This window comes from Oncorhynchus masou, chromosome 24, assembly GCF_036934945.1.
Source record: "Oncorhynchus masou masou isolate Uvic2021 chromosome 24, UVic_Omas_1.1, whole genome shotgun sequence".
Lineage (NCBI taxonomy): Eukaryota > Metazoa > Chordata > Actinopteri > Salmoniformes > Salmonidae > Oncorhynchus > Oncorhynchus masou.
In genome coordinates, this window is record NC_088235.1 from 82,463,900 (window position 1) to 82,575,525 (window position 111,626).

At 44.3% G+C, this 111,626-nt stretch overlaps 4 protein-coding genes and 1 long non-coding RNA gene across 7 annotated transcripts; 3 read left to right on the plus strand and 2 right to left on the minus strand.

Annotated features, from left to right (window-relative positions):
• The first annotated feature begins 1,341 nt into the window (after positions 1 to 1,341).
• On the plus strand, positions 1,342 to 8,835 carry abhd17ab (abhydrolase domain containing 17A, depalmitoylase b). Of its 2 annotated transcripts, none has more exons than XM_064935253.1 (6): positions 1,342 to 3,826; positions 4,027 to 4,400; positions 6,002 to 6,196; positions 6,587 to 6,766; positions 7,745 to 8,291; positions 8,358 to 8,835. In XM_064935253.1, exons 2-5 carry the CDS (start codon positions 4,030 to 4,032, stop codon positions 7,968 to 7,970), a joined length of 972 nt encoding a protein of 323 aa, XP_064791325.1. In that variant the 5' UTR covers positions 1,342 to 3,826; positions 4,027 to 4,029; the 3' UTR covers positions 7,971 to 8,291; positions 8,358 to 8,835. The 2 variants fall into 2 exon arrangements, with proteins under 2 accessions (XP_064791325.1, XP_064791324.1); XM_064935252.1 differs by having other exon boundaries at positions 1,343 to 3,826; positions 4,024 to 4,400.
• A 121-nt stretch (positions 8,836 to 8,956) lies between these two features.
• LOC135512827 (uncharacterized) lies at positions 8,957 to 11,325 on the plus strand. The gene is made up of 2 exons (XR_010451459.1): positions 8,957 to 9,052; positions 9,093 to 11,325. It is a non-coding gene; the product is annotated as an uncharacterized LOC135512827 (long non-coding RNA).
• Positions 11,326 to 19,743: 8,418 nt separating this feature from the next.
• On the minus strand, positions 19,744 to 57,455 carry rgl1 (ral guanine nucleotide dissociation stimulator-like 1). Of its 2 annotated transcripts, none has more exons than XM_064935255.1 (17): positions 56,842 to 57,455; positions 38,942 to 39,052; positions 35,725 to 35,933; positions 35,348 to 35,422; positions 35,046 to 35,239; positions 26,126 to 26,259; positions 25,348 to 25,667; positions 25,150 to 25,234; positions 24,950 to 25,039; positions 24,724 to 24,810; positions 24,469 to 24,501; positions 24,233 to 24,354; positions 24,011 to 24,100; positions 23,584 to 23,770; positions 23,123 to 23,371; positions 22,900 to 23,014; positions 19,744 to 22,815 (listed from the first exon to the last, which is right to left on the minus strand). In XM_064935255.1, exons 1-17 carry the CDS (start codon positions 56,995 to 56,997, stop codon positions 22,628 to 22,630), a joined length of 2,445 nt encoding a protein of 814 aa, XP_064791327.1. In that variant the 5' UTR covers positions 56,998 to 57,455; the 3' UTR covers positions 19,744 to 22,627. The 2 variants fall into 2 exon arrangements, with proteins under 2 accessions (XP_064791327.1, XP_064791328.1); XM_064935256.1 differs by lacking the exon at positions 56,842 to 57,455 and adding an exon at positions 41,160 to 41,411.
• Positions 57,456 to 59,965: 2,510 nt separating this feature from the next.
• On the plus strand, positions 59,966 to 63,041 carry LOC135511462 (putative C->U-editing enzyme APOBEC-4). Its single transcript, XM_064932963.1, has 3 exons — positions 59,966 to 60,125; positions 61,921 to 62,189; positions 62,288 to 63,041. Exons 1-3 carry the CDS (start codon positions 59,994 to 59,996, stop codon positions 63,039 to 63,041), a joined length of 1,155 nt encoding a protein of 384 aa, XP_064789035.1. The 5' UTR covers positions 59,966 to 59,993.
• A 1,756-nt stretch (positions 63,042 to 64,797) lies between these two features.
• Positions 64,798 to 109,057, minus strand: LOC135512829 (procollagen galactosyltransferase 2-like). The gene is made up of 12 exons (XM_064935257.1): positions 108,720 to 109,057; positions 85,575 to 85,685; positions 85,283 to 85,400; positions 84,943 to 85,077; positions 84,559 to 84,763; positions 83,029 to 83,148; positions 78,714 to 78,787; positions 74,763 to 74,869; positions 74,396 to 74,528; positions 74,150 to 74,277; positions 73,840 to 74,046; positions 64,798 to 67,690 (listed from the first exon to the last, which is right to left on the minus strand). The coding sequence occupies exons 1-12, from the start codon at positions 108,956 to 108,958 to the stop codon at positions 67,411 to 67,413; spliced, it is 1,857 nt and encodes a 618-aa protein (XP_064791329.1). The 5' UTR covers positions 108,959 to 109,057; the 3' UTR covers positions 64,798 to 67,410.
• Between the last annotated feature and the right edge of the window lie 2,569 nt (positions 109,058 to 111,626).

Sequence of the window (111,626 nt, forward strand, 5' to 3'; positions counted from 1 at the left end):
AAGGGGTGGGAGATGAGGCAATGTTGGACGGGCAAGGAGGCATGGTTGAGTCAAATAGGAATCCTGACTTAATGAAGTGGTGATTAAAGAGCTCAGCCATGTGCTTCTTGTCAGTAACAGCCACATCATCAACAGTAATGGACATGGGAAGCTATGAGGAGGAGGGTTTATTCTTCAGATCTTTAACTGTTTTCCAGAACTTCTTGGGGTTAGACCCACAGAAAGAGAACTTCTCCTTAAAGTAACTAACTTTGGTCTTCCGGATAGATTGAGTGCACTTATTTCTCATTTGCCTGAACGAGTGTTTGGAGTCATACCTTGTGGGATTGGTAATCATCTGAGAAAGATTTAGGGAGTCCCATTGCTTTTAGGACTTGGTCAGCATGTCCCAGTTTAGGTCACTTAGCAGGACAAATTCAGACTTAATGTAAGGGGGGCAGGAGAGAGCTTTGGGCAGGTAGGATACAGGCTGGTGCTGATGGAGGATAGCACCCAGCAACAGTCAACTAAGAGCTATTTGAAAGTGTAATGCTTAAAACCAGCAAATCAAATTGTTTGGGGACAGACTTGGTGGAGACAATCGAACACTGAAGGTGATCCTTGGTAAAGATTACCACTCCCCCACCTTTGGAAGATCTGTCTTGCCAAACAAGGTTATAAGCAGAAAGTTTAACATCACTATTCAGAACACACTTCCTTAACCACATCTCAATACTGACCAACATTTGGATTGGAGCTGTGAACCCACACTTTCAATTGATCCATTTTAGGTAATAAGCTTCTAGTATTAACGTGCAGAAAACCCAGGCTTTTACGAGAGCAGAAATCAGTGAAGCAGATATCAGAGCACAAGTCAGAATTGAAGCTTGCAACAGTAGATGGGCCGGGGTGTACATGCACATTTCCTGATATCATCAACAGTAATACAATCAAGGCACGGCATAGGACAGGAAGAGCTCTACAGTGCTGATTTATGACATCTGAATGTGCATCAGATGGCAACAAGATCATATTGTACAGCAATTTCATCAGGTAACATGAATACAAAGCGAGAGGTGGTTAGAATAGGATGGGGAGGCCAAAAGTCTAAGTAACCAATAGAGAGTCAGAGTCCCAAGTGTGAGAACAAACAGTCTGTCCCACGGTTGATTAAGAAAGTTCGTAGTCAACAAGACATGCAGGAGTCATGAGGCAAAATGCACAATTAAAAAAATAATATATATATATATGTCTTTGGGCTATCCATTGTAAGTTCAGAGTCACTTGCCCCAACACTGCGTGTGTGCTGGAGGTGAGCGAAAGCTCGGGAGTGTGGTGGGGGTACCTGTACCAGAGGGGGAGACAGGCCAGGGCAGATGGTGAACAGATTGCCAGGTGGAATCCAAGCAGCTGTGCAGCAGGCAACAGGAGTAGGTGTCACACCCACTTGGGAGATGCTTTTATTTCTGGAGGAAGATTTCTTGTAGAAAATGCCAGTGAATAGTCTTTGAACAGTGGGAGGGGGCTTCAAAGACTCCTGCCACTTGTTGGACCCAAAGGACTCAACACCTGTCACTTTACTATACCTCAGTGCTAATTGAAGTTGTTTCTGGTCTGTCCTAGCAAGCCTGGCAGCCTTAACTCAGCATTCAGTCCCCATAAATTAAAATATATAATTGTACTTTTGTAAACTGGTCTTTTTTTTTCTCTTGGCTTTCAAAATAGCATCAGACCAAACACTACTCACTCAGATCAAGGCTGGATAGTGTCTTCAGGTCTCTGCTGTTTGTTTGCTTGAGCACCCCCCGTAAAGCTTGGGAAAAGGAATCCTTGATAGCAGTAATCCCTCTGGGTAATTTTGGGAAAAATGAAGTTGTAGGTTTGGAGTTTTGATCTGGAATGAAGGCCATGCTGTGGAGGGTAGCATCCTGCATATATCCCTGCTGGAAATGCAAGTTTAACTAACTCCAAATCTATTAATTTTCGAAAAAAAACATGTTGAAAATGTGAAAGCTCACATGCATCTGTTTCTCTCTCTTTCTTCAGTTTGCTATATCTTAATGTGTGGCCATAAACACACGTTTCCATAGTTGTCAGTCACCCAACACACACAAAGAGTTAGAAAATACACAGAGGCCAAAGAAAAATATTGGAGCCCAAAGACAATATCTTGCGCTGAGAGCCGTCTCACAGCATCAGTTCCCCCAAAAATTATTCTGAAAAATAATTCTTCTGTGCCAGGAATATTTCATTATGGAATTCTCCTAGAACAACAGTTTGCTGTTGTGTGTGTGAGGTTGAAGAGACAAATTTTGGGCGAGTTACGCCTCTTGCTTCTCCTCTTCCTCCACTCCTGCAAATTCAACACGACAGGAAATCTTTTCTCACCAGAAGAATGCCAGAGCTGCTCGTCAGTCTCCTCCTTCAACCTTTTCCAAGCCCTCTTGCTTCCTTCATTCCTTCAAGCGTGGTTACTGTTTTCAAGAGTAGACCTTGATTCATGGCCGTTTCTTATGAAGTCCTAAGAATGATTCAATGGATCTTTACAAGCAAACCCACACAAACCAGTAACTGTATTTTACAAAGATAACATTGTCACTCCACACAGGAATATATTTTCATGTAAATCAACAAGAGGATTAATTTAAGATAGAAAACAACAACAATTTAATAAATTGAACAATAAGTGATTCACATGTCATGATTGTATATTATGGTAAGTGATACCCATGTCATCAGCCCATCTGATCTGGTAGTTAGAGAAACAATAGTGATACATTGCTCATTGAGTGTATCTATTGAGGTCTAAAAATTATACTGTACGTTGTAATCTGTTTGATAACATTACGAAGTTCCCCCTGCTTATCATTGGAAGCTGCCCTCTCCGTCACGTCCTGTACCTGTCATTTCCGGAGATGAAAGAACACTGCACATCCAATGGATTAATAAATGACAGTAGCTGCTAATCATTTCAACCACTAAAAACCGATTTGATTATCAAAACGGATATTCGTGACGCTTGTTTTTTTGTTTGTTCCCAGGCTATATATTTGCGTCGGTGTCCACAAATGACTGTCCTCCTAAAATTTGTGTTTTCAGGTCTGAATAACTAGCTAGCTAGTTTGCTAGCTACCCAATGCTAGCTGCTTAGCTGATACATTTCTGTGACCTAATTTAGCTAACGTTAGCTGGCTACTTAGCGATACAAAATGTGTTGAAAATTAAGCTTTGATTTGGTTTCTGTGGTTAAAAATAATATTGTTTTTGTGTGTCGTCATTAGCATTGCCGGGATGTGTTTACTTATTCCTTTGCAGGCACGACTTTACGCTTTGAATCATTTGGCTGTACTAACATTAGCAGTAGAAGGTCAATATTGTTGATGCCAGCTACAGCTAACTATAGTGGAATACTTCTCAACAAACCGTTAGGCCTATGCGCAATGAGATGTAAAGCTACTGTTAGGCTATTCGATATGAGATGTAAACAGAGTGGGGGCTTCAGCTATCCAGATTCACAGTTGTTCATTAGTTAGCTAGCTAGTCTTTAGCTAACAGGAAAAGTAGCCATACCCAGTGTTGGCTGAAGTTAACCTTACTCGAACACTTGCAAACACCTCAATAATAACAATACTTGGAATATGGATTTCATGTGGACTTCAGCCATACTACAAAATCACCTTATTCTACTTTCAAAATAACATTTTCAGACGACCGTCTTAATTTCAGATTTTTGCTGACAGGAAAACTTTCATGTTTTGTTTTGGAGAGTAGGGGTTGGCTTTGGATCAATTGTTGATTTTTGCATGTGTTATAGTTTCATATTTTTGCAAATAGTGTCCTCTCACAGGTAGGCATAACTTTTTTATTCTTTAATATAAAATGTGTTCGTTTTATTGTTAGTTAGAATTGACGATAACTACTTAAAGTATTTCTGAACAATTTTAACAGTAGCGTAATTGTAAATACAACTTTGTATGTCACATTTTTTTGTACTCCTTTGTTTTGAAATCTGATCAACATACAATGTCGTCTTTGCCCCCACAGTAGAAAATGAATGGCCTATCTGTCAGTGAGCTATGCTGCCTGTTCTGCTGCCCTCCCTGTCCGAGCCGTATTGCCGCCAAGCTTGCCTTCCTGCCTCCTGAGCCTACATATTCCCTCTTGCCGGACCTCGATGGGTCTGCGGCCCCAGGGACAGCAGGGTCAGCGGGGCTGAGATCCAGGGGAGGGGTACCTGGAGCAGCTGTAGGGGGTTCAGGCAGCAATGGTCCTGCAGAGGGCAAATGGAAGCTCCACCTGACAGAGCGAGCTGAGTTTCAGTACTCCCAGAGAGAGCTGGATGCTACAGAGGTGTTCTTCACCCGCTCCAGCCGTGGCAATCGAGTGGGCTGCATGTACATCCGCTGTGCGCCCACCGCCAGGTTAGTCGCGCAGAACAGTGTGTGTGCACGTGCGTGTACCTTTGCTCATTTAGGTCCTTTTGTCTGACCATGTGTCCCACTTCCTCTGAACTCGCCCCTTTTCCTCTCGTCTTCGTTTTGTAATGCCATTATTTTTCCACTCCCTTGTGTCCTATTTCCTTACTTCCTGTACTGGCATCGTCATTGTGTGTGGCTATCTCAAATCTGTTCTCTTCCTGCTTCCGGCATTAATTTGTTTAGGCCATCTCTTTTGACCTACAAATACCATTGTACTTATTCTTACCCCTAAAATGTTTGCCTGTTCTGTCGGGTTTGTCAATTTGTCTTTGATAGTCTGGTTGGCTGAGTTTATACCTCAGTATGTCTTCATATTGTATGACTTCAGGTAGCAAAATTGTTTCTCTTGTTGTGTTCAGTAATCAACTAAATTGCTTTGCGAAGACATGGACTGGGTCTTGTTACACTTGAGTAATATCAGTGTCACGCATGCAATGTAATATGTATTCCTTGTTCAGTGTCACATTTTGAGCAAAACACCCAAGAGCAAAGATATAACTTACTGTATGGGAGAGGACCAGTCTATTTAAAGAATAGAGAGTATCCAGTTGCTTTAGGGAGCACAGTTCACATTCATGAATATAAAGCACATGGATGATGCCTGGGGTATAGCAACCCTATTATTTGTGTAGTACAGAACAAGCAAAAATACCTGATTCAAACTTAGGGAACTAGTCCTCTCTTGAGTGTGGCCATAACCAATTTACCTTATACAGCATATTCCTGTCCCATGCAAAGAGGTAATTCCTGAGGTTTCAATGGAAATCTGCTGTTCACACAATGCAGGTTAGGATAGGTAAAAATACCAGGTTGAGTCCATAGCTGCAGGAAATATGGGTGTTGGTGGTGCTGCAGCACCCTCTGATAAATCTTAAATACATTTGCCAAAATTATATAGTCTAATTACTCCTGTCTGTAGCCTACAGACATCAACAAAATCATTCAAAACACCAGAGAGACGCAATTTGGGCAGACAGCGCCTAGTACTTGTTGCTATGCAGCCATAGAAATATAATCTATAGAATGGCTTTGGAATCTCTAACCCTGGCAATTTGACTGGTAAACTCATGGGTACACTCACAATGGTTGTCAGTCATGACTTGAATCCGAACCTCCATTCTATGGATTCTATTTTTGTGGTTGTGTCTGTACAGCTATAATCTGCCTTTTGCACATTTCTAAATACAATCGTGGGAAAAACAGTTTATAAAGCAAATGCCTGCTGCTGAAAATAGTAGACTAATCTGTCTATAGAAACTACCAAATGTTTTCCCAACAACTCTACATCTTAGGCATAGGAGCATTAGCCATCACCGGTGAGTAGCCCATCTTCATTATTGGGTGAGTCGGTGCCACTCGATAGTTTATTAAGTAGCCTGTACTATAGCTTATTTATATTTCATCCTAATATTGTTCAATCTTTGTCTCCCCTCTTTTCATTGGCTTGGGCTTTTGGTTGCACCCCCAACTCAAAACATCTTCCCTCGTGGCTATGGTAGCGTCCATCTTTTTAACCTAGTCGTTGCTCTGTGGCCTCTCACCAGGTTTACAGTGCTGTTCTCCCATGGTAACGCGGTGGACTTGGGCCAGATGAGCAGCTTCTACATCGGCCTGGGCACACGCATCAACTGCAACATCTTCTCCTACGACTACTCCGGCTACGGTGTCAGCACGGGCAAGCCTTCCGAGAAGAACCTCTACGCTGACATTGAAGCCGCCTGGCAGGCCCTGCGCACACGGTACATACGGCACCGCCACTTCGCAGTCAGTGTGGGAGACCTTACAGAGAGAGAGGAGGAGGGGTGGTGTGGGTGGAGTCATTTCACACAAGGAAGGGCTCATGCAGCTAATGGACTGTCATTAGATTGATGGGATGCTGCGCTATCAACGGCTGTCCTTGGATGGATGTTACGAGTTATGGAGCTACAGCTGGTTTTTGTATTAGGCGTGCCATGTTCACAGACATTTGTTACCTGTCAACTCCTGAATCTATGTGATGAAATATATATTTTCATTCCATATTATCACAGTTTAGGTTTAGGAGTGATTTATGTTCAAATTGTTTGCCACTACAAGCTTTTCCTTGACATTATTGTATTTTATTCCACTCTCTTCCTGGTTGTGATCAGATATGGCATCAGCCCAGAGAACATAATCCTGTATGGGCAAAGCATTGGCACCGTTCCCACAGTTGACCTGGCATCACGGTATGAGTGTGCCGCTGTGGTGCTCCACTCCCCCCTCACCTCTGGCATGCGGGTGGCCTTCCCAGACACCAAGAAGACGTACTGCTTTGATGCTTTTCCCAAGTGAGTCATCTACCACACCTTCCTCTTATCTCCATCTTCACATTATTGCAGACTTGTCAAGATTAGCAGATCATTATAGAACTAGAAATGTCAATGGAAAAATATTTCTGTACAACTAAAAGAAGAGCTGCAATATCTTTCATAGCTTCCATGTATTTTATTATTCAACCTCTCTCCCTCCTCCCTCCCTCCCTGTGGAATCGGCCTTAGTACATAAGAGTCATCTCTCACTCTGCATCAGATCATAAGCAGGTGTCAGAAACACTGACTCCTCCAGTCATTTGTTGTATCATCGCCCGTTATTATGTCAAATGTGGTTGTGTGGTATCTGAACCATTAAGATCACATGCTGGTTCACTGAATAGGATTCCATCACAGTCTAGTTCCAGTACCAGGCAGTGCAGTGTGGGAGTAGAGTAGGTGGTGGGGAGGGAGCTGGGGATGCCTCTTATCTGTGCTGAAAGCCTCCGGTGTTCTCCTCCACGCTCCTAAATTCTCCCGCGCCATTTTGCGCAGTTGGCACTCCCCAGGCCACACAACACTCAGCTCCTATACTCAATACTCCATCTAGTCAGAGTGGACTCCAAGTGAAGTGATACTAGCTTGGTTCAGATCTGTATTTGCTGTTATGTGGGGGATGGAGGACTCTCTTCCATCTGAACTAGCAGATGGAGCTGATCTGAGAGATGCATTTACATGCAGCAGGATTGTGTTCTCATTATTCTCCCCTTCCTGTCCTGTTTGTCCCTCTACCTGTTAGAGAACAGTTGCTGCTCAGTGCTCAAGGCTGCAGGGCATTTTGCACTAACTGGCCATGCTAGAACAGACTGTTCAATGCTTTCTATCCACGGTTACATACTTGCCCATTAGCTATAACAATGTTGTTACATAATTCCTACCGTACATTGCCGTCTAGGGACAACCTTTGCTTCCCTTATCCCCAGTCACTAACTCCTTTGCCCATTGTGTCTCTGTCAGCATTGAGAAGGTGTCTAAGATCACGTCACCGGTGCTGATCATCCACGGGACTGAAGACGAGGTGATCGACTTCTCCCACGGTCTGGCTCTGTTCGAGCGCTGTCCCAAGGCCGTGGAGCCACTTTGGGTGGAGGGGGCGGGACACAACGACATCGAACTGTACAGCCAGTACCTGGAGCGCCTGCGCCGCTTCATTGGCCAGGAACTGGCCGCACAGCACGCCTGAACACCCCCACACCGCCTCCAGGCTCCAACACTCCTCTGGCTCTCCTCTGTTCCCCTGGGTCTAAGTGGGTCAGGAGGAGTGGATGGCTGGGCTCTCAGAATGAATGATCCTTCACCTTTTGGGGTGACTTTGTCTGGATGTTCGGCAGCCACGTCTTTTAGTTGTTTTCCTATTTTTCTGTCTCTGTCATTAATCCTGGTCAGAGAATCTATTCCACCTCCCGCCCCTTGGACAGTGCAAGAATGCACCCAGGCATGGAGGGCTCTCTACCTTCTGCCTGTTTTATGTCTGTCTGTCTAAAGCCCCTCTCTATTACCCCAGGCATGGAGGGCCCCTCTGCCTGTTTTATGTCTGTCTGTCTAAAGGGCCCCTTCTCTATTACCCCAGGCATGGAGGGCTCTCTACCTTCTGCCTGTTTTATGTCTGTCTGTCTAAAGCCCCTCTCTATTACCCCAGGCATGGAGGGCTCTCTACCTTCTGCCTGTTTTATGTCTGTCTGTCTAAAGCCCCCTCTCTATTTTACCCCAGGCATGGAGGGCTCTCTACCTTCTGCCTGTTTTATTTCTGCCTGTCTAAAGCCCCTCTCTATTACCCCAGGCATGGAGGGCTCTCTACCTTCTGCCTGTTTTATGTCTGTCTGTCTAAAGCCCCTCTCTATTACCCCAGGCATGGAGGGCTCTCTACCTTCTGCCTGTTTTATTTCTGCCTGTCTAAAGCTCCTCTCTATTACCCCAGGCATGGAGGGCTCTCTACCTTCTGCCTGTTTTATGTCTGTCTGTCTAAAGCCCCTCTCTATTACCCCAGGCATGGAGGGCTCTCTACCTTCTGCCTGTTTTATTTCTGCCTGTCTAAAGCCTCTCTATTACCCCAGGCATGGAGGGCTTCTACCTTCTGTTTTATGTCTGTCTGTCTTTATGTCTGTCTGTCTAAAGCCCCCTCTCTATTACCCCAGGCATGGAGGGCCCTTCTGCCTGTTTTATGTCTGTCTGTCTAAAGCCCCTCTATTACCCCAGGCATGGAGGGCTCTCTACCTTCTGCCTGTTTTATGTCTGTCTGTCTAAAGCCCCTCTCTATTACCCCAGGCATGCCTCTACCTTCTGCCTGTTTTATGTCTGTCCCCAGGCATGGAGGGCTCTCTACCTTCTGCCTGTTTTATTTCTGCCTGTCTAAAGCCCCTCTCTATTACCCCAGGCATGGAGGGCTCTCTACCTTCTGCCTGTTTTATTTCTATCTGTCTAAAGCCCCTCTCTATTGCCCCAGGCAAAAACAACCTCAAACAGGTTAGGTGTTCTAAACACATGTACTGTATATCATCTTCTGAGACGTTTACACATGATTCAATTTGAACTAACAACCCTAACATGGGCAAATCATTGAGTAATGAAAGTCTGTTTTGAGCACTGACATTTTGGTATTTAATTTGAATGGGGAATGTGTGTGTTTCTCTTTTCTAACACAACGATGACACTACTTTACAAATCCTGTAGTGTTGACGTATGAGTATAACTGTCCTATTTGAAAGCAGGTTTGTTGCTAATGTTTCTTGTGGAATCTTTTTTCTTTGCTCTTCTCTTTCTCTCCTGTCTCATTTACAATTAAGCTGTCAGATTAATAGTCCATGTCTATGAATAATTTCTTTCATAGACAAATCTTACGTTTTTATAATTATTAAGCATGGTTTAATTCTAATCTAAAAAGTGATTAGAGCATAAGTCATTTTTAAAAAGTTGCTGAATATTGCTTTGGCTAAAGTCCAAAATCTCTCTGCCAAATTAATTGTTTCAAAAGCATCATTAAGTCGCTAACATCTCTCTAAGACATGATTGATTTCTAACTCGGCAACCACTCTCATGTTTCACTCCCTGATTCATATTCTACAGTAGTTGTACTACAATTGATGTTATGAACATGTGAGTTTACCTTTAGAACACAAATTAAGTCCTGCCATGTTTTCTGAGTTAAGGAGGCATTAGTTGGCCTTTACTCACACAGAACTCAATTCACATCTTACTGGGTTTCTATATGGGATGTTTTCAAATGGATTTTTAAAATCTTTGTAAGTGATTTAGAGTTGTACATATTCAATTTCACTTGAGTTATTTCATCCCTCTAAAAACATAAAATCATTGTAAATTACTAGGCTTATGCTGGTAATGGCCATTCGTATAGTAAATTGGGTCAGGTCAGTTGAGATTAAGCTGGTTGGGTGGATGGAGTATTAACTGAACTTGCTGCTAAAGATGAGGATAAATGGATTGAAAAGGGTCAAACCCTCCACATCCATTGTATACATTAATGCTGCTTAGTTTGAGGGGAAATGTAACAGTCATACATGTTATTTTACGCTGTACAGTGGAATGGATCCAGTGATGTACAGTACTCTTTGCTGGTGTCATGTTGCATGTTTGATTGGTTGCTCTTTTGCTTCATGTTAGGGGTAATAACACTTCATTATAACACTAGTGGAGCTATGGAATAAGATGTGCTCTCATTTATTATTCACTAGGTTTATTTCCAGCAGGCTCCCTTTTCAGCTCCAACTAGCCCTTTTCACTGACTTCCTACTGTTGCCACTCTATTTCAGACAGACTTAAGATTCCACAATTTCTGACCGACTGTGTGAAAGTCGACCGAATGCCCAACTTCCCTGGCTTACAGGGTCCACCACCACTCACAAGATAGTGGAGGTCCTTTGTTTGGGTTGGGTTTTGGGGGAGTCAGGATTACTTGTACACAGCAATCAAATTTTAACAGTAAATGTTCTGTCTTGAACAAAGCATACCTCTTATATTGTTATGTTCATCAGAACCAAAGAAAGTCCTTCATCACCCATAGTACTTGGGTTTATTGTCCATCACCACATAAGCAGTTAGGGAACAAAAGTTGTGCGCCCTGAATCAGCCAGGATATGCTCTTGTTCAAGCTGCTAATAGTTTGGTTTGGGACAGCTTAAGCGTGTTTACTCTCTATGGACGATTGTATGGAGAATACAAGCAATACAGCAGATTTGTGTGTGTCTGGGTGGCCTGAGAGAGGAGTGTGTGTAGGGGATGATGGACTGTACTTTGAGTGTGAGGAGTTCCAGACACACATTCAGAGCTTTTGTTTAAAGAAACTAAGTTATAGAAATGTATTTTTTATTCAAATGTGTTTACTATATTACATTGTTTGCAGATTGTTTATTTTTTTGCTGAGGGTTAGGATCCAAGTGGATGATGGGGGTTGGTATGTTATTGTATCCAGTTATGCATTGTTTATTATTTACAACTTTGTTATATTTAGTTTAAAATGTTTTCCTCACCCCCCCCCCCCCAAAAAAAAACATCTTCGAAAATAAAATAATGAATTGATAAAATTTGACTTCCATGTCTGACTTAATTTCTAGGATGTTTACCCCATTTGGTGTAGCACAGCTCTCTGTAAATTAAAGTTTAAGTCCACTCTATTCACCAGTTTCCCTTTCATCTCTGTGATTCAGCTTTGGCATGCTGTAAAGAAAGAACAGAATGAGTGTTGGATCAGGTTTCAGAGGACTAGTCTACCAGATGCTATACATATACTGCTGGTGGGTGACCAGGTGACAGGGCATTGTATTGGGGAATGGGGAGCGCATCAAAATAGGCTTAGCTATTTATCTGTGACAAAAAGATTCAAATAATCTGTCTGTTTTTATTTTTGTAGTACAAGCCCTTCGTCTGTCCAACCTCTCTTCGCAGGCTAGGATGAAGAGTAGGGGGGTGTAGCACTGCCAGATGGGATTTAAGCACTGCTCCCCCTTCCCGCAAACACACACACACACACATACACTTCTCCCAACTCTTCTCAATGGGCTACATACATGAGCACACAAATGTGCTTATCGCTTTGCACAGAGATTAAGGCAGATACAACAGCACTCCCCTTCTGCCAGGCTGCAAACAGCACAATAGGAAGTTAGAGACTGAGTGACCCACTGTAGCAGTACAATCACATCCACTGTCACTGCCTTGCACTTATACAGTCTACATGGACCATTCATGCATCCATGTTAACTTAGACATGCAACTAGCAGGTTGCTACTAGTAATAGTACTGCTACTACTATTGCAAATAGCAAGTGTCCTTTTTGCTAGACAGAGCAGTCAGAACTGTTCATACATTCTTTACATAAATTAATGGAAGATTTTGCAATTTTATTAAGTCTATATAAGCTGTGTCTCCAATATTTTCCATTAATGTCACTGATACAGATGGCTGAATAAACCATCTTGCTGCCACCTGGCATATTCTGCCAGATCAGCGCTCATGGAGGAAAGGACACGAGGAAGGGATTGTGGACTCAAAGTAAAATTATTGAGCCACAGCTGACCCTGTTACGGGGCACATTAGATGTATATATTAAAGTGAAGTGTCGTTTTCCAGGAAATAGCCTTGTAGTTTTTTAACTTTTGTAGGCTTTTTGAATGGTATACAATGGGAAAAAAGGGAAAAAGTGGCTGAAGTGAATTCCTCAAACAGGAATATAATTGTATATATCTTAAATGACCTTGTTTTCACAAGTTTGATGACATAATCGTCAAGCCAATTCAAAAGATTAGGGGACAGGACCCGGAAGTATGACTTAGGACAACATTGTATACAGTGACCTCCGTAATTATTCAGACAGTGACAATTTTGTTGTTGTTCTGCCTCTGTACTCCAGCACTTTGGATTTCAAATTCTACAATTATTATGAGGCTAAACTGCAGACTGACAGCTTCAATTTGGGTATTGTCATCCATACCGGGTGAACCATTTAGAAATTACAACACTTTTTGTGCATGGTCCCCCCATTTTAGGGGACCAAAAGTATTGGGACAAATTCACTAATGTGTAATAAAGTGGTCACAAGTTTTGTATTTGGTCCCATATTCCTAGCACTCAATGATTACATCAAGCTTGCGACATTTGCTGTTTGTTTTGGTTGTGTTTCAGATTATTTTGTGGCCAATAGAAATGAATGATAAATAATGTATTGTGCCATTTTAGAGTCACTTTTGTTGTAAATAAGAATAGAATATGTTTCTAAACATTTCCATGATTACAGATAGTCCTGAATGAATCGCGAATAATGATGAGTGAGAAAGTTAGACGCACAAATATCATACCCCAAGACATGCTAACCTCTCACCATTACAATAACAGGAGATTAGCATTTTGGGATGGGAGGGGGGATGATATTTGGGCATCTGTAACTTTATCACTCATCATCATTCAAATCAAGACCTGTAAGGGCCTTACTAGTTAAGGCCGGTGAAATGCCTTTGGACATCATTCAAATCAAGACCTGTAAGTGCCTTACTAGTTAAGGCCAGATGAAATGCCTTTGGACTTGTCATAGGAAACTTGTCATAGGAAGAATGTTAATTTTTTTACTTACCACCACTGATGACAAATTCATATTAATAAAGTTTTTCAAGACACCATGAAGCACATGGCTGCAGTGGACAGTTGTTCCAGATTTGATGTCCAGAAGTTGAAGAAAAATTGAGGTAAATATTTATTGTGTAGAGAATATTTTAATTGTCAGTCATTTATTTTCTTTAATATGTGGTAGAACGTTTGAATTTAAAAAAATATTTTATATATTTCGTGTAAACGATATGCTATCTGTAATACTAACCAAAGCATGCTATGCAGTCTGTCAATTTCCAGAAACTGTAGAAGTGTCATTTCCATCACAAACTTAAGTGTGGTGGAAATTACAGAAAGTGGTGGAAATGGAGTACAGACGCAGAACAACAACAAAATTGTCACTGTCTGAATAATTACGGAGGTCACTGTATACAATGTTGTCCTAAGTCATACTTCCGGGTCCTGGCCCCTAATCTTTTGAATTGGCTTGACGATTATATCATCAAACATGTGAAAACAAACAGACCCTGATACCCCTTCCTCATCGTCTGCAACAGGAAGGAGAAGTCTAATACTTGCTGGAAGGAAAAAGGTTGGAAGAGGTCGCTCAAAAGCATACAGAGATCTTAGTATGACAAATGTCAAACTTGATAATGCTTTACGGAAAGCTGAGAAATACAAAAAAAAGGTATGATTAACTGACGTAGAAAATGGATTTCCCTTCATTTGGTGTTTTGTCTTTGTCTTTGGGGAATCTTTTCCCTCCATTTTCTATGTCAGTTAATCATACCTTTTTTGTATTTCTCATCTTTCCGTAAAGCATTATCAAGTTTGACATTTGTCATAGGAAATGATTCCCCAAAGACAAAGACAAAACACCAAATGAAGGGAAATCCAAAGAACTTGAGAAGGATTTTATTGTTTCAAAATGTCATCATTGCAGAGTTAAAACAAAAGTATAAAACAATTTGCAGTGACAAGGACAAACAAGTGGCTTCAAAAATGCTCAGATGCAACATCCTGAGAAAGTATGGCCTGGTCAAAGCCGCAAACAGAGAATTTGGATTTTCAGCAAAAGAAATGAGGGCAAATGAAAACAGGCCATCTCGTCTTCAATACTCCAGGAAAAATCAAAGTAACATAATTAGCACTGCCACAGAAGAGAAAATCACTAGATTCTATGAACGGGATGTCAACAGTAGAGCAAACAGGGAAAAAGGACACACTAACGAGGAACAAGAAATAAAAGCAGAAGCGCTTCTTGATTAGCACAATTCAGAACCTTTATCAGAAGTTTAAGAGGGCATATTCAGAAATGTAAATGTCCTACTGTGAATTCTGCAAAAGACGTCCTTTTGGGTTGTCAAGCCAACAGTTCAGGATAGGGACACATGGCTCTGCAAAACCCACGCCAACCTCCAGTTCATGGAGGACAAACTACAGCATCACAAAGTGATCAGCTGCAGCAACAATGACAACCTTATTGAGTCTTTGTGCTGTGAGAACCTGAAGAAAGAGTGCATGTAGACAGAGTTCTCCCTTTGCCAAGCCAAAGAGCTTAAAACATCTACCTTTGATGCTGGTGTGCAGACATGGTGGTTTGAGTGGTAAAACAAAGCTGAAGAGAGAGAGAAGAAAAACAAAGAGGGAAACATGGAAAAGTTCACAGTACATTTGACAGTAAAAGAAAAGGTAGGTGGCACACTGCAGATTCTATTGGAGGACTTCTCCAAAGGATTGAAAGAGAAGTTGGGGAAACACGTGGACAACATTCGACACCAATACTCCAAACTGAGAGACTTAAAAGAGGATCTAGGGAAAGAGGAGACCATTGTGCATATTGACTTTGCAGAGAACTACATGTGCAAAAACACCAGTGAATTCCAGGCAGTTCACTTTGTTTCCATGTTTTTTTTTTTACATAGATGTCATTTCCACCACACCTTATCATTTCCATCACAACCCATATTTTTGAAGTAAACTTGTATATTATGTATAATTTACATACATTTATTTGTTTTAGATATGGAAATCATACAGTTGTTATCATCATTGATTGAATATATTATTTTTCATGATAAATAAATGTTTTCAGCTGTCACCAAGGCAAGTTTATACATTCAGGCATTGTGCTGAATTATGAATATTAGGAAAACCTTAAAAATCACTTAAAATAATATTCAATACAAGTTCATGTACAAATGTATAAGAAATCCATTATAAATCAATTGTATGATATTTGATTGAACTAAAATGGATGTTTAATGACGTGATGGAAATTACATTTGTCTATGGCTGTCTAGGAAAAATGACAAAAATATATAAATTCCTGAATAGTACGATAGCAGCCATTATCAGATTTAGTTTCTAGACAAATCAAAGACAGGTACAATACTGGTAAAATGGTGTTTGAATAAGTTTTAATTTCTGAAAGACAAAGTGCTCGAAGTTGCAGAATCACCCAAGACTGAAAGGCTGTGAGATTGGCCATCCCACTGCTATTGTTCTAGATCAGTGCTATTCCAACTCTTTCAGCAGGGACACCATGTTTTTCACCAGAATTTCTGGGGACCCCATTTTCTCACAATAATATCTTGTGACCCCTCCCCAAATCTAACAGCACAACCTTAAAATCGGTGCATTTCGATTTTTTACATCAACAAATAACCAATTCATTACGTTTTCAAAATGAAAAGAAACCAATAAATATATTTACTCAATAAAATGTTATTTTCAATTATCTTTCTAAAAAACATTTGTATATTGTCCCATACAAGAATCTTACTCTTATTTATTTTTGGACGATCCCACTGCCGTTACCCCGCGATCCCGACTGAATACCACTGTTCTAGACAAGCGTTAGGAGTATGCTAGTTGACAAGGCAGTGGATTTGGTTGGATAGTTGAAAAGCTTGCTGAGGAGAGTGGAATGAGGGAGTTGGAGGTGGGGCCGTCTGTGGTTATAGGGAATGTCCCTCTGTGGTTACTCCTGGCACCTTTCATTGATTTAACCTTGGTGGAAAAGAGAAAAGATTGGGAACCACTGATTTCTGACCAAACTTTTTATAGTCCTGTACCCCTTCAAACATTCAACCTCCAGCTGTGTACCCCCTCAAGCACCAGGGTCAGCATACTCTCAAATGTTGTTTTTTTGCCATCATTGTAAGCCTGCCACACACATGCTATACGATACATTTCTTAAACATAAGGAGTGTGAGTTGTCGTCACAACCCGGCTCATGTGAAGTGACAAAGCACTCTTATAGGACCAGGGCACAAATAATAATATAATCAATAATTTTGCTCATTATTTAACCATCTTACATATAAAACCTTATTTGTTAATCAAAAATGGTGAATAACTCACCACAGGTTAATGAGAAGGGTGTGCTTGAAAGGATGCACATAACTCTGAAATGTTGGGTTGTATTGGCGTGAGTCTCAGTCTTAAATCATTTTCCAAACACAGTCTGTGCCTGTATTTAGTTTTCATGCTACTGAGTGCCGAGAATCCACACTTACATAGGTACATGGTTGCACAGGACATCAGTGTCGTAACAGCGCGATTTGCCAAGGCAGGATACTCTGAGCGCAGCCCAATCCAGAAATCTGTCAGTGGCTTCTGATTAAATTCAATTTTCACAGAACCACTTGTTGCAATTTCGATGCATCTCTCCTGTTCATATATCGGTAAGTGGACTGGAGGCAGAGCATGAAAGGGATAATGAATCCAGTTGTTTGTGTCATCCGTTTCGGGAAAGCACCTGCGTAATTGCGCACCCAACTCACTCAGGTGCTTCGCTATATCACATATGACATTGTTCGTAAGCTTGAGTTAATTTGCACACAAAAAAATCATACAACGATGGAAAGACCTGTGTGTTGTCCTTGTAAATGCAGACAGAGAAGAGCTCCAACTTCTTAATCATAGCCTCAATTTTGTCCCGCACATTGAATTTAGTTGCGGAGTCCCTGTAATCCTAGATACAGATCATTCAGGCGAGAAAAAAACATCACCCAGATAGGCCAGTCGTGTGAGAAACTCGTCATCCAGCAAGTGGTCAAACAAGTGAAAATTATGGTCAGTAAAGAAAACTTTAAGCTTGTCTCGCAATTTAAAAAAAACGTGTCAATAGTTTGCCCCTTGATAACCAGCGCACTTCTGTATGTTGTAAACGCGTTACATGGTCGCTGCCCATATCATTGCATAGTGCAGAAAATACACGAGAGGTCAGGGGTCTTGCTTTAATTAAGTTAACCATTTTCACTGTCGTGTCCAAAACGTATTTCAAGCCGTCAGGCATTCCCTTGACAGCAAGAGCCTCTTGGTGGATGTCAAGGGTACCGAAGTGGCGTCGGGAGCAATTGCTTGCACGCGCATTACCACTCCACTATGTCTCCCTGTCATGGCTTTTACGCCATCAGTGCAGATACCAACACATCTTGACCACCAAAGTCCATTCGATGTCACAAAGCTGTCCATTACTTTAAAAATATCCTCTCCTCTTGTCCAGTGGTTTGCAGAAGAGGATGTCTTCCTTAATTGACCCCCCATAAACGTAACGGACATATACCAGGAGCTGTGCCAGGCACACCTAGTCTGTTGCCTAATCCAGCTGTAACGCATAGAATTCACTTGTATGCGAAGCAGTAATTGTTTCAAAACATCTCCTGCCATGGCACTGAAGCGTCGTGAAAGTGTTGTTTGGTGAAGGAATTATCTGCATAGTTTTTGGGGCCTTTTCCCTCTGCATTGTCCCAGCCATATCCGTGGCAGCAGGAATAATTAAGTCCTCCACAATTGTAAGGGGTTTGCCTGTCCTAGCCACTCGGTAGCGCACCATATAAGACACTTCTAGCCCCTTCTTATTAATGGTATCTGTTGCTTTTACACGTCTTACTACTTGAAAGTCGTCTTAAATCTCACTCAAAAAACTCCTGTGGCTTACTTGTCAAACGGGCATGTTTTGTTTCTAAATGTCTGCGCACGAGTGAAGGTTTCATCAAGTTGTGAGATAATACTTTTTGCACATATAAGACTGTGGCTGAGGAAAGGCACTCCTCCCAATATAAGTGAACCCCAAATCAAATGTACTTCTCATATCTGCACCTCTTCGATGGTCCAATGTCCCTGTCTGTTGTTCGGTGCTTCCCGGGTAAGGGGGCAGTAGCTCTTCTGCTATGGAGAATTGAGAGACTGGGTGTAGTGCATTTCTACTGGGTTCCAGCCCATTCAGGTGTGGGAGGACATTTAATTGAAGACCAAGTAGCCAAGAGGGCTTTAAAAAAATATACAATTTATATTCGTGCCCCATTGGGTAGAGGTGAGGCCAAATGTTATAAATTAGTAGGGATCTTTTTTTATCGTCTTAGTAGCACATGATTAGGTAAGAGTTTTTAAAAAATGTTTGTTTTCTTTTATTCTAAAGTTTACAAGCTGTGATTGACCACAAACCCCAGTACACTAGGTGGCCGCATGCACCTCCATTGTTTGTTTTGCAGATCACCATTATTTACATTTTAGTCATTTAGCAGACACTCTAATCCAGGGTGACATACAGTAGCATTTAGGGTTAAGTGCCTTGCTCAAGGGCACATCTGTAAATTTCTCACTTTTTACTGTAGCAAAACCATGAATTCACACATATGGAATCACGTAGTAAAAGTGTTAAATCAAAATATATTTTAGATTATCCTAAGTAGCCAGCCTTTGCCTTGACAGCTTTGCACACACTATAAAATATAGACTAAAAATTATTATTTTTTGGTTACTACATGATTCCATGTGTTATTACATAGTTTTGATGTCTTCACTTATTTTACAATGTAGAAAATAGTCAAAATAAAGAAAAAGCCTTGAAATCATTAGGTGTGTCCATATGTTTGTATTTCTGAACATATCCAACTGACTTCAAAATAAACCATATTTATTTTTCATGGAGGTGATCTCAACAATGAAAATACGTTCACCGATTTGTCTTATTAGCTGATGACAAACAAAAATATTGCGTATTAGATTTCCATGTATATTCTTTATCGACTTGGCTCTAGGATATTTATGTATATATTCTTAGGGTTAAATAAATAACTCAAAATGCTTTAAAACACATTTGTCAATGAATTTCTATGAAATTGCACATGAACAGGATGTAGCTTCGAGAGGAGAGTTCATGACTGCATTGAAGTCAGTAGAAATGCCTTAAACGACTTACAAAGCCCACAAATGATATGGTGCACTAGCTGTACAGGACTTCATAGTTACTTGTCATCTCATTGTAACATTTTATGGTGAAGAAATGACCAAATATATTGTTAAATGGTTATTACAGAGTAATAATTTGAACTGTCATTCAACTCTGGAAATATTTTTTGTTCAAGGTCAAACAAAAAGACAAATCATAGTAATGATAATAATTTATTTAGGTAGAGAATTCTTTGGCAGTGAAGAAGTACACAAAGTTCATGAGAGAAAAATCACAAGTGCTGAATGAGAATCAAGATAAAAGGACATCGACCACAGAGTAAACCTTGCCCAGCCTTTAGTATGACCAATAACAGATCAGTACACTGTGTTCAGTGAGATGGCCAGAATGTCAGTATTAGAGAACGAGTGTTATAACCATAACCACAATGTGCAAGGAGAGAATAGGTATTTATGGCACAGGAGGGACAGCATTCAGTGTGTGTGTGCGTGTGTGTGTCCGATGGGGTGGTGGTGTTAATGCTGGTTAGGCAGTGTGTGGGAGCCAGTAAGGGTTTCTGTTAAAGTGGGAGGTGTGTGTAGAGGCCTGGGCACAGGAGGAACTGAGTTAGTGTCAGCGTGGGCTGGTGTGATTTCTTTTCTTCATATCGTCTGTGACTCAAACTATTAGGAGTGAGTGATTGGCTGAGGCTCGGTGCACAGGTGGCTGCAATGTTGAGACTGTTGTAAGAGCATACATGACTGCCTATTCCGAATGACAATTTCCATCTGAACGTTTACTTCAAATAGAGTACTTGAATGTCATTTTTCACCACAAAATGGGCGGCTCCTTGTACTACGTAAGCCTACCTAGTCGCTTGCTACGCCGATTCTCTCCACAAAAACGTTGAAATGCAGCATCCTTTTGTGAGGGTGGGCAGGGGGGCACTGTTGTGTAGATAATGAGGCTGTATTTTACCACCAAACTCACTTGGTTGAAATTTAACCCAAAAAATGTGATTTTGTTCCTCTCTTTTGGCACAAAGCTGTTTCACACACTGATGTAGTGGTAGAAAAAAAGTGGGGTTGCGGTGAAAAAAGTCAAGCTCCTTATATGTTGAATTAATTTTCCCGCAAAACATTTACCCTTCACTACACCACTGGTTTCACTAAATAATTAACTCTACATCTATCAATTTGCTCTACAAATAAGCACCAGTGTTGCTATAAATCCGTGAAAACAAAAGTGATCTGATGCTAAGAACTAAAAAATAGCCTATTTTGCATTGATAACTAAATGTAATCTCAGCGACTGTTCAAACCATAAACATTATAGCCTTATTAGAATCCCCCCACAAAACATATTTTGTTGAGAAGTAATTACTTGATTTTAGGCTTCTTCTAAATGGTAAAACAGCTGCTAGCCATGTGCTTTTTCTCCATGAGCAAAAATGACCACATTCTATTTTTTAGCTGATATGGGAGCAAATACATTCAAGCAGCAGATTAAACTGGAATAGTGTTGTAGGTTACACTGGCAAGTATAAGAATATTTGCCAGAGCATTTATTTAATTATAAATTGGGAAGATGTGTGAAGATGGAAAGGCTAGCTTGCTGTTTTTAGCCTACAGCCAACTGGCAGGCACAAAATGAGGTTATTTAAAACAAACCGAAACTTTCATTAGATTTAGCTATTATTCAAAAATGCAGTTGGTTTTCTTTTAAAATTAGCCAACAGTGGTAGTTTTCAATGTGATTCTTTGTTTTATCACAAATGGGAAGAAAATCTCTGCTATTGCAGCCTTGTGAATGTTTATAAAATCAAGGGTCTAGGAACACATGGACCGGCGAGGGTATCATGTTGCCAAACGGTGCTGCTCTAAAAAAAATTGACTCCACCCAAGTGCACATGATAAGTGACAGAGTGTTCAGCAGATAGACCTTAACCCTGCACCCTCCTAAATAAGCCCCAGTGCTCATTAATGTAATGTGCACCCACTGAGCACTGGAGTGGGAGTCTGTCCCTCTGTCACGATTCCAAATGAAGCACAGCAAACCTGGCACTGTCTTCTTTCTGACAATCTGAATTCACATATAATTTAAGAACATCATCCTTTGGAACCCTCTCCAAGTTTGATACAAATACTTTTTTCTTCTGCCCTGTAAAAAAACATCAGAGGAAAACAAAACTATACTTAATTTTGTGCAGAGGTGAAAAGAAGAAGAGCAGGTCACTCATTCCACCCATTTCCCACCTCCTGACATCACCTTGCCACCAACAAGTGCATCTCTATCAGGACTGCTAATCAGCGCGGCAGGCCGCTCAATCCAGGTCTCACATAGAGACCGATCCTATGTGTCACTCCACCCTACAGATGAGATAGGACCGCTAAGCAATTTCAAAAGGAAAGGACTTGTTAAAACCAAGTAGGAACCTATCAGAATGCCTCTATAATGGTATTCGTCACACAGCTCAGAATATTAGAAGCGCAGTCCGGTGTGTTACACACAGTGCACACAATGAGGTAAAGGAAACAAAGAAGAAAGATAGGACCTGTGTGATGTCACTGTCAATCAATCCCCCAGATTAATACTGACACAGGAGTTCATCATCATTAATAAAGGCAACAGGACTGGACATCGCAGTCTCACTCTCCTTCCCATCTCCCTCTGAATGGGAAACATAACAGGCATCACAGGAAAGAAGAGTTGATAAAAAAAAGCTGAATACTGATGGAGGGCAGGAGTCACTCCTCCTGCATGTGCAAAACCTCTTCATGTGGAGAGCGGAAGGTTGCGGGGAGGGGGGCACTGTCTCGCTCTGCCAAAGGCATCTATATTCTATATGGCACTGAAGTCCCACTACACATCCATAATAGTCCATAGGGGTTGGGGGGTGGTAGGGACAGGGATTGGAAGGCCACAGGCTGCTTCTGGAGTTGGGGGATGTATGTGGGCACTGAGAGGTGGGGGTCCGATTGGGGACAGGGGTTTTGAGAATAGGGTATTCAGAGTCTCATTGACTTCATTGACTTCAACTCACTCCTCCATACTTCCGTCTCAGTCTCCCACCCCTCCAGTCTGTGGTCCCTCCAGTCCTAGACTCACAGTGTGACCTTGCTGAGGCGCAGAGACAGGCTGGAGCGCTGCTGGGCGCGGGGGAGTGTGGAGGCGCAGCGACTTCTCAGCTGGACCGGCCTCCCCGCGGTGCCTCGCACACGCAGCAGGAAGTCAAAATTGGCTGAGGTGTTCATGGCGTAAAAGACATTGGCGTTGTCTGGAATCACCAGCTCTGAAAAAGGAAGGTTTTTTTAAGTGACTTTTTCACATCACCACAACTCAGAAGCTAAAAAGAGTGTCAAAGAGAATGTTGTACCTCTCTCGTCAGAGATGACCTGCACCAGCTCATAACCCTCCCCAGGTTCACTCTCCAGGTTGTGTTTGGCCACAGCTCTATAAATCACTGCTGGAGTCTTATCCTGACTCGTCAACTGGGGAGGAAACAACATATTTTAATATCAAAATCAGGATGAATCGTCACTTCTGAAACACCTTTAGAAGACATTTTTCATAATCTCACATCTTAACATGAGACGTACCAGGATGCTCTTGTATAGGTTGCCATTGCCCTGCTCCAGGCTGACTCTGATGATGCAGGCGTCCTGGGCCTGGGTGTTGTAGGCCGGGGGCAGGGGGGAGGAGGGGGACATGGGTGTCAGGGAGACAGAGCGACGGTGCATGCAGGCTGGCCCGGGGAGAGAGGGAGAGGCCGGGGTCACTGGAACACTGGCTGATGATGAGGTGGTGTCCATGGAGTGGAGAGAAGTACAGGAAGAAGACTCGGACAACTGGAGAGACAGATGAAGCACAGTAATTAGCACATATACGACCTTCATATTGCCAGCCTTTTGGAAAGAATTATAACTTTATTTGCACACATTGGTAAACAAAACACAGAATAGAAAGAAAAGAAAACAATAGGGCTTGTGCAAAACCCCCACCAACTAAATACAACAAAAATGTATCAAGGCAAAAAAAGTGAAGTATCTTAGTGTCATACCTTGTTCTGCTGAGTGTCGGAGGTGTGTATAGGGGTCATGGCCATGCCATCGCTTTCTGAAGGGCTGGAGTCACTAGACGACACACTTACTGAGTCCATGCTCTCCCCAGAGCTGCCAGTAGGGGGCGACCGAGGTGTTTCCCTCAACGGGGAACTCGCTGCCGAGGAGTCTACACCCAGAAACAGTCTGACAGAGAAAAAAGTCAACAAAAAAAAACATCACAAAACAAAAAGTGTGTCAGATAGATCTAATATAAAAAATGATTTAATGGGATTCTGTTAAAACATCAATATTATGGCAAAGGCTCCACAACTGATTGTAGAATTCTACACCATTACAATAATGTCTATATTATTCAGGGTCGATTTAATGTAAATCAAAATATCAAGTACAGTATATGTTATAATTCCTCTAGAGTGTGCTTACAGGCTAAGTCTCTTGACCATGCTCTTGCGGGGTTTGGGTGAAGTAGGACTGCTGTCTCCCACTCCTTCAATGTCACAAGACATAGCATAGCTGCAAGAGAAACCGAAAAGAATAATGACATCACTGCTATCAGTCCACTTAGCCTAAGAAACAATCAGAAAGAGAGGATAGCAAGAGCTGATCTAGTGATATATATATAGTGTGAATGATTGATGTTTGTACCTCTCCTCCTCACTGTGCTGTGGCTGGCTCTTGAACCAGCGAAGGAAGGCAGCGTCAGCACTCAGACAGTAGCTGTTACACGCAGACTGCAGCAGCTTGATCTGAGCAATCACCTCAAACTCCTGCAAGAGAGAGGTCAATGTCAATCATGTCAATTGAGCTGACACTACCAACATGAATGACTTTTCCTAATCACCTAATTAGTGGTTTAGAAACAGGTTGAAAATGACACTCACCCTCCGTCTCTTCTCAAAGTTGATGAGCCCACCCTGCAGAAGACACAGAGGACACTGAAAGACTGAACTCTCACCCCACGCTGGGCTGGCTAGACAAACAGCAGTGGACTTCTCCAAAAACTGCCAAACTAATTCCTCACATACCCATGGAAACTCATGCTTTAGTTGCAAACAGTGGTCACAACACACAAGTCTCTACAACCAGAGTCTCTACACCCAAACAGAAGGAGTGAGTAGGATGACAGTAAGGCTCACCTCTACTAGGTCTGGTAGAGCAGTATCTAACATGGTCAGGTCTGTCAGGAAGGTGCCCAGGTAAGGTATCGTCCCCTGCATGGCACCCTGGGAGGAGAGACAAAGCATAGGTTAAAACATACCAATCAGCAAGCACAGCGAAGCCACTCACTTTTACCCCCTTCCCGAAAAGGAAACAAACAGGGCCGCGAACCCATAGTGGCTTGTAGCTTGCTCCATCACTCACCATTTCCTTCTGCAGCTGGAGTCGTTTGTGAATGCGTTTCTGGTGCTCCTTAGCACAGCCTTCCAGATTGGCAAACTTAGAGGTGCCCTCCTGTCGGGGAAATATCAAATCACTACTAAAATCAATCAATTCATCTTCAATTAACTACTTCCTCAACATCCACAATGTCTGGTATGCAGGCATTCCCAGAGCAGTCTCACCCTCATCAGCAGCTCTCGGCTGGTCAGGTAGTTGTTGTGATCTGAGAAGATGTCTGATAGTTCCTCGAACGTAGAGATGCTGTCTCTGTGGAAATGACAGAGAAAGGTTAGAATTAAATTGGGAATGCATAAGAACTCTATCACATGAGTTGTGAGTGACTGATCAGTTCATTTGCATTCAGCTTGTGAAAGACCCACTTGTGCACGCAGGACCAGGCCCTCTTCAGTCTGTAGAGTGGGTTGGATTGCAGTGCAGATACGATGGCGTGCAACGAGGAGAAGTTCTTACGCATGCGACACTCCTGAGCGACGTCTATCCAGCGCTGGATGACCCGTGCCCTGAGGTGCGGGCGGATCTGGCGTCGGTGCAGTATGGTGCTGACCACACATGCTGCCACAGCATTGAACTGGGTGATGGTGGCACGGATGGTGGAAGCACTGTGCTTGTTTTGCTTCTTATCCCTCTGGGACCAGATGGAACCCAGACAGTGGTGAGGAACCACCTTCTTGAACAACAACTGGAAACAGACAAACAATGACTCTATTAGTATTCAATCTTTTGAAGTAACTGTCCAGTGAAAATATTACTTTAAAAAAAGTGAATATTCTGTTAACGCATACCAAAAAATTGTATGTGGCCAAAGCATAAATTGTCCAAAGTCTTTTTTTTTTTTTTAAACACACCTCAAAAACTTGTATCATAAAAATGCTTGCTATTTCCTCATAGAACATGAAGTCATGTTGGCTCATTGGCTGGGGTCCGCACACAGCATAACACAGAAAAGCTGATTTATAACCTACTTAATTATCATTTTTAAAAAGGAAAAACTACTCCACTCATATTATAATTATTTATAGGTCGTATTTCATAGAAATATGGTAATACTGGACAGTTACTTTATAATGTATATTTATCCTATATTGTTCAAATACATTGGAAACCCATACTTCCACCCAGCCACCCTCAGCCTCTTACCGCATCCATATAGGTTAGCTGCTCGGCCACCAAATCTGCATCAAATGACAGGAAGTCTTCCTGGACCTCGATCTCCACTTCCTCATCCTCACCCAGGCAGAAGGAGCTGTTGCCATGGAAACCGCCAGAGAAACCTACGAGGAGGAGAAATGATCAGATTAATGATTTCATTCATGATGGCAGGGTTGCCAACTTTTGAAGATCGCACTCCAAGCTATCTCCATTCGTGAATGTCATTGGCTCAAACCCCTAGCCTGGGTTAAAGTTCATTTTCTGCATTTCTACATATTTTCATATGGCTTAGACCCATGACCAGGGTGGAATATTTATGTTTTTTATTATTATTCAAGATTCTCTTACAGTTTGCAAAAAAAACGAAACAAAATAATTGTCACATGTACCAAATGCAACAGGTGTAGAACTGACTGTGACACATCCGGCGCCGACAGAAATGGCCGCCTCGCTTCGCGTTCCTAGGAAACTATGCAGTTTTTTTTTTTTTTACGTGTTATTTCTTACATTGGTACCCCAGGTCATCTTAGGTTTCATTACATACAGTTGAGAAGAACTACTGAATATAAGATCCGCGTCAACTCACCATCAGTATGACCAAGAATATGACTTTCGCGAAGCGGATCCTGTGTTCTGCCTTTCAACCAGGACAACGGAATGGATCCCAGCCGGTGACCCAAAAAAAACGACTTCGTAAAGAGGGAAACGAGGCGGTCTTCTGGTCAGACTACATAGACGGGCACATCGTGCCCCACTTCCTAGCATTCTTCTCGCCAATGTCCAGTCTCTTGACAACAAGGTTGATGAAATCCGAGCAAGGGTAGCATTCCAGAGGGACATCAGAGACTGTAACGTTCTTTGCTTCACAGAAACATGGCTCACTGGAGAGACGCTCTTGGTGGCGGTGCAGCCAGCGGGTTTCTCCACGCATCGCGCCGACAGAAACAAACACCTTTCTGGTAAAAAGAGGGGCGGGTGCGTATGCCTTATGGCTAATGAGACGTGGTGTGATCACAGAAACATACAGGAACTCAAATCCTTCTGTTCACCTGATTTAGAATTCCTCAGAATCAAATGTAGACTGCATTATCTACCAAGAGAATTCTCTTCGATTATAATCACAGCCGTATATATTCCCCCCCAAGCAGACACATCGATGGCTCTGAACGAACTTCATTTGACTCTTTGCAAACTGGAATCCATACATCCTGAGGCTGCATTCATTGTAGCTGGGGATTTTAACAAGGCTAATCTGAAAACAAGACTCCCTAAAATGTATCAGCATATCGATTGCGCCACCAGGGCTGGCAAAACCTTGGATCACTGTTATTCTAACTTCCAAGACGCATATAAGGCCCTGCCCCGCCCCCTTTCGGAAAAGCTGACCACGACTCCATTTTGCTGATCCCTGCCTACAGACAGAAACTGAAACAAGAAGCTCCCACGCTGAGGTATGTCCAACGCTGGTCCGACCAAGCTGATTCCACACTCCAAGACTGCTTCCATCACGTGGACTGGGACATGGGTTAGGGTTTCGTATTGCGTCAGGCAACAACATTGACGAATACGCTGATTCGGTGTGCGAGTTCATTAGAATGTGCATTGAAGATGTTGTTCCCATAGCAACGATTAAAACATTCCCAAACCAGAAACCGTGGATTGATGGCAGCATTCGCGTGAAACTGAAAGCGCGAACCACTGCTTTTAATCAGGGCAAGGTGACTGGTAATATGACCGAATACAAACAGTGCAGCTATTCTCTCCGTAAGGCTATCAAACAAGCGAAGCGTCAGTATAGAGACAAAGTAGAATCTCAATTCAACGGCTCAGACACAAGAGGTATGTGGCAGGGTCTACAGTCAATCACGGACTATAAGAAGAAACCCAGCTCAGTCACGGACCAGGATTTCTTGCTCCCAGGCAGACTAAATAACTTTTTTGCCCGCTTTGAGGACACAGTGCCACTGACACGGCCTGCAACGGAAACATGCGGTCTCTCCTTCACTGCAGCCGAGGTGAGTAAAACATTTAAACGTGTTAACCCTCGCAAGGCTGCAGGCCCAGACGGCATCCCCAGCCGCGCCCTCAGGGCATGCGCAGACCAGCTGGCTGGTGTGTTTACGGACATATACAATCAATCCCTATACCAGTCTGCTGTTCCCACATGCTTCAAGAGGGCCACCATTGTTCCTGTTCCCAAGAAAGCTAAGGTAACTGAGCTAAACGACTACCGCCCCGTAGCACTCACTTCCGTTGTCATGAAGTGCTTTGAGAGACTAGTCAAGGACCATATCACCTCCACCCAACCTGACACCCTAGACCCACTCCAATTTGCTTACCACCCAAATAGGTCCACAGACGACGCAATCTCAACCACACTGCACACTGCCCTAACCCATCTGGACAAGAGGAATACCTATGTGAGAATGCTGTTCATCGACTACAGCTCGGCATTTAACACCATAGTACCCTCCAAGCTCGTCATCAAGCTCGAGACCCTGGGTCTCGACCCCGCCTTGTGCAACTGGGTACTAGACTTCCTGACGGCCCTCCCCAGGTGGTGAAGGTAGGCAACAACATCTCCACCCCGCTGATCCTCAACACTGGGGCCCCACAAGGGTGCGTTCTGAGCCCTCTCCTGTACTCCCTGTTCACCCACGACTGCGCGGCAATGCACGCCTCCAACTCAATCATCAAGTTTGCGGACGACACAACAGTAGTAGGCTTGATTACCAACAACGGCGAGACGGCCTACAGGGAGGAGGTGAGGGCCCTTGGAGTGTGGTGTCAGGACAATAACCTCACACTCAACGTCAACAAAACTAAGGAGATGATTGTGGACTTCAGGAAACAGCAGAGGGAACACCCCCCTATCCACATCGATGGAACAGTAGTGGAGAGGGTAGTAAGTTTTAAGTTCCTCGGCATACACGTCACAGACAAACTGAATTGGTCCACTCACACAGACAGCATCGTGAAGGCGCAGCAGCGCCTCTTCAACTTCAGGAGGCTGAAGAAATTCGGCTTGTCACCAAAAGCACTCACAAACTTCTACAGATGCACAATCGAGAGCATCCTGGCGGGCTGTATCACCGCCTGGTACGGCAACTGCTCCGCCCACAACCGTAAGGCTCTCCAGAGGGTAGTGAGGTCTGCACAACGTATCACCGGGGGCAAACTACCTGCCCTCCAGGACACCTACACCACCCGATGTTACAGGAAGGCCATAAAGATCATCAAGGACAACACCCACCCGAGCCACTGCCTGTTTACCCCGCTATCACCCAGAAGGCAAGGTCAGTACAGGTGCATCAAAGCTGGGACCGAGAGACTGAAAAACAGCTTCTATCTCAAGGCCATCAGAATGTTAAACAGCAACCACTAACATTGAGTGGCTGCTGCCAACACACTGACTCAACTCCAGCCACTTCAATAATGGGAATTGATGGGAAAGGATGTAAAATATATCACTAGCCACTTTAAACAATGCTACCTAATATAATGTTTACATACCCTACATCATTCATCTCATATGTATATGTATATACTGTATTCTATCATCTACTGCATCCTTATGTAATACATGCATCACTAGCCACTTTAACTATGCCACTTTGTTTACATACTCATCTCATATGTATATACTGTACTCAATACCATCTACTGTATCTTGCCTATGCTGCTTTGCACCATCACTCATTCATATCTTTATGTACATATTCTTTATCCCCTTACACTGTGTATAAGAAATTAGTTTTGGAATTGTTAGTTAGATTACTTGTTGGTTATTACTGCATTGTCGGAACTGGAAGCACAAGCATTTCGCTACACTCGCATTAACATCTGCTAACCATGTGTATGTGACAAATAAAATTTGATTTTTGATTTGATTTGAAATGCTTACTAGCAAAGTACTTAACCAACAATGCAATTAAGAAACATAAGATTTAAGAAAATATTTGCAAAATTGAAAAATCTTTCAAAAATACCGAGGCATATACACACATACATACACACAGGGGGTACCGAGTCAATGTGTGGGGGTACAGGTTAGTCGAGGTCATTGAGGTAATAAACTCAGCAAAAAAAGAAAACGTCCTCTCACTGTCAACTGCGTTTATTTTCAGCAAACTAAACTTGCTGTGAGATGTTACCCCACTCTTCCACCAAGGCACCTGCAAGTTCCCGGACATTTCTAGGGGGGGGGGGGGTATGGCCCTAGCCCTCACCCTCCAATCCAACAGGTCCCAGGCGTGCTCAATGACATTGAAATCCGGGCTCTTTGCTGGCCATGGCAGAACACTGACATTCCTGTCTTGAAATCACGCAAGGAACGAGCAGTATGGCTGGTGGCATTGCAATGATGGAGGGTCATGTCAGGATGAGCCTGCAGGAAGGGTACCACATAATGTCTTCCCTGTAACACACAGCGTTGAGATTGCCTGCAATGACAACAAGCTCAGTCCGATGATGCTGTGACACACCGTCCCAGACCATGACGGACCCTCCACCTCCAAATCAATCCCATTCCAGAGTACAGGCCTCGGTGTAGCGCTCATTCCTTCCACTATAAAAGCGATTCCGTCCATCACCCCTGGTGAGACAAAACCTTGACTCATCAGCGAAGAGCACTTTTTACCAGTCCTGTCTGGTCCAGTGACGGATAGTCTGTGCTCATAAGCGATGTTGTTGCCAGTGATGTCTGGTGAGGACCTGCCTTACAACAGGCCTCTACCACTCAGTCCAGCCTCTCTCAGCCCATTGCAGACAGTCTGAGCACTGATGGAGGGATTGTGTGCCTGGTGTAACTCAGGCAGTTGTTGTTGTCATCCTGTACTGTCCCGCAGGTGTGATGCAGGTGTTGCATGTGGTCTGCCACTCCGAGGACAATTAGTTGTCAGTCCTGTCTCCCTGTCTTAGGCGTCTCACAGTACAGACGACATTGCAATTTATTGCCCTGGCCACATCTGCAGTCCTCATGCCTCCTTGCAGCATGCCTAAGGCAAATTCACACAGATGAGCAGGGACCCTGGGCTTCTTTCTTTTGGTGTTTTTCAGAGTCAGTAGAAAGGCCTCTTTAGTGTCCTAAGTTTTCACAACTGTGACCTTAATTGCTTAAGCTGTTAGTGTCTAAATGACCGTTCCACAGGTGCATGTTCATCGTTTATGGTTCATTGAACAAGCATGGGAAACAGTGTTTAAACCCTTTACAATGAAGATCTGTAAAGTTATTTGGATTTTTACAAATTATCTTTGAAAAACAGGGTCCTGAAAAAGGGACGTTTATTTTTTGCCGAGTTTATGTACGTCAGTAGAGGTAAAATGACTATGCATAGATATTAAACAGCAAGTAGCAGCAGCATTAAAAAGAAAAAAAAAAAAAAAAAAGGCAAATAGACCCAGGTAACCATTTGATTAGCTGTCAAGTAGTCTTATGGCTTGGGAGTAGAAGCTGTTAAGGAGCCTTTTGGCCCTAGACTTGGCACTCTGGTACTGTTTGCCATGCAGTAGCAGAGAGAACAGTCTATGACTAGTGTGGTTGGAGTCTTTGGCAATTTTTAGTGAATTCCTCTGACACCGCCTGGTATAGAGGTCCTGGATGGCAGGAAGCTTGGCCCCGGTGATGTACTGAGACGTAAACAATACCTTCTGTAGCGCCTTCCGGTCAGATGTAGAACTTTGAGTATCTGGGGAGCCATGCCAAATCTTTTGTGTCTTGAGGGGGAATAGGGGTTGTCGTGCCCTCTTCAAGACTGTCTTGGTGTGTTTGCACCATGATAGTTTGTTGTTGATGTGACACCAAGGAACTTGAAGCTCTCGACCTTCTCCACTACAGCCCCGTCAATGAGAATGGGGGCATGCTTGGCCCTCCTTTTCCTGTAGTCCACAAATACACACTCAAAATGACTTGGTTTGAAGTTACTCTGAAATTATTTGGGCATGAAATTTAGAGTATGCTAGCTAGGTAACATTGAATTACATTGGTTTTTGGTTAGAAAATGCTAATATTGGCCTCCTGAGTGGCGCAGTGGTCTAAGGCATTGCATCGCAGTGCTAGCTGTGCCACTAGAGATGCTGGGTTCAAGTCCAGGCTCTGTCGCAGCCAGCCACGACCGGGAGTCCCATGGGGCGGCGCACAATTGGCCCAGCGTCGTCCGTGACTCCTGTGGCGGGCCAGGCTCCGTGCACGCTGACACAGGTTAGGTCAAGAAGCAGTGCGGCGGCAGGGTTGAAATTGGGGAGAAAAAAAGGGGTGGAAATACAAAGAAAAAGAGCTCCTTGTCTCCCTAAGAAACAAACATGTAAATATGCAATTCATTTGTGTGAACTATCCCTTTAAAATAGGACCGTAGTGACTCACTGTGGCCACCCCTGATCTGGGGGTTTCAATATATTAATGTGACTTCATTTGATTTCTGCAGAGTAGCCCACATTCAAGAAACATCTCATGAATATCAATCTTTCAGGTGTTTTGAGGCTGATTTGCAAAACCTTGCCATCATCTTACTCTACATAGGCAAGATATTTTCCATTTGTGTCTACCATCTTGGGCACAATACTAAAATGACAAAACAGAGGCAAGGGGCATTTCAACATAGCACATTTTCCTTTTTTAGGCCATTGTAGGGGATGGCAATTGTTCTGACTTACAGCAGCTATTGTAAAATACAAAATATATTAAAACAGAGATTAAAATATCCTGAAGATAAGAGGACATAGCTTAAATTTGCCCCTACACCAAACCCAAATTATCTTTCAATGTATTGTTGTCCCCCCACAACAATCATAAACACATTTGGGTTCACAATTTGTTTGTGCAAAATAATGTTTATAATACAAATCAAGTCACCTAACCAAGATTCCTGCTGAACGCTGCCTTTTCGTTGTTGCAGCCAATCAAAGTAAATAATGTAGCATATGGATCTGCGTTCATGCAAGTGGTGAATTCAATCACTATAGTAGGCTAGGCTATATTATCACATGCTGTCAAAAGCATTCTGCGACAGGAGTGACAGAAAATTCACTTGTTGACAATAATGCGTAGAAAACAGCGCTACAAGTTGCCGTGCTGCTCTTCTGAAGATGTAGTTCACAAACTTTGATCAGCGGAGAGCAAAGTGCCAGTCCAGTCTGCCGTGGTGCTCCCATAGAAAAGCTGCTCCACGCTAATCGTGAGGGACATTTTTTTTTACCAACGGGCATCCAATCGCCTTGGTCCTGGACCCTCACTAAACTAATCACAGGCGTCAATCTGCTGCGGTTCACAATGTGGAGGTAGGAAAATTATGGATCTCCCAGGTGAAGGTGCTGCAGTTACAACGCTTATGATATACAGTTGAAGTCGGAAGTTTACATGCATTTAGGTTGGAGTCATAAAAACTAGTTTTTCAACAACTCCACACATTTCTTGTTAACAAACTATAGTTCTGGCAAGTTGGTTAGGACATCTACTTTGTGCATGACACAAGTCATTTTTACAACAACTGTTTACAGACAGATTATTTCACTTATAATTCACTATCACAATTCCAGTGGGTCAGAAGTTGACATACACTAAGTTGACTGTGCCTTTAAACAGCTTGGAAAATTCAAAAAAATGTCATGGCTTTAGAAGCTTCTGATAGGCTAATTGACATAATTTGAGTCAATTGGAGATGTACCTGTGGATGTATTTCAAGGCCTACCTTCAAACTCAGTGCCTCTTTGCTTGGCATCATGGGAAAATCAAAAGAAACCAGCGAAGACCTCAGGAAAAAAATGTGTAGACCTCCACAAGTCTGGTTCATCCTTGGGAGCAATTTCCAAACGCCTGAAGGCACCACGTTCATCTGTACAAACAATAGTACGCAAGTATAAACACCTTGGGACCATGCAGCCATCATACTGCTCAGGAAGGAGACGTGTTCTGTCTCCTAGAGATGAACGTACTTTGGTGCGAAAAGTTCAAATCAATCCCAGAACAGCAGCAAAGGACCTTGTGAAGATGCTTTAGGAAACAGGTACAAAAGTATCTATATCCACAGTAAAACGAGTCCTATATCGACATAACCTGAAAGGCCGCTTGACAAGGAAGAAGCAACTGCTCCAAAACCGCCATAAAAAAGCCAGACTACTGCTTGCAACTGCACATGAGGACAAAGGTCATACTTTTTGGAGAAATGTCCTCTGGTCTGATGAAACAAAAATAGAACTGTTTGGCCATAATGACCATCGTTATGTTTGGAGGAAAAAGGGGGAGGCTTGCAAGCCGAAGAACACTATCAACTGTGAAGCACGGGGGTGGCAGCATCATGTTGTGGGGGTGCTTGACAACAAAGTCAAGGTATTGGAGTGGCCATCACAAAAAGCCCTGACCATTAAACCTATGGAAAAATTGGTGGGCAGAACTGAAAAAGCGTGTGTGAGCAAGGAGGCCTACAAACCCGACACAGTTACATCAGCTCTGTCAGGAGGAATGGGCCAAAATTCACCCAACTTATTGTGGGAAGCTTGTGGAATCCTACCCGAAACGTTTGACCCAAGTTAAACAATTTAAAGGCAATGCTACCAAATTGATTGTATGTAAACTTCTGACCCACTGGGAATGTGATGAAAGAAATAAAAGCTGAAAGAAATCGCTCTACTATTATTCTGATATTTCACATTCTTAAAATAAAAGTGGTGATCCTAAATTGAAAAGTTAACGCACGGAACAGACACTGTATTAATCAGAAAAAGAAAGCAGCAGGCCTACTTTTTTAAATGCATGAGAAATAAGGTGTGGCGTGTGAAGAGGGTCAAATGTGTCTCACACACATCCAATGGAGAGAAAGAGATGGGGAGAGGGATAGAGACATGGATAAAAAGACTAAAGAATTGAGGGAGGATAGAGTACTAATTAACTAGATATCTTAGACTGTTCACCCACCCTCGGAGTCTGGATCCAGACTGGCTTCGGCTTGTAGCTGACCCAGTAGACTCTGGGCTCTACGAATGGGCTCCGATCCAGGCAGGGCCCTCTGTAGATAGGCCATGACTCTGTGGAGGCAGGGGTAAGATGGAGGCTCCTGGAAGTCCTCTGGACACTGGTCCAGCCAGACTCGAAGGATGGAGGCCAGGGCACTGAGGGTGAGGAGGGAAGGGGGGCAGAGGTAAAGTCAAGGAAGCCTGCTGGGAGCAGCAATTAAAGACAGACAGACTAAGAAAGTAGGAGATGTTGAGAAATCTTACGTTCGAACGGCTCCTTTGGTTTCAGAGGGTCTACATCGCTCCATCTGTCCTTCACTATCCTCTGGAATTCCATATCTGAGAAAAAGAACAAGATAAAATAACATTTCAGCATCAATGTCTACCATCAGTCTGTAAAAGAAGTGAGACCAATAGGTTTCATTGGCCTCTCAATGTAGAGCGGCAGTGTTCTTCAGTCACAGTGTGTCACAGCCCAACACTTATACATAAAATTGACCTCGTAAAAATCATGTTGATTAGCTAAATTATTTGAACCAGGTCTTATAGCACTATGGCTGGGAGAAAAGCCTGAACACACTTGGGCCCACTAGGACCAGGAGTTGCCAGCCTCTGCTGTACACTACAGCCCCCAGACGTACTTGTCCAACAGCAGCTGCAGCACAGTGTGTGTGCTGGCGAAGGCGCGGTACGTGGACAGGAAGATGCTGGTGTAAGTGAGGTCATTGTCCCCGAACGCCGTCAGCAGGGTCTCCACCAGCCGTTCCAGCGTTCCTGCACGGATACTCCGGATCTTACAGGTTTCCAGCTGGCTCACTGTGTGGCCAGGGGGCAGCCGGTCCCCCTCAGCCTGTGATCAGACAAGATGGAAAGAACCAAGGAACGATGAGAACGAGGAAAGAAATGGAGGGAGAGAGAGGTGTTGAGACAAAGGTACCCTATATTTCATTCTTAAGCAGATGTGTCCGAGTATTGTGTCTGCTGGGAGAACAATTAGAAGAGAGATATTTGGTGCTGCAAGCACACTAAAACAGGAAACTCTCCAATCTGCTTCTAATCACAGAGTGGAGCACCCCTCCTCCACCCGGTCCTTTGGCTGAGAGGGAGGCAAAGAGGACAGCAGACTCAGTCCAACTCACAGTAGCTCTCCACTCTCGAAGTCAGTACTGCTCTCTGGCAAAAATCTCACCACAAATGTACTGACTGTCAAGTACCAAACACATACATTCACATTTGTATAGCATTTCTTCAGATAGCACTCTATGGGCAGCACCAGTGTGGCACTGTGGCTCGCTGTTAACATTATCTTGCTTTTCCACTAAAGAAATGAAGGGATTACAATCACCAACAACCAAGAGACAATCAACAGAACAGACAATGGTCTTGTTTTCACTAGCTTACTCAGACATTCACATATACAGAACTCCCATTCCCTCCCACTCAGGGGCTACAATAAACAAGCACTCCAAATGTATACTGCCATATGATAATGTGGGGTAGTTGTTATCATCTATATGCTTTGCTTTAACAGGATGCAACATGCAGGGAAAGAAGAATTATGGTGGCAGTTGGGTCGTTCCACGTCAAAAAGCACAAGAAAGACGAATTCAACACCCACCATCTCAGATTGTTCTGAAATCGTTTAATTTGTTAGAAACAGATAAGATTAGCATTCCTGCAACAAACAAAAAATAATAATAAATAAATAAATAATTTTTCCCCCTGAGAAATTAAGCTGATTGATTGCACACAAATTGACCATTTTCATTTCTAGGATTCATATAACATTCAATATTCAACAATTATAGTACCCAACATCCTATTTGGACCTAATTTTTTTCTAACAATGTGTAAGACATGAGGACTCCAAAGAAGTGGTCAATAACCATCCACAGACACAACAACGAGTATATTGGATCAATTCTCTATGCTTGACAAGTAGTATGCCGCTGCAGCTCAGAGAATTGTTTCTTGATCCTATGTCATGATTTCTCAGTGAATTTGGTGATGGATTCTTTCCCCTGTTTAGAGAAATTAGTAATTGAAGTTGTTGGGTGTATGTCCCATCCTACATCCTGATAATACCAGGTTCTGACCACTAGATGGCGATGTTCTTGCCATTAGACATGTTTTTTAAAGAATCCCCCCCATTGTTTAAAGGGATAGTTCACCCAAATCACAACATATTCATTTTTTTCTTCTTTTTCTTACCCTGTAAGCAGTCTATGGGCCAGGTATGACAGCAACCCATGCTTTGGGTTTGTTTACCTGGCCACAATTTCAAATGCTTTTTGGCATTTGTGGCACAAATCCAATGCAAGTCAATGGTAACTATATTAGCATTTCCACACTTCATATCCCAAAAAAATCTATAAGTAATATCCTTGAGTTACACAATCAATTTCTAGATACTTTAGGATGATTTGCAAGAAAATGCTAACATAAGTACCATTGACTTGCATTGAATTTGTGACAAAAATGCAAAAAAGTTAGCATTTTAAACAGTGACTTTAATGACTCATTTGTCTGAACAGGTGGGGGGGGGGGGGACAAGTTCACTGAGAATACATTACATAGGATGAAAAAAACAAAAAACAATGCTCTGAGCTCCATACTAGTCGTCAAACAGAGGACTGATACTATATACACTTTTTGTTGGGGTGAGATTGGTGTGGGTGTTTGGATGTCCGTGGACGGCTTTTGACCACTTCTTTGGATTCCTCATGTCTTAGTCATTGTTAGAAAAGGGTTTGGTCCAAATCAGATGTTAGGTACTATAATTATTGAATATTACATTAATCCTATAAATTAAAATGGACAATTTAGGTGCAATCAATTAGCTTAAATTTATCAGAGATCAAATTATATTTCAACAAAACAATGTTTCCGGAATGCTTATCTTATCGATTTCGTACTACAGAAACAATTTCAGAATAAATCAGACGGTGGGTGTCAAGGCTTGCTGAAATGACATGGAATGACCTAATTAGAACCAGACAGAGATCATTAGAGGACGCTCCATTGCACCCGTCTCATTATGGCATCTGTACGAGCATGGGCAGTGCCATAGTGGCCATCTCCATTTTGAAGTAGTACATTTTCTTATTTTGCTACTTCTATGAGTTGGTAAACAAACTGAAAGGGTGCATACTGCCACCTGGAATGTGCTGTTAGAACAGGTATAAAGCCAAGGTCTGGCATTTGACTGCCACCTGCAGTTATGGAATGTGAGTATAATTGACTATAATTCATGAGTATAATTCATTGGCTGATCCCTCTTGACGATATGGATGGAATTTTGTGATTCTTCCTTAACCCATAGGAAGTCCCTCCCAGTTGACTACTTCAAAATTGTAAAAGTCCTCAATGGCGCTGCCAGTGCTAAAACAGGCTTTTGGGCACTAGAGTAGTCTCTCTCTCTATGGAACTGGCAAATCAGGAAATCACATGACTTTGACAAACAGTTGAGTAGGCTATTTGTGTAAAAGTTTTTATATGGCCTGCGCAGGGTGTTGGCAAAAATGGGAGAATTCAACAGTTTAAATGTTAAAACGCCCTGTGATTGCAAATTGACATTACTGCATATCTTACAATGAAACAGACCAGCTCTATCCACAAAACTACTTCTTGTACCCCTCTCCTTTCAAAGAACTATAGACTTATCTAATTGCAATGTGATTCAATCTGTCCAATGTTGCCATGTTAACTAGTGATTATATCATCAATTCTCAAATGGAAAGATTCAATATGTCTATAGATATAATGCATTGATCAGGGTTATTGTTTGAGCCTGATAAAGTCTCTCACAAGTTTGCGTGCTTTCAACGAGTTGTAGTGAAAGAGCAGTGGTCCACTCACCCCCAGCCATCTTGCTCCCTTGTTGGCAGCCTGCTGAATCTGGACCCTCTTCAGTGTCACGTTGTATATTGCTCCCTCCTCCACTTCCTCCCCCCAGTCCTGCACCGAGCTCTGTGGGAGAGACATAATGAACTGTTGACACACAGACAAACCATCTTCTAGAACACAGGACCACAACAAAACTGAACAAACCAAAATTGTAGCAAAATGTATCACATTTAAAAATAAGTGATGTGTGTCTAGAAACAAAAGAGGATTACTTTTGTTATGACTCAAGGACAGCGTGAAAGAGATAGAGAATGAAACCCATACTGAGCAGAGTGCCACTGAGTAGGAGAGCCTGTCTCCCTCACCACCATACCTTTTACCATCTCTGAGAGCTGAGGTCAGAGCTGGAGAGGGCCACTGGAGCGCAGGAGATGAGAGCTAAAGCTGAGAACTGTCTGTAGACTGAAGACAATCAAAAATCCCCTGCCTGTCTGAGACTGGCTCAGCCTGAAACCTCCCTCCCAGAGCCTGGAACTGGTGGAAACACAGTACATGTACTGCTCACTGCTCCACACACACACACACACACACACACACACACACACAATATTGTCTACTCTCTGGCTCTGAATCCATATTGGCGACATATTGCCTCTCAGCTATGCAGAGCACACACACAGAACTGCAGTTCACTCAAATCAAAAATCTGCCCAGTCAAGAAGGAAGGCAGCCACATGCAGTGTAACAGTGACCAGAGCTAATTTCAATCCCATAAAGAGGAGCTGTTTAGAGGACAGAAGCACTCCAGTAAGTCCAAACTCTCACTTTCCACCACTGCCATAACAGGACAATGGCAAAGTCCACTCCCTCCACAGACAGAGTGGTGGCAGCTAGAGTCAAAGGTTACAGCTAGCCGTTAACAGGCTTAAAATGCCAGCTCTTAAGGCCAGTGGCACTTAGCCCAGGACTGTTGTGGGTAGACGTTTGGGTTCTAACAAAAACACAGCACAGAGGGCCATGTGGGGAACCCACCCCAAACAATCACAGTCAGGCACTAATAAACAGCGTGTGGTGGCAATGGGCTCTGGTGAAGAGAGAGAACGTGTGCCACAGAGGAGTAACCGAGTCCAGGAGATAAAACAGGCCAGAAGGTCTGTATTTTCCATCCGTTTCCTGTACAGTGCTGCCTCTCTGCCTGCGAGATAAATACTTCACTCAGTGAGTTATGCAGTCCAGTCCAAAACAATAGCAGGAGGTATTTCTGCTCTGTGGCCCAGCCTGCTGAGTCCACAGTCTGCTCAGAGCCTGCTCTTTGTGCCAGGCATAAATGTTTTTCAGACTGGGGTTTAAAGGCCTGCCTGCTTTGTGGACCAAGTTGGGGCTTATGGTGTACCAAAGGCCCTGGGCGGGAGTTATAAAAAGAGAGATCAAACAAGTTATTCTGTCACAGGGGACATTTTAGCTCTGTGTCATCTAATATGCCTATAATACAAAAGCTGAGATAAACATGGTTGTGAATAGGAATGAGTTTATAGACTACATGGCATATAAATGACCCCAGGATATAAACAGAAGATGGCTTGTTTACTAACTCTAATTTCATAATTGCTGGACAGCCTTCAGTTTGGAAGGATGCTCCAATTCAGCGGAGAAGGACGCCAACTACAGAATAGACTATTTGCTCGGGCAAATAACAGTAGTCTGTCTCCGACCCGCTTCTGCTGACATCACAGAACACGGGTGTTGAGCCAAGTGAAAACAATACGCTCAAGATAACAACAACGGTGTCAAGTCTTTGGGCTGATCCGTAGGCTTTGTGCTTGCTCCAGACGCAGCTGCAGGGACCCGTGAAAGGAGCTCACGCCCCAGGGCCAAGGCAATTGTTCTACCATTTCACTCTCCGCCCAGAGACAAAAGTTTTTCATTTCTATGGGGAAAAACGAATGGTATCATATATTCGGACACTAGTTACATTTCCATAGCGGCCGCGTCTTTACGCAAAACGTTTACGCACAGGCGATACAGACCATTTAAAGTGCACCACGAGAGCGTTGAGGGAGAGAAAACAATTAAAACTCAATGTTCAAATTCATCGCCCCCCCCCCTTCTTTCCTTTATTCTCTACTTTCCCAAGCATACCCCCTCCCTCTCCAGCCGCTCTGAAAGCTGACTCTCAAACCACAAAAGCAACAGTCTGCAGCACAGAAACAGTGGAACTTTTTTTTTTTACCATCTTAGCTTTCCAGGCGAATCTCATGGTCAGCGCTTCTCTCATGATCCGGGGACTGCATCAGAACACGGTATAAACAGTCAACCCAGGCAATAAATGTTTCCAGTCCCCAGCGACATACGGTGCGGTCCTGCTCTGTAAAATATATTCTTCACTACACAATCCGTCACAGCTCTCTTGTCTGTGTTGTCCCCCTCTCTCAAATCCTCCTCCTCTCTTTCAATCTCCCTTCTTCCTCAATCCCCTGTTGAATGGCTGAGCTCCGCCCACCGCACTCGCGGTCCTCACAATAACCCCTCCCGTTACCATTTTCTTTAGATTTTTAATTTTCAGGGAGAACATTATGTGAAAGATACAATCTGACAGTAAATTTAAGATAGTAATTTAGTGCCCGTCGAGATTTTCGTTGATATTACGCATGCATGATTGTGTGTAAAGCTTAAATCTGAAGTTCCTTCATCCATTTTTGTACGTTCATTAATAATAAATACATATTGATTTTTAATTTAATCTTTATTTAACCAGGCAAGTCAGTTAAGAACACGTTCTTATTTTCAATGACGGCCTGGGAACAGTGGGTTAACTGCCTGTTCAGAACGACAGATTTGTACCTTGTCAGGTCAGGGGTTCGAACTCACAACCTTCCGGTTACTAGTCCAACGCTCTAACCACTAGGCTTATAATTGCCTCATGAGCTTAGTTCAACTGTCAAACCCCATCAGAACCCCAAATATAAGCTTGTTTTACTCCAGTGTTTGTAGACATTGTAAATAAACGCTATATACCCCCAAAACATGCTTGAAACTATAATTTTTATATCTTGGATGGTCAAGTCCTAGCTCTGTCCATGAATTTGAGTGGTTACATTTCTCCAGGCCCACCCTTTAGCTTTTAACCAAAACAGAGGCGGGGTAACGCTTTGTTATTGTTTCAACTAAGGATTGGCCCTTTAAGCCAGTGAGACAATACAAGAAGGCTGGAGCTGCAGTCACGATTGTGTATTGTTTATGTGAATAGGGTATGTGTGTGAGAATAGTCAACAACTGTTCCACTGTTTATGTATTTGTACACATAGTCAACCACCAGTGGTGTAAAGTACTTAAGTAAAAACACTTTAAAGTGCTACTTAAGTCGTTTTTTGGATATCTGTACATTACTATTTATATTTTTGACAATTTCTACTTTTACTCCACCACATTCCTAAAGAAAATAATGTACTTTTTACTCCATACATTTTCCGAGACAATCAAAAGTACTCGTTACATTTTGAATGTTTAGCAGGACAGGAAAATGGTCCAATTCATGCACTTATCAAGAGAACATCCCTGGTCATCCCTTCTGCCTCTGATCTGGAGGACTCACTAAACAGAGAACATCCCTGGTCATCCCTACTTCCTCTGATCTGGAGGACTCACTAAACAGAGAACATCCCTGGTCATCCCTACTGCCTCTGATCTGGAGGACTCACTAAACAGAGAACATCCCTGGTCATCCCTACTGCCTCTGATCTGGAGGACTCACTAAACAGAGAACATCCCTGGTCCTCCCTACTGCCTCTGATCTGGAGGACTCACTAAACAGAGAACATCCCTAGTCATCCCTACTTCCTCTGATCTGGAGGACTCACTAAACAGAGAACATCCCTGGCCATCCCTACTGCCTCTGATCTGGAGGACTCACTAAACAGAGAACATCCCTGTTCCTCCCTACTGCCTCTGATCTGGAGGACTCACTAAACTCCCTAGTCATCCCTACTTCCTCTGATCTGAGGACTCACTAAACAGAGAACATCCCTAGTCATCCCTACTTCCTCTGATCTGGAGGACCCTGTTCCACCCTACTGCCTCTGATCTGGAGGACTCACTAAACAGAGAACATCCCTGGTCATCCCTACTTCCTCTGATCTGGAGGACTCACTAAACAGAGAACATCCCTGGTCATCCCTACTTCCTCTGATCTGGAGGACTCACTAAACAGAGAACATCCCTGGTCATCCCCTGCCTCTGATCTGACGGACTCACTAAACAGAGAACATCCCTGTTCCTCCCTACTGCCTCTGATCTGGAGGACTCACTAAACAGAGAACATCCCTGGTCATCCCTACTTCCTCTGATCTGGAGGACTCACTAAACAGAGAACATCCCTGGTCCTCTCTACTGCCTCTGATCTGGAGGACTCACTAAACAGAGAACATCCCTGGTCATCCCTACTGCCTCTGATCTGGCGGACTCACTAAACACAAATGCTTTGTTTGTAAATTATGTCTGAGTGTTGGAGTATGCCCCTGGCTATTCATAAATTGTAAAAAATAATAATAATTTGAAATTATTTATACTTTTTACTTTGACTTTTGATACTTAAGTATATTTTAGCAATTACATTTACATTTGATACTTAAGTATATCTAAAACAAAATACTTTTAGACTTTTACTCAAGTTGTATTTTACTGGGTGACTTTCACTTTTACTTGAGTCATTTTCTATTAAGGTATCTTTACTTTTACTCAAGTATGACAAGTGAGTACTTTTTCCACCACTGTCAACCACTTACTTGAGTCAGTGGAGAGATAGAAATCAGCAGGTGGTCAAACATTTAGAGAGTTATTATGAAGCCATTAGGATGATCAGTAAAGGTATGTCTCGTGTAATAACTTCAGCCACCAAGACCCACACAATGCACTGTGAGTAATGTACTGCACCGGTAGTAGGACTAGACTTCCAGTGGACAATGGGAGCCCTCTATAGGAGAGTAGGCTGACCATGCCGTGACCCGTGTCCTCTGACTCTCATACACTGGCCCATGTAACACACAACGTCACACAGCATCACACCAAACGTCACACACTGTCAGTCGGTGCCCACAGACGTACAGGCCGGCCAGGGTGTCACTGCTCCCCAAACAGCCCAGTCCAGGTTGGCTGCAGGCCGGGCCAGAGGCCAGAGGCTGCCTGCCTGGAGGGCCAGGGGTCCAGGGAAGCCCTGTGTAGCCTGGCTGGAGGCCAGTTCCCAGGCTGGCTTGCCCCACCATCCACATCAGTCTCCAGGGCTCTGGGAAGCATCGACAGGCAGTGGGAAAGGTTGTGACCCCTGGCTCTCCCCTGGGGACTGTTGTGCTGCTCTCAGAGGTGAGTGATGTCATCCTTCTGTGCGACAATACTCCTTCTGACAAATGTGACAGGCACAGCTCAACTCTACTGGACCGATGAGCACACATCTCCCATTTCACAAGGACTTGGTTTGGGATGCAGAGAGAGAGGGCTAAGATCTTTGGTGCAATCTTCGGAGTCAGGCGCTGCACTGTTCAGATTAAATAAGAGACTGTTTGTATTGGCCCAGCTGCTGGGGATAATAAATAAAGCCATATATCTGGTTGATTTACAGTACTAAGATCCTACTGCTGCTCCAACAGATCTTCTAGTCTGGAGCAAGTCTCTATGGAAAAGGAGGTTTGTTTGTCTGGGGGGCCGGAGGAGGGGTGCTGTTCATCCTGAGATCTGGAATAAAATATATCTCCAATATCACAGCACAGACTGGGGGACTGCACAGAAGGGTCAGCTCTCCCCTGGCTGGACCCCTGGACCCCCGGCCGCCAGCCTTCCCTCTGGGGGACCCCTATCTACCCCCCCCCCCCTCCCCCCCTGCAGCGTAGAGTGGAGCCGGACAAAAACAGGAGGCGCACGGTGCTGTTGTTGCACCACTGTGGGGAAAAAGGCACATTCCAGGAAATCTCCCACTTCCTGCCTGCAGCCTCCCGACTCCACAAAGCCTGCTGTCTTCATACATGACGGGTGGGGCTGTCAGGGCTAGAGCCATAAAACACTACTACTGCTACAGAGACAGGAGAGGAGAGGAGAGGAGAAGAGAGGAGAGGAGAGGACGGGAGAGGATAGGACAGGAGAGGATAGGATAGGACAGGAGAGGAGAGGAGAGGAGAGGAGAGGAGAAGAGAGGAGAGGAGAGGACGGGAGAGGATAGGACAGGAGAGGATAGGATAGGACAGGAGAGGACAGGACAGGACAGGAGAAGACAGGAGAAGACAGGAGAACCATACAACTCTACATCAAGGGGACAAGATTGCATCAGAACACTCACTTACAGAGAGAAGAGAAGAGAAGAGAGGAGACACTCAGTAGAGCACTATAGGGATCTAATTATCCATCTCAGAGCCAAGAGAGTTTTGCAGATAAGACAGCCAGACCATTCAGGATGGTTTGAAGCTGCTCTGTTTAAGTGAAGAGGATCAAGAGGTCATTGTCAGAGAAAGTGTACTGTACTGTTTAGTGGGTGTTGCCAGAGCTGTGTGTGTGTGTGTGTGTGTGTGTGTGTGTGTGTGTGTGTGTGTGTGTGTGTGTGTGTGTGTGTGTGTGTGTGTGTGTGTGTGTGTGTGTGTGTGTGTGTGTGTGTGTGTGTGTGTGTGTGTGTGTGTGTGTGTGTGTGTGTGTGTGTCATAAAGAGTTCACAGCAAGGTCAGGAGCTCATGGAGAAGCCATTTAAGCCAGAAGAGATCAAGCCACAACAATAACAGAGTCATTAGTGGAATTCAGAGGGAATTTAGGAATAATTATTATATTTTGTACATCAAGCTGGATGGACATTTTAAGTTGAACCTTTATTTAACTAGGCAAGTCAGTTAATTAGGTAGAAATTCTTATTTACAATGATGGCCTTTCATTAGCCTGATATGAGCAAAAAATAAGATTCATCCTCATTATTAAAGTATTGGCAGCTGTTAGAGCCAGAGACTCCAGTGGAAACTCTGTCATTGCATCATTGCATAACAAGCAATACTAGGAAGGTCCTGTCAGCGTCCAATGCCAGTCTGTCTGTCTGTCTGTCTGTGAGACACAGGGAGGGATCACTTCCCCATAGCCTCTACTCCCACTACTACTGCCACTATTGTGACTACGTTATGTCAGGTACACTTTGTGCCTGTGTGTGGGTGGGCCATGTGTCCTGCTATATGTGTCTGTGTGTAATTTACACTGTGTGCGCATGCAGATCAGTGTGTGTGTATGTTTGTGTTTTAACCACACTATCCAGTAGGGAGTGGTATATACTGGATGTAAGATGGTGAATTTATCCAGAATCAGTGCTGGGTTTGCCAATGCAACGTGCAGGAGCCACAACGCCAGAGGAGTTGGTTGTTTTTAGGACTTTATGATCTTCTAGCTTTGTAAAATGCTCCTGTAACGGGATTCTTCCGTCAAAGGAGAGGATGACCAAAATGCAGCGTGGTTGATATTCATGCTTGTTTTTAATAAGAAAACTATACATGAATAAACGACAAAAAACCAACAACCGTTTAAAACCGAAACAATCCCGTGTTGCACAAACACTGACACAGGAGACAATCACCCACAAAACCCAACACCAACATATTTCCCTCACTAACTTTAAACATCAGCTGTCTGAGCAGCTAACCGATCGCTGCAGCTGTACATAGCCCATCTGTAAATAGCCCACCCAATCTACCTACCTCATCCCCATATTGTTTTTATTTACTTTTCTGCTCTTTTTCACACCAGTATCTCTACTTGCACATCATCATCTGCTCATCTATCACTCCAGTGTTAATTTGCTACATTGTAATTACTTCACTACTATGGCCTATTTATTGCCTTACCTCCTCACGCCATTTGCACACACTGTATATAGACGTTCTTTTTTTTCTATTGTGTTATTGACTGTACGTTTGTTTATTCAATGTGTAACTCTGTGTTGTTGTTTGTGTCGCACTGCTTTGCTTTATCTTGGCCAGGTCGCAGTTGTAAATGAGAACTTGTTCTCAACTATCTTATGTGGTTAAATTAAGGTGAAATACATTTTTTTAATTAAAAAGGGCACAGTCAGTTGTGACCTCTCAATCATGCAGATTACAGTTTCCACTCTCTTGCTCATGTTCCTCTTCTCTCTTCATGTCTCTCCTCCATGTTTCTACCCTCTCCTTCGCTCTCTCCCTCATGTTTCTCCACTATTTTCCTATCTTCTTAAGTTGTCCCCCTTTCCCATGTTTACACCCTCTTCTCGTCTCCCCCACTCTCCCTGTAGTGCATGTTTACCCCCTCTTCTCGTCTCCCCCACTCTCCCTGTAGTGCATGTTTCCCCCCTCTTCTCGTCTCCCCCACTCTCCCTGTAGTGCATGTTTACCCCCTCTTCTTCTCCCCCACTCTCCCTGTAGTGCATGTTTCCCCCACTCTCCCTGTAGTGCATGTTTCCCCCCTCTTCTCGTCTCCCCCACTCTCCCTGTAGTGCATGTTTCTCGCCTCACCTCTCATTTTTCTCTCCCCTCCTTCTCTCCCGTCTTCTTCTCTCCTCCTCTTTCCTCCTCAAAATCAAATCATATTGTATTTGTCACATGCTCCGAATACAACAGGTGTAGACCTTACCATGAAATGCTTACTTACAAGCACTTAACCACCAATGCAGTTCAATGAATAGAGTTAAGAAAATATGTACTAAATATAATGTACTAAAAATGAGGCTACTTCCCGGGGGGGGTAAATGTAGACTTGGCGCTCCGGTACCGCTTAAATTCATTTCTCATACACACACACACACACACACACACACACACACACACACACACACACACACACACACACACACACACACACACACACACACACACACACACACACACACACACACACACACACACACACACACACACACACACACACACACACACACACACAGTTCATTCATAATTGTTTAGCAGAGAGAACAGTCGATGATTCCGGTGACTGGAGTCTGTGATAAAATTTTTGGGGCCTTCCTCTGACACCGCCTAGTATATAGGTCCTGGATGGCAAGAAGCTTGGCACCCCTATAGTCCACGATCAGCTCCTTTGTCTTTCTCACGTTGAGGGAGAGGGTGTTGTCCTGGCATCACACTGCCAGGTCTCTGACCTCCTCCCTATAGGCTGTCTCATCATTGTCGGTGATCAGGCCTACCACTGTTGAGTCAGCAAACTTAATGATGGTGTTGGAGTCGTGCTTGGCCATGAAATCGTGGGTGAACAGGGAGTACAGGAGGGGACTAAGCACGCACCCCTGAGGGACCCCTGTGTTGAGGATCAGCGTGGCATATGTGTTGTTACCTGCCCATCAGGAAGTCCAGGATCCAGTTGCAGAGGGAGGTGTTTAGTCCCAGGGTCTTTAGCTAAGTGATGAGCTTTGTGGGCACTGTGGTGTTGTACGCTGAGCTGTAGTCAATTAACAGCATTCCTTTTGTCCAGGTGGGAAAGGGCAGTGTGGAGTACAATTGAGATTGTGTCATCTGTGGATCTGTTGGGGCGGTATGCGAATTGGAGTGGGTCTAGGGTTTCCGGCATGATGGTGTTGATGTGAGCCATGACCAGCCTTTCAAAGCACTTAATAGCTACTGACGTGAGTGCTATGGGGGGGTAATCATTTAGGCAGGTTACCTTTGCTTTCTTGGGCGCAGGGACTATGGTGGTCTGTTTGAAGCTAGTAGGTATTACAGACTCGGTCAGGGAGAGGACTCTGATCCATTGTTACCCTGTGAGGCCCTGTGTGAGGCTCTATCAGTTGCCTCCTGGCCTCATTAGCATAGTGATTCATACAACCGGCCAGACTCCAGAGGAATGACATCATCACCACTGCCAGTAAACCCCACTAAGACACTGAGAGCCCCTCCCCTCCCTCTGGATGGCCACCAGCTGGGGCTGCAGTGTCTTACAGAGGTCTTTGGGAGCACAGACAACATTACACCATGGCTTATACAGACTGATCCTAGAACTGCCTCAGAAAAGAATAAGATGAAATTGCTCCTCGATACTGAGGTCAGTTTTACATTTCCCCCCGCCTAAGCTGATCCTAGATATGTGCCTAAAGGCAACTTATAGGCCTATCCAAAGCTTTCCGAGAGGCAATATTACAGGCTGATCCGGAGTGTTCCACAGTGTTCATCTGGGGTCAATAGGCTTGAGCCGCCCTCGCCACCAAAACAAGGATAATCCTCAGTTCTAGGCTGTGTTTTATGATGACTCACACTGTACTGCCATGTCTTATAGACATTACGGTAACTTGGGGTATCCCCAGTAGCCCTCCATCCCCACCCCTGACCCCCTGCCTATAAGCCCCAATTAAGAAGTGTGGGTCTGCCTGTCTGGCCTCCTGTTACAGTCAGAGCCATCTGTTTCTCACAGCCTCTGTAGCACTACAATTCTGCTGAGATAAACACCCACGGATGCATAGAACCACTGACCCGTTCTATATTGAAAACCTAGAAATGGACATACTAGATCTACAAACATTTTATGGCCTGAGGGTTCAGACTACAAGTGGGTGAGATGCTGACATGCCGGATTGCCTGACCATTCATATTAATAACTGTCCTGAGTACACCACCCTGCACTGCCCACTTGGACATCGGCCCCCTCTCTACCCTCTCCTCAACACACACACACACACACACACACACACACACACACACACACACACACACACACACACACACACACACACACACACACACACACACACACACACACACACACACACACACACACACACACACACACACACACACACACACACACACACACTCTCACACACACTCTGCCTGCTCAGGCAGAACACGCAGTAAGCTGGGACACATGACTGGGATCAGGCTGGGCTGTTGTGGGGAGGGGAGGGGGCTCACATTGTTTACCACAGTCCTATTGCACAAGCTGCCAGGGGCTGGGGTTTTTGTGGTGTGCAGTCCAGGTTTTGTGTGTGTGTGCATGATTTAGTGCATCTATTAGATTTAAAAAGGTTAGTGTGCTTACATAGCCCACAGCCACTGTACCACTATCATCCGCAGCCTGAAGCCCATCCAAATGTGTGATCAACATCGACCCCCCCCCCCTCCCACACATGCACACACAGCTGCTACACTATCAAAACCACTCAGAATTGTGTTACCCAGTAGGGGGGCACCATATTGCCGTGTGCCCCTATGGTCTGATGAGTTTCTGCCCCAGTTGAGTGATCTGATCCTCTGGTATGATGTGTGATGCCCAGGCCTGGACTGGAGGATGACAGGGACAATAGCCTGACTAATGACTCTTCACAACTTCTCTATGCTACAATTAATCCAGGACCCATAATACAGTATGAACCATGGAGCAGCTAGCTAGACTTGCAAGATGCTCCCCAAGAGTGTGAAATTAATAGGATGCCAACAAAGAGGTGTACTTTTTATTTGGTAAATGGGTCTGCAATATACCAAATCAAATCAAAGTGTATTTGTCACATGCGCCGAATACAACAGGTGTAGACCTTACAGTGAAATGCTTACAGTGAATTACAAGCCCTAACCAACAGTGCAATCTTTAAGTAAAACAAAGGTATTAGGTGAACAATAGATAAGTAAAGAAATAAAAAACAGTAAAAAGACAGTGAAAAATAACAGCAGCGAGGCTATATAGGAGTAGCGAGGCTATATAGGAGTAGCGAGGTTAAATACAGTAGCGAGGCTATATAGGAGTAGCGAGATTAAATACAGTAGTGAGGCTATAACAGTAGCAAGGCTATAACAGTAGTGAGGTTAAATACAGTAGTGAGGCTATAACAGTAGCAAGGCTATAACAGTAGCGAGGCTATAACAGTAGCGAGGCTATATACAGTAGCGAGGTTAAATACAGTCGCGAGGCTATAACAGTAGCAAGGCTATATACAGTAGCGAGGCTATATACAGTCGCAAGGCTATAACAGTAGCGAGGCTATATACAGCAGCGAGGCTATAACAGTAGCAAGGCTATATACAGTAGCGAGGCTATATACAGCAGCGAGGCTATAACAGTAGCAAGGCTATATACAGTAGCGAGGCTATATACAGTCGCGAGGCTATAACAGTAGCGAGGCTATATACAGCAGCGAGGCTATAACAGTAGCGAGGTTAAATACAGTAGTGAGGCTATAACAGTAGTGAGGCTATAACAGTAGCGAGGCTATAACAGTAGCGAGGTTAAATACAGTCGCGAGGCTATAACAGTAGCGAGGTTAAATACAGTCGCGAGGCTATAACAGTAGCGAGGTTAAATACGGTAGTGAGGCTATAACAGTAGCGAGGTTAAATACAGTAGCAAGGCTATAACAGTAGTGAGGTTAAATACAGTAGCGAGGATATAACAGTAGCGAGGTTAAATACAGTAGCGAGGCTATAACAGTAGTGAGGTTAAATACAGGAGTGAGGCTATATAGAGTAGCGAGGATATAACAGTAGCGAGACTATATAGAGTAGCGAGGATATAACAGTAGCGAGGCTAAATACAGTAGCGAGGCTATATAGAGTAGCGAGGATATAACAGTAACAAGGTTAAATACAGTAGCGAGACTATAACAGTAGCGAGGCTAAATACAGTAGCGAGGCTAAATACAGTAGCGAGGCTATAACAGTAGCGAGGCTATATACAATAGCGAGGATATAACAGTAGCGAGGCTAAATACAATAGCGAGGATATAACAGTAGCGAGGCTATAAACAGTCCCAAAACATATTCCAGTCTGTGCTAGCAAAACAGTCCTGCAGTTTAGTATCTGCTTCATCTAGCCACTTTTTTATAGACCAAGTCACTGGTGCTTCCTGCTTTCATTTTTTGCTTGTAAGCAAGAATCAGGAAGATATAATTATGGACAGATTTGCCAAATTCAGGGCAAGGGAGACCTTTGTACACGTCTCTGTGTTTGGAGTAAAGGTGGTCTATAATTTATTTTCCCTCTGGTTGTGCATTTAACATGCTGATAGAAATGAGGTAAAACGGATTTAAGTTTCCCTGCATTAAAGTCCCTGGCCACTAGGAGCGCCACCTCTGGGTGAGTGGCTATTGTTTACAAATATGCACAGACCGCTCTCCTCGTCATACCGGAGTGTGCTATTCTTTCTTGCCGGTGCAGCGTATATCCCACCAGCTAAATATCTATGTCGTCATTCAGCAATAATTCGGTGAAACATAAAATATTACAGTTTTTGATGTCCCGTTGGTAGGATATTCGTGATCGTACCTCGTCTAATTTATTGTCCAATGATTGTACGTTGGCAAGTAATACTGATGGTAAAGGCAGATTTCCCACTCACCGCCACCGTATCCTTACAAGGCACCCGCCATGTGTCTGTACCTGCTCTGTACCTGCTGTCTCTCTCTTGCCAATGACAGGGATTTCGGCCTTGTCGGGTGTACATCCTGTATGTCCTGCTCGTTGAAGAAAAAATCTTAGTCTAATCCGAGGTGAGTGATCGCTTTTCTGATGTCCAGAAGCTCTTTATTGGCCCGTAAGATACGGTGGCAGAAACATTATGTACACAATAAGTTACAAATAACGTGAAAAAAACACATAATAGAACAATTGGTTCGGCCCCGTAAATTATGTGACTGGAGGAGTCAGCCTTTTTCTGTACTTTTGGGTCAACAAAAAAACACAGTTCTATTTAGGACAATCAAGTGTCAGTTTCCTTCCCCAGACTGTCGCAATGGGAGGTTTGTTGAATGGCAGTGTTTTTACAGACAACCTCAGTCCTCCTCTGTGTCATAATAAATCACTCCATAACAAACCCAACTCCCTTGTCGTGTCATAATGGCACATGACTGTCAAGAAATGAAAGGTTAGCTAGAAAGGAAACATTTGAACGTCACATAAAAAGAAAAGAAAAGAAAATAAGACAAAAACGGGAAGGAGGACTGCTTGGTCAGCTTTTCTATTTTTCCTTGGAAACCACATCATCATTGTGGATTTACTCTCGTGGTCTGCTATTGCTTCTGCTATTTCAATGGCCCACTATCGAATGGCCCTGCTTGGTTTATTACCAGTCATTGGGTTTTGCTGAATATTGCCTGCATTCTAGTTTATTGAGCTGTGTGCTTTATCACCAAACAGCTCTGCTACACTCTCTGTGGCTGTGAGTGGAAAAACAGATCACAGTATCATCTTCCAGGAGACAGGAGCCAGGAGCTAGGATCTAGGAGGCAGCTCTATCTGTCTTTATGAGGCTCTAAGTCCCCAGTAACATTGAATAAGGACACCTCAGCATTCTCTCTTTCTGACCTGCACTTTGAACCTGGAGGCCATCATCCACAGACCACAGGACCACATAACAGCGCCATTAAAACACATTAGTTCAAACACTGCTTTACTTTATGGCTGGCCTGGTTTCGTAACCGATCATTAAGAAGAGGAGAAGAAAGGAGGAGGGGGAGGGAGGGAAAACAATGCTTCACAAGCAAAGGGAGCAGAACTGTCAAAGTCTCAAAGTTCTACTGGACATAAATGCATAACAGGCATAACAGTTATGTAACTGTAGTCTCTAAAATTGGAGCAACTTTTCTCTTGTAACCACTAACAGGAGGAAAAAAATGTAATACTAAATGCACCTGTGACATTCCAATAGATAGGGAGGAGAGACTGGAGTTATCATCACTGGCTCCACCGGAACCAATATAGGGAAGCATAGTGTGAATAGATAGGGAGGAGAGAGTCTAATATAGGGAAGCATAGTGTGAATAGATAGGGAGGAGAGAGTCTAATATAGGGAAGCATAGTGTGAATAGATAGGGAGGAGAGAGTCTAATATAGGGAAACATAGTGTGAATAGATAGGGAGGAGAGAGTCTAATATAGGGAAACATAGTGTGACATTGTGGTCATCCTGTCTGGGTTGGTGCCCCCCCTTGGGTTGTGCCATGGCGGAGATCTTTGTGGGCTATACTCAGCCTTGTCTCAGGATGGTAAGTTGGTGGTTGAAGATATGGTTGAAGATATCCCTCTAGTGGTGTGGGGGCTGTGCTTTGGCGAAGTGGGTGGGGTTATATCCTTCCTGTTTGGCCCTGTCCGGGGGTGTCCTCGGATGGGTCCACAGTGTCTCCTGACCCCTCCTGTCTCAGCCTCCAGTATTTATGCTGCAGTAGTTTATGTGTCGGGGGGCTAGGGTCAGTTTGTTATATCTGGAGTACCTCTCCTGTCCTATTCGGTGTCCTGTGTGAATCTAAGTGTGCGTTCTCTAATTCTCTCCTTCTCTCTTTCTTTCTCTCTCTCGGAGGACCTGAGCCCTAGGACCATGCCCCAGGACTACCTGACATGATGACTCCTTGCTGTCCCCAGTCCACCTGGCCGTGCTGCTGCTCCAGTTTCAACTGTTCTGCCTTATTATTATTCGACCATGCTGGTCATTTATGAACATTTGAACATCTTGGCCATGTTCTGTTATAATCTCCACCCGGCACAGCCAGAAGAGGACTGGCCACCCCACATAGCCTGGTTCCTCGCTAGGTTTCTTCCTAGGTTTTGGCCTTTCTAGGGAGTTTTTCCTAGCCACCGTGCTTCTACACCTGCATTGCTTGCTGTTTGGGGGTTTAGGCTGGGTTTCTGTACAGCACTTTGAGATATCAGCTGATGTACGAAGTGCTATATAAATAAATTTGATTTGATTTGATTTGATTTGAATAGATAGGGAGGAGAGAGTCTAATATAGGGAAGCCTAATATAGGGAAGCATAGGAATAGATAGGGGAGGAGAGAGTCTAATATAGGGAAACATAGTGTGAATAGATAGGGAGGAGCAGAGTCTTATAGGGAAACATGTGTGACATTGTGGTCATCCTGTCTGGGTTGGTGCCCCCTTGGGTTGTGCCATAGATCTCAGGATGGTAAGTTGGTGGTTGAAGATATGGTTGAAGATATCCCTCTAGTGGTGTGGGGCTGTGCTTTGCGAAGTGGGTGGGGTTATATCCTTCCTGTTTGGCCCTGTCCGGGGGTGTCCTCGGATGGGTCCACAGTGGAGGAGAGAGTCTAATATAGGGAAACATAGTGTGAATAGATAGAGAGGAGAGAGTCTAATATAGGGAAACATAGTGTGAATAGATAGAGAGGAAAGAGTCTAATATAGGGAAACATAGTGTGAATAGATAGAGAGGAGAGAGTCTAATATAGGGAAACATAGTGTGAATAGATAGAGAGGAAAGAGTCTAATATAGGGAAACATAGTGTGAATAGATAGAGAGGAAAGAGTCTAATATAGGGAAACATAGTGTGCCATCAGAGTACAGGGAGGTTGGTCATTCTCTGACAAACAATCAAACAAGCACGATTCAGACTGCATTTAACACACACAGACTCATTGTTTGGTGTGTCAATGCCAAAACGAGCTGAGACCTATTAGCCTACACACTGTGATTGTGTACATGTGCGTATGTACACAAAATCTGTGTGTGTGTATTATTATTTTGTGTGAAATCACAAATCTGTGTGTTTGGAATATGTATGTTTGGAATATGTATGTTTGGAATCTGTGTGAGCAGTGGTCAGTGGGAGAGGCCTGCCGTCCGGTCTGGCCTTTCTGTCCGGGAAACAATGAGCGGAAACTGTCCAGCGAGTCAGGAAGAGACGTCAGCCAGGATGTCAGATAAGAGGACCAGGGGAGGACCATCATAAACATTCACAATGTCACACTTTATATCCACTGAGCACACACAGACCTCCATTCAGATTATATCCATATTCACCATATCAACACTATGTACTTTAGTACTGAGCCACAGACCTACTAATAGTTGCCGTATCTACATTTCATTGGTTAAACATACACAGACCACCCAAACACCTCTATTCTTAGATACCACATCAACAATGTTTAGGTGAATGCCAGATTCAAAAGATTCAGGGCTCAAATAGGTACACAAAACATCTCTCTCATGCAAACACTCAAAGTGACATGGTTAATAAACTGTTATTACCTCTCTATAAACACACACTGATAGTACATCATATGTAAACACAACCATGGTTCATGTTCCAGCTATATTGCTGATAGACTCTGATGTAACCACTTCTTGGTAGTTGGAACTTAAATTGTGTGGAAGGCAGCAGTGATGCAGGTTCCCTGAATAGATGGATGACCAGCAGGTCAGTAGCGGTCAGGAGTAGTCAGAGAGAGCGACCGCGTGTTACCAGTGGTCAGCACTACCTACATGCTTCTGTGCAGCAGAACTGCTGACAGGGGCTAGAGACGAGGCTTCGCTTCCCGCTCAACAACAACCCCCTCCTTCTCCTCCCCTCTTTCCCTCCTCTGTTTCCTCAGAATCACCACAACCACACAGATTGATCTTTGAGGAATAAACAGAGCTCAGCAGAAGTACAGGTCACACTTCTCTGTGAAGGTAGAGCTGTCCCCCTGTCTGTCTGCCATCTGCCTTCACTACTGAACACAATCACATTGGACTGTTCCTTCTAGTACACTAAAGACTTTGGACATTGAATGGTCTGCCATCGTCTACTTTTCTGTCAATTTCCTGAATCCCTTTGTACAGTGTCTCTCTCACACCTCAGCCCAACAATGAAACTACCAAAACATATCTCCTTGAATTTGGCCCTGCAGACCTGAACACAGCATCCCTGAGAGATTGAACACAGAGACAACTCAGACAGAGAGACAGAGCAGGAAAGTGTATAGACCCACTTCAGATGAGAAGACCAGTCCATCAAACTGGAAGGACACAGCAGAAAGTGTGAAACAATGTTTCCCTAACATTAAAGACTATCCACCATAGTCCATAGACAGAGACACACAGAGACACACACACACACACACACACACACACACACACACACACACACACACACACACACACACACACACACACACACACACACACACACACACACACACACACCGGTAGTGACTGACCCAGTGTCGGGGGCTGCTCTCTGGTGATCGAGCCTGGTACCTCTGCAGGGCCACCCCTCCCTCCCCATCCAGCAGAGAGGCCTCCATGTCGGAGCAGTGTCCGTGGGGACCGGGGGGCCAGGGCAGCAGGATGGCCAGGGGGTAGTGGGATATCATGGTGCCCCAGCGGCTCAGCGGCAGGGTTGGCTGGGCTGGCAGGACATATTCTACTCTGGAAGGCAGTGCGAGGGTGCTGTTGGGGCTTCCTCTGGATCTCTGGGTCTCTGGTTTCTCAGTGTCTGGATCAGGGTGGTAGAATGTTGTTGTGGATCCACTGGCTCAGAGTTGCTGTTGTCACTGGTCTTCTGTACCCCAAGGGCTCAGGTTTTATTCTCTGTTATATTCTCTCCATATGTGGTTCAGTAGGCTGGTCTGTCCTCCTGCTCCCAGTCTAGGTTGCTGTGTCTCTGGTCTTGCAATTCCCTCTTCGCTATGTTCCTGGAGGTGTGAATGAGCCTTCCTCTCCAACAGACACCGTTTCCTCTTTCTCTTCTCCTTTAAACTCACCCCTTCTCTCTCTTTTCCCCTCTCGGTGTGTGTGTGGAGCTTGGTTGTAGCCTACCAGCTCTGACCAAATGAGTGATTAAATTCTATTGTCTATCTCTCCTTCTCTCCCTCGCTCACTCTGTCTCAGCCAAGAGTGGGAGGAGCTTAGGATAAGCCCCTTAACTATCCAGTGACTAAAAATGTGGATGAAAGACGGGAAAAGAGAGAAGGGAGGTTGATGTTATGGAAGGAGGATGTCAGGATTTCCAATATATTCTAATGGATGTTTTCCATGATGTTAACTTGGATGGCCTAATTTATGTGGTACCTGAGCCAAAATTAATACACCACTCAAACCACTAAGCTCCATAGCCACAGCCATTATGAGAAAAGTAACACAGATCATGTTAAAGTATGGTAGAGGTCTGGGTTGTCCCAGAGATCTGAGAGTAACAGTACAACCCTAACAGCTATGTGTTTCAGCAGTTACTAATTCTACTGGTGTGTTAACCAACACCCAACAAAAAGTGGCAGATGATGCCCTTTGAGACTGGAAGCAAGGTTCAAATCGTCATAAATGGATAACGTTGGAGAATAGGATTTAATAGGGACTGAGAGAGAAAGAGAGAAGAGTGTGTGTCTGTGCATGTGCGTGTGCGTGTGCGTGTGTGTGTGTGTGTGTGTGTGTGTGTGTGTGTGTGTGTGTGTGTGTGTGTGTGTGTGTGTGTGTGTGTGTGAGAGAGAGAGAGAGTGTGCAGTAGGGAAGAGAGTCAGTCATGTGTAAAACGCAGCCGTTGCTGAGGAGGATTATCTGGGACCAGGCACCGCTCACACACACACACACACACACACACACACACACACACACACACACACACACACACACACACGCACACAACACACACACACACACACACACACACACACACACACACACACACACACACACACACACACACACACACACACGCAGGCCTACACTCAGACCGCCATGCCTGGTTGCAACAGTGAATAGGCTACAGGGTGAGGAAAGTTGCTTCCGATTGCTGCCAAAGCTTTGGATTCAAGCCTAACATCCTGTCCTCAGGTGAATCAGCAGCCACTGTAGAAACATCAATACATCCGGAGCAGCCCTCTAAATACTGTACACACACAAGTCATCACTAATTCACTCACTGACCTAGTTAGTAACGGTTTCCTAACTCAACCACATACACACTCACATGCAATCTGGTGAAATCTGACATATCCATTCTACCACTACCATGTAGTGGAGGTAAAGCCTAGCTAGCTAGTTTAACCTCATCCCCTATAACATCAACTTCACTGAAGCACAGTAACTGTAACCTCTGGATAATTGAAGTTGGACTATCCTTGTAGTGTTATTGTCATGCCCTGACCTTAGAGAGACGTTTTACTTCTCTATTTGGTTAGGTCAGGGTGTGATGTGGGGTGGGCATTCTATGTTTTGTTTTCTATGTTTCTTTATTTCTATGTTTTGGCCGGGTATGGTTCTCAATCAGGGACAGCTGTCTATCGTTGTCTCTGATTGGGAATCATACTTAGGTAGCCCTTTTTCCCTCCTTTCAGTGTGGGTAGTTGACTTTTGTTAGTGGCACTATAGCCCTGTAAGCTTCACTGTTTCTTCGTTTGTTGTTTTGTGGGGGACATTTTAAATAAAAGGAAAATGTATGCTCAACACGCTGCACTTTGGTCCACTTCTTTCGACGGCCATGACAGTTATTGCCATTTGATTTCAGAGTACTGGTGGTAACATGACAGGGGTTGTACATTCTACCGAACACACGTTGACACACCCAATGAGCGTGAATCAACCCAAGTGTGGCCAGAGTTCAATGTGTTTTTGCATGAATGAGATGACAGAGGAAGGAATAGTGAGTGAACAGAATGCAGTGTCAGCCTGGTCGCTCCTAAAGTCAGATTTCTTCTGGACTTCTAGTGAACTGGCACCCCCCCTCTCTTCCTCTCCCCTCCCTCGTTTCCTTTTTCTGTTGTTCAGTCCCCTCTTCCACTCTTTCCCCCCAGAAAAAGCAAAACACTCCAATACTTACTCTCTTTCCCGCTATCTCTTTCTCTCTTTCCTGTCAATTCTCTCTCTCTCTCTCTCTCAGTGTAGCCTACATAATTTTACACAGCTGGGGAAAGCGAGACCCACAAGTCTCACAACACAGCTCACACGCAATACACTCACACGCAGTACACACAGCAGATATTGCTGACACAACTCACAGCAGTGTATCTTATGAGTATACAACCCAAATGAAATACCAGAGAAGTAAAATAAACACTTTTTGTTGTTGTATCATATTACCATTTCACATGGATCTTGTGCGACAGAGAGCAAAAACATCTCAAATTTCCTCGTCTGATGTCATTACTCAGAGTCTTTGCCATGCCAAAATCATATTACTTATGCAGCTTTGTATAAGCAGAGACAAATACAGTATTTAGGGTGTCCTTCCCAACAGTAACTCTTTACACAACACACTCCAGTGCCCTTGAGTGGCCACCGTGATTGTTACCATGGTGCGTGGTACGGCCAGGGCCGTGCAGAAAACAAAACACTTCTTGACATGACTACACAGTGACTGTCTGAAGAGCTGTGGATGACAAAGACTGAAGGAAGTGTTGCACATTACCAGACACACAGAGGGGCCAGTGCGACACAGAGCCTACACTATCTCTGGATCAGTGACGGAACAAGAGGAGAAAACAGGATGGAGGCAGACAAAAAGACAGTAAGAGAAGAAGCAACTGTGTTTCTTAGAAACCAATAGTATTTCCTTCTCTCCATTTAATTTCTCTTATCTTTTACTCTACCCACTGCTTTCCTGCCATTTTGTTTTGTAAATAACAGATCTGCACCACTGGGTTCCCAAGTAAGGCCAGGTACACTTATCCTCCAAGCTCAGCAAAACACTACTCTGCTATTTTTACAAGAGAAACTGTTAAGAAGAGACTTGCTTGGGCCGAGATACACAAGCAATGGACATTAGACTGGTGGAAATCTGTCCTTCGGTCTGATGAGTCCAAATTTCAGATTTTTTGTTCCAACTGCCATGTAGGTGAACGGATGATCTCCGCATGTGTGGTTCCCACCATGAAGCATGGAGGAGGAGGTATGATGGCGAGGGGTGCTTTGCTGGTGACACTGTCAGTGATTTATTTAGAATTCAAGGCATACAGCATGGCTACCACAGCTTTCTGCAGCAACATGCCATCCCATCTGGTTTGGGCTTAGTGGGACTATCATTTGTTTTTCAACAGGACAATGACCCAACACACCTCCAGGCTGTTTGACCAAGAGGAGAGTGATGAAGTGCTGCATCAGATGACCTGTCCTCCACACTCACCCGACCTCAACCCAATTGATATAGTTTGGGATGAGTTGGACCGCAGAGTGAAGGAAAACAACAAGTGCTCAGCATATGTGGGAACTCCTTCAAGACGGTTGGAAAAACATTCCAGGTGAAGCTGGTTGAGAGAATGCCAAGAGTGTGCAAAGCTGTCATCAAGGCAAAGGGTGGATACTTTGAAGATTTCTCAAATATAAACTATATTTTGTTTTGCTTTTTGGTTACTACATGATGTGTTATTTCATAGTTTTGATGTCTTCACTAATGTGTCTTCACTATTATTCTACAATGTAGAAGATAGTACAAATAAAGAAAAACTCTTGAATAAGTAGGTGTGTCCAAATGTTTGGTACTGTATGTCACAAGCACTTTTTTTAAAGACTTCATGGTGTACAAGATAAAAAACATGGGCACCACACAACAGAACACTTAAACTGAAACGATACTCTCAGTAACGGTTGCAGAAAAAGGCCTGTGTGCACACCATACCCCCAAATATTCTAACGAGCCCCCTCTTCTAGCTGGGTTTGGTGGTGGCTAGCTTATGCTGGGCTTAGTGTGGTCTCGCCCCTGTTGTGCTAGTGTGGGCTAGCCTGTGTTTTGCTGATGTGTGATTGATGTGGGCTATCCTGTGTTGGGCTTGGCGTGGGCTGGCCTGTGTTGGGCTGGTGTGGACCGTGTTGGGCTGTTGTAGGCAGGTCTGTTTTGGGCTTATGTGGGCTAGTCTGTGTCCACCTTGCCCAGCAAATACCCACATGGGGCCAATGGGGTCATGTTTACTCTGTGGAGACGTCTCTACTTTCCTTCCAGTGAAGCTGTTACTCATCACGAATCAACTGAGTCAAGAGCCCAGTCTCTCCTCTCCTCTGGCATAACTGACTCATTTCACCCTGTTACACAAGAATATCACATCTTACGTAATAATAATCAGCTATATGACTCTCAGCAGCTCAATACATCTTAAAGAAAAATATTTTTTTCCTTTGGTGAATAACAATGACCATTTACATAGAATACATTTGTCTCTCAACAGACACACTGCAATAGATATGCCCTGCAGTTCCCACACATTTAGTTGTGCATATATTTTGGTAAAGTGGTGAACATGATGTTCCCGTGTACAACACTTGTTTACCTGGAATATTTTCACTGTGTCTGTGTGTACTGCCCCCTGCAGGTCAGTGTGATGAGTGACCATCAGGCAGCATCCAGATCTCCTGACTGCCCTCAGTGTCCCCAACACATCCTGACAGGGGCAGAGGCAGCCGTGTCCTACTCCCAGTTCTGTGAAGCATTTGGCTTTCCCATGGGGCCCTCGGGGGCCAGGGCCCTGCGGCTGTTCTATGAGCTATGGGGCTCCAGTGGGACCTTAGTCAAGAGGGGCCAGGCTAGCAACTGTCTTGCACAAGGTCAACACCCTGAGCCCCTGCTGTTTGACCATCAGGGGTGAGTCAGAGTTTGTCACTCATACTCTCAATGCAAACTGTGTAGCAATGTCGATATTGTATGCATTTACTGCAAGGCTCTTGTGTGTCCCTCCCCAGCTACTTGTCCTCAGTACTAGATTTGTGTGAGGAAGTGAGCTACATCATACTGTACTGTAACTACACGCCGTGCCAGGAGTGTTCCCAGACCCTGATCTCCTTCTTGCTGCACTATCCATGGGTGCGCCTGGATCTGCTCTTCTCCCAGCTCTACCACACAGCCCCCAGCCAGACCCACAGTCTGGACAACCAAACAGGCCTCCGCAGCCTGGCTGCCCTCTGGCCTCGACTCACCCTCAGCCTCATCTCTGGAGCTGCTTGGGGGCATCTGCTAAGGTGTTTTGTTAGAGATGTCCCACCGTCGGCCCTACAGCTCCCCCTGCTGCCTGAGAGGGTAGAGGCGGACAGGGTTAATGCAATTCAGATATCAGCTATTACAGGCATAGGCCCTGCCTTTTTGGACCTCCCACTGAGGACATACACAGAGCCTGTGGAGAGAACCCACACTCCCCAAGCGCTCACCCTGCTCTCTCCCCCACACCTGAACACATCCATGCACATCTCCACACCCCAATCTAGGGTAGTTAATGCCCCCTTCCCAGCCTATCTTCACCCTATCAATGTGGTCAGACATGCCAGGATGCCTGCACCTTGGAGGGGTCAACCCCAATCTCCTCCCTCTTCCCCTGGGTTCTTCTCCCCCTGCTCGCTCTGTGGCTGCCTGGGCGACCGGGAGGTAGAGAAGGAAGTGCCAACAGCAGTCAGTCAGTCCCAGCACAGAGACTTGAAAAGAGGAAGATCCAGAAGAACATAGTGCAGGGGAGTCACAACACAACTCTCAAAAATGAAACTGTCATGTGTATAATATTTAACCAACAATAGTGAATGGAGTTGATGCCAGCTGTGTTTTGCATTGTGTGCTCCGTATACTCTGTTTGTGTTTGCTGTGAGTGTGTACTTGCCTGAATACCTGTCTGCCTACCCATGTAGATGCACCCTGTTTTGGCACTGCGCTAGAGGCTAGAGGACAGGATGGTGAGAGGTGGGAGGACTCTGCATGTGTGCGTGAGTCTGATGCTCAGAGGGGCACAGGGGCCTGGAGCACACTGGAGAATACTACACAGACCCATCCCTACCCAGCCTAGCTCAGCACTGCAGCCTATAGCCGGACAAACAAACAGAGAGAGAGAGAGAAAGAGAGAGGGGCGGGTGGGGTGCAGCACAGGGGAAACAAATAGAAAGAGAGAGAAAGAAAGAATGGAAGGGAAGTGACAGAGTAGAGAGAAGTGGAAAGGGGGAAACGAGGAGAACAGGGGAAAGCATGTGCCAGAACAGACTGGGACTGATGAATATTGCAGACTTCATCTGAGCAAATTGATGTTAGGTGTACTTTATCACTCTCTGCACTCCCCCTGCCACCCCCCTAAAGTACTGTACATGTACGCATACTGCACACACACCCTCACATATGTACAAACAAATGCAGCTCAAGTATGTAGAAAAGCAGACAGGCCAGTTCTCCAACTCCCCATACAAACATATTATTTATAAAGCTAAACACATTAATATTTCAAATCTACCAATCTCATTACAACCATACCCTGCCCACTCCAAACTAAACTATGAAGTCATTTGGTGGGGATATTAAACAAAATAGGAATGAAGTGATGCACAGAGAAAGGTAATAACTCAGTGTGTGAGGTCAGCAGTATTTCCTACCTGAGTGCGTGTGCAGAATCCCTCCATTAGAGAGACACTAGCATCGTCTGCTCTGCTGCATAGAGGAGGAGGACAGAAAGAGAGAGAGAAAGATGGAGGGAAATCTCTTAAAGATATGCTCTCTTCATTTTCTCGCACTCCGTCATGTGTCTGTTCTGTCGTCTACTGTCGTTTGACACATTCATCTCCACGATGCCTCAGCCTCTGTCCAGCAGCAGCAGCAAATCACTCGGCCCCAGCTTTATCTCTTGCTTTCACACTCACACACAGTACAGCAATCACACACTATCTCTCCCGTCGTGCTCCCTCTCCAGCTGCAGTGCTGAACTACTGACTCACACTAACAGCTGCAGTGCCGCTCTGCACCTCTCTATCTTACGTCCTCTGTGGCCGTCTATCTGCTTGTATGTGTGTGTGTGTGTGTGTGTGTGTGTGTGTGTGTGTGTGTGTGTGTGTGTGTGTGTGTGTGTGTGTGTGTGTGTGTGTGTGTGTGTGTGTGTGTGTGTGTGTGTGTGTGTGTGTGTGTGTGTGTGTGTGTGGGGGGGGGGGGGTGGGTGTGTGTGTGTGTGTGTGTGCGGGGCGGCAGGGTAGCCTAGTGGTTAGAGCGTTGGACTAGTAACCGAAAGGTTGCAAGTTCGAATCCCCAAGCTGACAAGGTACAAATCTGTCCTTCTGCCCCTGAACAGGCATTTAATCCGCTGTTCCTAGGCTGCCATTGAAAATATGAATTTGTTCTTAACTGACTTGCCTAGTAAAATAAAGGTAAAAATAAAACATTTGTGTATGGATTACTGTGTCTTTGGGATGAGTATCTTCACGTGTGCTGCCTGACAGTACTTTATAACTACAGCTTGAGAGTGAACCAAAGTATTTTAATAAACAGAATTCAACCTTGTACTCTATGGTCATTGGTCATTGAATGAAAAGGGGACTCCTACTAAATGAGCCAAGCCGTTGTTGATTTAGTCAGACATTCCCCTTCTGTACCATCGGTATCCCCTGGCTGGTTGTCCTTTGTGTTCAGGTAATAACTCTAATCAATGACATTTGCATTATCACTCATAGCCAGATAAAAAGTAGGATCAAAAGTACATTATAAACTGGGTGTTTCCAGCCTTGAATGATGATTGGCTGCAAGACGTGGTATATCAGACCGTATACCACGGGTATGACAAAAAAAAAGTTTTTACTGCTCTAATTATGTTGGTAACCAGTTAATAATAGCAATAAGGCACCTCAGAGGTTTGTGGTATATGGGCGATATACCACAGCTAACAGCTGTGGTATCCATAAGAACAGCCCTCAGCCGTTGTATATTGGCCATATGCTACACCCCCTCTGGCCTTATAAACCAGGGTTAGGGTTAGAGTTGAGCCAGGGTGTGGGCATAGGACAAGAGGAAAGTGTGGAGAGACATGGCGGATAACAGTCAACATGGCTCAACCCTAACTCTAACCTGTCAAATGGGGCTGCTCCTCCACATCTGAATTCCAAATTCAACACCTGCTCATGACCAGCAGGTGGCGACATTGCCTCTTTCTAATTCAACAGAAGGAGATTGAGACTCAGGGACAATGTCAACACAGACAAGACAGAATATCAACATGTTCACAGGTATTATCACAGTTAGTTAAATCACTCAGGCAAACAAACACCACACTGGGCTCTTATAATAGCTAGCTACTGTTCGTGTATGGTTAGAGGTGTGGTTCTGATATGGTGCTGTAGGTTACTGTGGCCTCCTCCTTATCATCCTCCTGTCCAGCAGTAGAAGTATTCAGGGCTCAGAGGCAGACTTCTCCATATCCAACCTGCCTGTCTCTTTATGGAACTCATGTGTCTCGTAAAATCCTCCGTTCTGGACAGTTTCTCCTCTTCTCTCTCTCCCTTCCTCTGTTCCCCATGCAGGTCTGAGCCTCAATGACTGATTCTACGAACGGGAACAGTAAAACCCAGAGAGGAATTTCCTATAACCTGAACACGGTGCACACCATGGGATAGAACATAGTGTACTGAATACTAAGCGGAGTGTCTACCTGTACATGCATACAGTGCACATGCTTTGACTATGACTGGGGCCCGAAAAACTGTGGCCATTTACTGTGCATGAGTCATGTTCTTGAGTGAAATGTCGCCGTTGACCAAAGCTGTGTCTATGCTACAGACAGTAAGGTCGACATGACAAGGTCGTGGGAACAGTGCAGTAGTTTGGGTTAGTGATACAATTGAAATAACAGCAATACACGGCCAAACCCTTACACCATAGTCGTTTCAAACCCTGTAGCCATAACAGAGATGATAGCAGGAGATATGGCCGAATCAAACAAACAAACTGCAGAGTGAATGAAAACACAGATTTGTAGCACCACCATTCCAGTTAGATGAAATGCCAGGTTGAGCTCAGCTCAGTGTAAAGCCAGATGAGTGTAGTCTGATCTGTGTGTAACAGGGCCAGTCTGCTGACTGCTACAACAGTATCTACAGGTTCACAGGCTGACTGTCTCAGGGGAACACTGTCCTCCATCATCTCTGTCCTGACATGCTTCTTACAAAGAATCAAATGGCAAATGATTGTGACAGTGTGTGTGTGCGCTCTTGCATGTGTGTTTGAGTGTGTACGTACACGTGTTGAGTGTGTCTGGTAGTGACAGTGATATGACATCATAGCAACTGACAGCACTCCTGGGTATACTTGCGATCATGGAAAAACACAAACACCAGCCTGCATGCACACAAGCGCACACACACACCACGTCATTCCAGACAGCTGTAAGATTCCTTTATTCCCTGGGCTGCCCATAAACCACATGTTATTTTTAAATTACAATAATCATCCTTTTTTAACAATACAATAAACATTGGTTTGTGAGTTTTATCTCTGTACTGCAAACAACAATATCTGTCTTCCGCATGTTGCAGTCTCAGGTCGTCCAGTCTCTGTCTCTCTCACATCGTCCCTGCATGGTGTGGGTGTTCAGGTCCCCCCAGTCCTTCTCTCTGAGTCTCTTCAAGGTCTCTCTCTGACTGTGTATGTGTGTATGTGTTTGGGGTGTGTGTGTGTGTGTGTGTGTGTGTGTGTGTGTGTGTCAGACTGTAGAACGCAAGGGAAATAAATACATCTGAGGTCCTGGGCCCACTTTCTCAGTGCACAGACCACTCCACCCCTCATCAGGCATCCAATGGGATTAACATCTCAGCCTGCTAATATGCTAGTAGACAGCAGATAGCCAATGAGAAAACGCACTGAGCAGAGTAGTTGACTGTGTATCCAGTTGGGTGTGTGTGTGTGTGTGCGTGTGTGTGTGTGTGTGTGTGTGTGTGTATGTGTGAGTGTGAGAGAGAGAGAGTGCATGCGTGCGTGCATGCGCATGAGTGTGTGAATGTGTATGTCCTTGTGTGTCCATGTGTATGTCCATGTGTGTGTCCGTGCAAAAGCACGTCTACAAGTCTCTCTCTCTTCCTTCTCAGAGTTCATCACGTGTGGAGCGGGCGGCAGGCGGAGGTGAGTCTCCCGTCACACTGTTCTGAGCCACGGTGTGGATGCGGCCTTGCTGCTCTGTCTTCCTGGCGTGCTGGTGCAGGCGGTCCCAGTCGGTGGCGGTGGCCTCGTCGTCCCAGATGGTGGAGGTCTCCGTGTCACTCACGTAGCCCGGCTCGCCCGTGTAGTGGGTGGGGTACAGGAGGAGGGGCTCCACAGAGAAGGCCTTCAGGTCCCGAGGCTCAAAGTGAGACATGAAGTCAGAACTGACGGAGAGAAGCGGAAAGACAGAAGGGTTCATTAACACATCAGAGAGTCTCACACATAGAAGGAGGGAGGAAGACATAGTCATCTGTCATCAAAGTGCATTTCGTGCACCATGCAGAATGATACAGGGAGAGAAGGAGAGGCTTATATATGGTAATTCAGCACCACCTGTTAAAAGTTGATCATGGAACCTGGCAGAGCCAGAGAGTGATAGACGGATTATTCCAGTATCTTGAAAAAACACTTTAACATGTCATCATCAAAATATAGAACTAAGAACAGACATAGCCCTTGGTTCACTCCAGACCTGACTGCCCCTGACCAGCACAAGAACACTCTGTGGCATACTGCACTAGCTTCGAATAGTCCCCGTGATATGCAACTTTTCAGGGAAGTCAGGAACCAATATACACAGTCATACAGGAAAGCAAAGGCTAGCTTTTTCAAACAGAAGTTTGCATCCTGCAGCACTAATTCCAAAAGGTTTTGGGACACTAAAGTCCATGGAGAATAAGAGTACCTCCTCCCAGCTGCCTACTGCACTGAGACTAGGAAACACTGTCACCACTGATAAATCCACGATTATCGAGAATTTCAAAAAGTATTTCTCTACGGCTGGCCATGCTTTCCATCTGGCTACCCCAAACCCGGCCAACAGCTCTGCACCAGCTCTGCACTCCCCGCAGCAACTGGTTTCCGAGCTGGTCACGGGTGCACCTCAGCCACGCTCAAGGTCCTAAACGATATCATAACCGCCATCGATAAAAGACAGTACTGTGCAGCCGTCTTCATCGACCTGGCCAAGGCTTTTGACTCTGTCAATCACCGCATTCTTATCGGCAGACTCAACAGCCTTGGTTTCTCTAATGACTGCCTCGCCTGGTTCACTAACTACTTCTCAGATAGAGGTCAGCGTGTCAAATCGAAGGGCCTGTTGTCCGGACCTCTGGCAGTCTCTGGGGGTGCCACAGGGTTCCATTCTCGGGCCGACTCTTTTCTCTGTATACATCAATGATGTTGCTCTTGCTGCTGGTGATTCTCTGATCCACCTCTACACAGAAGGCACCATTCTGTATACATCTGGCCCCTTCTTTGGACATTGTGTTAACAACCTCCAAACGAGCTTCAACACCATACAACACTCCTTCCATAGCCTCCAACTGCTCTTAAACGCTAGTAAAATGAAATGCATGCTCTTCAACCGATCGCTGCCCACACCGCCCGCCCGACTAGCATCAATACTCTGGATGGTTCTGACTTAGAATATGTGGACAACTATAAATACCTAGGTGTCTGGCTAGACTGTAAACTCTCCTTCCAGACTCACATTAAGCATCTCTAATCCAAAGTTAAATCTAGAATCGACTTGTTATTTCGCAACAAAGCCTCCTTCACTCCTGCTGCCAAACACACCCTCGTAAAACTGACTATCCTACCGATCCTCGACTTCGGCGATGCTATTTACAAAGTAGCCTTCAACACTCTACTCAGAAAATTGGATGCAGTCTATCACAGTGCCATCTGTTTTGTCACCAAAGCCCCATATACAGTGCTTTGCGAAAGTTTTCGGCCCCTTGAACTTTGCGACCTTTTGCCACATTTCAGGCTTCAAACATAAAGATATAAAACTGTATTTTTTTGTGAAGAATCAACAACAAGTGGGACACAATCATGAAGTGGAACGACATTTATTGGATATTTCAAACTTTTTTAACAAATCAAAAACTGAAAAATTGGGCGTGCAAAATTATTCAGCCCCCTTAAGTTAATACTTTGTAGCGCCACCTTTTGTTGCGATTACAGCTGTAAGTCGCTTGGGGTATGTCTCTATCAGTTTTGCACATCGAGAGACTGAAATTTTTCCCCATTCCTCCTTGCAAAACAGCTCGAGCTCAGTGAGGTTGGATGGAGAGCATTTGTGAACAGTAGTTTTCAGTTCTTTCCACAGATTCTCGATTGGATTCAGGTCTGGACTTTGACTTGGCCATTCTAACACCTGGATATGTTTATTTTTGAACCATTCCATTGTAGATTTTGCTTTATGTTTTGGATCATTGTCTTGTTGGAAGACAAATCTCCGTCCGTCTCAGGTCTTTTGCAGACTCCATCAGGTTTTCTTCCAGAATGGTCCTGTATTTGGCTCCATCCATCTTCCCATCAATTTGAACCATCTTCACTGTCCCTGCTGAAGAAAAGCAGGCACGAACCATGATGCAGCCACCGCCATGTTTGACAGTGGGGATGGTGTGTTCAGTGTGATGAGCTGTGTTGCTTTTACGCCAAACATAACGTTTTGCATTGTTGCCAAAAAGTCAAATTTTGGTTTCATCTGACCAGAGCACCTTCTTCCACATGTTTGGTGTGTCTCCCAGGTGGCTTGTGGCAAACTTTAAACAACACCTTTTATGGATATCTTTAAGAAATGGCTTTCTTCTTGCCACTCTTCCATAAAGGCCAGATTTGTGCAATATACGACTGATTGTTGTCCTATGGACAGAGTCTCCCACCTCAGCTGTAGATCTCTGCAGTTCATCCAGAGTGATCATGGGCCTCTTGGCTGCATCTCTGATCAGTCTTCTCCTTGTATGAGCTGAAAGTTTAGAGGGACGGCCAGGTCTTGGTAGATTTGCAGTGGTCTGATACTCCTTCCATTTCAATATTATCGCTTGCACAGTGCTGCTTGGGATGTTTAAAGCTTGGGAAATCTTTTTGTATCCAAATCCAGCTTTAAACTTCTTCACAACAGTATCTCGGACCTGCCTGGTGTGTTCCTTGTTCTTCATGATGCTCTCTGCGCTTTTAACGGACCTCTGAGACTATCACAGTGCAGGTGCATTTATACGGAGACTTGATTACACACAGGTGGATTGTATTTATCATCATTAGTCATTGAGGTCAACATTGGATCATTCAGAGATCCTCACTGAACTTCTGGAGAGAGTTTGCTGCACTGAAAGTAAAGGGGCTGAATAATTTTGCACGCCCAATTTTTCAGTTTTTGATTTGTTAAAAAAGTTTGAAATATCCAATAAATGTCGTTCCACTTCATGATTGTGTCCCACTTGTTGTTGATTCTTTACAAAAAAATACAGTTTTATATCTTTATGTTTGAAGCCTGAAATGTGGCAAAAGGTCGCAAAGTTCAAGGTCGCCGAATACTTTCGCAAGGCACTGTACTACCCACCACTGCGACCTGTATGCTCACGTTGGCTAGTCCTCGCTTCATATTCGTCGCCAAACCCACTGGCTCTAGGTCATCTATAAGCCTTTGCTAGGTATAGCTCCGCCTTGTCTCAGCTCACTAGTCACCATAGCAACACCAACCCGTAGCACGTGGTCCAGCAGGTATGTTTCACTGGTCACCCCCAAAGCCAACGCCTACTTTGGCCGCCTTTCCTTCCAGTTCTATGCTGCCAATGACTGGAACGAATTGCAAAAATCACTGAAGTTGGAGACTTATATCTCCCTCACTAATGTTAAGCATCAGCTGTCAGAGCAGCTTACCGATCACTGCAGCAGTACACAGCCCATCTGTCATAAGCCCATCCAACTACCTCATCCCCATACTGTTATTTATTTTGCTCCTTTGCACCCCAGTATCTCTACTTGTACACTCATCTTCTGCACATCTATCACTCCAGTGTTTAATTGTATATTTTAATTATTTTGCCACTATGGCCTATTTATTGCCTTACCTCCCTTATCCTACCTCATTTGCACACACTGTATATAGACTTTTTTCAATTATATTATTGACTGTATGTTTGTTTATTCCATGTGTAACTCTGTGTTGTTGTTTGTGTTGTACTGCTTTGCTTTATCTTGGCCAGGTCGCAGTTGTAAATGAGAACTTGTTCTCAACTGGCCTACCTGGTTAAATAAAGGTACATTTAAAAAAAAAAAAAAAAAATCTAAGTGAGTCAGAGAGTGGCAGGGGTGCAGAGAGGGGAGAGGAGTGACACGTCCACTTCAATCAGTCAGGCCCTGTCAGCCAGAGGTCAGCTGGTGGAGGTCAGCCCCCCCTGTGGCCATTTGAGTGTCAGCACTCAAAGAGAGTGTAACCTAATGCCTGAATTTCTGCCCAGGGAGGTGAACCCTGAGAGAGACTTAGTCTGAGTGTTTAATTCTCCCAGCGTCAGCACAGAGCAGGCAGAGGAGAGGAGAACCTGCAGGGCATCCCTAACCCACTTTCACGCTCATTCACTCTCTCCAGACTTAGCACTCTCTTTCTCGCTCTCTCTCTCTCAGATACTCACATATTGAAATTTCCCACACATATTACACAACCTACGTTTACCAACTACACACATTGCTGACTGTGTGTTTACATAGCACTCCTTCTCTTTCCCTCTCCCGTGCTCTCTCTCACACACACACAAACACATGCTGTGGTCTGTATTTACATAGTAATTCATACTCACACTCAGACACGCACACACACGGATACACAGACACACAGACGGATACACACACACCCTATAGAGAGGTCAGTAGTGCTGAGAGATTAATTAGCTGCACCATTAAGAGCATCTTGACTGGCTGCATCACCACTTGGTATGGCAATGGCATCCGACCGCAAGGCGTTACAGAGGGTGGTGCGTATGGTCCTGTACATCACTGGGGCCTACCTCCCTGCCATTCAGGACCTCTATATCAGGCAGTGTCAGAGGAAGGCCCTAGCAAAGACTCCAGCCACCCAAGACACAGACTGTTCGCTCTGCTACCTCACAGCAAGCGGTACCGATGCACCAAGTCTGGAACCAACAGGACCCTGAACAGCTTCTATCCCCAAGACACAAGTTAACCAAATTGCTACCCGGACTATCTGCATTGACATATGTGATGACCCTTTTTTACTGTTTATTATCGATCCTGTTGCCTAATCACTTTACCCATACCTATATGTACAGTACATAGCTACCTAAATTACCTCATACCACTGCACATCGATACTGGTACCTTGTGTACATAGCCAAGTTATCATTCATTACTCATTGTGTATTTATTTGTTGTGTTATTATTTTTATATATTTTTCCCTCTACATTTTTGGGATGGGCCCTGTTTACGAAGCATGTGACAAATAAAAGTAGATTTTATTAAATTCAATTTTATTTCACACACACACACACACACACACACACACACACACACACACACACACACACACTCTCCCTGTCCATCTCTCCCCACCCCCATGCTCAGCTCTGGATAAATGGGAATCCTGTCCCTCTCACCAGTAGCAGGAAGAACCATTCCGGACCCACATTCCTCCGAGAGCGAGTGAGGGAAAGAGAGAGGGAGAGGAAGAGAGACGGGAAGAGAGGGGAGGACAGAGGGGAAAATGCAAAGAGGGTAGGAAGACTGAGGGAAAAATAGGGGGAGTGGGAAGGGCGGAGAGGGTTAGGAGAGAGGTGAGAGAGAAAAGGGGCAGGGGAGCAAGGAGAGGCAGAGGACAGGGTGTCAGAGACAGAGATGGGGCTAAGAGGTGGAGAGAGGGTAGAGCAGGATTTCCCCAGGATGAAGCAGACAGATAGGGAACCATTGTGTGTCCTACGAGGGTAAGGGACCCACTCCATACAGGAGAGAGAGAGGGGGAGACAGAGATGAATAGAGAGCGAGAGAGAGGAAGAGAAAAGAAGGAGGCAAGAGAGAGATGGCGTGGGGAAAGGTGTTGAAGAGAATGAATGAGGGAGAAATAAGAGGAAGACGGGGGCATGCTGGTGTACCTCTAAAACAGCAGGCTATATGGACACATGTATTTTTGCCTATGTATGTATTACTGTGCGGCACACTTCATTTTTGTTCTGATTGGTCTTCTAGTCTGTTTCTAGTCTCTGTGTTAGTCTGTCTGACTTTGACTGTCGAAACGTAAGTCTGTCTGCATCCTCTCCGTGTTTGTTTCTGCACTCCTCTGCATACAATGTAGATGCTGTTATAAATGTAGATGCTAAAATAAGTCTGTCCCTCATGCAGATGGTATCTCAATACGAGTCTGTTTGTCTTTCTGTCTCTAGCAGTCTTTCTATGCACTTCCCTGACCCTCTGTCTGTCCCCGTCGGTTCTCCTGTCCGTTCCCTGTCTGTCCGTCCCCCTGTCTGACCCCCTATCTGTCTCCGCCTGTGTCAGTGCAGTCAGCCAGTCACTTACTTGGGGTGTTTGTTGAACATGACAGGGAGGAACTCATCGACAGGTAGCATCTTGCTGAAGGCCTGAGCAGCCAGCAGCTTCCTGGCACCCTGCGCTGACAGGGCATAGCCCAGCGTCCAATAAGAGTAGTCAGCCTCCACCAGGTTATTAACCCCTTCCACCGAACGCTCCGGTTGGTGCACCTGCATACGCTTACGCCCTACATAGCTGCAGGAGAGAGAGAGAGAACGATAGATGGAATGAATTATACATAAGCCCAAAGTGTAGAATTACACATCATAACAATGCTACTTGTAGACTTATTTCTTACATGAGATCCCAGTCCAGCTGGGCCTTCTCTACTTCCTCTATGATGGTCATCATTCGTCTCTTAAACCTGGGCTCAAAGCGCACGTCATCCTCCAGCACCAGCACCTTGGAAAGACCACGCTCCGCCATCTGACAACGGCACAGAGAATAGGTTGGAGGTCACAAATCCGCAAGAGGACACAACCACTGATAGGATAGGGGATCTGCATCCATCTATCGTAAGGACAGTATGATTAGTTCAGCGTACCTGTACCCAGGTGGAGTGGTGGCTGAGGAAGCAGCCTATCTCTCCTCTGGTTAGAACACGGCCAGAGTACGGGTCCTGATAACCTGGAATCATCTCTATACCCAATGCCTGCAGCTGAGAAGAGTTCAGAGCCCTGAGAGAGAGAGAAGGAGAGTGAGAGAGAGAGAAAGAGAGGGATTGTGATCGATGAACAGAGAACTCATTTAAACCATAGTGTCCCATGCAGCTATGCAGTCCTGTGTGTGTGTGCGTGTGCGTGCGCGTGTGTGCGTGTGCGTGTGCGCGTGCGCGTGCGTGTGCGTGTGTGTGTGTGTGTGTGTGTGTGTGCGTGTGTGTGCGTGTGTGTGTGCGAGAGAGAGAGACCTACTTGCCGTCCACTGCGTCAGTGATGGTGGCCTGCAGACCCAGAGAGGCCATGGTGCTCAACATCCTCTGTCTCCTGTCCAGACGACGTTTCAGATTAATCAGGAATATCTGAAACGAAGGGAGGGAAGGAAGGGGGAGAGAAGATGTGAGCAATCAGGAGGAAGAGGGGGAGTAATCAGAGTAGGAAAGTTGTTGGAAAAAAGGGGAGAGACACGGGGGTAATGGATGAAGGAACAGGAAGTAAGAGCAGGAAAGGGAGGGTGAGAAATATATAATATATAAATATAATATAGTCAATATAAATAGTTCCTCTAAACCAGGGGTGGGCAATAAATTAGGCTTGAGGGCCACATTGGGATCTCAGAATTAAGTGAAGGGATGCAGAGAATTTTTTCGGACAGATTTGTTTTGCAAAAGCAATTTGTGGGCCAGAAAAAGGAGCAGTTATTTGAAAACTTGTAGTTCCATGATCATTTCTATATACTTTCTATCTGGTTTCAGACGTTCAAGAGTGGCCTGGTGTCACGTCTACACCCACTCCTCCCTCCGGCGCTCAACGTCACTGGTTTACTAATACACCGGTCCTGGCAACCATCATTACGCACACCTGGCATCAATCATTATGCATACCTGCGCTTCATCATGAGGCACACCTGGATTCCATTACCTCACTCATTACCTCCCCTTTATCTGGCACTCCCTTAGGTTCATTCCCCAGACAGTATTCACTATGTGTTTCATGTCTGTATGCTACTCTTGTTTCTTGTATTGTGCCATGTTCCGTTTATTATAAAACTCACCACCTGCACTTGCTTCCCGAGTACCAGCGTCTACGATACAGAATACTGCCTCAACAAATGGAAGCAGCAGGAAATCAGGACATCTCCCAAATGGTTGATGAACAGGGATACCTACTTCGTCAACACCACGACCAGCTGGTGCAACTGGGGAAGGCTATGGAAGATGTGCTTCAGTCTTCAATGTCTCAAACATACCAGAGAGGCGTTGCCTTCAATTAGTGGAGGATACTCTGCCACCAGTCAACCCAGTACACCAGTCCATGTAACAGTCCGCCCAGGTCAGCGATGCCCTTCTGTCCCTCCCAGATAGATAAGACGGAACCCCCATCTAAATGCCGTGTCTCCCTATTCTAGTGCTCCCTCTATTTTGCGCAACAGATGGGAACCCCAACCACTGAAAGGTCCAAAGATGCCACGGTTATTTCTCTGCTGACTGGGTGGGCATTGGAGTGAGCTACGGCTGTCGAGGAGAGGAGGAGCTGGATTCGTATAAAGGGTTCATGACTCTGTTCAGAGGCATCTTCGATCATCCACCGGAGGGTAGAGAGGGGAGTGAGCACCTATTCCAACTATGTCAGCATGACCAGACCGCTGCAGAGTACGCCCTCACCTTCCAGACTGTAGCAGCAGCCAAAGGATGGAATGAGCCGTACGCTATTCAGAGGAGGACTGCGCGAGGAGGTCCAGACGGAACTGGCATGTGAAGACGACAACCTCTCCTTGGACGTACTCATTGCGATGGCCATCTGTCTGGACAACCTACATTGGGAGCATCGGTACCCTCATCAGTTCTCTCCCTCCCTCAGTGACCACTCTGTATCAGATTCTGAACCCATGGAAGTAGGGGTCACACGCCTCCCTGTGGCTGAACAACGTAGATGGAAACAGCTGGGGCTCTGTCCCTATTGTGGTGAAGGAGGGCAGCAGCTTCAGTCGTGTCCGTTATGTCCGAACTCGGGATCCACGAGAGTAGAGAGACGGTCATGTGATCTTCTACCTCCTGGGGCTGCTGTGTGTATTCCCATCTGCATCATTTTCTGCCAGACCCTTGTGTCAATCTACAGTGCTAGTGGATTCCGGTGCCAAGGGGAACTTTATTGACCAGACCCTTGCCTCCTCTCTCAACATCACCTCATACCCGCTCTCCTATCTGTTTCTTGTTCAAGCCCTGGATAACTGATCACTATGATCCGGAACCATTACACACATCACCACACCACTCACCCTCACTGTGGAGTCCACTCATCAGGAAAACATTCCTTTCTAACAATTAGTGATCCAGTTCACAAGATCATCCTCGGCCTCCTATGGCTCCAATGCCATAACCCCACCATCTCATGGTCGAGAATGAAAATCACGGACTGGGCACCCGAATGTGGAGGACCTGCCATCTCTCTTGAATCATATCCCCTGTGGTCTGGGAAGTACAGTGCCTTGCGAAAGTATTCGGCCCCCTTGAACTTTGCGACCTTTTGCCACATTTCAGGCTTCAAACATAAAGATATACAACTGTATTTTTTTGTGAAGAATCAACAACAAGGCTGGGGCTGAATAATTTTGCACGCCCAATTTTTCAGTTTTTGATTTGTTAAAAAAGTTTGAAATATCCAATAAATGTCGTTCCACTTCATGATTGTGTCCCACTTGTGGTTGATTCTTCACAAAAAATACAGTTTTATATCTTTATGTTTTATTATCTTTATTTATTAACAACAGAAATCTCATAATTAAAATTCCTCAAACATACAAGTATTATACACCATTTTAAAGCTAAACTTCTTCTAAAATCCAGCCACTGTGTCAGATTTCAAAAAGGCTTTACGGCGAAAGCACACCATGCGATTATGTTAGGACAGTGCCATGCCACAAAAAACCATACAGACATTTTCCAGTGTCATAAAAGTCAGAAATTGAGTTAAAATTAATCACTAACCTTTGATGATCTTCATCTGGTGGCACTCCCAGGACTCCATGTTACGCAATAAATGTTTGTTTTGTTCGATAAAGTGAATCTTTATGTCCAAAAACCTCAGTTTAATTTGACGCTTTATGTTCAGTAATGCATTGTCTCAAACAAACATCTGGTGAAATTGCATAGAACCAAATTAAATTACAGAAATACTCAAACATTGATGAAAGATACAAGTGTTATACATAGGATTAAAGAAACTTCTTGTTAATCCAGCCGCTGTGTCAGATTTCAAAAAGGCTTTAAGGTGAAAGCACACCATGTGATTATGTTAGGACAGCGCCAAGCCACAAAAACCATACAGACATTTTCCAGCCAAGGAGAGGTGACAAAAGTCAGAAATAACGTTAAAATGAATCACTTACCTTTGATCTTCATCTGGTGGCACTCCCAGGACTCCATGTTACACAATAAATGTTTGTTTTGTTCGATAAAGTTCATCTTTATGTCCAAATACCTAATTTTTGTTTGCACGTTTAGTTCAGTAATCCATATGCCCAAAGCGCGGGCACAACTTCCATACGAAAAGTCAAAAAAGTTTGATTAAAGTTCGTAGAAACATGTCAAACGATGTCTATAATCAATCCTTATGATCTTTTAATCATAAATATTCAATATTATTTCAACCAGACAACAGTGTTGACAATAGAAAAGAAAGATAACCAACGACGCGCTCACGGCCACACGCGATAAACAACTCATGACTTTCAGCTAAGCCACTTACTCTGAGTGCTCTTATTCTCACCCCTTTCACAATAGAAGCCTAAAACAACTTCTAAAGACTGTTGACATCTACTGGAAGCCTTAGGAAGTGCAATCTGACCCACAGACACTGGATAGGCATTTACCTGAAAACTACAAACCTCAGAATTCCTGGTTGGATTTTTCTCAGGTTTTCACCTGCCATATGAGTTCTGTTAAACTCATAGACCTTATTTTAACAGTTTTGGGAACTTTAGAGTGCTTTCTATCCAAATCTACTAATTACATGCACATCCTAGCTTCTGGGTCTGAGTAACAGGCAGTTTACTCTGGGCAAGCTTTTCATCCAAACTTCCCAATGCTGCCCCCTATCCCAAACAGGTTTTAAACCACCCCCGGGCCAGATTGAATGGTCTCGCGGGCCGTGTCTGTATATTGCCCACCCCTGCTCTAAACAGTCAGGGCCAGTGTCTTACTGTACCTCATCAAAGCCCATCTTGTCCTGCGGCATCTCGGGATTGTACAGGTACTCTGAGGGTGCTATGCTGTGATCAACTGTAGAAACAGAGGAGTTAGAGTTAATACAGCAGAGTGGGATCAGAGAGAGTATGTCCTCTAGTGTCAAACTGGTTTATTTACCATTCTCATGAGCAGAGAGAAATGCTGAGGGGGGAAGGAAAGAGAACTAGAGTTAGCAGAGAGGAAGAGGCGAAGCGAGAGGGTTTAGTGACAAATTTGGTCAACAAAAAATGCAATTGCTAATATCCTACTTGGGGCTTATTTGATTGAACAGATGTTTCGTGATGGTTAGGTTATGAATGTTCTGTTTGTCTGTTGCCAGTTCGTCTTGTCAAGCTTACCAGCGTGTTTTCCGAGTTCCTGTTTTTCCTAGTCCACCTGGTTTTGACCTCTTGCCTGACCATTCTGCCTGCCCCTGACCACAAGCCCGCCTGCAACCCTGTACCTTCTGGACTCTGACCTGGTTATGACCTCTTGCATGTGCTCGACCTGCCCCTTGTTGCTCAATAAGTATCAGAGACTCGAACCACCTACCACCTGCCTCCTGTGTCTGCATCTGGGTCTCGCCTTCAGTTGTTATAGTACGAACTGGCCATGACTGACCCAGCAGATGAAGACCAGCTCCGTCACGCTGTCTCCCTGCAGGGAGCCACCATTAAAAAACATGAGGAGCTTCTCCTCATGGAATCCCCTCACGTCCCTGTTGTGTTGGGATTCTCTTGGCTCCAAAAGCACAATCCCGTTATTGACTGAACCATGGGTTCAATCCTGTGTTGGAGCCCGTTCTGTCACTCCCACTGCCTTAAAGCGGCGCAGCCACCCCCGAGGCATCCTCCTCGGTGTTTAAGTAAAGCCTCGGATTTCTCTGCTGTTCCCACAGAGTACCATGATCTCCTGGAGGTATTCAACAAGGCTCATGCTACCTCTTCACATCGTCCCTATGATTGTGCCATTGACCTCCTCCCGGACACCACACCGCCTCGAGTTCGGCTATATTCCCTATCCGGCCCCGAGACCAAGGCCATGGAGGAGTACATTGAGAACTCTCTGGTTGCTGGGAGCATTCGTCCTTCTGCATCACCTGCCAGCGCAGGATTTTTCTTTGTGAAAATGGACAAGACCCTATGTCCATGCATCAACTACCGGGGCCTCAATGACATCACGATTAAGAATCGTTACCCCCTGCCACTCCTCTCCTCTGCTTTCGAACCTCTCCAGGGGGATACCATCTTTCCAAGTTGGACCTTTGGAATATCAACCATCTCGTCCGGATACGTGAGGGGACGAGTTGAAGATGCCTTTCAACACGGCCAGTGGACACTTTGAGTATCTGGTCATGTCGTTTGGGCTCACTGTTTTCCAGGCCCTGGTCAACAATGTGATCCATGACATGCCATGCTGAATCATTTTGTGTTTGTCTACCTCGTTGACATCCTTGTTTTCTCCGGTCTGCCCAAGAACACGTCTGACAAGTCCTTCAGCGCCTCCTGGAGAACCAGTTGTTTGTGAAGGCTGAGAAGTGCGAGGTTCACCGCTCTATTATCTCCTTTCTGGGATACGTCATCGCTGAAGGAAATGCCAAGATGTGAGAGTGGTGGTGTATTGGCCCCAACCCACGTCCAGAGTGCAACTGCAATGTTTCCTGGGGTTTGCTAATTTCTACCGCCACTTCATCCGGCTCTACAGCACACTGGCGGCTCCCCTCTCTACACTCACTTCTCCCAAGGTACCGTTCACATGGTCTCCAGCGGTTGACAGGGCTTTTGTGGATCTTAAGCATTGGTTCACTACTCCCCCATCCATCCGGACCTGTCCCGTCAGTTTGTGGTTGAGGTTGATGCTTCTGATGTTGGAGTGGGAGCCATCCTGTCCCAGAAATCTGCCCTGGACCAAAAGCTCCATACCTGTGCTTTCCTGTCCCATCGTCTCAACTCCGCTGAGAGAAACTATGATGTGGGTAACCACGAACTTCTGGCGGTCAAGATGGCGCTGGAGGAGTGGAGGCACTGGCTGGAAGGTGCGGAACATCCATTTTGGTTTGGACCGGCCATAAGAATTTGGAATATCTCCACACAGACAAGCGCCTTAACTCTAGGCAGGCCTGTTGGGCTCTGTTATTCACTAGGTTCAACTTCACCATCTCCTACCGCCAATGGTCTAAGAATGTGAAGCCAGATGCTATCTCTCGCCTGTACAGTTCCGCTGCCACACCCTCTGACTCTGAGACCATCCTCCCTACCTCATGCCTTGCGGCTTCAGTTGTCTTGTCTCCTGTCAAACACTGGCCTTCCTCTGGCAATGCTTCTAGTGGCCCACTATGGTTCCTGATGCCTCTGCCTTCGTCACTGCATGCACGGTATGTGCCCAGAATAAGACTCCGCAGAAAGCTCCGCTGGGCCTCCTTCAACCACTGCCCGTTACTTATTGCCCCTCGTTTTCTCTGGATTTTGTCACTGGGCTTCCTCCGTCTGATGGCAACACCGTTATCCTAACACCTCTCCCCAAACTACCATCAGCTCATGGTGCAGCACATCTTCCGGATCTATGGACCCCCAGTGAACATGGTCTCCAACCGGGGTCTTCAGTTCTCTTCCCGGTTCTGGACCCTTATTGGATTGTCGGCCAGCCTGTCCTCCAGATTTCATCCCCAGTCCAACGGCCAGTCGGAGCGAGCGAACCATGACCTGGAAACAACACTACGGTGTCTCGTCTCAACCAACCCCACTACCTGGAGCCAACAACTGGTCTGGGTGGAGTATGCCCGGAAACACTCTTCCCTGCTCGGCCAGTGGACTCACACCATGGAGCACTCAAAAGGGGAATCAGTCCCGCTATTCTTGGAGCAAGAACAGGAAGTCAACATACCCTCGGCCCAGGTGTTCGTCCGCTGGAAAAGAGCTTGGGCCGCTCTTCTCAAGACCAACTCCAGGTATTGTCGACAAGCGGACCGCTACTGGACTCCGGCTCCCCGTTATCGTCTTGGGCAGAGGGTATAGCTATCAACATGGGACTTGCCCCTCCGGGTGGAGTCCCACACACTGTCCCCCCTGTTTCATTGGTCCCTTCACCATTTTTAGAGTCCTTAGTCCCACTGCTGTTTGTTTTCTATTACCCTGTACCCTCCATATACACCCTACTTTTCATATGTTCAGGATTAAGCCCTTGTCTCACAGCCCTTTATCTTCTGTTTCCATGCCCACCCCCCCTCCCCGTGTCATCGATGGCCATCTGGCGTACACGGTGAGAAGCCTCCTGAGTGTTCGACCACGGGGCAGGGGTTTCCAGTACCTGGTTGACTAGGAGGGCTATGGCCCGGAGGAGAGGGTGCTGGGTTCCCGCTAAGGACACCCTGGTCAACCAGATATGCACCCAGGTAGGATGCCAGGTGGTGACCCTGGGGGGAGGGTACTGTCACACCCTGTTCGGGTTCACCTGTCCTTGTTATTGTGTCCATCTCCCTCCATGTGTCACCCATCTTGCCTATTACCCTCAGTGTATTTATACCTGTGTTCTCTGTATGTCTGTTGCCAGTTCGTCTTGCCTTGTCAAGTCAACCAGCGTGTTTTCAGAGTACCTGTTTTTCCTAGTCTGTTTTTTCTAGTCCTCCCGGTTTTGACCTCTTGCCTGCCCTGACACTGAGCTCGCCTGCCTGACCATTCTGCCTGCCTCTGACCTCGAGCCTGCCTGCCACCCTTTACCGTTTGCACTCTGACTTGGTTATGAACTCTTGTCTGTCCTCGACCTGCCTCTTGCCTGCCCCTTGTTGCTCAATAAATATCAGAGACTCAAACCATCTGCCTCCTGTGTCTGTATCTGGGTCTTGCCCTGTGTCGTTATAACGAATGCACTATATAAATGGACGCAAGTGGCATTTCGTCAACTTGAAAAAACAACTTCATATTGGAGTTGTGGCTGTTTACAAGTGTATCTGCTCTCTAATAGACTAGAATGGTCTCGCCTCTTCCCGCCATCTTTGAGGACATGTATTTCCATTGTTAGAGTAGTCACTTGACTATCTTGTCAATATAATAGATACTCTTTGGAGTTAGTAAAGCACTGCAGCAGGCCTGAGACAGAAAGAAGTAGTGATGGGCTATAGATGCTTAAACTATTAACTGCTATTCCGGTGATAAGCATCAGGGTTAAGGATAGGTTTTTGCTTAAGGGTTAGGGTTAAGTTCAGGGTTAAGGCTTGGGTCAGTGTTAGTGGACCATCTGTAGGGGACTGTGTTATTTAGAGAGGTATGTGTGTGTTTGTCATAGGTGTGTGTGCTTACTCATGGCCTCAGCGATGGTGTGTGTGAAGCTCTCCTTCTCGTCGTCAACATTCTGCGAGGCCTTCAGAGGAACCGGTAGGAAGCCATAGTGCTCTCTGTTACACACGTACATCTGCACATCTGGAAACAAACACAGTCACACAGAGTTCATCAACAACACACTGATACACACATACACCTGGACATCTGGAAACAAACACAGTCACACAGAGTTCATCCAACAACACACTGATACATACATACACCTGGACATCTGGAAACAAACACTGCTATACACAAACACTACAATGATTGTATCAGCGAAGTACATGCTGGTAGACAGCCTACAGACTCGCACAGCTAAGCATACACAATGTCTCATATCACCACAGTATTTAAAGGAAGATACAGTAAGCACAAGGATATACAACTGACGGAATATATACAACAATGTCTTGGCCTTGTGATTTGAAGCAATCCGGAGCAATTTTTTGGGAGAGGCTGGTGATCCTCTGTGGCCGAATCACGCTCTCTGTTGTAATGTTTTGAAGGATTGTATTTGTTTTTGTGTAGACAAGAGTAGTTGTATGGTTTTGGCGAGTTCAATTCGGTTTACTTTGGCTTCCGCAGGCCTATTGGACACCTATGGTTTTGTGTATAAGTAACTTAGGCACTTTAGTGTACATACATACCATGTCTATACATACCATGTCTACATATTCATTCAATAACATGTACCATTTGTGGGTATTAGGGCCTCTTCTGAAAGGTAACTAAGAACTTGATGTCTGACAGGTTCAATCACTCATGATCAGTATCATTCTGTGGTCACTGGTCATCATCATATTCCTGTAGCATTTCACAGATGGATTCAGTTAGTATTGTCTCGGTTATTACCTATGCTTAGAGCACGTCAATGGTTGTATTGAATTGTTTAATGCCCTAACCAATGGAAGAAACACTTAAAAGAACATAGCCCGTGTGTGTGTCAATGTGTGTGAGAGTTGTGTGCGTGCGTATGAGAGAGAGAGACAGTGAGATGTGAGTAAGTGTGTGACATTACTGTGTTTTTAGTACGTGTTTGTGCATTCCTGTTATGTGTGTGATAGTTCTGCTGGTACTCTAACGATCATTAGCCACAACAATTAAATCAAATCAAATGTTATTGGTCACATACACGTGTTTGCGGGTGTAGCGAAATTATTGTATAATTACACACATTCAGTCAAGTAATAAAGTCACACATCTGGTCAACATCAATTACCCAGCCTGCCTTGTTTCCCTCATTTAAACACCTGATCGGTTATTTTGTAAAACATGCCTTTAGCACAAGACATAGTATTAGCGGTTGTTTCTGAACCAGGCTATATGACTGTAAGCTTACACAGTTGTTACGTGGGTAGGGTAGCTATAGTGTGAGGGCTATGTTTTACAACACATCCAATAACATGGACGAGGATTTCGTTTCTGGACAGGCTCATGGTGACCACACGTGGCGGGGTTGAAGGGATGGGGGGCGATTGGGGTTGGGGGTGTGTGTTGAACTCTGACCTGCCTGCCGGGCAGAGAAGGAGAACACCATGATGTCATCGAAGGCCCAGCTGTAGTCAGGGTGAGGGGGGTAGAAGGCCAGCTCCCGGCTGGCGCCACGCCTCAGGTCCAGCAGGAAGGTAGAGTGCACCATGGGTACAGCGAAGCAACCCAGACGCTTCCACTCCCTGATTGGCTGGTAGTCAGGGGTACGTTTGTAGTAACCCTGGGGGAGAGAAATGGAGAAAGATGAAGATAGAAGGAGACAGAGAGAGAATTTAAAATGTGAAGGGCTAAGGGGTACCGAGTGCTATGAGGTCCCAAATGGTAATTGGAATGACTTTAATTGCCACAGTGAAGAGGTGACAAAGAGAGTAATGATGTGGTCTCTATTAGGCTGTTTACCTGTGGGGTGATGCCACACCAGAAGTTAGAGTAGAGAGAGCGTGACTCTAGCATGGGAGCTACCAGAGTCAGGTTCTCAGCCATGAGCAGGTTGAGAATCTTTGGGTTGGTCAGCAGGTTATCACCGTCTGCAAACTAGATACGGAGAGAGACAGAGCAGGATACCGCATAAACACACAGAATATAATCTAACAAACATCTAGTATTGCAGGTATACAGTCTCATGAAACCAGAGACAGAAAGCAGGTATCATCATTCACATACAATAATGCGGCTAACTAATGTTACACTGAAATGTAACACATGTAATCTCATAGGTATATTATGAACTCAGTCTCACCAGTACGTAATCTGCCCAGCGTTCCCGTGCTGCCTTAAGAGCAGCCTGCCTCAGTTTCATCACATGGTTGAAGCGGGACGGAGGCCAGTGCTTGGGCCCCCACTCATCAGTATAGGACCTGAGGACATGACAGAGAGCTTTACTTTCAGTGTCTCATATTCACCATGTACTGATGAGCAGTGGACTTCAAAGATGCATAACATTTAAGAATGTGAACCAGACTAGATGGTGTGGTGAGATGCCCTGAGTCTGGGGAGGGGAGGTTGGCTGGGAGGGGGTAAAGTAGACTTACTTGGGCTCCTCCATAGGTCTCCACTCCACATAGTGGTACTGGTCCTGAGCCTGCTTCAGCCACTCCCTCAGCATGGCTGTGCTGTTGTCCACACTGTGGTCTGTCGCTGCCCTGACACACAACATATTATGGGACACTATATTAACACAATGTAATGCACAAACAAGGTAATGCAGTGCCAACTCACTGTTGCCCTAATATTTTTCATTATTTAAAAAAACTGCAGAAAATGTGGTGTTTCTATGTCACAGTTTTGTTATATTTCAGGCTTGTGTAATATAAAGTGTAATATTGTGATGCAAACTCGAAATTGAATACATTTCAACTCTATATCTGACATGATACAGGTGTCTTCTTTGTTTAAGCTCATAACCATGTGTCTGAGGCGTATACAGTTTGTTTGAAAGCAGATTTATTTAAGACTACCAAGAAACACTGACCCTGATTTAGCCCACTGCAATATAAAAAGAAACATGATGAGAGTGTCAACATAACACATCAAGGTAATATGTCGACATGATACAGCAACATAGCTGATATACTGTGTGTAGGATCAGAACACACGCACACACACAGTGTCCTGTGTAAATCAGGTCTGGCAGACAGTTTGGAAAGCTATAAGGTGGAAAGGCTGTAAGTACAAACCACAGAGAGTAAAAAGAGCAACAAACAAACAGGCCAGAGTGTACAGTACAGTACTGCAGCTGGAACACCTCAACCCTCCTTACTGACACTGCTGCCACTGTCTGCACACCGTTTGCCTGTCCTTACACACACCTACCCCAACTCTGTCATAGACTCATCCAGTCACACATTCACCCTGTCTTTCTCACCCATGCTATCACACTATCACTTCTACAGAGTTGTGGCCTCACAGTAATAGCCTATGACCTTGAGAGGGTATCTATAGTACAACTTCAACATAATCAAGTAAATCTAACCTGCTTCCCTCTCTCTCTGCACCTAATACAGTATGCGCTTAATGGAGGAAAGGTCAATAGAGAGAGAGAGCGAGACCAGTGTATCTGTAGAGGTCGCAGTGCCACTGCTGGCACACATACTCACACACACACACACACTGGAGTTTTCCACTGCTTGCTGTAATATTCCCGACCATAACCTCTCCAGACAAACTCATTCCCTACTATGTTGGAGTGCAGACAGACCAGAGATAGCAGTGTATAAACACACATTTTACAAAACCGCTGTTAACACTGTCCACCGTGAGATAACACTGTAGACAGAATTCATTACACACACCCAGTTCAGAGATAACAATATTGACATCTGTGACACACACACACACAGGTCCAGAGAGAGAGAGAGAGAGCGAGAGAGATCTCTCAGCAGCACTAACAGATTTCCAGACAGACAGCGCCAGTCCAGCTGGAGAAAGAACGTAGGCCTGAAGGACCACAGGGGCAATCATGGGGTTAATAACAGCCCTTTCACAATGTGTGTCCCAGTGTGTGTGTTCGTTCATGTTTGAGCCTGTGTAAGGAGGTATACAGTGCCTTCAGAAAGTATTCATTTCCACATTGTTACAAAGTGGGATTAAAATCGCTAGAAAAATTTAAATACTTGTACAAAAATTATTACAAATAAAACACTACTATATCTTGATTAGATTAGTACTCAATACACATTAGAATCCCCTTTGGCAGTGATTATTGCTGTGAGTCTTTCTGGGTAAGTCTCTAAGAGCATTGCACACCTGGATTGTACAATATTTGCACATTATACTTTAAAACATTCTTCAAGATCTGTCAAGTTGGTTGTTAATCATTGCTATACATTTTCAAGTCTTGTCATAGATTTTCAAGACGATTTACCTGTAACTAGGCCACTCAGAAACATTCAATGCCGTCTTGGTAAGCAACTCCAGTGTATACTTGGCCTTGTGTTTTAGGTTATTGTCCTGCTGAAATGTGAATTTATCTCCCAGTGTCTGTTGGAAAGCAAAGTGGAACATGTTTTCCTCTAGGATTTTGCCTGTGCTTAGCTCTAATCCATGTATTTTTATCCTATAAACTCCCTAGTCCTTGCCAATGAGAAACATACCCATAACATGATGCAGCCAACACGATTGAAAATATGAAAAGTGGTATTCAGTGATGTGTTGAAATGTGCCCCAAACATAATGCTTTGTATTCAGGAAATATAGTGAATTGCTTTTCCACATTTGTTGCAGTTTTACTTTAGTGCCTTATTGCAAACAGGATGCATGTTTTGGAATATTTGTATTCTGTACAGGCTTCCTTCTTTTCACTCTGGCTATTAGGTTAGTATTGTTAGTATTGTGGAGTAACTACATGTTGTTGATCCATCCTCAGTTTTCTCCAATCACAGCCATTAAACTCTGTAACTGTTTTAATGTCTCCATTGGTGTCACGACTCCTACCGAAGGTGGCTCCCCTTCCTGTTCGGGTGGCACTCGGCGGTCGTCGTCACCGGCCTACTAGCTGCCACTGATCCCTTTTCCCCTCTCTGTTTATTGGTTTCACCTGTTTTGTGTGTAGGCTGATTAGTCAGGCTATGTTAGCCAGTAGGCCCGCCTGCTCTTTGTGAGGGATTGTTTTGTGTTGCTACTGTGCAAATTTGAGGTTGACGTGTTTGTCGTTCTTGGGCTTTTCTCCAGACTGTTTGAGTCCCCGTGTTTGGGGCATTTGTTTTGTTGTGCACCCTGTGTTTCGTGGGGAGGCTTATGTTCGCCTTGTGTGCAATTAAAGGCACTACGCTGTACTCTCTGCTTCCTGCGCCTGACTCCGCACCCACTACGCCCAGAGCGTTACAATTGGCCTCATGTTGAAATCCCTGAGCGTTTTCCTTCCTCTCCGGCAACTGAGTTAGGAAGGACGCCTGTATAGGCTGGGTGTATTGATATACCATCCAAAGTGTAATAAAAATATCTTCACCATGCTCAAAGGGATATTCAATGTTTGCTTTTTTAGTTTTACTGATCTACCAATAGGTGCCCTGGTCTGTGTGGTTGAATCTGTGTTTGAAATTCACTGCTCAACTGAAGGACCTTACAGATACTTGTATGTATGGGGTACAGAGATGAGGTAGTCATTCAAAAATCATGTTAAACACTATTATTGCACACAGAGTGAGTCCATGCAACTTATTATGTGACTTGTTAAGCACATTTCTACTCCTGTACTTATTTAGGTTTGCCATAACAAAGGGGTTGAATACTTATTGACTCAAGACATTTCAGCTTTTCACTTATTAATTTGTAAAAATGTAATAAAAATAATAATTCCACTTTGACATTATTGTGTGAAGGCCTAGGACAAACGAATCCAGGCTGTACAACACAACAAAATGTGGAAAAAGTCAAGGTGCATGAATACTTTCTGAAGGCATTCAGACCCTTTGCTCTGAAACTCAAAATTGAGCTCTGGTGCATCCTGTTTCCATTGATCATCCTTGAGATGTTTCTACAATTTGATTGGAGTCCACCTGTGATAAATTCAAAAGATTGGACATGATTTTGAAAGGTACACACCTGTCTATATAAGGTCCCACAGTTGACAGTGCATGTCAGAGCAAAAACCAAGCCATGAGGTTGAAGGAATTGTCCGTAGAGCTCTGAGACAGGATTGTGTGTGTTTTTGCTTTGTCATTATGGGGTGTGTAGATTGATGAGGGAAAAAACACGATTTAAATACATTTTAGAATAAGGATGTAACATAACAAAGTGTCGGAAAAGTCAATGGGTCTGAACACTTTCAGAATGCACTGTACATGTTTTATGATCATGTCAGCAGTGGTTTACGTGTGGTTGTGTGTGTGTGTGTTGCAGAAACATGGGAAGAGAGGTCTAATGAAATTAGCGAGTGTGTGTGTTTGCACATAAATGGGTATGTGGGCGTAAGCTGTTAAGAACTTCATTAGGGTAGGGGCAGCATTCGGAATTTTGTATGAAAAGCGTGCCCAAATTAAACTGCCTGCTCAGGCCCATAAACTAGGATATGCATATGAGTAGATTTGGATAGGAAAACACTCAAATGGTTAAAATAATGTCTGTGAGTATAACAGAACTGATATGGCAGGCGAAAACCCGAGGAAAATCCAACCAGGAAGTACTATTATTTTGAAAGGCTGTTTTTCCATTGAAAGCCTATCCACCATACAAAGACTTAGGACCCAGTTCACAATCTCTATGGCTTCCTCAAAATGTGACCAGTCTTTCGGCATTGTTTCAGGCTTTTACTCTGAAAAATATAGATACACTTTCAATGAGAGGACAGTGGAAATTTCCATCCATGAACCAAGCACGTGATCGGGAGTGTGTATTTCTTGTTTACCTTTTCCATTGACGAAGCTTTTGTCTGGTTGAAATATTATTGATTATTTATGACAAAAACAACCTAAGGATTGATTTTAAACATTGTTTGACATGTTTCTACTCTCTTTTATTGTACTTTTTTGACTTTTCGTCTTGGTTTTGAGAGCGCGCACTGTGCCTTTGGAGTTCTGAACAAAATGCACCAACAAAACGGAGGTATTTGGACATAAAGATGAACTTTATTGAACAAAATGAACATTTGTTGTCTAACATGGAGACCTGGGAGTGCCACCAGATGAAGATCAAAGGTAAGTGATTAATTTTAATGCTATTTCTGACTTTTGTGACACCCTCCTTGGTTGGAAAATGGCTGTATGGGTTTCTGTGGCTTGGAGCTGACCTAACATAATCGCAAAGTGTGCTTTCGCTGTAATGCCTTTTTGAAATCTGACACAGCGGTTGCACTAAGGAGAAGTTTATCTGTATTCGTATGTTTAATACTTGTATCATTTATCAATGTTTATAATGAGAATTTCTGTAATTTGATGTGGCTCTGCACTTTCACTGGATGTTTGTTTGAGACAATGCATTTCTGAACACAACATACCAATTTCAAATGAGGTTTTTGGGCATAAAGATTAACTTCATCGAACAAAACACACATTTATTGTGTAACATGAAGTCCTGTGAGTGCCATCTGATGAAGATCAAAGGTTAGTGATGAATTTAAATCGCTATTTCTGACTTTGTGAGCCCTCTTCTTGGCTGGAAAATGGCTGTATGGTTTTCTGTGACTAGTTGCTGACCTAACATAATCGTTTGGTGTGCTTTCGCCGTAAAGCCTATTTGAAATTGGACACTGTGGCTGGATTTACAAGAAGTTTATCTTTAAAATGGTGTAAAATACTTCATATAATTTTAATTATGTGATTTCTGTTTTGTTTTTTATTTGGCGCCCTGCAATTTCACTGGCTGTTGTCGAGGTGGGACACTAGCGTCCCACTTGTACCAGAGAGGTTAAGGTAAAAACACCTGACTTGGAGGTAATGAGCGGATGTGCATGTGCACATGTTTTTTCAACCACAAAATTGCTGCAGGAAATGCATATGTTGGTACATTACTTTTTCAAATGAAAGACGTGGATTTGTGAAAAAGTCCAAAACAGAGGAGCTTCGATATGTTCTGTATATGAGGATGCGTGTATGTGCAGGTGTGTGTGTGTGTGTTTTGCGAGTGAGCATTCTGGAGCATGTTTGAATTTCATTACGTTGTTCCCTTCCTTATACAAGTCTGTGGGGCACACTGACAAATATGTCAGAAGGATTGTATCTCATACCTTAGGAAAACGTAAACTTATTTAGTAAATTCCTCACCACGCTTATTAAAACAAAACAGAAACAAACAGATGACCACGCTAAGGTTTGGTTTCCACATTCCCCACTAAAATGTTAACACAATTCTAGGAGGAGCCTATTCAACCATGTAGCAGTTGAAGGTTTCTGACTGTTCTTCATTCTTCACTAAGCCCCTCTGAGCCGTAACACACAGCTCACATGGAGGGCTGTACAGGCAGAGGATAGGCAGGCACATGTCTATCTTTCACTTCTGTGTCTCTACCTACAGTTTGAGGTGAATCTCCATCATTCCATCTCCTCTCTCCATCTCCTATTCCACACATGCATGTCCTGTTTCCAGGAGGATTTATCCTTTCCAGGCCTCTCAATGTCCAGGGAGTGTCCAGAGCAGCAGCTTGAGTCCCTGTGTGTCCCCTGTCTCCCAGGCTGCCTGGTCATCCCCACATCCCCCTAACCACACTCACATGCACTGCAGCCAAGCCTGGAAGTCAATAGCAATGATGTGTGAAAGGAAAAAATGAATGTGCTTGTGGGATACTGTGTATATCTTAAAGTGTATTCATAAGTGCACATAGTGCACGTGTCTTAGCGCTCCTGTGAATGTGTGTGTACTGTACATGTGAGAGAGAGTGTTGAGTCCTGCCAACTTTTGTAGGTGTTTAACCCTTTACGCTAGTGGGAATTGGCCTACTGTATATGAATAGGGCTAAATATACATGTTTCTGACAGAAGAAATATGAAAAGCATATGCAGAAGCATGGTAGAAATGACAAGAGAACAGTTTGGAGATTATAGGAAAATTATTAGACCAAAGTTGAGGAGAGTTCACCTGACACAAGACTGAATACAAACATTACACTGTTGATTTATATGTGCATTTTACATTTATTGTACTTTTCACCGTATTTGTTGATAACGAAATCTGAAAATACTCTGGATACATTCAGTAACACAATAAGAATATTCCTGGAAAATGTGAGGTAGGTGAAAAGTAAGAGGGGGAAATGACAAGGGTTTGAGTGAGAGGTCTAACGGGTGTCTCCAAGTGGTCACAAACCTCTCCATAGTGTGCACAGTTCCTACGTCATTTCACTGCACTTTTATGCCTCAAAGAAGAGTCTTCAACTATAAGGTGCTTTTATGAGCTCTCCTAGCTGTGACTTTGAGGAACTAGAGCAAGAACACTTGTAGTTGTGTTGAACACAACCCCATCCCCGCCATCACACAACTATGGTTGTTGTTTATGCAATCCAAAAACGGCCATTTTAAATCTCAGTCTGGGTCAGGTGGGCATAATTTCAAAGCTTGTTATATTGCCAACATGACCAGTTACATTTTAAATACGATCTTACAGTTTTAGGCTTTCATGGGGCAATTCAAAGAAGCAGATGGTCAATTTGGTGCGCATGGAATTGAGTCACGAGATCATTCAGGTGCGTGTTCCACGACAAATGTTCTTCACAATAGATAAACAGACTCATTCTGTTCAGAACAACCCAGGGTATGACGCCATGTCATCACACATATTGATCATAAACATTGACACAGTATATGACATGAGTTTTATGATATGGAAATGTGAAGTCCTCTTAACTTAGAGCATTTCTCTCACTCAGACAACAAAACATTTGCAAAAGTTGCCCAATTAACTTCTTGTCGCTTGGAGTGATCAAGTTCAAAGCGTCCGTCAGTCAAAACCCATACAGAGCTGTGAAGCGCAGAGCCATTTATAGCATTTTACTGTACAGCTTCTCAGTGCCCAAATCTGCCATTTTCAACCCGTATGAGTGTAAAGTGTTAACAATTCAGGCTTTGAGGGTTTGGACTGAACACTGGTCCCCCCCTCCTTCTTTTCACTCATCTCTCACTTTATTCATTCACGCTGCCCTCTTGGAAGTTTCCAGTAACTCTCCAGCTCATTATCTTCAGGCCTGGAGCACTGCATCTCTGCTTTCTTTCTTTATGGTATGCATCTGGACAACACATGCTCCTAGGTTTCACCTACACATCCTTCCCCTCTCTTTCTCTCTCTCCATTCTCCATCCCTCTCTCCTTTATCTATGGGTCCCACTTGGACTGGCTATGCCATCATCAGTGAGGAAGGTGTGATTAGCTGACAGTGATCAATGGGAGGGGTCAGAAGGGTCACACCTGGTCCAAAAACACTCAACAAACACTTCAGTGAAAGTAACGAGGCCTAAAATCCTTCTAATGTATCTGGATTGGACATGACCTCGTACTGTAACTAGTGTTAACAGATATGCATCACTCTGTCTAAATTGTGTATGTGTGTAAGTCTGCAGTATCCCCCCTCCCCTCCCCAGGCTGACGTGGCTGAGGCAATGCATGCTGTCCTGGCAGGGAAGGGGGGGTGAGACCTATTAGCCGAATTACTCAGAACATTCACAGTCAACACGCCGCAGAATGGCCCATGCTCCTCCCCCTTAGAGCCTATACAGCACCTCATCCTCACACACATGACTTATCCATACACACTCTCAGTCAGGCCAAACAAGGTAACTTGCCAATATAATCTGTCAGAAGAATCTCTGTGTCCTTGCCCTCTGGGCAACCCACGCATACCCTTTCATCCATAAATTCACACTGTCCATTTCTACACACATTGAATGCCTTGCTCCATAACATGCAATTTCTCACATTTAGTCACCCACATGAAATACACAGACAGCTTTGAAATATACACTGAGTGTACAAAACGTTAGGAGCACCTTCCTAATATTGTCACGTTCTGACCTTTATTTCCTGTGATTTGTCATTATTTAGTATGGTCAGGGTGTGAGTTGGGGTGGGCAGTCTATGTTTGTTTTTCTATGATTTGGGTATTTCTATGTTTCGGCCTAGTATGGTTCTCAATCAGAGGCAGGTGTCATTAGTTGTCTCTGATTGAGAATCATACTTAGGTAGCCTGGGTTTCACTGTGTGTTTGTGGGTAATTGTTCCTGTCTCTGTGTTTGCACCAGATAGGGCTGTTTTTTTCCTCACATTTCTTGTTTTGTTAGTTTATTCATGTATAGTGTCTTTATTAAAGTACCATGAATAACCACCACGCTGCGTTTTGGTCCACCTCTCCTTCACCAAAAGACAATCATTACAAATATTGAGTTGCACCCTCCCCTTTTACCCTCAAAACAGCCTCAATTCATCAGGGTATGGACTAAACAAAGATTCAAAAGTGTTCCACAGGGATGCTGGCCCATGTTGACTCCAATGTCTCCCACAGTTGTGTTAAGTTGGCTGGATGTTCTTTGGGTGGTGGACCATTCTTGATACATAATGGGAACTGTTGAGTGTGAAAAACCCAGCAGTGTTGCAGTTATTGACACAAACCGGTGCACCTGGCACCTACTACCATACCCCATTCAAAGGTGCTATTTTGTCTTGTCCATTCACCCTCTGAATCCATGTCTCAATTCTCTCAAGGCTTAAACATCCTTCTTTAACCTGTCTCCTCCCCTTCATATGCACCGATTGAAGTGGATTTAATAAGTGATATCAATAAGGGACCATAGCTTTCACCTGGATTCACTTGGTCAGTCTATGTCATGGAAAGAGCAGGTGTTCCTTAATGTCTTGTACACTCAGTATATATTGTCACTATCACTCTCAAGCATAAACGCTCTCATCGATCTTAATATGCTCTCTGAAAACCCTAACCGCTGTCTTACTGCACATCTAGATGAATAACCTACTCAGTCATGTGTAGATAATTTCAAACTGATAGTAAATTATACAATCACAATCACTTTGTTTATAAGGGACAATAAGAAAGACAGATCGACTGAGAGAAAAAAAGAGAGAGAGCGAAGAGGTAGGGGGAGAGAGACGGGAGGGATAGAAGAGGGATGGATAGAGAATGAGAGAGCATGAACAGCGGTAGTAAAGCGTGTCTCGGTGTTTAAGACAGGATGATGACACACAGACAGGCAGACTGACTGACTGGGCTAAAATTGTATGCTCCTCTGGCCACTGTTGAATACACAACTGTCCTGTCATCATTACGTCCCTCAAAACACCTCTCTTTCTCTCGGGTATTTTCCTGTCTTTCTGAAGAGAAATCAAATACTTTGTCTGGATAGCAGTTTATTTCAGCATTGGCCAGATCCATTGTTGCTGGGCTGCCTCCAGAACTATTGGGTAAGAGACAATCACTTCAATGCTGACAGGCCCTTCTAACTGAGCACTCTGCTCTGTTTCAGCTCCCCTTTGGGGATCCACTGACACTAACATATGGCCCAGGATGTTCTGAGTACAGCCACAACTCCTGGCAGGGGACATGGAGCTGTTTTCTCTGATGTCAGACATAGGTCTGGGAACAGTCCCATATCCTCTCAGGTTTTATGAGGGAGCAACTGGTATTAACACTCCTCAGGTAAGCATGGTGTGTGTAAATCATATCAGGAGTGTGTGTGTTCATATTATGTTGAGTGAGTTAGAAGGTGGTATGGATTATGTTGTGTGAATCATGTAGTTCCTGTGACACGGAGCTACTCCCTCAGCATAAGTCTAGCCCAAGGCGATGGGAAATTTGGTATGGGATTGGTAATGGGAATCAGAAGGAGAGGCAGGGTACTGGCCAGCTGAGTAGAAACAGACACATACCACCACATGCAGACCCCAACGGACTGACACTGGGCCAGAGCACTGAGGATAATTAAACACACACTCACATACCAGCCATGTGCCAGTGATATGATCTAATGCACAGAGTGAGAGAGGGAAATCAAATCAAAGAGAGTGAGAGGGAAAAAGAGAGAGAGAGAGATGGGGAGAAGATGATACAGAGAAACCAAGAGAGAAAAAAATCTGATATTATAATTTACATTCACAAAAGCCCATATTGTCTGCTTCAAATTCAACAAAATCTTATCCTGTCTTCTTCCCCCTTTCCTTTCTGTGAAAAAAACAATCCCCAAAATGTAAAGGGGTCTCCTGACATGGTCAAAAAGACATAAACCAAGGCCCTCATCACCAGGCCTGACAGAAGAATTAAAACCATGAGATTCCCCTCCAGAACCCACACTGCTATCAGACCTGAGGTGACACAGTTGCACTCGGAGGTGGATCAAGGTTCTATACTCCCAGAAAGATTCTACGCAGCACGATGGAATTCTAAGAGACGGAATATAGTGTAGATCAGAGGAAATAGTTGGTTATTGGACTGCTACTTAGCTTTCAATGTTGTAATCCAGTAAAAAGGGAGCTCTTTGGAAGCAAGGGTAAAACTTTCCAGTTTGAATGTTTGTTGCAGCTCGTTCCAGTCACTAGCTGCAGCGAACTGAAAAGAGGAGCAACCCAGGGATGTGTGTGCTTTGGGGACTTTTAACAGAATGTGACTGCCAGAATGGGTGTTGTATATGGAGGATGAGGGCTGCAGTAGATATCTCAGATGGGTGGAGTGAGGCCAAAGAGGGTTTTATAAATAAGCATAAACTAGTGGGTCTTGCGACGGGTATACAGAGATGGTCAGTTTACAGAGGAGAATAGAGTGTCCTATAAGGAGCATTGGTGGGAAATATGATGGCCGAATGATAAAGAACATCTAGCCGCTCGAGAGCATCCTTACCTGCCGATCTATGAATGATGTCTCCATAATCTAGCATGTGTAGGATGGTCATCTGAATCAGGATAAGTTTGGCAGCTGGGGTGAAAGAGAAGCGATTACGATAGAGGAAACCAAGTCTAGATTTAACTTTAGCCTGTAGCTCTGATATGTGCTGAGAGAAGGATGGTGCACCGTCTAGCCATACTCCCAAGTACTTGTATGAGGTGACTACCTCAAGCTCTAGACCCTCAGGGGTAGTAATAACACCTGTGGGAAGAAGGGCATTCTTCTTACCAAGCCACATAAGCCTTTGTTTTGGAGGTATTCAGAACAAGGTTAAGGGTAGAGAAAGCTTGTTGGATACGAAGAAAGCTTTGTTGTAGAGCATGTAACACAAACTCTGGGGAGGGGCCAGCTGAGTATAAGACTGTATCATCTGCATATAAATGGATGAGAGAGCTTCCTACTGCCTGAGCAGATGTAGTTGATGTTTATTGAGAAGAGCGTGGGGCCTAGGATCGGGCCTTGGGGTACTCCCTTGGTGACAGGCAGTGGCTGAGACAGCAGATTTTCTGACTTTATACACTGCACTCTTTGAGAGAGGTAGTTAGCAAATCAGGCCAACGACCCATCAGAGACACCAATACTCCTTAGCTGGCCCACAAGAATGGTCTACCGTATCAAAAGCTTCGGCCAAGTCAATAAAAATAGCAGCAAAACATTGCTTAGAATCAAGGGCAATGGTGACATCATTGAGGGCCTTTAAGGTTGCAGTGACACATCCATAACCTGAGCGGAAACCAGATTGCATACCAGAGAGAATACTATAGACATCAAGAAAGCCAGTCAGTTGATTATTGACAGGTTTTTCCAACACTTTTGATAAACAGGGCAAAATAAAAATAGGCCTATAACAGTTAGGATCAGCTTGATCAACCCTTTAAATAAAGGATGAACCGTGTCTGCCTTCCAAGCAATGGGAACCTCCCCAGAAAGGATAGACAGGTTAAAAAGATCGGAGATAGGCTTGGCGATGATATGGGCAGCAACCTTAAGGAAGAAAGGGGATAGTCACATTAGAAGGGGTGGGAGATGAGGAAATGTTGGATGGGCAAGGAGGCATGGCTTAGTCAAATAGGAATCCTGACTTAATGAAGTGGTGATTAAAGAGCTATCTTGTCAGTAACAACCACATCATCAACATTAAGGGACATGAGCAGCTGTGAGGAGGAGGGTTTATTCTCCAGGTCTTTAACTGTTTTCCAGAACTTCTTGGGGTTAGACCCACAAAGAGAGAACTGATCCTTAAAGTAACTAACTGTAGCTATCTGGAGAGCGTAAGTGAACTTATTTCTCATTTGCCTGAACGATAGCCAGTCAGCCTGAGTATGCGTGTGCCGAGCCTTTCGCCAAATGCAATTCTTGAGGTGGAGTATCTCTGCAAGATCACAGTCGAACCAGGGGCTGAACATGTTTTTAATTATCATTTTCTTCATGGGGTCTTATTTGTTAACAATACCACTGAAAATATCAAAAAAGAAGGTCCAAACATCTTCGACAGAGGGGATCAAGCTGATTCTATCCCATTTTACAGAGGCCAGCTCATGAAGGAAGGCTTGCTCATTAAAGTTTATTAGCAAGCATCTATGACAAATCAGCACAGGTCGTTTCACTGAGCAGTCATTACAAAACCCAGGCTGTAAAACAGTGATTACACTAAGGTCAATACAGAAAACACCAGACTGATACCTATCAGGATTATTTGTGAGGATAACATCGAGGAGAGTTGCATTTTCTGGGTGTTTGGAGTCATACATTGTGGGATTGGTAATAATCTGAGAAAGATTTAGGGAGTCCCATTGCTTTAGGATTTGGTCAGGTGGTTTAAGCATGTCCCAGATTAGGTCACCTAGCAGGACAAATTCAGACGTGGTGTAAGGGGCCAGGAGAGAGCTAATGGCAGTTAGGGTACAGGCCGGTGCTGATGGATGACGATAGCACCCAGCAACAGTCAACAAAGAGCTATTTGAAAGTTTAATGCTTAAAACCAGCAAATCAAATTTGGGGACAGACTTGGTGGAGACAACCAGGCACTGAAGGTGATCCATGGTAAAGATTGCCACTCCCCCAACTTTGGAAGATCTGTCTTGCCGAAAAAGGTTATAACCAGAAAGGTTAACATCAGTGTTCAAAACACTCTTCCTTAATAACCACGTCTCAGTAATAACCAACACATTTGGATTGGAGCTGTGAACCCACACTTTCAATTGTTTCTTTTTAGGAAATAAGTTTCTAGTGTTAATGTGCAGAAAGCCCAGGCTTTTACGAGAGCAGAAATCAATGAAGCAGATATCAGAGCACATGTCTGAATTGGGGCTAGCAACAGTAGGTGAGCCAGGGTGTACATGCACATTCCCAGATATCATCAACAGTAATACAATCAAGGCACGGCATAGGACAGGAAGAGCTCTACAGTGCTGATTTATGACATCTGAATGTGCATCAGATGGCAACAAGATCAAATTGTACAGCGATTTCATCAGGTAACATGAATACAAAGCGAGAGGTGGTTAGAATAGGATGGGAGACCAAAAGTCTGTGTAACCACTAGAGAGCCAGTGTCCCAAGTGTGGGAATGAACATAGTCTGTCCCGCAGTTGGGTAAAGTTTGGAGTCAACAAAGTGTGCAGGAGTTATGAGGCAAAAAGCAAAATAGAAAAATGCACAATAAAAAAAATATATAATGTCTTTGGGCTAGCCATCGTTTGTTCAGAATAACTCGCCTCAACAGTGCGTGTGTGCTGGAGGTGAGCGAAAGCTCAGGAGTGTGGTGGGGGTACCTGTACCAGAGGGGGAGACAGGCCAGGGCAGATGGTGAACAGATTGCCAGGTGGAATCCAAGCAGCAGTGCAGCAGGCAACAGGACGAGGTGTCACACCCACTTGGGGGATGCTTTTATTTCTGGAGGAAGATTTCTTGTAGAAAATACCAGTGAATGGTCTTTGAACAGCGGGAGGGGGCTTCAAAGGGAGGACGCTTCAAAGCTTGGAACAGGGAAACCTTGGAAGCAGTAAACTCTGGTTAATTTTGGTTCAAAATGAGGTTGTAGGTTTGGAGTTTTGATCTGGAGCGAAGGCCATGCTGTGGAGGGTAGCATCCTGCATATGTACCTACCAAAAAAATCCAAGTTTATCTAACTCCAAATCTATCCTTTTGTATAAATGTTGAAAAATGTGAGAGCTCACATGTAGCTGTGTCTCTCTCTCTCTCTGACATCTGTGCTAACAACACTATAATACCTAAGGCCTAAGGGCACACATGGTTTGGATGGTACTCTCTTTCATCTGCATGTAGCATTAAAACATGATTTGTGGTTCAGATTTTTTCTTTGTGGTTCAGATTTCTTGGTGTGTGCATTGTGCAGTGGGTTATGTCATATGATACTCTAACATGGGGATACGAGTATAGAAACCACAAGGAATTCTCTGTTATTAGGCTATTTCACATCAATACAGATAATTCTGGGAACCGTTGTCTTTTCATAGTCCTGACATGATCTATGTCGAAACACATAGACAAACCATCTCTCCCTCCAGTTCACCACCTGGTTAAGCACTTACAATAAACAGCCCACAGACCTAGCTCCAGACTACTGAGTTACTCCTGAACGCTGCCCCAAAGATGAGCTCAGCCTTTCCCTCCAGTCACAACACGTAGTCATGACCTGGTGACCAATCACAGGGCTGAGTTACATTCCATCAACCAATCACTGGCCTGGGTCCAGGCCCGGGTCCAGTTGTTGGCCTGCAGCCAGCTCAATGTTGGGGGCAGAGGAGGGAGGGGAGGGGGAGGGTACACTGTTTGAGCATGGATGGAATGTGAGTTCACTTTACTAACCTGCTCAGTGCCCCTGTGTAATTCTCAACACAAGCCTGCCAACCACCCTGCCTCCGCCCCCTGTCTACCTCTTTCCTAAAAACCATTCCCTGCATTCTTTCACAGCACAGTGTGAGTCTTTCTCACCTCTCTCTCAGTCCTCTCTGTCAGACAGACAAGTCCATTTGCTTTTCAGACTACTGAAGCTTTCTGTGGAGAGTGTGTTATCCCATCTATTCTGTGTCTCTATCATACACACAGACTGCCCTTCCTCCAGCCATGACCCAGTTGAAACTCTCATGTGACCCTACATACACACATGAACAGCGACAGTCTCCGTGTCACAGAGGAAGGGTAGGGAGAACTGAAAGGTGAGCAGGGTACAAGCTCTACCCGTCAGCCCCAACACAAACACACAGCCTTGGGCCTTGCCACCCAGTAATTAGCCACTAGCACTGGGTCTGTGGCCAGCACACATTTAATCACACAATCAGCTTTTATTTCACAAATCATAATTCTACCATTCTGTTGCTTTCACTGCCTCGCTTTATTTAGGTTGTATAACCACTGTTTTTGTTGTTACAATACATATACTGTATATGTATTGTAGAGGGTGCCGACAGACATGACAGCTCTGCTTCTAGCTCTTAAGCAACTTTGCAGTATTTCGTTTTTTTGTGTGCTATTTCTTACATTATTAGCCCAGAACGTTTTTTTTTTGTGTTATTACATACAGCCGGGAAATAACTTTCGGATATCAGAGCGGCGGTAACTCACCAGCATTACGACCAGGAAAACGACATTCCCAAATTGGATCCTTTGTTCGTACCCCCCAGTGCAATTGAACTTATCCCATTGGCTGCTCCAAGACGCCGACGGCAGAGAAGAGGTATTCAGAGTGGACTTCTAGTCCGACTCAGGAGGCATGCACACCATCCACCTCTTCCAAGTATATTACTCGCTAATGTTCAGTCTATGGACAATAAAGTAGATGAGCTCAGGGTGAGGATCTCCTTCCAGAAAGACATCAGCGACTGTAACACAGAATCATGGCTCTCTCCGGATATACTGTCCCGTCCATACAGCCAGCTGGGTTCTCAGTACATCGCGCAGACAGGAATAAAGAAGTCTACGGGAAGAAGAAGGGTGGTGGTGTATGTTTCATGATTAACTACTCACGGTGTGATTGTGTTTTAAAAAAGCATTTGGGGTTTTACAAAAGGCAAATTTGAGGAAAATGCTACCGAAGTTCTAAAAACACATTCACTGTAGTACTCGATCTGTAAAAACACTCGACCACTGCTACTCCCCCTTTCGGGAAAACTACAAGGCCATCCCCCGCACTCGCTTCGGCAAATCAGATCACAAATTTCTGCCTATAGGAAGGGAGGAGCAAAATTGAATTTGTGATCTGATTTGCTGAAGGGAGGGCGGGGGAGGGCCTTGTAGTTATCCCGGAAGGGGGAGTAGCAGTGGTCAAGTGTTTTTCCAGAGCGAGTACTCCAGTCCATGTGTTAACAGGAAGTACCCGTGCTAAGGTCTATTCAACGCTGGTCTGACCAATCGGAATCAATGCATCAAGATTGTTTTGATCATGCAGACTGGGATATGTTCTGGGTAGCCTCTGATAACAACATTGACGTATACACGAACACGGTGACTGAGTTCATCAGGAAGTGTATAGAGGATGTTGCTCCCATGGTGACTATTAAAACCTACCCAAACCAGAAACCATGTATAGATGGCAGCATTCGTGCAAAACTGAAAGTGCACGGTCTACAGATAATTGCGGATTACAAAGGGAAAACCAGCCACGACGTGGACACCGACATCTTGTTCACGGATAAGTTAAACACCTTCTTCACCCGCTTTGAGGATAACACATTGCCACCGACGCGGCCCACTCCCAAGGACTGTGGGCTCTCATTCTCTGTGGCCGGCGTGAGTAAGACATTTAAGCGTGTTAACCCTCGCAAGGCTGCCAGCCCAGACGGCATCCCTAGCCTCATCCTCAGAGCATGCGCAGACCAGCTGTCTGGAACTAAATGACTATCGCCCCGTAGCACTCATGTCTGTCATCATGAAGTGCTTTGAGAGGCTAGTTAAGGATCATATCACCTCTACCTTACCTGACACTCTAGACCCACTTCAATTTGCTTACCGCCCCAATAGATCCACAGACAATGCAATCGCTATTGCAATGCACAATGCCATATCCCATCTGGACAAGAGGAATACCTATGTAAGAATGCTGTTCATTGACTATAGCTCAGCCTTCAACACCATAGTACCCTCCAAGCTCATAATTAAGCTTGGCGCCCTGGGTCTGAACCCCACCCTGTGCAATTGGGTCCTAAACTTCCTGACGGGCCACCCCCAGGTGGTGAAGGTAGGAAACAACACCTCCACTTCGCTGATCCTCAACACAGGGGCCCCACAAGGGTGCATGCTCAGCCCCCTCCTGTACTCCCTGTTCACCCATGACTGTGGACACGTACGTCTTCAACTCAATCATCAAGTTTGCAGATGACACAACAGTAGTAGGCCTGATTACCAACAATGACGAGACAGCCTACAGGGAGGAGGTGAGGGCCCTGGCGGAGTGGTGCCGGGAAAATAACCTCTTCAAAACGAAGGAGCTGATCGTGGATTCTCATACTTAAAAAAACTCTTCTTCATGGTACAGTGATTATCAACACTGAACATCTAGGCTGCTCAACCACCCAATAAATGTCTCTTTGCCAAAGACTTCTCATTGGCAGTTAGTATTGAGAGCATGCAGAGATATACTGAGACCTTTACAGTCATTGGTTCAGATTCAGGAGAACAATACAGACAGACAGTAGAATTCAGCAGCAACAGGCACATCCTATGGGTCAGGGGCCGGGCAGTGGTCGGTAACAGACGGCCCCGTGGGCCAAAAACGTAATTCAGCTAAAAATAAGTTGAATTTAGGAAATCTGTTCCCAAATATTAAAACACCAGGGTAGATATTTGTGTGTGTGTGTGTGTGTGTGTGTGTGTGTGTGTGTGTGTGTGTGTGTGTGTGTGTGTGTGTGTGTGTGTGTGTGTGTGTGTGTGTGTGTGTGTGCGTGCGCGTGTGCGCGCGTGTGTGTGTGTGCATTGGGAAGTGTTCTCAATGAGAAACAGACAAACAAAAAGCTGCAAACAAAAGCAAGCCTTGAAAGGATGAGTGGAAAACAAAAGACAAAAGCATCCAACTGGTGATGACTTCAATTCTGGGAGAAACAGAGAAAACGCATTAAACTATCAAGTCCCTCTTAAAAGTTTCCATGTGCAACAAAATAGGTATGTGATGGGCATTCTCCACATGCTTGTGCACTGACTTTCTTTGTCCCTGTAGACTAGTCATCCAGACCTTTCGTCTCTCCCGTGATTCTCTCCACAGCACTTTACGCATCACTTCCTCAGTGTGTTGAGCACCCACCTTTTGTGCCGCTGTCCGAGCCACTCAGTGTCTACTCTCTCCCCATCTCCAATCACTAGATTAAGTTGTACATCAAAATATCTTGCATTCTTGCTTGGATCGTGCTAGATAAAACAATTTATTTATTGAATACCCCAGTAGTGTATTTATTATACTTCTTAATAAGGCACAATTAATGACTTTAAAAGAGGATTACTCATGGGCTGGTGCCATCAACTGTAAAGGTTAGTGGCACCTGTGACACTAGGGGAAAATGTTAGTCTGGAGCCCTGTAATAGTCGTTAACACTTAAGGCGTCCACATGCTTCTCATCTGAAACAGTCCGAAACAGTTTGTGCATATATTATGATGTCATTTTGTGAGGTTGTTTTGCGCAATTAAGATCTCCTCTGCATAAATGTCTAAATTATTGACAGATTTCTTGAGTTATCTTACACTGAACAAAAATATAAATGCAACATGCAACAGTTTCAAAGATGTACCTGAGCTACAGTTCACATAAGGAAATCTGTCAATTAAATAAAATCATTAGGCCCTAATCTATGGATTTCACATGACTGTTGGTCACAGATACTGTACCTTAAAAAAGGTAAGGGTGTGGATCAGAAAACCAGTCAGTATCTGCTGTGACCAGCACGTGCATCATGCAGCGTGACACATCTCCTTCGCATAGTTGTTCAAGCTGGTGATTGTGGCCTGTGGAATGTGGTCCCACTCCTCTTAAATGGCTGTGCGAACTTGCTGGATATTGGCGGGAACTGGAACACGTTGTTGTACTCGTCAATCCAGAGAATCACAAACATGCTCAATGGGTGACATGTCTGGTCAGTATGCAGGCCATGGAAGAACTGGGACATTTTCAGCTTCCAGGAATTCTATACAGATACTTGGGACATGGGACCATGCACTGTCATGCTGAAACAGAAGGCGATGGCAGCGGATGAATGGCACAACAATGGGCCTCAGGATCTCATCATGGGGCGGCAGGGTAGCCTAGTGGTTAGAGTGTTGGACTAGTAACCGAAAGGTTGCAAGTTCAAATCCCGAGCTGACAAGGTACAAATCTGTCGTTCTGCCCCTGAACAGGCAGTTAACCCACTGTTCCTAGGCCGTCATTGAAAATAAGAATATGTTCTTAACTGACTTGCCTAGTTAAATAAAGGTAAAAGAAAAAAAGTGATCTCTGTACATTCAAATTGCCATCTCTAAAATGCAATTGTGTTCATTGTCCTTAGCTTATGCCTGCCCATACCATAACCCCAACGCCATCATGGGGCACTCTGTTCACAACATCGACATCAGCAAATCACTTGACCACACAACGCCATACACACTATCTGCCATCTGGCCAGTACAGTTGAAACCGTGATTCATCCGTGAAGAACAGACTTCTCTAGCATGCCAGTGGCCATTGAAGGTGAGCATTTGTACACTGAAGTCGATTACGACGCCGAACTGCAGACAGGTCAAGATCCTGGTGAGGACGACGAGCACGCAGATGAGCTTCCCTGAGACGGTTTCTGACAGTTTGATGAAATTCTTTGGTTGTGCGAACCCAGTTTCATCAGCTTTCTTGGTGGTGGTCTCAGACGATTCAACAGGTGAAAAAGCCAGATGTGGAGCTCCTGGGCTGGTGTGTTTACAGATGATCTGTGGTTGTGAGGCTGGTTGGACGTACTGCCAAATTCTCTGAAGCAAAGTTGGAGGCGGTTTATGGTAGAGAAATTAACATTCAATTCTCTGGCAAAAGCTTTGGTGGACATTCCTGCAGTCAGCATGCCAGTTGTACGCTCCCTCAAAACTTGAAACATCTGTGGCGTTGTGTTGAGTTAAGTCAAAACTGTAACTCGGCCACTCAAGCAGCTTCAGCGTAGATTTGGCCTTGTGTTTTAGGTTATTGTCCTGCTGAAAGGTAAAATAATTTCCCAGTGTCTGGTGGAAAGCAGACTGAACCAGTTTTTCCTAATGGATTTTGCCTATGCTTAGCTCCATTCCATTTATTTTTTATCCTGAAAAGCTCCCCAGTCCTTAACAATTACAAGAATACCCTAACATGATGCAGCCACTACTATGTTTAAAAATATGGAGAGTGGTACTCAGTAATGTGTTGTATTTGATGTACCCCAAACATAACACTTTGTATTCAGAACAAAAAGTGAATTGCTTTGCCACATTTTTTTGCAGTATTACTTTAGTGCTTTATTGCAAAACAGTGTTTTGTCAAGTGTTTTGGAATATTTGTATTCTGTAAAGGCTTCCTTATTTTCACTTTTTCAATTAGGTTAGTATTGTGGAGTAACTACAATATTGTTGATCCATCCTCAGTTTTCTCCTATCACAGCCATTAAACTCTGTAACTGTTTTAATGACACCATTGGCCTCATTGTAAAATCCCTGAGCGGTTTCATCCTCTCCTGCAGCTGAGTTAGGAAGGATGCCTGTATCTTTGTAGTGACTGGGTGTATTGATACAGCATCCAAAGTGTAATTAATAACTTCAGCATGCTCAAAGGGATATATTGAATGTATTTTTTTAAATTGTATTTTTACCCATCTACCAATAGGTGCCCTTCTTTGTGAGGCATTAGAAAACCTCCCTGGTCTTTGTGGTTGAATCTGTTCTTGAAATTCACTGAGGGGCCTTATAGATAATTGTATGTGTGTGGTAGAGAGATGAGTCATTCAAAAATCATGTTGAACACTATTATTGCACACAGAGTGATGCAACTTATTATGTGACTTGTGAAGCACATTTTTACTTTTACATAACAAAGGGGTTGAATACTTATTGACTCCAGACATTTCAGCTTTTCATTTTTAATTAATTTACCAACATATCAAAAAACATTATTCCATTTGACCTTATGGGGTTCTGTGTGTAGGCCAGTGACAAAAAAAAGCTACATTTAAACCATTTTAAATTCAGGCTGTAGCACAACAAAATGTGGAAAAAGTTAAGGGGCTTGAATACTTTCTGAGGACACTGTAACCCAAAGGCGTATGCATGCTTCCCAGCCGAAACAGTTGGGAAGAGTTTGTGCATATATCATGACGACATTTTGTGACATTTTTGTTAGTTTTGGACTTCGGTACGGTTGTTGGGGAACATTACATTTTTTCTTGAGGCAAGCCGAAGTCGGTAGCTTTAGTCTACACCCATTCATCGGTGATTGGTCAACAATATAGATTCTTCAGTAAAGTCTTTGTTGTCCTTCAATGATAGACATTTCTTTATTTCGAAACAGTGCCCCAAACATCTTAGTTAGATGTAAAATAGCGCAACTAAGATCTCCTCTGCAAAAAACATCTAAATTAATGACAGATTTATTGAGTTGCCTTAGATTAATTATGATTATTTAGAGGAAGTGTATACTGGCTACAGCGTCTCAAAATGGACAAATAGTACTATTGCCGCTTTTGTTCCTCGTTTTTCAAGCGAATGTCTTTTAACGGAGTATACGAACATATTCGTTTGGTTCACTTAGCCGACTTTGGCTAGCCGCCAGCAGAACTGAAGCATGATGACACCTTAAGACAGCTTGGCTTTTATAATGTTTAAGGCTTAAGCAAAGAGGCAGACAGAGAACAAGAAGATGCACAGTGACAGCAGAGAAAATGCCGAAACAAATAAACCAGCACAATAGGTGTGGATAAAATGCCAGAGCCGAATTGTTATCCAAGTCCACCCCTGTGCAACTGCCTATGTAGAATTGATGATGGAGACTTTTGGCGATATGGCCCCCCCCCCACCCCCCACCCCCCCACACCTGGCTGCTGTTTTAAGCCCCCCGATTTCTGCAATGTGTGCATAATAATAAAAAAACACCGTCAACAACATGCTCTGCCCATTCATCTACTCCTAACATGCAATTAGGAACCCAGCAGACACGCGTGGAGAGGGCATTGTAAAACGCAGCAACAAGTCTCGTTCACGCTGACAGCAGCGTCTCTGTTCTTTACGTGGACAGGACAGGAGGTTCTCATTATAATACCGACACCATACCGATAACAATAAGCTCTATGTTACTTATATGTGTGTACTTTTTTTCCCATAGTAAAGTGCAAAGCAAGAATTGTCGCGGGCGTGCCCCAACTGGCGGCCCTCCGCCCGTGGGTGGTTTAATTTGCCTCCCCAAGTTTTCTGAGCAAATCTTGTTTAAAGCACACACACACACACACACACACACACACACACACACACACACACACACACACACACACACACATATATAGTATTTCATGTCAAGTAATATATATATATATATATATATATATATATATATATATATATATATATTTATTACTGGACATGAAATACTGTTAAAAAAACCCACCAGGAAATCATCTCCAATTGATTTTCGTATTGGAAGGCCTATTCCCACGCATTATAGAGAGGCGTGCTCGTATACAAATGTAAGCAAGGTTTGAAATAATTATGTTTTTGTGAAATAGTTGCAGTCTAGAAATGATTTGTAATTATGTTCCCACCACCGACCATCCGCTCAAGAAAAATGGTCCCGCGGATGAATTTAGTTGATGATCCCTGCTGTTGGCTATTGGAGACGATTTGACCGGAATAAAGGTGTTAAAAAGTTAGTTGCGTTTCTCACCAGATAGCTATCCGCTCCTTCGGATAGTCTAGCCTGTCGATGCAGCCCAGGTAGTGCGGCAGGCTGTGCGCTGCGTTGCGAGCCAGAATGGCGATCATGACTTTTGGCATCAGCAGTGACGATTCGGGTCGGACCGAGTCCTGCACCAGAGTCACCAAGTCCGACATGCCACCCGGCATGAGGGCGACAAGCAGCGCGCAGAGCAGTCCGACTCCCACGGTTCCAACCGCCGGCATCATTCCCAGATAACACCGTTATCCCAACCTGAACTCTGCCGCGACTGAATATAAGAGTGAGCGATTGTGGGAGGGAGCGAAGAAGGTAGGAAGGGAAGGGGATGGAGTGTGTGGACGAGGGAGAGCACAGGAGTTTGGTGGCACCTTAATTAGGGAGGACAGGCTCGTGGTAATGGCTGGAGCGGAATCAGTGGAATGGTTTCAAATACATCAAACACAAGGTTTCCAAGTGTTTAATGCCATTCCATTTGCGCCATTCCAGCCATTATTATGAGCTGTCCTCCCATCAGCAGGCTCCACTGGAGAGAGGGGTAACATCTCTTGTCTACCTCCTCCCCGCTGGCTGCTCCCCAAAACGTTCATATACCTCTCCTACAGCTTTCACTCTCTCTCTCTTGGAGACTAGGCTACAGAGGCAGGACAGGGGCTGATAAAACATCATGGGGAATCTAACAGGTGCAACAGCACAGAGAGAAGAGGTGGCTCCAAACATGACCAATAACATTATTTTAGTAAGTAAATAATACATTTTCTTACTCAAATCCAGCAGCTTGAAGCTTCCTGTTCTATAAAACTGATAGCCTAGACACAATAGGCTATTATCATTCAATAATGTTGGGTGAAAGAAGAACGAAAATTGTACCTGAAGTGCAAAAGAGGGTTGTACATTTCGCAGTATTGTGTTTGTCAGTTCAAGTCTATGTATGCAAAATGCATAAACTGTATGCTGTTCTGATGGAAATATGTGTATAAATGTGTAACTACTCTTATTGTGTGGTTGCAATGTCAGATCATTGTAACAACATGTGGTTTGACTGCTTGTACATGGCTGTCGCCGTAGTAAAGTTGGTTTGATTTTTGGTATTTGCCAGACATTCTTACCTTCAAATTTCAATAGCTCGTGAACGATTTTATCTACATACCTCAGGTTCTCTATGAAGGAAAAAAAGTGTAAAACATTGAACAAAGTCTTATTTTCCCGATTACAATCCGAGTTTCATAATCACACGGCAACGGTGTAGTAAGCCTCACGCACCGTCAATGCAACTATTTAGGGACCTTCAAAGTGCTTGATCACAATATTCAAACATCAATTGCTCTTCAACCATGTGATTTCGCCACCTCATTTCAATTGTTATTTCTTACATAGAGCGGCATATTGCACACCCTTTGGTTTCCTCATAAAAGTATTCCAACATTTAAAAATCTATTTTATATATTTATAAAAAATGCAATAGCTCCTTGACCATGTGTCCTAGACACCTCAAACCAACGTTGGAATGTTCACTGGGTAGGGACATACATCACATGGACTTTGTACATAATATATATATATATATATATATTTAGTTGAACTTCATTTATTAGTTCAATTTTTTACTTCAAATGTCAATAGCTTCTTGATCACATGACCTAGGCACCTCAAACCAACTTTGTATATTTCAAAAGGGGAGGGACACATTGCACAGCCTTTGGTTTTACACAATTTACACCATTTTATATAAATATTTGAAAGTATATCATTTCAATAGCTCTTTACCCACATGACTTAGAAACCTCATTGCAACTTTCATTTATTCTATATATGGAGAGTTATTTTGCACAGCCTTTGTTTTTTCCCATAAATTGATTCCAACATTCATTAAAAAATATACAGTACCAGTCAAAAGTTTGGACACACCTACTCATTCAAGGGTTTTTATTTATTTAGACTTTTTTCTACATTGTAGAATAATAGTGAAGACATCAAAACTATGAAAAAACACATGTATTTAAAAAAAAAATTATATAACCTTTATTTAACTCTAAGTCAGTTAAGAACAAATTCTTATTTACAATGACGGCCTACCTAAAGGCAAAAGGGGCTGGGATTAAAAATATAAATACATTACATAAAAATATAGGACAAAACACACATCACAACAAGAGAGACAACACAACACTACATAAAAAGAGACCTAAGACAACATAGCATGGCAGCAACACATGACAACAAAGCATGGTAGCAACACAACATGGCAGCAGCACAACATGGTAGCAGCACAAAACATGGTAAAACATTATTGGGCACAACTGTTCAGAGGAGACTGTGTGAATCAGGCCATCATTGTCAAATTGTTGCAAAGAAACCACTAGTAAAGGACACCAATGAGAAGAAGAGACTTGCTTGGGCCAAGAAACACAAGCAATGGACATTAGACCAGTGGCAATCTGTCCTTTGGTCTGATTAATCTAAATTTGAGATTTTTGGTTCCAACCGCCGTGTCTTTGTGAGACGCAGGGTAGGTGAACAAATGATCTCCGCATGTGTGGTTCCCACCGTGAAGCATGGAGGAGGAGGTGTGATGTTGTGGGAGTGCTTTGCTGGTGACTCTGTCAGTGATTTATTTAGAATTCAAGGCACACTTAACCAGCATGGCAACCACAGCATTCTGCAGCGATACATCATCCCATCTGATTTGCACTTAGTGGGACTATAATTTGTTTTTCAACAGGACAATGACGCAACACACCTCCAGGCTGTGTAAGGGCTATTTGACCAAGAAGTAGAGTGATGGAGTGCTGCATCAGAAGACCTGGCCTCCACAATCACCAGACCTCAACCCAATTGAGATGGTTTGGGATGAGTTGGACTGCAGAGTGAAGGAAAAGCAGCCAACAAGTGCTCAGT

Coding starts and splice junctions, on each gene's coding strand:
- rgl1 (XM_064935255.1), bottom strand. CDS start 56,997: ATGATATCCCACTACCCCCTGGCCATCCTGCTGCCCTGGCCCCCCGGT. Junction 39,053..56,841: donor AGAGCAGCCCCCGACACTGG/GTCAGTCACTAC, acceptor TCTCTCCCACAG/AGCTCGGTGCAGGACTGGGG. Junction 25,040..25,149: donor GCCGAGAGCTGCTGATGAGG/GTGAGACTGCTC, acceptor TTTCCCCGACAG/GAGGGCACCTCTAAGTTTGC.
- abhd17ab (XM_064935253.1), top strand. CDS start 4,030: ATGAATGGCCTATCTGTCAGTGAGCTATGCTGCCTGTTCTGCTGCCCT. Junction 6,197..6,586: donor TGGCAGGCCCTGCGCACACG/GTACATACGGCA, acceptor GGTTGTGATCAG/ATATGGCATCAGCCCAGAGA. Junction 6,767..7,744: donor TGCTTTGATGCTTTTCCCAA/GTGAGTCATCTA, acceptor TGTCTCTGTCAG/CATTGAGAAGGTGTCTAAGA.
- LOC135512829 (XM_064935257.1), bottom strand. CDS start 108,958: ATGATGCCGGCGGTTGGAACCGTGGGAGTCGGACTGCTCTGCGCGCTG. Junction 83,149..84,558: donor CTTCTCTGCCCGGCAGGCAG/GTCAGAGTTCAA, acceptor GTTTGTTTCCAG/ATGTGCAGATGTACGTGTGT. Junction 67,691..73,839: donor ATGTTCAACAAACACCCCAA/GTAAGTGACTGG, acceptor TCTCTCCGTCAG/TTCTGACTTCATGTCTCACT.
- LOC135511462 (XM_064932963.1), top strand. CDS start 59,994: ATGACAAAGACTGAAGGAAGTGTTGCACATTACCAGACACACAGAGGG. Junction 60,126..61,920: donor TGGAGGCAGACAAAAAGACA/GTAAGAGAAGAA, acceptor TGCCCCCTGCAG/GTCAGTGTGATGAGTGACCA. Junction 62,190..62,287: donor CTGCTGTTTGACCATCAGGG/GTGAGTCAGAGT, acceptor GTCCCTCCCCAG/CTACTTGTCCTCAGTACTAG.